The sequence below is a fragment of the Squalius cephalus genome, assembly GCF_949319135.1.
Source record: "Squalius cephalus genome assembly, chromosome: 3".
Classification (NCBI taxonomy): Eukaryota; Metazoa; Chordata; class Actinopteri; order Cypriniformes; family Leuciscidae; genus Squalius; species Squalius cephalus.
This window is the reverse complement of record NC_137124.1, coordinates 9,220,931-9,343,131: the sequence shown is the minus strand read 5'-3', so window position 1 is coordinate 9,343,131 and position 122,201 is coordinate 9,220,931. Positions and strand designations below refer to the sequence as shown.

Genomic DNA, 122,201 nt, shown 5'->3' with positions numbered 1-122,201 from the left:
TTCCTTCTAGTTAATTTATAGCATCAAATAAACATGAATGAACATAAGATGGAATGTTGTTTTAACCACGGATCCATATCAATACATTACCTTCAATAATAACAACATCAATATTATATATATAGTACATGATGCCATCAAGAACAATGACAAAATGTAACAATGACAATCATGCAGCAACACATTTCTTCATATAACCAGGCACAATCACAGCAGTTTGGTGATTCACCACGTTTTTGTAGCTGGATGAAATGAATGACATTTAAGCTTATGATTTCATAAATTTGCTTTATAAATGCAACTTCAACATGATTCAATAACAAAAACAAAAAAAAAGTGCATTTTGAGTGTAATGCTCTGTTTCAATAGATGAAGATACACTCACTTTCTAAACACAATTAATTTCTATTATTGTACCAGTAAATCAGGGGAGAGCGCGAACGCAGTCCCCCACTACCAGAAATTATGCAGTCGAGATTCCCACATTTGGGGAATTCGCAGGGGTCAGCACAACCGGAGTGCAATGGCTGAGCCTCGCCCTGGGTGAACCACCTTCATGATCATGGTGTCTCCCCTGCCAGGTAAGTATGAGTTGTACACGTTCCCTGTGGGGGCGCCACTGAAGGCAACATCATTCTCAACCACGGTGAGACGCCACTTCACTACACATGGTTCATCAAGTCAAGTCACCTTTATTTATATAGCACTTTTTACAATACAGATTGTATCAAAGCAGCTTCATAGTGATAACATGAAAATAATACAACAAAGATTGTTTCTAGAAGATTGCGTCATCGCCCACCTTAAGTAAGGCAGATCATCACGATATACTCTAAACCAGGGATAGGCAACTCCGGTACTTTTACACTACATACTAGTTTACCTCACACTAGTTTACTGCTACACTGAAGTTTACTTCACACTACACACTACAGTTTACTGCTACACTACATAGGCTACTACAGTTTACTGTTACACTACACACTAGTTTACTTTTACACTACACAGGCTACTACAGTTTACTGTTATACTACATAGGCTACTAGTTTACTTTTACACTACATAGGCTACTACAGTTTACTTTTACACTACACACTACAGTTTACTACTACACTACATAGGCTACTACAGTTTACTGTTACACTACAAACTAGTTTACTGCTACACTACATAGGCTACTAGTTTACTTTTACACTACAGTTTACTGTTAAACTACACACTACACTACAGTTTACTGTTAAACTACACACTACAGTTTACTGAGCATCAAATACGCTGTGCATCCCCTGAGATCAATTGCAACAGTGCGCTATATAGACAGAGAGACACTCCGTCAGTGTTCAAGAAGACTGGAGGTAAGTGAAAATATATCTGTGCAAAACTTAAACTTAGCCTTTATCTCAAACACTGGAGAGTAAAATCTAACATTTTATTAGCCAATGGCTAAAGATAGACATTATTTAGTCGCCTAGCATGAAAATCTAGTTACATATGCGAGTGATATACTTGCATTGTCCCTATATATATCCCTTATTTTCTTTTGTGAAGTTGGCAACCCTATCTCAGTGATAGATGTTTTGTTTTGCCATGCAAGGGCAGCAACAAAAATCAGCAAGAATATTTTATTAAAATATAGCATTTCGAACACAATGTACACTTAAGTGTACTAAGCTGAGAGTAAGTGCAAAGCAAATGTGATCTCAGAGAGGATTTGAAAGTACGTGTGCAACACAATACTTTACACACAAAACAACCTCCAGCACACACAGAGAAATACCATCATAGATTAATTAAATTCTATTATTATACCAGTAAATCAGGGGAGAGCGCGAACGCAGTCCCCCACTACCAGAAATTATGCAGTCGAGATTCCCACATTTGGGGAATTCGCAGGGGTCAGCACAACCGGAGTGCAATGGCTGAGCCTCGCCCTGGGTGAACCACCTTCATGATCATGGTGTCTCCCCTGCCAGGTAAGTATGAGTTGTACACGTTCCCTCTTGAGGAGTCACTGAAGGGAACATCGTTCTCAACCACGGTGAGACGCCACTTCACTACACATGGTTCATCACGATCTATTCTAAACCCTCAATCTATTCTCTAAACTCTGGATCTAGTTAAATCATCAGTCATGTTGTTTTACCAGGTGTACTATCTACGCTGACTGTTGACAATTAGACCTTCCGACTGGCCGAGAGTCTACATTCCCTGAACACTCGACTGTAGATCTCTCTACCAATCATAGAGAAGATTTGACTCCACTCCACCAATCAGGCAAGACACGTTTTGCATGTGAAATGGTGCAGTTACAACATCTGCCAGCAGGGGCAAATGGGACTAATCAAATTGTGAAACTGCTTTAGCACACAAAAGTTATTCATTGAATAAAACCTACTGTTTCACATGAAAAAAGAAGACAGTCGGCTGCATCACTACACAACACATACTAGTAAAGGTAGAATGATGATTATGCTTGGAATGGAACACTTGCTTAGTATTTACTAATTTCTATGATTAGCCTACTCACAACAACTTTAAAACAAAATGCACAACAACATACACTACTTCTATTAACCTGTACTGTCACACAATGCTAAATACAATTCTTTCTTAACCACTTTAGGGGGGTGCACCGTTCCCGGAGGTACTGCAATACCGGGTCGATGCGTGGAGTGGACGGAGCAAGCCCCTATTCCATCTCCCTGATCCAAAAATCAATTTAATATATGGTGCCCGGGTAGGGCACGTATCAGATATTAAACTGATAAGAACAGATACTACACTTGATCTTAGCCAAAAGGCCGAGAAGCGATACCCACAAATGGTCACCAGTAGCAACTGCACTCTTTGAAACACCAAATCTGATGATGGTAAGGTTATAATTCTTTCTTTTTTTTCCACAAAAAGTTTTTGTAGAGAATGTAATAGTTAACATTACTCAGATAAGGCTTAGGCTAAAGGGTCATAAACCCCCCTTACTTTAGCACCGGTCGTTCACACCTCAGATTTGAAAAATGCTGAAGAAAAGTGTGTAGAAAGCTGTGGTGAGGGGGGGAGGGAAGAGTATGGTGGGGGGAGGGAAGAGTATGGTGGGGGGAGGGGTTCAAGACAACTCAATAGAAGTGCGTCACACTCACTACAGACACACAAGAACACTCAAATGTAAAGCCCCTTTCACACAGCGCAATGATCCCGGCAAATTGCTGGGAAATTGCCAGAACGCCTTCTGTGTGAACGCAAACACGACCCGGGATTGATGCCGGCATCGATGTCGGGTTGGGGACCTAGTAACATTGCCGTGTTCAGTCCCGGAACGCACGCTGTGTGAACAAAAGCCGTAATAATGCCGTGTCGTAGTGATGATGGATGTCGCTGGATGTTTCTTGTTTTTCGCATCATAATTAAATAATTAAATTCGAATTTGGTGTGAACACGCCATAATAGTAAACCAGTGTGAAGTAAACTTTAGTGTAGCAGTAAACTGGAGTGTGAAGTGTAAAAGTAAACTGTAGTGTGTAGTGTAGCAGTAAACTAGTGTGTAGTGTAGCAGTAAACTGTAGTGTGTAGTGTAGCAGTAAACTAGTGTGTAGTGTAGCAGTAAACTGTAGTGTGTAGTGTAGCAGTAAACTAGTGTGTAGTGTAAAAGTAAGCTGTAGTGTGTAGTGTAGCAGTTAACTAGTGTGTAGTGTAAAAGTAAACTAGTGTGTAGTGTAAAAGTAAACTGTAGTGTGTAGTGTAAAAGTAAACTGGTGTGAGGTAAACTAGTATGTAGTGTAACAGTAAACTAGTGTGAGGTAAGCTAGTATGTAGTGTAAAAGTAAACTGTAGTGTAGTGTAGCAGTAAACTAGTGTGTAGTGTAACAGTAAACTGTAGTGTGTAGTGTAAAAGTAAACTAGTGTGTAGTGTAAAAGTAAACTAGTGTGTAGTGTAAAAGTAAATGTAGTGTGTAGTGTAAAAGTAAACTGGTGTGAGGTAAACTTGTATGTGGTGTAACAGTAAACTAGTGTGAGGTAAACTAGTATGTAGTGTAAAAGTAAACTGTAGTGTGTAGTGTAGCAGTAAACTAGTGTGTAGTGTAACCGTAAACTGTAGTGTGTAGTGTAAAAGTAAACTGTAGTGTGTAGTGTAACAGTAAACTAGTGTGTAGTGTAAAAGTAAACTGTAGTGTGTAGTGTAAAAGTAAACTGTAGTGTGTAGTGTAACCGTAAACTGTAGTGTGTAGTGTAAAAGTAAACTGTAGTGTGTAGTGTAACAGTAAACTAGTGTGTAGTGTAAAAGTAAACTGTAGTGTGTAGTGTAAAAGTAAACTGTAGTGTGTAGTGTAGCAGTAAACTAGTGTGTAGTGTAAAAGTAAACTGTAGTGTGTAGTGTAAAAGTAAACTGGTGTGAGGTAAACTAGTATGTAGTGTAAAAGTAAACTGTAGTGTGTAGTGTATCAGTAAACTAGTGTGTAGTGTAACAGTAAACTGTAGTGTGTAGTGTAAAAGTAAACTAGTGTGTAGTGTAAAAGTAAACTGTAGTGTGTAGTGTAAAAGTAAACTGGTGTGAGGTAAACTAGTATGTAGTGTAACAGTAAACTGTAGTGTGTAGTGTAAAAGTAAACTGTAGTGTGTAGTGTAACAGTAAACTAGTGTGTAGTGTAACAGTAAACTAGTGTGTAACAGTAAACTAGTGTGTAGTGTAGCAGTAAACTAGTGTGTAGTGTAAAAGTAAACTGTAATGTGTAGTGTAGCAGTAAACTAGTGTGTAGTGTAAAAGTAAACTGTAGTGTGTAGTGTAAAAGTAAACTGGTGTGAGGTAAACTAGTATGTAGTGTAACAGTAAACTAGTGTGAGGTAAACTAGTATGTAGTGTAAAAGTAAACTGTAGTGTGTAGTGTAGCAGTAAACTAGTGTGTAGTGTAACAGTAAACTGTAGTGTGTAGTGTAAAAGTAAACTGTAGTGTGTAGTGTAACAGTAAACTAGTGTGTAGTGTAACAGTAAACTAGTGTGTAGTGTAGCAGTAAACTAGTGTGTAGTGTAAAAGTAAACTGTAGTGTGTAGTGTAGCAGTAAACTAGTGTGTAGTGTAAAAGTAAACTGGTGTGAGGTAAACTAGTATGTAGTGTAAAAGTAAACTGTAGTGTGTAGTGTAACAGTAAACTAGTGTGTAGTGTAGCAGTAAACTAGTGTGTAGTGTAAAAGTAAACTGTAGTGTGTAGTGTAGCAGTAAACTAGTGTGTAGTGTAAAAGTAAACTAGTGTGAGGTAAACTAGTATGTAGTGTAAAAGTAAACTGTAGTGTGTAGTGTAACAGTAAACTGTAGTGTGTAGTGTAAAAGTAAACTAGTGTGTAGTGTAAAAGTAAACTGTAGTGTGTAGTGTAAAAGTAAACTGGTGTGAGGTAAACTAGTATGTAGTGTAACAGTAAACTAGTGTGAGGTAAACTAGTATGTAGTGTAAAAGTAAACTGTAGTGTGTAGTGTAACAGTAAACTGTAGTGTGTAGTGTAAAAGTAAACTAGTGTGTAGTGTAAAAGTAAACTGTAGTGTGTAGTGTAAAAGTAAACTGGTGTGAGGTAAACTAGTATGTGGTGTAACAGTAAACTAGTGTGAGGTAAACTAGTATGTAGTGTAAAAGTAAACTAGTGTCTGGCTATATATACGGGGATGCTAATTAACCGGTTAACCGACAGTAAGAATCTTAACGAATTATTAGTCTAGGATCATTTGCTGCTTGCTTAAAAAAATACACAACAAATATTTTTTGTTTGTTTTTGAGAGAAATTGCTATACATGTTTTGCGGTTGAGCCGCACATACGCGCATGAACCTGCTTAATCGATGATCGATAAGTTTTATCGATTAAAAATGTATTATCGACAATTAATCGATCGTCAATTAATCGTTAACATCCCTAGGTGTGACGAGACACTTGGCTCACGAGACGAGACTGGTTACTGTTACACTACATACTACAGTTTATTGTTACACTACAATTTACTGTCACTAAAGTTTACTGTTACACTAGTTTACTGCTACACTACATACTAGTTTACTTCACACTAGTTTACTGCTACACTACATACTAGTTTACTTCACACTACAGTTTACTGCTACACTACACACTAAAGTTTACTATTACACTAGTTTACTGTTACACTACACACTAGTTTACTGTTACACTACACACTATGTTACACTACACACTATGTTACACTACACACTATGTTACACTACAACTACACTATGTTACACTACACTATGTTACACTACACTATGTTACACTACACTATGTTACACTACACACTAGTTTACTGTTACACTACACACACTATGTTACACTACACACTAGTTTACTGTAACACTACACAATGTTACACTACACACTAGTTTACTGTTACACTACACTAGTTTACTGTTACACTACACACTAGTTTACTGTTAAACTACACACTATATTACACTACACACTAGTTTACTGTTACACTTAATACTACAGTTTACTGTTACACTACAAACTAGTTTACTGCTACACTACATACTAGTTTACTTTACACTACAGTTTACTGCTACACTACACACTACAGTTTACGTCACACTACAGTTTACTGTGCGTCAAATACACTGTCAAATACGCTGTGCATCTCCTGAGATCAAAAATATTTTATTAAAATATAGCATTTCAAACACAATGTACACTTATAAGTGTACTAAGCTGGGAGTAAGTGCAAAGCAATTGTGATCTCAGAGATCATTTGAAAGTGCATGTGCAACAACACTTTGCACACACAACAAACTCCAGCAAACACACAAAGAGAAATACCCTTATATAGAATAGCCTATATTCCAATTCTATTATTGTACCATTAAATCAGGGGAGAGCGCGAACGCAGTCCCCCACTACCAGAAATTATGCAGTCGAGATTCCCACATTTGGGGAATTCGCAGGGGTCAGCACAACCGGAGTGCAATGGCTGAGCCTCGCCCTGGGTGAACCACCTTCATGATCATGGTGTCTCCCCTGCCAGGTAAGTATGAGTTGTACACGTTCCCTGTGGGGGCGCCACTGAAGGCAACATCATTCTCAACCACGGTGAGGCTTCACTACGAAGTCCATTTAATTCAAAGCAATCGATTAGGTTTCCAAAGTCCCTTTAAAGAAAAGTCTGTTTACTCAGCAGCCATATTTGTAACGTCTCCAGGGAGCTAATTTGAGAAGGACCTGGATGCAGCCTGAAGGGGGCGGGGCTACACGCGTCACTCCACCCCATACTTACTCTGATTGGCTCCGGCCGTCTTTCATAGGCATACACAGGAAATGCGTTCGGAGCTGTCTTAACTTTAATGCACAGCACAGACAATACAACATCAGCCTACATCCCGCATTTGGCAAGAGAAATGTATTATGAAATGTTTATTCATGGTGGACACAAACCCTGTACTTAAACTAAAGTAGAGAAACACTAAAAATGTATTACTCCGGTAAAAGTAAGGTTTCTAATTCAACAGAAGACCAACCTAAAATAGGTTAGAGCTCAGTCTGACATTGTTATGAATTACAGACATCCCAACCTGCAAAAAGTCATTTCAGGGAGATTATTTTAACTAACCTAGTGTGAGGTAAACTGTAGTGTAGCAGTAAACTAGTGTGTAGTGTAGCAGTAAACTGTAGTGTGTAGTGTAGCAGTAAACTAGTGTGTAGTGTAAAAGTAAACTAGTGTGTAGTGTAAAAGTAAACTGTAGTGTGTAGTGTAAAAGTAAACTAGTGTGTAGTGTAAAAGTAAACTGTAGTGTGTAGTGTAAAAGTAAACTAGTGTGTAGTGTAAAAGTAAACTGGAGTGTGTAGTGTAAAAGTAAACTGTAGTGTGTAGTGTGTAGTGTAAAAGTAAACTGTAGTGTGTAGTGTAAAAGTAAACTGTAGTGTGTAGTGTAAAAGTAAACTAATGTGAGGTAAACTAGTATGTGGTGTAACAGTAAACTAGTGTGAGGTAAACTAGTATGTAGTGTAAAAGTAAACTAGTGTCTGGCTATATATACGGGGATGATAATTAACCGGTTAAAGGAGAACTCCGGTCAATTTTAACATTGAGCTCATTTTTTTGTACATTTGGAGTGCTGTCAATACAGAGAACAACGACAAAAATCGGTGTTGCCTACACCGAGTTATTCTATTTTTAAAATTTGCACCCTGTTGACTTCAATGGGGCAAGTACTAAACCTGCTTTTAGCCTCTTAACATCCTTGATGTGTCATTACAAGTGCACAGAAAATGTGAGTGATTCCTTCTGAGTGAACACGAGTGAGTCTGACTGCAGTAGATGTGAAAGAAATGTATAAAAATGATGTTATTTAAGCCAGAGCAAATACCTTTGTTTACATCCTGTTTTTCGGTTGAAGTCCAAAGTAGTCGATTGCCGAGTTCACGTGCGTGATCATAGGTATTAAACCTATGCGTGTGAACTCTGCAATCGACTACTTTGGACTTCAACCGAAAAACAGGATGTAAACAAAGGTATTTGCGCTGGCTTAAATAACATCATTTTTATACATTTCTTTCACATCTACTGCAGTCAGACTCACTCGTGTTCACTCTGAAGGAATCACTCACATTTTCTGTGCACTTGTAATGACACATCAAGGATGTTAAGAGGCTAAAAGCAGGTTTAGTACTTGCCCCATTGAAGTCAACAGGGTGCAAATTTTAAAAATAGAATAACTCGGTGTAGGCAACACCGATTTTTGTCGTTGTTCTCTGTATTGACAGCACTCCAAATGTACAATAAAATGAGCTCAATGTTAAAATTGACCGGAGTTCTCCTTTAACCGACAGTAAGAATCTTAACCAATTAATAGTCTAGTATCATTTGCTGCTTGCTTAAAAAAAATACACAACAAATATTTTTTGTTTGTTTTTGAGAGAAATTGCTATACATGTTTTGCGGTTGAGCCGCACATACGCGCATGAACCTGCTTAATCGATGATCGATAAGTTTTATCGATTAAAAATGTATTATCGACAATTAATCGTTAACATCCCTAGGTGTGACGAGACACTTGGCTCACGAGACGAGACTGGTTACTGTTACACTACACACTAAGTTTACTATTACACTACATACTAGTTTACTTCACTAGTTTACTGTTACACTACACACTAGTTTACTTCACACTACAGTTTACTGCTACACTACACACTAGTTTACTGTTACACTACACACTATGTTACACTACACACTATGTTACTGTTACACTACACACTAGTTTACTGTTACACTACACACTAGTTTACTGTTACACTACACACTAGTTTACTGTTACACTACACACTATATTACACTACACACTAGTTTACTGTTACACTACACACTAGTTTACTGTTACACTACACACTACAGTTTACTGTTACACTTAATACTACAGTTTACTGTTACACTACACACTAAAGTTTACTATTACACTACATACTAGTTTACTTCACTAGTTTACTGTTACACTACACACTAGTTTACTGTTACACTACACACTAGTTTACTGTTACACTACACACTAGTTTACTGTTACACTACACACTATTACACTACACACTGTTACACTACACACTGTTACACTACACACTGTTACACTACACACTGTTACACTACACACTGTTACACTACACACTGTTACACTACACACTGTTACACTACACACTGCTACACTACACACTGCTACACTACACACTGTTACACTACACACTATATTACACTACACACTATATTACTGTTACACTACACACTAGTTTACTGTTACACTACACACTAGTTTACTGTTACACTTAATACTACAGTTTACTGCTACACTACACACTACAAACTAGTTTACACTACAGTTTACTGTGCGTCAAATACGCTGTGCATCTCCAGAGATCAAAAATATTTTATTAAAATATAGCATTTCAAACACAATGTACACTTATATGTGTACTAAGCTGGGAGTAAGTGCAAAGCAATTGTGATCTAGTGAAGCAATAAGCTACATCACATGTAATACAAAAAAAAAAAAAGGCATACATTTAATAGCCTACAACACCCTTGCAAAAGTTTATGTCAAAGAAACATCTCATCATTTAAGGGATTGTATCACTGAACACAGGAGTTTGATTAAAAGAGTTTTTTTAAAACTATATTTGTACATTCATATTAAGAGATATTAAAATACATAAATGTATTTTCTTTTTCTTTTGTCATTGTACCTTTTATTTTGTTTTTGAACATGTTGATTAGAATTTGACCATAAAAACAGAGGCTATATATTGTGAATATTGTGTGAATTTGTTTTAAAATATTTGATATAAGATTTGCGAATAAAAGCCTAAATTCAATCTGTTCATCATATTAAGCGATCGAATCTCTCGAGAAAATTTGGACTAAACCACTCAATTCATATGGATTAGTTTTACGATCTCTTTATGAACTTTTTGAAGCGTCAAAGGGGTAGTTGTGTAGCTGTCAATGGAGGGACAGAAACCTCTCAGATTTAATCAAAAAGATCTTCATTTGTGTTTCGAAGATGAACGAAAGTCTTACGGGTTTGGAACGACATGAGGGCGAGTAATTAATGACAGAATTGTATATGTTTGGGTGAATAAACCCTTTAAGTCTGATTTTTGTGAAGTGACAGTTCTATATAAAGTGATTGCAGCTCAGCTTTGTCCATCATCATGTACAATCACACGAATTGAACTACAACTGAACTGGGCATTGTGTCCATGACTTAACTAACTTCAATGTATAATGAAAAATGATATTAATAAAACCTGAACTTCCCAACAAACATGACAGAATGTTTTGGCTGAACTGTCCCTTTAAAGGACTCGCTTGCAGAAGCACGTGACAAGCAGAAGTCTCTTCCTGTTTGCTCACACATGCGGCCACTAAAAAAAGCATAACAACCAACTACACTCATTTAGCAGACACATTATTCAAAACGACTCACAGGAGCGACACAACAAGCAACAGTATCTTGCGAAGTTATAAACTACAACATTATTCAGAGAAATACATTATGTTAGATACAGAAAGAACCAGCGTGTTGCGTTTCGAACGTTTAGAATCAGTGAATCATTTAGCAAAACAATTGGTTCAATTGATTCGAAGCTTTGATAAACTTCATTTCTCAGAACTCTACCGAGAAGCATATTCATAATACAAATGATCCAAAGATTAAAATTCATAATAGTGACAACAATCGATTTGTTACACTCATATTCTGTCTTTTCACCACTTTAGGGGGGTGCACCGTTCCCGGAGGTACTGCAATACCAGGTCAATGCGTGGAGTGGACGGAGCAAGCCCCTATTCCATCTCCCTGATCCAAAAATCAATTTAATATATGGTGCCCGGGTAGGGCACGTATCAGATATTAAACTGATAAGAACAGATACTACACTTGATCTTAGCCAAAAGGCCGAGAAGCGATATCCACAAATGGTCACCAGTAGCAACTGCACTCTTTGAAACACCAAATCTGATGATGGTAAGCTTTTTTTTTTTTTATTCTTTTTTTTTCCACAAAAAGTTTTTGTAGAGAATGTAATAGTTAACATTACTCAGATAAGGCTTAGGCTAAAGGGTCATAAACCCCCCTTACTTAAGCACCGGTCGTTCACACCTCAGATTTGACAAAGGCTGAAGAAAAGTGTGTAGAAAGCTGTGGTGAGGGGGGGAGGGAAGAGGGGAGGGAACAGTATGATGGGGGGAGGGAAGAGTATGGTGGGGGGAGGGGTTCAAGACAACTCAATAGAAGTGCGTCACACTCACTACAGACACACAAGAACACTCAAATGTAAAGCCCCTTTCACACAGCGCAATGATCCCGGCAAATTGCTGGGAAATTGCCAGAACGCCTTCTGTGTGAACGCAAACACGACCCGGGATTGATGCCGGCATCGATGTCGGGTTGGGGACCTAGTAACATTGCCGTGTTCAGTCCCGGAACGCACGCTGTGTGAACAAAAGCCGTAATAATGCCGTGTCGTAGTGATGATGGATGTCGCTGGATGTTTCTTGTTTTTCGCATCATAATTAAATAATTAAATTCGCGTTTGGTGTGAACACGCCATAATAGTAAACCAGTGTGAAGTAAACTTTAGTGTAGCAGTAAACTGGAGTGTGTGAAGTAAACTGTAGTGTAACAGTAAACTGTAGTGTGTAGTGTAACAGTAAACTGTAATGTAACAGTAAACTGTAGTGTGTAGTGTAACAGTAAACATGGTAACAATAAAGTAAACTAGTGTAACAGTAAACTGTAATGTAACAGTAAACTGTAGTGTGTAGTGTAACAGTAAACATGGTAACAGTAAAGTAAACCAGTGTAACAGTAAACCAGTGTGAAGTAGCTAAACTTTAGTGTAACAGTAAACTGGAGTGTGTAGTGTAAAAGTAAACTAGTGTGTAGTGTAAAAGTAAACTGTAGTGTGTAGTGTAGCAGTAAACTAGTGTGTAGTGTAAAAGTAAACTGTAGTGTGTAGTGTAACAGTAAACTAGTGTGAGGTAAACAAGTATATAGTGTAAAAGTAAACTAGTGTGTAGTGTAGCAGTAAACTGTAGTGTGTAGTGTAAAAGTAAACTGTAGTATGTAGTGTAACAGTAAACTAGTGTGAGGTAAACAAGTATATAGTGTAAAAGTAAACTAGTGTCTAGCTATATATACGGGGATGCTAATTAACCGGTTAACCGACAGTAAGAATCTTAACCAATTATTAGTCTAGGATCATTTGCTGCTTGCTTAAAAAAATACACAACAAATATTTTTTGTTTGTTTTTGAGAGAAATTGCTATACATGTTTTGTGGTTGAGCCGCACATACGCGCATGAACCTGCTTAATCGATGATCGATAAGTTTTATCGATTAAAAATGTATTATCGACAATTAATCGATCGTCAATTAATCGTTAACATCCCTAGGTGTGACGAGACACTTGGCTCACGAGACGAGACTGGTTACTGTTACACTACATACTACAGTTTGTTACACTACAATTTACTGTCACTACAGTTTACTGTTACACTACACACTAAAGTTTACTATTACACTACATACTAGTTTACTTCACACTAGTTTACTGTTACACTAGTTTACTGCTACACTACATACTAGTTTACTTCACACTAGTTTACTGTTACACTAGTTTACTGCTACGCTACATATTAGTTTACTTCACACTAGTTTACTGTTACACTACACACTAGTTTACTGTTACACTTAATACTACAGTTTACTGTTACACTACAAACTAGTTTACTTTACACTACAGTTTACTTTTACACTACACACTACAAACTAGTTTACACTAAAGTTTACTGCTACACTACACACTACAGTTTACTGCTACACTACACACTACAAACTAGTTTACACTACAGTTTACTGTGCGTCAAATACACTGTGTCAAATACGCTGTGCATCTCCTGAGATCAAAAATATTTTATTAAAATATAGCATTTCAAACACAATGTACACTTATAAGTGTACTAAGCTGGGAGTAAGTGCAAAGCAATTGTGATCTCAGAGATCATTTGAAAGTGCATGTGCAACAACACTTTGCACACACAACAAACTCCAGCAAACACACAAAGAGAAATACCCTTATATAGAATAGCCTATATTCCAATTCTATTATTGTACCAGTAAATCAGGGGAGAGCGCGAACGCAGTCCCCCACTACCAGAAATTATGCAGTCGAGATTCCCACATTTGGGGAATTCGCAGGGGTCAGCACAACCGGAGTGCAATGGCTGAGCCTCGCCCTGGGTGAACCACCTTCATGATCATGGTGTCTCCCCTGCCAGGTAAGTATGAGTTGTACACGTTCCCTGTGGGGGCGCCACTGAAGGCAACATCATTCTCAACCACGGTGAGGCTTCACTACGAAGTCCATTTAATTCAAAGCAATCGATTAGGTTTCCAAAGTCCCTTTAAAGAAAAGTCTGTTTACTCAGCAGCCATATTTGTAACGTCTCCGGGGAGCTAATTTGAGAAGGACCTGGATGCAGCCTGAAGGGGGCGGGGCTACACGCGTCACTCCACCCCATACTTACTCTGATTGGCTCGGCTGTCTTTCATAGGCATACACAGGAAATGCGTTCGGAGCTGTCTTAACTTTAATGCACAGCACAGACAATACAACATCAGCCTACATCCCGCATTTGGCAAGAGAAATGTATTATGAAATGTTTATTCATGGTGGACACAAACCCTGTACTTAAACTAAAGTAGAGAAACACTAAAAATGTATTACTCCGGTAAAAGTAAGGTTTCTAATTCAACAGAAGACCAACCTAAAATAGGTTAGAGCTCAGTCTGACATTGTTATGAATTACAGACATCCCAACCTGCAAAAAGTCATTTCAGGGAGATTATTTTAACTAAACTAGTGTGAGGTAAACTGTAGTGTAGCAGTAAACTAGTGTGTAGTGTAGCAGTAAACTAGTGTGTAGTGTGTAGTGTAAAAGTAAACTGTAGTGTGTAGTGTAAAAGTAAACTGTAGTGTGTAGTGTAAAAGTAAACTGTAGTGTGTAGTGTAAAAGTAAACTAGTGTGTAGTGTAAAAGTAAACTAGTGTGTAGTGTAAAAGTAAACTGTAGTGTGTAGTGTAGCAGTAAACTGTAGTGTGTAGTGTAGCAGTAAACTGTAGTGTGTAGTGTAAAAGTAAACTGTAGTGTGTAGTGTAGCAGTAAACTGTAGTGTGTAGTGTAGCAGTAAACTGTAGTGTGTAGTGTAAAAGTAAACTAGTGTGTAGTGTAAAAGTAAACTGTAGTGTGTAGTGTAAAAGTAAACTGTAGTGTGTAGTGTAAAAGTAAACTGTAGTGTGTAGTGTAAAAGTAAACTAGTGTGTAGTGTAAAAGTAAACTAGTGTGTAGTGTAAAAGTAAACTGTAGTGTGTAGTGCAGCAGTAAACTGTAGTGTGTAGTGTAGCAGTAAACTGTAGTGTGTAGTGTAAAAGTAAACTGTAGTGTGTAGTGTAGCAGTAAACTGTAGTGTGTAGTGTAAAAGTAAACTGTAGTGTGTAGTGTAAAAGTAAACTAGTGTGTAGTGTAAAAGTAAACTGTAGTGTGTAGTGTAAAAGTAAACTGTAGTGTGTAGTGTAAAAGTAAACTGTAGTGTGTAGTGTAAAAGTAAACTAATGTGAGGTAAACTAGTATGTAGTGTAACAGTAAACTAGTGTGAGGTAAACTAGTATGTAGTGTAACAGTAAACTAGTGTGAGGTAAACTAGTATGTAGTGTAAAAGTAAACTAGTGTCTGGCTATATATACGGGGATGATAATTAACCGGTTAACCGACAGTAAGAATCTTAACCAATTAATAGTCTAGTATCATTTGCTGCTTGCTTAAAAAAATACACAACAAATATTTTTTGTTTGTTTTTGAGAGAAATTGCTATACATGTTTTGCGGTTGAGCCGCACATACGCGCATGAACCTGCTTAATCGATGATCGATAAGTTTTATCGATTAAAAATGTATTATCGACAATTAATCGTTAACATCCCTAGGTGTGACGAGACACTTGGCTCACGAGACGAGACTGGTTACTGTTACACTACATACTACAGTTTACTATTACACTACATACTAGTTTACTTCACTAGTTTACTGTTACACTACACACTAGTTTACTGTAACACTAGTTTACTTCACACTACAGTTTACTGCTACACTACACACTAAGTTTACTATTACACTACATACTAGTTTACTTCACTAGTTTACTGTTACACTACACACTAGTTTACTGTTACACTACACACTATGTTACACTACACACTATGTTACTGTTACACTACACACTATGTTACACTACACTAGTTTACTGTTACACTACACACTATATTACACTACACACTAGTTTACTGTTACACTACACACTAGTTTACTGTTACACTACACACTAGTTTACTGTTACACTACACACTATATTACACTACACACTAGTTTACTGTTACACTACACACTATATTACACTACACACTAGTTTACTGTTACACTACACACTAGTTTACTGTTACACTACACACTATATTACACTACACACTAGTTTACTGTTACACTACACACTAGTTTACTGTTACACTACAAACTATATTACACTACACACTAGTTTACTGTTACACTTCACACTAGTTTACTGTTACACTTAATACTACAGTTTACTGTTACACTACACACTAAAGTTTACTATTACACTACATACTAGTTTACTTCACTAGTTTACTGTTACACTACACACTAGTTTACTGTTACACTACACACTAGTTTACTGTTACACTACACACTATTACACTACACACTGTTACACTACACACTGTTACACTACACACTGTTACACTACACACTATATTACACTACACACTATATTACTGTTACACTACACACTAGTTTACTGTTACACTACACACTAGTTTACTGTTACACTTAATACTACAGTTTACTGCTACACTACACACTACAAACTAGTTTACACTACAGTTTACTGTGCGTCAAATACGCTGTGCATCTCCAGAGATCAAAAATATTTTATTAAAATATAGCATTTCAAACACAATGTACACTTATATGTGTACTAAGCTGGGAGTAAGTGCAAAGCAATTGTGATCTAGTGAAGCAATAAGCTACATCACATGTAATACAAAAAAAAAAAAAGGCATACATTTAATAGCCTACAACACCCTTGCAAAAGTTTATGTCAAAGAAACATCTCATCATTTAAGGGATTGTATCACTGAACACAGGAGTTTGATTAAAAGAGTTTTTTTAAAACTATATTTGTACATTCATATTAAGAGATATTAAAATACATAAATGTATTTTCTTTTTCTTTTGTCATTGTACCTTTTATTTTGTTTTTGAACATGTTGATTAGAATTTGACCATAAAAACAGAGGCTATATATTGTGAATATTGTGTGAATTTGTTTTAAAATATTTGATATAAGATTTGCGAATAAAAGCCTAAATTCAATCTGTTCATCATATTAAGCGATCGAATCTCTCGAGAAAATTTGGACTAAACCACTCAATTCATATGGATTAGTTTTACGATCTCTTTATGAACTTTTTGAGGTGTCAAAGTGGTAGTTGTGTAGCTGTCAATGGAGGGACAGAAACCTCTCAGATTTAATCAAAAAGATCTTCATTTGTGTTTCGAAGATGAACGAAAGTCTTACGGGTTTGGAACGACATGAGGGCGAGTAATTAATGACAGAATTGTATATGTTTGGGTGAATAAACCCTTTAAGTCTGATTTTTGTGAAGTGACAGTTCTATATAAAGTGATTGCAGCTCAGCTTTGTCCATCATCATGTACAATCACACGAATTGAACTACAACTGATCTGGGCATTTTGTCCATGACTTAACTAACTTCAATGTATAATGAAAAATGATATTAATAAAACCTGAACTTCCCAACAAACATGACAGAATGTTTTGGGTGAACGGTCCCTTTAAAGGACTCGCTTGCAGAAGCACGTGACAAGCAGAAGTCTCTTCCTGTTTGCTCACACATGCGGCCACTAAAAAAAGCATAACAACCAACTACACTCATTTAGCAGACACATTATTCAAAACGACTCACAGGAGCGACACAACAAGCAACAGTATCTTGCGAAGTGATAAACTACAACATTATTCAGAGAAATACATTATGTTAGATACAGAAAGAACCAGCGTGTGGCGTTTCGAACGTTTAGAATCAGTGAATCATTTAGCAAAACAATTGAGCTTCATTTCTCAGAACTCTACCGAGAAACATATTCATAATACAAATGATCCAAAGATTAAAATACATAATAGTGACAACAATCAATTTGTTACGCTCATATTCTGTCTTTTCACCATTTTAGGGGGGTGCACCGTTCCCGGAGGTACTGCAATACCGGGTCGATGCGTGGAGTGGACGGAGCAAGCCCCTATTCCATCTCCCTGATCCAAAAATCAATTTAATATATGGTGCCCGGGTAGGGCACGTATCAGATATTAAACTGATAAGAACAGATACTACACTTGATCTTAGCCAAAAGGCCGAGAAGCGATACCCACAAATGGTCACCAGTAGCAACCAGACTCTTTGAAACAGCAAACATGACGACGGTGAGTATGTATTTATTTAAATTATAAACGCATTTGTGTCCAAAATATAAAAGAGTTCACAGTTATTATATAAACACTTGATCATCATATCACGTAATTACAACATAATGATAGTTTCTTCAATGAGACAAGGCCGAGCGGACATGCTAATGAGGTACTAGTTCTCCAGTCAGAAACCTGGATACTGGAGCGCTTTGATAATGGATAATTCCCGGAGTTTTTTAAAAATGAATCGCAAACGTATCAAATGGAGATGAAAATAGCTTAACTTAAGACAATGACAGCAGAGGTAAAATTCCCAGAAACTATAAAGTTAATGTAAAACAATGCCTGCAGCAGTTACGGTCTGCCCCCCAGTGGACAAGTTAAGAAATGCAACTGCCTTCCCAATAGCTCTACATTGACACGTAGGCCTGCCTATATATGAAATTAACCCATGTAAATAAATAATAACATTTATAATACTTTGAAAGGGGAATACCTTTGTACACAACAACGCTATAAGTGACTAAATAAGAACAGACATCGTGACTTTTTTCTGATGATAAATAAGGCACATCCCCCCCCCCCCCCCCAACCGTTTTGACATGGCATCAATAAACATTGCAAACATTTCGCCTGAAGTTCACATTCACGTTACATGCACACAGCCAGCCCCTTCATCAACTTTTACACTTTCAAGTCAGAATAGTCAGTAACTTAACTGTATGTTTTTCTCGCACAAAATGTTATGAGTCTAATCATCGACGCTACTAATTATAATCGGACCCGCAGGCCATGTCACATACATCAACCCATAGGCTATATTTTATCTCAAATAACGCAATAATTAAGACAACATCCCGATGTAAATACATAACGTTTCGTTCTGAAAGTTGAAACAACGTGTATTGTACGTTGAATATCACATGTAACGCTATCCAGTTAACATGTTAGGCCTATGTTAACTGGATAGCGTTACATGTAAAATTCAAATAGCAATTAGCAACGCCAAAACCAACCGATTGAGAATAACCGTCGACAACTTTGACAAAACATGTCAAATAACATTTGATCTCGATTAATGTTAAACAAAATGTTTTAAATTACTCACCTTGCTTCCATCCCGAGCTGTAACACTTGTTAAACTACACGTCCGATGCAAACCCTCACGCGACCGCTGCTGAAGTGCGCCCCACAATGACGCGTTACAAATTTACGTGATATGTAACGCGACCAGTAAGGTCAAATATTTCCAGTTTCCACTTACTTTAGAACCCAAAAGATTGGCGTAGCCTACTGTTATGTTATTAAAATATATTTTATGTAATGTTTATCAATTAACCAGCCCAGAAAAATGTAGAATAAAAATATTATTATTGTAGAATCAACATGTTGATGTTTGCGCTCGCTAGCGATTTGTCAGTAGACCTTATACGCCACGCCACTCGCAGCCATCTTCAGTGATGTGACATTTGAAGCGAGGTTAGGGTTAGGGTTAGGGTTAGGGTTGAACTTCCGATTTTGCAGTTGCTCTGTATATTTCTGGTATAGCTGTCGAAGAGTAATTAGCTGGTGAAGCAGAGTTAGGCTACTTATTAGAGTTAACGAAAGTTATCAGGAGCATAATGTTTGAAACGGATCTCATAACACATTTCAGTAGACCAGGAAGATTTTAAAACGAGCGGTTCATTCATAAAGGCTGATTTATTTATTTTTGTATAATATAAAAAAAATAAAAAAAATATGTAGGCTACGCGTCAGTTTTCATTAATACTTCTGCGTCGTTGTCCGCGTTGACTTGCAATTACACATGTAGAGGGAGCATGTGAAACCTGATGGAGGGGTATAGCAGTCTAATCACAGCGCTTGCAGTCCGTGTAGAATTGACGCGTTGTTACATTTTTGGAGAGGTGCACCTCAAAGTGCGCACAGGCTACGCGTGCTACACACAGCCTACAACGTAGCTACGGTGTGAGTTCGACGCAAAAGTATAAATTGGGCTTAAATCCGTAAGATCTTACCTTCATGCTGTGGAAATACAAACAGGAAGACAGAACACAATGAGCGCAGCACTGAAAAGGGGCGGGGCTTCATTCAGTCACAACAACATAAGCCATGTTTCCATCACCCTTATGCACATTTTGAAGTAACGCATCAGAAACTTGTGATGGAAACGGCAAATTTCAAAAACAAAAAATACCATCATTCGCAAAAAAACCCCAACTTGCGCTGGCTTGAGGTGGTTTTTGACTTGTGCGAAAAAGAGTTAATTTGAATAATGGGAGATGGAAACGCATTTGCCGAATAAATTCTGATGTAGCGAACATTAAACCCGCGTGACTAATCGGCTGTTTCCGCTGATGGTGTTTTATTTACTGTTGGTTACTTGTTACTGATACCAACCATCATCCGCTCAAAGCTACTTAACCTAATTTTTTTGTTTTTTGCGAACTTTGAAAAGATTTGATTCAAGTTTGGATGGAAATCCAGCTATTGTCTTTGACCCAAACCAATGTGTTTTAGTTATTATAACTGAAGACAAACTTGTCTTATAAGTGTGACAGCATTTCTGTTATATTCATATTCCATGCAACTTGTCTGAAAAGAAAAATATTATTTAGTATATATTTATAAACATATTATACTGGTCAGTATTTTCAAGTTTTTAACTGTTTGAGTACAACCTTTAAGGGTAAAGAACATCTCTAAAAACAACTGTTATTCCAACAAACAGTAAATTTATTTATTTAAACGTTTTATGCTTGTTATACATCAGTAAAGATGGTCAAATGAATGAAGGAGAAATTACTTAACTAGAAGTAGAAATATCACTAGCCTTACAATAACCCAATAAATGTGGTCATATAGTTGCCATTTATAACACAAGATATTATGAAATAGGCTGTAAAACAGGGCCTTGTTGTTCTGTCATGGCTTTACTGTAACTCTTGTCCTCACATTGATCAACCAGACTCAAGCCACTTATCACTACACGTTAGACAGTAATGATCTATAAAGCAGAAACTTCATCCACTGCCCACTTTTGTGCAAACAGACCATAAATGGCACTGATAAAAGCACTGTAAATATTGTCAAGTCTCAAAGGGCATTCGGTGGTATCAGTCAGAGTCTGAGCCGCGCCGAGAAGAACACAACCTTTGACAATTTCTCCTGATTTTGAATTTTAATACAGATTCATCACAATGTGTACTGGAAAGTGTGCGCGGTTAGTGGGGCTAATGCTTCTACCCTCGGCTTTTTTGTGTATAATAGCCAATATAATTTTATTCTTCCCTAATGGGGAAAACCTGGAATCTGACCAGATTTCCCTGCAGGTCTGGCTTATGGGAGGTATTCTTGGTGGAGGACTATTTGTGAGTATTCAGTCTTTCTGGATTTGATGGTCATATCATTCATGTGTTGATTGAACTTGGCTTTTCCCTGAGAAAACTAATTTGGAATTTATAGGAACTTAGTCAAATGAATAGAACTGACTTATGGTGAATTCAGGTTGATTGGGACACCTTTTCCCAGTCATCTTAATGGCAAAATGTGTCCCACTCAACCTGAATTCACCCCTATGTTTTAGACAGGACATCAGATACGTCAAACACACTGACTACAGGCCTCTGTGCGTATGTGCCATTTTCTTTATTAAATATGATATGGCATAACGATCGATAAAGAGAAATAGAATTGTTGAATCATTTGTGTGTTATTATAAGAAACTGAACTGTAGTTAGGGGAATGTATCTGAATAAAGGAACCTTCGATTTGAGGAACAAGGATGTGGCGATTAAGTACTATTATTAGAAACAAGAGCCTATTACGCATGCAGAGCTTCACTGCCCACACCCTGAAAAATTGGTTTATTGACATTGTAACATCCTGGATATGACCATAATGGATTAATCCGGAGTAAAGTTACATACTCTGTTCACATCAATCAAGCAATAATTGCACAGGATCATGATGTGTGCAGATAGAAATGTTATAGAAAATTTGGACTGAGTTTGATGGGTAATTTAGAGCATTTTGGCTATTAAACTCTTAAAAATAAAGGTTCCAAAATGGAGTTTTTTTCTGTGATGTCAGTCATAGAAGAGCAATTTTGGGTGAATAGTTCTTAAAGGGACAGTTCATCCAAAAATAAAGATTCTGTCACTCACCGTCAATTTGTTCTAAACCTGTATGTGTTTCTTTGTTCTGTTGAACACAAAATAATATATTTTGAAGAATGATGGTAACCAATTAGTTGCTGGCCCCTATTGAATTTTTTTCTTTCATACTATGGAAGTCAATAGTGGGGGAGTAAATGATGACAGATTTTTTTATTTTTGGGTGTACTGTCTCTAAGAACTGTTCACCCAAAATTGCTCTTCTATGACATTGCTGTGAAAACCCCATTTTGGAACCTTTACAAAATGAACTAAATTACATTTCAAACTCACTCCTAATTTTCTGTAATATTTGTATTTGTATTAATAAATTACATTAAGTATACACTAAGATATGATAATTGTATCATTAAGAGATACAAACACTCTTTAAAACTGCTTATCTACAGCTAATCTTCTGATCTTGACATCACAGTCAATGATAAGGAAATTTCCACTCACTTTCATTCATCAGATGATGTGTCCGAGCTGCTCAGCCATCAGAGCCGGGGGCAAAGGCTGCTGTGGGGCCGGTTGCTGTGGAAACCGTTGCCGTGTGAGTAAAATATGTAAAATCACGATCACATTTAATATTCATCAATATTATTGATCTGCCTGCATTGACACCATTATAATGGTTGTCTCCATAACTAAATTAATAACTTTTTAAAAAACAAAAATGAACCATCACTGAACTTACTTAAGCTGGACTATGGCGCTATTTTCTTCTAGACACAAACTTTGTTGCATTATTTTCATGTTATCTCTGTAAAGCTGCTTTGAAACAATCTGTATTGTAAAAAGCGCTATATAAATAAAGGTGACTTGACTTGACTTGACTTGACTATCATTCACAACAAGAGACTCACTATAAAGGAGATGTACAATGTGAAAATATTTCCAGCATAATGAGGCTATTTTGATTGTTCACTATTTCATGCTGTTTTTGTTTTGTACAGATGCTGAATTCTGTTTTCTCGTCTGTATTTGGCGTTGTTGGGTCGGCCTACTGTGGTTGTGTTGCCATTGCAGCACTGGCTGTTGGGCCAAAATGCAGAGTGTCTGACGGAGATTGGAAATATCCCTTTGAGGATAAACCAGAGTAAGAACACTTAAAACCTAAAAGAAAAATCAAAGGAATGCAATGGAGTTACTTTAGTTGTTAATATAGATAACTATAATACTACAGTCAGCACGTTTAATGTGAATTTAAAGTCACTCAGGGGAAATTGCAGTTGATTGTGTGTCCACTAGATGAGGCCCTTCTCCTGCACTCCATCTAAAGCTCCTTCTCTCTTCTTTCTGTCTCGCTATAACAGGAACAACAGCAGTTACCTGGTGGATAAGACTCAGTGGTCCGAATGTGTGTTTCCTGAGAATATGGTTCTCTGGCACATTGTGCTGTTCTCCATACTTCTGGGTCTGGCTCTGCTACAGATGATACTCTGTGTCATTCAGGTCGTGAACGGATGCGTGGGCTGCCTCTGTGGAGACTGCCGGAAAAGAAAATCGGTACATTTTACATGAACATTGAAAAAGCATTTACATTAACATAAATAAAAAAATAAAAACAGAATGTAATTTCTTGAGCAAAAACTACATTGACTTGTAATAGAGAAACACTTTTTTTACAGGAATTATAACCAGTATTATAACCAGTGTTGGGGAAAGTTACTTTTAAAAGTAATGCATTACAATATTGTGTTACTCCCTTTAAAATAACACTTTTTTTTTGTTACTTTTTATGGAAAGTAATATGTTAGGTTACTTTTGCACAACTTTTTATCAACTGGGCTGGTGAGAAAAAGTAACAAAAGTTATATTTTTGGCAAATTTAAAGGGGCTTTCACAACAAAAGTAAAAAATTTAGGTTGAACATTCAGCAATGAAAACAAAAAATAACGCATGTGATGTTTATCTAAAATCATTTTTGTTTATTAGTATGGTTGAATTGGATAATCGAATTTCAGCGGCAAATACATTAAAGTGAGATTAAATTCATAAAGTATGTTTCATTTAACATATATAATTATTGCAGATTTGTGTAATATTCTGAGTTTGCACATCACTGTTTTTATTCATTTTGAGGAATACTGAATCTATTTTTGTGCAAGTGAGATGAGTAAATGCACACATTTAGTCTAGATCATACAGTATCATGTTCACTTCACACACAACGCCTCTTACTCATGATTTCACTCAACATGTACAGGAGAGCTGTCAGTCATTATTACATGGGAAAACAAAGTAACTTGCATTACTCATTTGAAAAAGTAACTCAGATAAATGTATGGAATATACAGTTTGAGTAATGAGTTATTTTCTAGTTACTTGAAAAAAAGTAATCCGATTACGTAACTCGTGTTACCCCCAACTCTGATTACAAACGGTTACCATTTTAGTCTTTGAGGTCAATCAAAACCAGACAAATCCAAACCTTTAAGACCTCTGAAATAATGACCTCTTCAACACTGAAATAATTACATGTGTTTTTCATATATTGGGCTTTGAGACTGATCTCTTTTCTCTGTGTACAACAGGATGAAGGAGGTCTGTGAGATCTGCCGAGGAGGGAAAGAACAACATCGATAAACAAAACAACGATCTTGATCTGGAATAACAGGACAAGAGCTTTCACACAGACTGCTTATAAATAATGCAATAAGCATCACTAAAAAGGGTTGTTGTGTGTAAATTTAACCTTATTTTAACTTTATTCTGTATTTTTCTAGTACTATTGTAGCAGTAAATTATAACTGTCAATCAATTAAAAAAAACTAATTAATCACACGTTTTCTGTAATTAATTGCACCTCACATTAACATTTGTAATATATATATATTTTATTGCATTACATAATTTCACACTGAATCTCCAAATAGAACAAACATAAAGACGGTATATTTTAAATATTTGTTTAATGGCATCTTTTACTGAATGAAGGCCAGTATGACTACTACTGATGTCTCTTTTAAATGGATTATTTTATCTATTTCTTGGGTTGAAATGAGCAAATTTTATTGGTTTTGTTGTTTTTGACCCATGTAACCTTTTGTATTTAAAATATCAAGCTCAAAACTACCATGATTTTGATAGAAATTGTGTTTATTAAAACAAAAACTTATGCATTTTGGATAACAAATCAGGTCCTAATGATCCAAAGCAACTGTCTTTCACAATAAACATGATTTGCTGAAATGTATTATGCTTCTCTCATGACCCATAAAACTTAGTTTGGTGGCATAAATTATTAACTTAAAATAAGCAATGTCTATCTTTAGACTTGGCATCAGATTGCATGAGAATAAGATTTCCTTTACAGGTTACAGAAATACCCATGAGTGTTTTCTTTTTCTGGTATATTTGGCAGGAGGCATCAAGTTTGTTTCCATTGCATTTGGGTTGAGACTCTGACAGCATGTGTTGGCTGTTTTCCCATTTGCTTTTTAAATGCTTTGATAAAGCCAACATGTTCAATTTTGCTTCCCATCTCAACATCTGTGCCATTCTCTATTTTCTTTAAAATCACTGCTTTCACTGTTGTATCCCTATTGTAACACCGGATCAAACCGGATCTTGCAACACAGCAAAAACTGTAGGTCAAACCCCCCTGTTGGTGAAGGCCAGATTTGCAGCTGAGACAACATTCATACACTGAAACCAGGGAATGTTGGTCCATTCTCAAAAAGAGCGTGAGATTCTTTCACAGCGCTCAGCAATGTCTACTGTTATTTGCATATGAATATAAAGTCTATAGACCCTGTGTTCACGTTGTAACCACAGCAGTCCTCCACTCGAATTTCCACGTAATCCTGTAGCTGCACAAACACCCATTTGAAGCCCAAGATAGGATAAAGGCTGGAGAATCTCAAAACCAGCTTACAGATTTGATGTAAACATACTACACATGCCTCAGCCACAAGGGGGGAGAGGCAACAGCACGTCCTAGTCCACATTACTACGTCAGCTTAATGTATAGACAACCTGTTCAAACCAGCCAGAGTGTTCCAGGAAAGGATGTTCTGTTCTTATGGCCACAGAGATCATGCATGTAAACACACGCACACACACGCACGCATGCACAATCAGACACAGCCCTATAATAACTGCATGACAATTTTGTTTCACATATAATTAGACAAAAAAGGGAAGGAAGCGGTTGTACTAAAAGCTTTGTCACGGACCCATCCAGATTAATTCAATGACCGTCCACCAATTAGACACAGAGAACAGACACAAAACACTCATCAACCTCAACAATGGGCCCAGACAATAGCAGACCAGAAAAGCGCTGGATCAGAGCTTGTGAACCGATGTTATGGAATTCAATAAAGTACACTATGTAACTTTTGGCCATCTAGCGGTTAAAAAACAAAACTGCATGCATTTTGCAGAGGAACATTGTTTTGGTTGTGCTTTGTCTCTGCGTGACTGTGCGGATGAATATGATTATACTGCTGATAAAACATTCACTATAGTTTTAAGAGATATAACCAGATTAGGATAAGGATAGGCTAAGGATCTCAAGCTGAATAGCTGAAGTCGTTACTGTATCTTTACCCGTTAATACACACGGTATAGTAAAGCCGGTTCCTTGATTAGTAGTAAATTGCCATCACCTGCTTTCAGATGGAGCGGCATTCACTACAAAGAGCCGTAGTTAACTGACAAGCTGAGCCATATCGCATTAATATCGCGGACGTATCGCCTGCCATAATTAATGCAATATGGCTCAGCTTGTCAGTTAACTACGGCTCTTTGTAGTGAATGCCGCTCCATCTGAAAGCAAGTGATGGCGATTTACTACTAATCAAGGAACCGGCTTTACTGACGAGATGCGCCTAACAATGTCATGCGATATATCGCCCAGCCCTACTTCATTTTCCTTTTGAACAAAAAAGTTACATTTAAATTCAGACATCATTCTGTTTATTACATCGTATTTCCATTTACTCCATTAATCCTGATGACATTAAAGAGGATTTGTCTAAATATGTCTCTAAGAATGCAACATACATGCACAAACTTGGATCGCAATCCTGATGGATCAGTGCATGTTTTTCTCAGTATGACTCATTAACTAAAATGACAAGTAACATCTGTGAATTTAGGAATTTGACGCTGACTTGTGAGCTCACACACGCCCCAGGGAATAATGTGTGGAGGGGAGGTGGATTGTTGACGGATATTTTAGTTGAGAACAGGGTGGGAAAACTGGTCAAAAGCGATCTGAGCTGGATTAGGGCTGTGCACTGAAGCCATGCAACAGCTCTCAGCCTCAGACGTCACGCCCACAGACCGTTGGCTGAATGCATAAGGCACACAAAACTGGAAAAACTTCAGGAGTTTCGAAGTCGTCATCTGATTGGTTGAATTCTTCAGGATGTCTGGGAGACGTGTGTGTCGCGTTCTTAACGGTCCGCCTGGAAACATAGATGATGGGAAGCCAAACCCCCTCATGGAAGAAGAACGCCGTCGTGTTTACAACCAAATGCAACTAAAATACAACTAAATGCTGGATTTTGAAAAGTATGTGAAATATGTAAAGTTTGCAGCATAGACTCTTTAAAACACGTCCAAGAGTTTTACACACTGGTCTGTTAGGGACATCGACGTTACATTTTCACACCTCTAAACATGACGCCGAACAACAAAAACCGTGATTGGTTGCTTTACGTGTCAGTCAGACGGCCTCTGGCCCCTTGGCCAATGAAATCTGCGATGGAGACCTTCTGCCATCGTCAGTCTGAAGGTCTGGCTCCGCGAGTTGGGCAACAGCATGCGTGTAAGCTCTGCAGGAGAGAGTAAACACTCATGAAATCACTCATCTTCCTCTGAGAGTGTGTATGTGCCAACTCAAAGACAACCGTCAGGCGTTTCATTTGTTTTTAGGTTTCTGCAGGTTTTTGTCATTCTGTTATATTCACACTTGTGTTAAATGTCTTGTGCTTTCCTACAAAACTTAAGCACAATTTTTTTAATTCTTATTTACCCATCTTGGTATTTTGAAAGCGAGTATCTGTCAGTGCTTCTTTCCACTGAATAAAGATACATCTTGCTACTCTATTCCTGTACTACAGTTGATGGCATTGATCTAAGTAATTCATCTTCTCTCAATGCCACAGAACAAATAGAGTTGATTAGATTTGGCTACACCATCAACAATAAAGGGGGAAACACCATGGAAAATCCATGTGATTGGAGCAACAAAAAATATCTGTAGATCACACAATCACTGATTAAAAATATGGTGCTCTTGTTACCAGACAACAGCCAATCCATTAAATAATGTGAAGTGTTTAAAGCTTATACAAAGTGAATCTGGTGAAGCAAAACCAATGCACTCCATCAATCAACATACACAGCTGTATTCGTGGAAAATATGACTTAGTTAGAATATATGGCACATTTGGCATTTTTTCTTCCCCCCAACCATTAATAGTGAAATTAATAGTCTTAATTATTTACTGTAATACTATAGGCTAATTATAGAAAATAACAGCCTTGCATGCTTTCAGCAAATAACAGAAGAATCAAAAGTTAAAAGTTGTAATCCATAATTAATTTACATAAACAGAAACAGTTTCTTTGCTTGCCCCATGCATGCATGATATAATGCACTGCTGTCTGTAATTGTGACCTTGATTGTTTCATCTCACTTCTGTGATAGTTTGCACAGTTGCTATTCCTAGCCTGTGATATCTGACCTCAACAACACCATTTCATTAAACAGCCTGCATGAGGGCCAAAGAATCACTCATGAGGTATCAGTCAAATCCCAGTTTAAACATGTTCTTTACTTGCGGGAGCAAGGTTTTCATAGAGGGTTTAGGATGCATAAGCCAAGCATTATAGGTGTGCAGGTGCTTGACGCCCTTTTTCAATTGAACAACCATTTTAACAAAGTTATAAAAGGATATTTGGTTTGGAAGTGAGGAGGGAGAGAGTCTTAAATTCTCAGTTTGTTAAAACCTTCCATGCAGGTCTGAGATCAGTTTTCATCTGGATCTGGGTACTTTGTTATATAAAAGCTTAAAATGAAAACTAATGAGTGATTTATCCCACTCTTTCAGACACTGGCTTACAATTCATTGTCTACTTATATGTGTCGGGTCGAAACGTTGCACATTTTAATAAACTGATTTTTGGAAGCAGCAGTGACAGTGTGCCCATTTTTGTTCACTCTAGTGCTTTTTTGATCGCGCACCTGCCTAAGGTTTTTTTGATGTGCGCATACTTTGAATGCTTATGTGTGTCAGTCATTGAAAATGCTTCAGTTCAGATCTGCAAAATTCTTCTTCACGCACCTTCCTTGTCAAAGTTAGGAAAAAAGGGGAGGAGTTAAACAGGAGAAACAGGTGAGACGAGGAAGGAGAGAGAGAGAGAGAGAGAGAGAGAGAGAGAGAGAGAGAGAGAGAGAGAGAGAGAGAGAGAGAGAGAGAGAGAGAGAGAGAGAGAGAGAGAGAGAGAGAGAGAGAGAGAGAGAGAGAGAGAGAGAGAGAGAGAGAGAATTAAATATGGAACATAAAATTGGCTTCATTCAGAGAGAACATTTTTTTGGGGCCAAGTCAAAAACAATGAGAATTTTAATTGCTTGTTTTTTTTGGAGTGTGTTCTAAAGGGGATTGAGTTCAGAGTGCAAATCAGACCTCAGCTAATGAACCGAAGAAATAAAATCCACCACAACTCATAAAACAATTTCCTGCTGTCCGATTTGGACGTTACACAATGAGAATTCAAAGAAAATCTCAGGGTTTATTTACCCTTTTAACACTGTTCCCGAGTCAGCCTCCACACTGACGCCTTCAGAGCTATAGGACAAACTCAGACTGCTCTCTGATCAGTGGCAAACAGATTAATGCTATTGGTACCAAGTCACACAATACTAATGACCATCAATGGGGGGCCTTGGCCTTCAACCCAGATTGTGCAGCAGACTTGCTGTTCAGAATTCTAATCCGTTTCTCCTTTGGAATTGGCCTCTGTAAATTTCCACTGGTGAAAACAGCAAACAGGCTGTCAAAACGAATAAGGGCGTAAATACACATTTCCCGGTATGCTGGTGTTGCTGGTATGCGTTTCTAGAAAGTGTAAAGATGAGCTTTTTTAACTCGTAAGATGCTATAGGCTACTATAGCTTAGATTGGGACCATATATGATCCGAAGTATAGTGTTAAAATGAACACTTTAAGTGTTAGTTTGACACTTCGTTTTTTACTATGATTTATTTAGATTCAGTGTTCAGTGATGCTGGGTGTCTGAATTTAAGAGCACTGATGCCTAAATTTGTAGTTATATGTAAAAAATAAAAATGGCCAAGAGTTATGATCTAAGATTTTTGTAAAAAAAAAAAAATGTCTAAACAATTTAAAAATGATTATAAATCCAAAACATTACAACATCATAATGGCTGTGAGGGCAGTTTGTGCATTACAACATTTAAAGTATAGGCTATACAGTATGAGAGAAAAACGAGGGGAGGTGAATATTCTCTCAATGACAATGAATGCATGAACGTGTGAAGTGTCACTACAGCACACAAAGGATATTCAAAAGAACTATAATCCCATCTATTGCTATCATTTGGGTTTGTATTTCTTTACATGTCCACTAATTAAATTAATCATGCATGTGGTTGAAAAAGATATAGCATTTGCAATTAAACAGCAACACTCAAAGCCAAAACTCAAGAAACTCAAGTCCTTGCACGTTTGAAACCTCTATATAGTTTCATGAATCGATCCTGAATAGTGAGAATGTTTCCCCATGCGTTCCTGGAGACCTGCCAGCACACTATAGCAAACTGAGTGAAAGAGGAGGAGGAGGAGGAGGAGGAGGAGGCAGGGCGTGCTGCTCAGATAAGCTATTTAAAGCTGAACGTTCAGTGTGCTCAAAACTAAAAGCTTTCCATGTTGTCATACTGAACGGGTTCTGCCATCGCCAGTGAAGTGTCAGCGAGTTGGAGAACTATCGTAAGTCACTTGCAATTTGAAGAATTGTCTGCGTGACAGTGACAAAGTTCGTGCAAGAACCAATCGGTGAGTCCAGTTGATTACGTTATTTTTTATTAACATTATTTTAAAAACACCGAAATAGCGTACAAATTCCAAAGTAAATTCGCAGTCGTATAAGGGTAAACACAGACACACTGAAGGTGTGTGTCAAAAGTGGGAGTGTCAGTCTCACAATACTGTCAAACTTGCTTCAGGGACTGCAGGTATGTCATTTTAAAGGAAAAACAACGTGGCCTGATAATTAGTTTAAATGTATAGGCTAGCTATATTAAATTTAACAGACAATAACCATAATTTTAGGCTGTTAAACTACTCGTAATGTGCAGTAAAGCCTAATAATATTGCTTTCGACAAGAATACACTTTTACAGTAACATTTTTTAAAGTGTGTTTACAAAATATGAGTCACTTTGTATTTCACAATGAAAGCTGTTTATTTTTTATAATTATTCATCTACAGAGTGCTATGTTTTAAGTTGTTTAGGTAGCCTATAGGCTACTGCTTTGTTTTGTCTTAGGTAACACTGCATTGCCCATGTTTATTATTGCGTAGAAAGTCTAATTTTGATTAATAGGTCTATTCATTCATCACGTGACCTTATATTTGATTATCTATTTTTATTTACGGGAACCAAAATAAATCGTTTACAAGACAGTTTTGCCAACCACAGCTTCTATTTCTTTTTAACAGTATAGCTTATAAAAAAAAGATTCATTTTATCGGGTACCACAGAAAATCTGACAGGTTGAATAACCTGAGGGTTAAATTCATAATTAAAACAATAAATCAATCCACAAACTCTTTGTCATTCAGGCAGCATTACATTTGCTCGTTAGACGTTTATTCACTTGGCACACTTAACAGCAAAGAGGGTGCTCAGGTAGGCTAGTCCTATCTTACTTTTCCCTTAAAGAGATTTACTTTTCTCCTGAACTCTGGCTGATCTCTTGCAATGAGATTTTATGTAACGTAGCTTACTTTTCAGCGAATGATGCGTCTGGACCAAGAATAGCCTTGATGTTTGCATATGGAAATCATTGGAGATTTTGTAAACATTCTTTAATAATTAATAATTGATATGCTTTCGCCTGTACACAGTCCCCTCTCCCCCCATCGCCCGAGTGGACCACCGCGTGCCCGAGCCGAGCGTCACGTACTGCACATACACACAAAAATACTCAATGGGAAAGCGCGTGTGCGCGGGCACGCGGGGGGTGGGGTGCACTATTAAAAATAAAGGTTCCAAAAGGGGGGTTTCGCAGTGATGCCAAGAACAATTTTTGGTTCTACAAGGAACCTTTTAGGGAAACGTTCTAAAAAGAACCATGTTTTTATTATTGTGAAGAACATTTTAATAATCTAAAGAACCGTTTCTCACTATAAAAAACCTTTTGTGGAATGGAAAGGTTCTTCATGAAACCATCAACGCCAATAAATACAATTTATTTTTTAAGTGTGTGGGGGTTGACAGAAATCAAAATCATAAAATTAAATAAGAGAATTAAGATCCTTCACTCAAATGTATGATGATCCTGCATGGCAAGGACCTAAATAACAGCAATTGCATTCAATCAAGTCTTAAACCCCTATTTTTTAAAATTTTGTTTTACATTTTTTTTTTTTTTTTTTTTTGGTTCCCCAATTAATTAGGGATCAGTTCTTAAAATATATCTTATAGTGTGAACATTAAAAAAAATCTAAAGAACCCTTTGTGCACTGTAAATATCCCATGAATGTTGAAGGTTCGTCATGGAACCATCCCAATAAAAAAAATAAAATAAAAAAAAACCTTTTTTTTTTTAAGAGTGCAGGCCAAGAAAAGGGCTGTCAGCCTCTTATTATATTCTTAAGTAATACAGATACTGACACAAATATACTATATATATATATGATTACCTAATTTATTCAATTAAAGCTTATAGTTTTATATGGTACAACTAAATTGCAGTATTAATTAGTGTAAACCTGTGGCGGGATTTTAAATAAGTGTGAATGCACTTGTTATCATTTTCTTCTTTAACCTTGAGGAAAAACTTTAATGAACACACAAGCTTGTTGAGAAAAAAAAAAGGCAGATAACACTTTATTTCGATGGTCCACTTTAGACATTCTACTAAGTAACTAAGTACCTAGCAACATAGCATGTTAACTAACTCTATTATTAGTAGACTGTCTACTTAATATCTGCTAACACTTTATTTTGATGCTCCACCAACAGACATTATACTGACTATAAGTAACTTTGCAACTAAACTTATTCTACTAACCCTAACCTTACACACCACTAGTCTACTAACACTCTAATGAGAGTTAACTAACATGTAGTTTCAAAGTTACTAGATTTTCTAAAGTGGACCATCACAGTAAAGAGGAACCAAAAGGCAATATGGGATTGTAATAATTAAAAAAAGGCATTCAAATAAACCTCTACGCAATTCCGAGAATACTTTGCGATTTCAAGAAAAATGCTGTTGTGCTCTAAATCAATGAAAGATGAGACTGACAGCCTTGGTTTGTTTCTGAGGGTGTATAATTGGATGTGTGCATAAAGTGTCTCATTCTCAGAAAAGTCTCGGATGGAGGTAAAGTGCTAGAAGTGTCGTAACTAGAGATTACCAAACCATTTTAAGCAGCAGTCCTCAGACTCAGAGTGTACTTAACCTATAAGAGACAAAACACAGGCATACAGATACACAAACACATGGCTCGCAATGTTTAGTAAATGACATGGAGAGGTCCATCAAGTCTAGATTAAACACCCTATAAGGATGTGTATGTGTTTGCATCTGCTTTGTAGGACATGTATACAAGTGCATGTCCATGTCACAAGCAAACAACTTAAAATTGTACAAGTCTTACGTCATTTCTGGGTCTCCAGGCAGGAACCTTTCCAAAAATAAGACTTTTCTCCATTCTAATGCCTCCTCACCCTCTTTTTTACCAAACATTTTTCTGGGCCTTGTCACTAATGCATTTGGCCAGAAAATGAACACACAGAGAACTAAGAAAAAAACCTGAAATTCCCCCGACGTGCCCTTCCGCATTAATTATGTTTTGAGTGAGTTATGAAAAGGACTGAGAGGAGAAAAGAAAAGAGAGGAATGGTTACGGATAAATGCACATCATATGATTGGCACAAGACGTAATGGAAAAGTGTATGTATGTGTGTGCGCCTTTACTGGAACCAAGGGAAATTTAATAAAAATAACATTCACCTTTGCTGTTCAGCGTCAGTATTGGAAAATATTTTGGACAAAATGTTCTTCACAAACACTCAGAGGTTCTTGATGCAAACCATCTGAGGTAGTATTAAAGATTATGAAGAGGTTATTTCGACATAATTTGCCATACGCAAATAATTTCATCAGCAGTCTTTATGCCTATAATGAAAAGAAGACATTTTGCTGAAACCTGAAAAACTGAATTAAACCAAACTATTCTTTCTTATCATTTTGACTCTTTAAATAATCAAAATCTGAAGATATGAAACTGCAAAATGATCATAACTCAAACGTTAGCAGTGGCTAAGTGCATTTAATCTGAATTTTGCATGTTTTGTCCTCAAGCATATAGACTCAGTCAAGTTAATAAGCTGAACGAAAACAGATTTCCAATGATTTATGAGTTCACCACTCATAAATCATAGAGGAGGGTTGGGTGGGAACAGAGTTATGCATGACAGTAAACGTCCATATTTCTGTGGCGTGTGGTGACATGGTTTTGTGACAGTTGTTCTACTAGTTCAATATGTTTCTGTGTGAAAGACATGCAGCTGGATGGAAAACATCTTTCTGCCCTGCATTGCATTGGATGCTTGACAACTATGATCCAATGACCTATTACACAAGCTCTGTTGTAGTTTGTGATCCCACATCCCATTCAGCATGTCTTTTTTGTTGTTGTGCAAACTTGCACCCAAGAATATTATGCAGGTCGGTCACTATAATGTTCCTTATTACATTGGTTTCTGGAGCAGACAGAATTCATAGAGCATATAAGAAGTGTAAAAGCGTAAAAGCCAAGTCATTAAAAATTAACCATTAACCCTGTATACTACAAACCAAAGGCCATGCAAAACCATGGGAAAAAAAGCTGATAAGAGATGCATTGGCCACTCAGTCACATAAAACTCGTTTGTTTTTGTCATTGGCTATAGGTTCTGATAAAAGTGAACTGAGCCCTACAACTAAACCCTCTGTAAACTCTCATATTCAACAACTGCAGGGTGCACCACTTCAAACATGAGTTTATTAACAAACTATAACTCTGATTGTATTCGTCTGAAAGAAGAATGTCATATAGGCATGGCCTGAGGGCGAGTAAATCATGGGGTGACTTTCATTTTTGGGTGAACTATCCCTTTAAAAGTGATTTACAAACTGCCTATCGTTACAAAACTACCCGTCTCAATCAGGGAACTTGACCTGGCGCATAATTCTCAATCAAGGATTTATTAGATCGGATGTCTCCGGTCAGTCTATCCAATGACGTCGCTCTATGGGATTAGAGTTTGAGTTGAAGTCTGCATGCACACACGGCTGTAATGAGATTATGCATAAAACCCATGGTCACTGGGGAGTTTTAGAAAACTAATAAACACAACAAACTGCAGCTGTTTACAGAACAGTACAAGAAAGGCAAATTGCAATCGACTTTTTCCCACTGCTGGTTCAGAAAGAAACGCTATTAGGGTTTTTGTGATAAAGTCTGCTGATAAGGACTGGTTTGTCTAACACAGGGGTGGGGAACGTTGATCCTGGAGGGCCATTGTCCTGCAGAGTTTAGCTCCAACCCTAATCAAACACCTAATCAAACACACCTGAAGCTAATCAATGTCTTCAGGATTACTGAAGTTGCAGGCAGCCAAATGTTTTATTCAGGGTTGGAGCTAAACTCTGCAGGACAATGGCCCTCCAGGATCAACGTTCCCCACCCCTGGTCTAACAGGTGTTTCTCTTGTCTTTTAGCGCCACCTGCTGGTGAAATGGGTGTAAAAATGCTGCAGTGCTTCCCCTTCTACAGACGCTGCAAGGAGAGGTGCAAAAGACAGTGCCCTCCTGAGACGGGTGAGATGATTTATTATTATCAAACTTCATAATGGCAAATTGTACTTGAGAATGGGCAAATGATAAACTGGTAGCTTAAAATACAAGCAGTGGAAACGGTGTTTTCTAATGTGAAGTGTAAACCTGAAAAACACACATAGCGACAACAACTTCATTACAAGTTAACAATTCCAGTGTCACTTGGGTAAATGACTCGCACTGAATGTAGGCTCAAAGATGCACTAGTTTTCAACACCAGTGAAAAACAAGAAACAGTTGATTTGTGAGAAGAGCAATCACGTTTATTTTCTAAAATCGATTAAAAAAAGTGAACACCTCAATGTTGCAATACATCAAGGTCGACACAAAGCTTCTTAAACGTCTACAAACACTCAAGTCTTAGTAAAGAGCTCAAAAAGGACAATATCCTTAGAAAAGGTATCTTTAATATAAAATTAAATGGTCAGAGCCTACTTACACTGGACGTGCTGGTTTCGGTTTCAGTCATGTACTCATCTGATAGCCTATATGAAACACTTGCTAATGTACTCACATTCGCATAGAGTAGCCTTGTTGACACGTTTGGGTAAGCGACATATAATACCTCAAATGCCTGGTAGATGGCGATGTCGCTTCTTTTTGTAGATGAAATAATAAATAATAAACTGCTGCAGAAAAGATTAAAGGGATAGTTCACCAAAAAATGAAAATTCTGTCATTAATTACTCACCCTCGTGTCGGTCCAAACCCGTAAGACTTTCGTTCATCTTCGGATCATCTTCAGTTTTCTGTCCCTCCGTTGACACCTACGCAACTATGCTTCAAAAAGTTCATAAAGAGATCGTAAAACTAATCCATATGAATTGAGCAGTTTAGTCCAAATTTTCTGAAGACACTCGATCGCTTTATATGATGAACAGATTGAATTTAGGCTTTTATCCACATATAAACATTCATCAACTCACACATCAGTTGTGGTAAACTGAAGCTCAAGCATGTTCACTTGATGTGCGAGAACCAATGAGGTTCATTCTCGTGTTACGCATCAGGTTTGAGCTTCAGCAAGAACAAATGAGGTTTGTTCTCGCGCATCAAGCAGGTTCGGTTGAGCTTCTGTTCGCTGATCAATGTTAATACGTGAATGAAAGACTAAATTAAATCTGTTCATCATATAAAGCGATCGAGTCTCTTCAGAAAATTTTGACAAAACCACTCAAATCATATGGATTAGTTTTACGATCTCTTTATGAAATTTTGAAGCATCAAAGTGTCAGTTGCGTGGCTGTCAATGGAGGGCCCGAAAGCTCTCAGATTTCATCAAAAAGATTATCATTTGTGTTTCGAAGATGAACGAAAGTCTTACAGGTTTGGAACGACATGAGGGTGAACGACAATTTCATTTTTGGGTGAATTAACCCTTTACGTTCCATTCATGTTTTCTAACTTATTTTCATTTCTACTTGTGTCTTCAGTAGTAGCAAGTGAAGAGCTGAAGCCTCGGTTGTCCTCCACCACTTCTTGGGGCAGTGAAGGGGACAGCGCCAGCAGTCCAACTTGCCCACAGGCCTATTTTTCCCACAAGGCTCGGCTCTCGCTTCGGCACCAGATGGATAGCAACATCAATGCAGTGGACGCCACATACTAACTTTCTTCTGCAAGTGATCCCTGGAGAATCCTTGAAAGTAAACCAGATTTACCGCCCCAGTCCAGTTTAAATCCCTCATTGGAGATTGTTTGAGGGGAACTGGAGGACGAGCCATTAGTAGGAACAAGTTTGGACACTCACGAGCGTCAGCTGTATGCATTGTAACAATGTCAAGATAAGTGTTTGATGTTCTCTAACAGTAACGGTACAGCTGAGTGTAATTTGGTAAAGGGGGAAATTGTGAAACACATTTTTAGGGGCAACGTTTACATGATCACCAAGTGCTTTTTTGTTCTGTTTAGCCTGTAGCATCTGCCCTCCACCATCTCTGCTATATATGCATCTACACCATCTGAACTGGATGCTTCTGGTTGGTTTTATCAGAGGAGACTCTGATATCTTGAGGCAATTGAGGGTTTTGAGCCAGATATGAATTTGTTTAGCAGTTTACCGATTATTTTGCCTGTCAAATTTAACCACGCTTTGCCTCATTGATTAAAAAGTCAGTGCACTGTAAAAGCAACTGAATGTTTTTTTCTTTCACATAAACGGAAAGGTTTCTAAAGCTTATTTTGCTTTCTATGCAAGTTCCATTTTCTAGCCCTTATATACAAGCTGTTCATTTTTATGACGTATAGATTTCAGGACTTTCTGAAACAGACCCCGTCATAAACCCATTTTGTTTGAAAAGTGTTTGTTTCTATGTAACGTAAAACTAATGTATAATTATAAAGTTTTTCCATTTTCAACATTTTTAAAAGGTTTTCTCATTGCATGTATAAAACCAGTCGAGTGAATGGTGAAGATGTTTGTCATTGCTTCTGTTTCAACATGTTTGAATAACAGGTTTTAGATTATGTGCATATGGCCATCTTTCACTTTATCATGTGCACGTATTAACATTTGTGTTTTTTTTAGATGTTAAATATGTGTTTTTACACCCTAACCCAGAAAAAGAACAGAAGACATGTTACACCTCTGAAGTCACAATTAATATGAAAGATATTTTTGTATGTTTTGTATGAAACAATGTGTAAATACATTTTCTAAAGAAATAACAATTGTAATGAGTAAAAAGACAGCAACTAAACTAAATTATAATAGAATAAAAACATCACATGTACTTTTGCTTTCATTGATGATTGTAAAACAATAAAACTGTCAAAAAGAAACAAGTTGTTTTATGCTATTCTTTTAGAAAAGTTGTCTTGAAGTCACCAAAATTCAAATTCATAATCTTTAATCAAACTTCCCCTCCTTGTGACAATATTTCTTCTCTGATGATGCGTTTACTGGCGCGAGGGAGGGGCAACCTGTCACTCACAAGAGATCGACCAATCGCAAACCACAATGATTCAACGATCCAATCAATTCCTGAGGGACAAAATCAAGCCCCGTCCTACATTTTTTCTTGTTTAAGACAATAATTTACTTGGATATAGTCACAATAGGGAAGAAAAGACTGTCGAAACTTCCATTTCATGCCGACTTTAAAGAATTATCTGTGAAATTATTAATCAATCTGTAAGGAAAGACAACTAAAAATGTGGTTCAGCAGTTTTATTGAAAAAAGCAAAGTGGTACAAAAGTCTGTTCCTTTCAGTCTTGAATCCTGTGGCAGAGTTCATCCAGCAGCTGTACATTCTCTCACTAGTCCAGTCCTCACATGTTTTTAGGTTTGCAAATGACTCCGTCGGGGTAGCGCTTTTTAAAACGTGCCACTACTTCAGGGTCTAAAAGGTGAATACCGTCCAACTGATTACCAAGAGTTACCCTGGAAAACAAACGAGAAAGATAACAAGTGAGTTAATAAGGAAGACAACAGCACATCTGATAACACTCTGTAACTCTGTCTTATAAGTGATTTGGAAATCAAGAAAGCTCCTGAATGTCTGACTCACCAGTTGGGCTGCACATTGTGTGGTCTACCAAACAATTCAATCTTTCTTGTGCCCGGAGACAAACGCTCAATCATTCCATAGATTTCATCTGGTTTATGACTTGTGGAGCGGACCTTTTGTGTAGACGGATGAAACAGATGATTTAGTGTACTGATCATCACAGACTTTTAAAGTGCCCCTAATATGCTTTTTCAAATATTACCTTTCATGCAGTGAGTAATATTGCTTTATAACAAATAGTTATTGTCTCCTAAATGAAAGAATCGATTCTAATTTGCTGAAACGAGTCGTCAGTAATTCCAGTCTCACTTCCTGTTACAAACCTATGTAACAATGTAACTCATTTGCATAATGCCAGTCTATGGTGTTCATTGGCTGTCTGTGAACAATGTCTACTTTGACCCTCAAACACTGTAGTTGTAGCTGAGACTGGAAGAGTTTGGTTCGTGTTGTTCATGTCGAGAAGATGCTGTTTTCAGCGCTGAGAATCCACTGTGATGCTCTTCAAAAGAACGAGGACTCGCACTGGAATTGATACGGTAAAACCGACGTTATCGTTACTGTTCGGATATTCAGATATGATAATGGGTGTTTGGTTTCTGACATGTGCTGTAAGCAGTCGACCAATCACAACAGACTGGACCATCTGACCAATCAGAGCAGAGTAGACTTTCGGAAAGGAGGGATTTAGAGAGACTGAATCTTTGAGAAAAGAGCTGATGCTGCAATGTATATTATGAGAAAACTCAAGTGTTTTTTTGACCTTGGATGCATGTAAACCTGTTGTAGGAGACTAAAACAAAATTAGGAACCTTTAAAATAGCATAACAGGGGCACTTTAAATTCCTCACTGGTTTATCAGTAATATTGGTTATTACTGACCTCTGCCACTATAACATCACAATCAAGACCTCTGTTAAAGCCTTGTGGGTTTCCTTTTACTCCCACCTGAGCAAACAAACAGAAAGAGATCAAAGATCAAAGAGAATAAATTGATCAAAAGCATCAAAGACTAACATTGCAACAAAAACACACAACTGTTTTCAGCATAGATAATAATCAGAAATGTTTCTTGAGCAGCAAATCATCATATGAGAATGATTTCTGAAGGATCATGTGACACTGAAGACTGGAGTAATGATGCTGAAAATTCAGCTTTGATCACAGGAATACATTACATTTTAAAACATCTTTTTTTTTTTTTCTTAGTTTTTAGTGTGTTTTTGATCAAATAAGTGCAGTCTTGGTGAGCATAACGCAGTCCTTTCAAAAACATTTTACCGACCTCAAAAAATATCTTCCTGACCCCAAACGTTTTGAACCGTAGTGTATATTCTCACACGTACCAAGCAATGCTCTTTGCCGTGATTCAGCCAATGTCCAGTCCTTCCGGTACGAATGATCCTCTGAAGCTGGTTAGTCTTCACCCAGATAATCTCATCCACACGCTCATAGCTGATTGAGTGACAGAAACAGATTAAAAGATTTCGTTTACTGATTTAGTTCCATTTAAAGAGATCACCATATCACTTCACATTTTTCCACATGTAGAATCTCCTACCCCCATAGGCTCAGACACTCTCTGCCCAGCTCCATAGCTCTGTGAAGACAGAACATAAACTATTGGTGACCTGCATTTGGATCGTTTCCAAGCATTACATCACCTCCTTTCAAAGCGTTCAGATCATTTATTCATACATAACATACATTAAGCTCTTTTAAGAAATTGCTTATCATGTCTTAGTGTTAGATGCGAATCAGGGTATAGTCTTGTTTTATATTGTTTTGTTTTAAATTGTTTGTTGTATTATTTATGTTTTTCTTGTCTTTTACTCTGTTAGCACGTTGGGTGTGAGAAAAGTGCATTAAAAAATAAAATGTATTATTATTATTATTATTGACTCCTCTTATGGCATGTATACGATAATGGAAAATGTATTTAGACATGGTTTAATGAAGTGTGCAGAGTTGTTGAAAGCTGTTGAATATGCAACTCTGATGTGTCAAATTCATCTATGCAATGATCACTACTTTTTGTATTCAGGTTTACCTTTATTTAGTGACGCGACATGGTTTGATTACACCGAGATAAAAGTGTCTCAAGAAGCTTTGTGTGCCCCGATCCCCCAGAGCCCGTACCTTCCTGTCACCCAGAGGAAGAGGAAACCGTCATCCTGCAGAATAGGAATGTTGAGTTTCCTCATCTCGTCGTCTGTGAGCGTTCCGTAGGGAAGCTCCATGTGAATGTCCCACGGCGGGTCGGCCATCACCACTGCAAACTTCCCCAGGATGGACACATCCAGATAACGGATGTCACAGCAAATCCACTGAGATAAGGTCAAAGGGCATGTATCGGTTATACACTACCGCTCAAAAGTTTGAGGTCGGTACGATTTTTTTAATGCTTTTGAAAGTCTGATCAAAACTACAGTAATATTGTGAAAAGAAGGTTTTTTTATTTTGATATATTTTGAAATATAATTTAATCCTGTGATGCAAAACATCATCATTACTCCAGTCTTCAGTGTCACATGATCCTTCAGAAATCATTATATCTCTCTACTTTTCGGATTATTATCAATGTTGAAAACAGTTGTGCTGATTAATATTTTTGTGTAAATGTTTTAATTTTTTCAGGATTCATTGTTAAATAGACCCCAAACCTTTGAACGTTAGTCTACACTACTTTTCAAAGATTTGAGGTTGGTAAGATACATTTTTTTTTTTTTTTTTTTTTATTCAGCAAGGATGCATTACATCAAAAGTGAGAGTAAAAATTTCTATTTCAAATAAAAGCTGTTCTTTTGTACTTTCTATTAATCAAAGAATCCTGAAAATTTTTTTTCACAATTTCCACAAAAATATTAATCAGCACAACTGTTTACAACATTGATAATAATGAAAATTCAGCTTTGATCACAGAAATAAATTATATTTTTAAAAATACATAGTTATTTGTCCTTACTGTATTAAACTAAAATAAATGCAGCCTGAGTATAAGAGACTTCTTTCGAAAACATTAAATGATTACATAATCCTACCAACCACAAACTTTCGAACTGTAGTGCGTCTTAAAATAAAACCATTGAAATCAAAATGAAAATAATTTTTTGAATTTGCGGATAAATACGAGAACAGCAAATGTGCAATAGAAGAGGCTCTGAAAGCAATTACAGATTAGAAACACATCACGAGACTAAGCCTAATTCTATATTACTATATTATATTGGTTTTGGGGATTTTCAGTTTCAAATCAATTTTATTATAGCTTGACAGAAGCTGTGGAACAGGGCAATTTGTCCGATACTGTACCTGTGACGGAAACAGCTTGCCAACGTTGCTGTCTTCCTCGGTGGAGTGCAGTCCCAGCTCAGCGGCCCCAGCCTGCAGGACCAGGGCATCACCCTCGGCCTCAGGAGGACTGTCAATCTCATAGTGCACATATTTACAAGTGTCCATGTGGAAACAAGTATTCAGGAAGGAGCAGTCGCCCAGGCTCTCGTCTGTGTGTTTGTTGATGATTCGCCTAGGAAAGTCACATTTAATTAATGAGCAGGGCTTTTACGGGTTTTATAAAGGTACATTCGAAGGGTTCACCCTAAAATGAAAAGTCGTAATTTACTCACCCTGGTGTTGTTCTAATGCAATATGTCTTTCTTTCTTTTTCAGACCACAAAAGGAGACATTTTTAAACATTTCCTGCTCGCACTTACGCAACCAAATACAGAAACGCTCTGCAAATAATCAACAAGAATGTCCCAGCCAGGTTAGCCACTTCTTGTGAGTATTTGCAGCGTTTCTGTATTTGGTTGCGTGTTGTCAAACTGATGAACATGTTTTCTTAATTTGCTGGTGTTGTGTTTTTAATATATGGCATTTGTTGCATTAGACCATTCTGTGATACTTTTGCGTCTCTTCTTAAAAGCTTGACGCTGGTTGCTATTCACTGCCATTATATAGACGAGAGGGACGTTATTTTTTTATTCTCCTTTTGTGGTCCGAAAAAGAAAAAACGTAATACGGCATTAGAAATAAACCAGTTTTCATTTTATTTTCCTAAAATTTTCATTTTAGGTTGAACTAACCCTTTAAGACTATTTAAAAGACCCTTTTAAGACGATAAGAATAGAAAAAGATTTTTAATTTAATTGAATAAACTGAAGGGAACACAATGTAATATGTTCTCTAAATGTAAATGTCTTGGGAGAAACACATCGAGCTGTATTAGCAACACTTCAGACTTTGCAAAAAACAACTTACAAAAGATATCCGTTACTATTCAATTTATTTTACAAAAAAAGTAGCTTGAATTGCTCTGCTTCCAACCACTAAAATATGGAAATAAATTTTACATGATACTATTACCGGAGATACAAAATGACATAAAATATGAAGTCTTGTTTTCTGTGAAATTGATCAAAATGAAGTGAGTTCATGATTATAAAACAAAAACAAATATCTGCTAATGTGCTCAGAAAAATCAACATAATTCAAAGGGAAGTTTTCTTAACTCACTGGCAGATATTTGCTCTTGTTTTAAGAATAAACTCACTACATTTTGTTACATTTTTCAAGACTTCATTTTACATTTGCATCTTGATTCAAAGATGTTTAGATATTTGTTTTGGAAAACAGGACAACAAATACTGAGGAAGATTTTTGCAATGCATGCAACATTTAATACCACATCTTTATGAATTTAAGACTTTCTGCACTGATTTAAGACCTTTTTTAGGCCTTAATTTGTGTATTAAGACTTTTCAAGACACGCAGAAACCCTGTCAACAAATAAAAATAGTGTTCAGATCCTATTATTGTTTAATAAAAAAAAACAACATGATTATTATGATTACTATTATCTCTAAATTTATTAAAACTATTATTTTACTTTCATTTATATAAAATGTATATGGTGTTTAGTTATTTACATTTATGCATTTAGCAGACGCTGTTATCCAAAGTGACTTACACAAAAGTGATTTGTCAAAGAGCCAACAATAATAGTAATATACAATGCCAGGTTTATTAGACAACTAGATTAGGAAGCAAGCTAGAGAAGAGGAGAAATGCAGAGAAGAAATAGAATTTGTGTGAGTGTGTGCATTGTTGTTTATTATGGTTTAATACTGTGTGAGTGTGAACTGACCTGAAGTGCAGCTTGGTGCAGGGCTGTGGTGTGTCCCCCGACTGCACACACTCTTCTTTAGTCCCGTAATCACAGAACTCCTGCACTTGAGCTCTGCCTCGTGAGCGAAACTTCTCCACGATCGACTGTTCCTTCGCTGAACTGGTGTTCAAAAGCTCTAGGATCTCTTGGCTCACCTGACGCACAAGCATGCATACATAAGACTCCGCATACATACAAATAGTCAAAGCTTGAGTGATTTGCTACTTAGGTATTATGCCTTTTTGCTTTGCTGTTCCTTAGTGGACTGCTGGCTCAGTAGACTCTCGATCTCCATGTCCAGGTGAGAAGCTTGCACTTTATTGCTCCGCCCTTTTTTCTCAGGTCCGCCCCCGCCGAGCCCAGAGGATCCGGTTAGCTGGGAGTTTGAGGCAGGAGCCAGTGAGATAGAGGATTTCTTGGGAGGGGAAGATGGAGCTTGAAGCAAAGGGGAGGAGCCTGGGGCTCTTTTTTGATGAATGATGTCATCTCCTTTTCTTTTAACGGCGGTTCTTTGTGGCTGGGCTGCGCTGCCAATCATAGCCCAGAGTTTGGTGTGGTCGACAGAAGTGACGAGGGTGGACAAGGAAGAGGACGTGGAGGCAGCGATGGATGGCTGACGAACTTCGATTAGCTCTTGAGCAGAAAATTTGAGGAGGAGACTTTGGATGCTGGCATGGGAAACTGCAGACTCAGACTGAGTAAATAAGGAAGAGTGAGAGGGAAGAATTAAAGAAGAACACAGGCCCTGTTTACACCTGGTGGCATGATGAGTTTTGGTCGATCGGATCACAAGTGGACGACGCTAAATACAGGAGTGAATGGAGTCTAAAACCTTTTGAGTTTGTCCACTTTCCACCACTTCCAGATGTAGATGAAAACACATTGCTTTCGTAGTGTAAACACTCATGTGGACGAATGTGTTCGAACAGCCACAAAAGACCTTCTTCTCAATGCGTAACATTATGGGAAGCGCCGGCCAGACGGGATTTAAACTCTGTCGGCTGGAGACCCAAGTTTGGCTTGAAGATGAAAAACGTACCAAGCACAATGTTCTCTCACCATTCCTGATTTCTAACACACACTAACAGCGTTCGGCTGATCTTGTGACTGTCAGAACAGAAACTAAAGCTGATGCTCTCTGTGTGTTTTTCCGTCGTCTCCGGTCGTGATCATATGTTAATAGTGTGAGCTTATTTTGTCCATTAGAGCAAAATATCTGAAAAAGCCTATACATTTACCCGCCCATAGACCCTTCCCTCGAGGAAATCAGGACAGAAGTGGTTGAAAGTGAACAAAAGAGACGAATTAAAACACCAGGTGTAAACGTGTGTCTTCGTCATCTACTTGTGATCCGATCAACCAAAACGCATATTAATAGCAGGTGTAAAAAGGGCCATAGAAACACAATTACACAGATATGAGTGTGTTTTCACAATAAAATGTGTGACTCAATTTATGTTTCTCATAATCTATATACTTCACAGTTCTGACAACTTTACCATTTTTCTAAAATGTGGAAAATAGTAACAGCAGATGTGTGACTGGTAGAGTTCAAAAGCACGTTCACAGCTCTTACAGTGTTTAGTTGGTTGGTGATTGCTAGGGAATCAGTAGGCAGAGAAAGACTCAGTTCGGACAGGTATCCCAGCAGTCTCTTCTCTAGTTCTGGATCGGGAGGCTGTTCATCTTCCACCTGTGGAGGACTCTGGAGAGCTGGTCCGGGACTGTCGCTCCTCGCAGATCCACCCTCAACACCTCCAACCTCTGCTAAAATAAAAACCAGAACTAAATGCATATACAGTAGGTGGCACCATATACTCACTAATTCACTTACTGCAGAAATAATGGTTCATTCTTTCTTTTACACACATTCAAATTCTCAATTAGTTTTTTTTTTAACATCACTTATTCTGTTCTGACAGAATCCTGTGTGTTCAGCACTTAAAGGCAAGCAAATAAAGCTGATTGTATCAGCATCAACGTGGTAACTCTCATCACATTTCTGGGTAGTTATATTTTATTAACAAGTAAATCAAATACCACTTAAGACACAGTTAATCGTTTTGCAGATCTCATAGCATGTAAAGTTTAGTCAACACACCAGTGCCCAGCTGAGTTGGGTCTTTTCTTCTCCTCTGCAGCCTCTCTCGCAGGGAATCCAGCTGCTTTTTGTGCGCCTGGATGTGACTCCATGTGTCCGACATGGTTTAAATGAAACTAGATAGACAGTGAATTAAAAAGACCTTACAAACGAAACAGATTTCATTAAGTTTAGTTTACGTCTAGTAATCCAACGCTGAGTGACTGCACTAGTCATACACACTACGCGGGTGAACTGGATTAATTTCAAAACAAAAGACACTCACACCGCAATATTCCCCATTTTGTAATGATTATGGTACGGAGACAAATATAACCTTTTTTATACATGTTTATTTTATTTTTATAGTAATTTATAACTATACAGTATACGGAATAAGCAAATATATTATTTTCAAAAACAGGATAATATTATGTAAACAAACAGAACGGCTTTAGGTATCAGTTCCTGTGTGAGAAGCGAGAGGACTTCCGGTACATGAGGAGAGAAGACAGAGCCGCCGAAACGAAGATCAGATTATTTACCAGCTATTTAGCGTAGAGCTGAAAAAACAACAACAAGCTATTCTAATTCAAGGTACGATTCACAATCAAAAAACAAAACGTCAATATAATTGTATGTAGCATATCGATTAATCCGTAATGCTAAAAAACATACACTCAAAACATACAGAGCGAACAGTGTATAGATTCACAAACGAAAGACTCGTATGAGTCGGCTCGTGTTCAGCGAGTCAGTAACATACAGCGCGACTAGCCGAGTCCGATTCCGGAATGAATTATTCATACGTGCCGGTTCTTTTTAATGAATAAAAACCGTACAACGCGAATTAAGGGCTGCGTCCGAAATCGCATACTTGAGTAGGTACTTATTTTGAATAATTTAGTAATTACTTCAGGACCGCTAAAAAATTGTTCTATCATGTAGTATGAATGTAATCTGGATGTAACGTTACTACATTCGCCATGTTGTCATTATTATGTGACCTACCAGCATCAGTTCCCTTGCTTCACTGTCATTCACAAATCTTCTTCTGTGGCCTCATGGGATAGTAAAGTCTCCATCCTATGCACACTTCAGAATCTCACCAGAAGTAGTTGGTCATCTGGGTACTTTTTGTCTACTCTTTTATGAGTAGGCCTACTGTGAATTCGGACATACTTTTGTCACATACTGTGTTTCCCTACTATATAGTAGGGAAGTATGCGATTTCGGATGCAGCCGTGTAGTACATCATGGATTTGCGTTTTAGTTCGTTTAGTTCAAATAAAAAACACATGAATTATTCAGAGCTTTATTTAGGCTATATCAGAGTGGGTCGAGTAGGACCGGTTAAATTTGGTGCCGTGACCCGGATGGGAGTGAGGTTTAGGAGGGTGAGTGTACCGGACATAGGCCAGTATGAGCTGTACGTGTAAACCTCACTCCCCTGATCTCAAGAGGCGCGCTAGCGACTTACACTAGCGGCTGTGGTCTTTAGCTACCTTGTTAGCGTGCCCACCTCCCACGCTGGTTCGAGTCCCCTCAAATTGGACCGATTACACAATGCCAGTATGCACACAAATGTCTTCTGTGTCACTCTGTGAAGAAATCGCCATTAAACATTGATTGACACGTCTGATTCTCTTTGTACATCGCTTTTCCAGTGATTTGTCATGGCCGAGCCACGCAGCCCAGTGTCCGCTTCTGTACCCCACATTCCGATGGTGCTGCCCGCCCCTGAGGGCTCGTCTCTTGAGATGGACCCGATGGAGTACACCCTCCGCAAGCGTCTGCCTCGCAAACTGCCCAAACGACGGAACGACGTCTACGTCAATATGAAAACAGACTTCAAGGCCCAGCTGGCGAGATGTCAGAAACTTCTGGACGCTCATAGGGAAATTTGCATCCACGGTCTGGGACTGGCTATCAACCGGGCCATTAACATCGCCCTACAGCTTCAGACGTCCAGCCAGGGTGCGCTGCAACTGGCTGCCAACACATCCACCGTAGAGCTCATCGACGACCTAGAGCCCGAGGATCCAGATGAAGCTGGAGAGCCACTTACACGCACCCGTAATAACTCGGCCATCCACATCAAGGTGTTTTATCCCAACCCGTAGAGCCAGGATCAGTATCAGTTATCAACACAATAAATGGGAAATTCAAAGACTTCATAAATATTAATTATAAAGTTTGTGGTGTGCTTTAAAGGCGTTGCCTGTTTTATTTGGTACGTGTTTTGGTCTGGTTCAGACTGAAGCTAAAACTATTAAGCCTTGCATTTGAGTTTGCATATGAACTTTATTGCTTTGATGTACCAAGAAGTAAAAAGGAAATGTGCCATTTCATATGTTTCACCTTTCAGAAACAGTTTATGTATTTATTTTTGTGTGTGTGTATTCTAATGACCATGCAGCAGTTGTGCTGGCAAGTAAAAAGACATTGCTTCCTGCCTTTTCCCCCCTCTTCCTGTATATACATTATACCTACATTTATCAAAGATAAAGTCATGTGCTCCTTCCTGCAAAAATAAAATAAAAATAATAATAATAATATCTATGAAAAAGTTCAGTCAGGATTCTGGTCCCAATATAGCACAGAAACTGCACTCATTAAAATTACAAATTACTTGCTTTTAGCTTCTGACCAAGGCTGCATCTCACTTGATCTTAGTGCTGTGTTTGACATTATGCATCAAGACGTACTCTTAGATTGATTACTGTTATCATTTTGTTTATTTCAATGGAGAATTATCATCAGTAAATAATGGAGTGCCACAAGGGTCTGTTTTAGGCCCTCTGCTATTTTCAATATACACTCTTGGTAATATTATTAGAAAACATGGAATTATTTTCCACTATGCCGATGATCACGACCAGATGAAATCTCTAAAATTATGTGTTAAAGATATAAAATACTGGATGACCAGTAAGTTTCTTCTATTAAATTCGGATAAGACTGAAGTATTACTTATTGGACCAAAAACCTGTACAGAGAATCTTAGAATACAATTTGCATCTTCATCCTCTACAGTTAAAGAACTGGGTGTTATATTAGACAGCAACTTGTCTTTCGATAATCATATTTCAAATGTTACAAAAACAGCCTTCTTCCACCTCAGAAACATTGCTAAGCTATGGCACGTTATCTACCATAGCTACAAATTTTCAATATATTGTAATCATTACGATCACAACTTGTAATAATTGCTTTAATAACCTCATTGTTTCTGCCTAAATGAATACATGATGTTATTTAACTGCATGATTTGTATTATCTTACTTATTAACTGTACATTTTTGACATATGGACATTACGTTGACAGTCACCTCTGAATTGTAATGTAGAAACAAGCATTTTCCAGTGAAGCTGCTTTGAAATTATATGTATTGTGAAAAGTGTTATACAAATAAATCTGAATTGAATTGAATACAAGGATACCTGACAGCTGTTGGCTGACCAGTAATAGATAAGATCTTCTTTCAAAAAAGTATTACTGGATGAAAGTGTTTGTCCAGCCATTCTTGACCAGACTGTAAAAGAGCAGAAATGATGGTGGTAAGGCGAAAAGAATGACACAAACTGTGTTCAAAAATATTTAGTGGTGTGACTAAATTCCTTCAGAGGAAACATGACAAAAATGCAATACTTATACTCCAGTTATGGCTTAGGCATAATGTATGCCTATATTCACTCTATCATAGCTATAAAAAAAGTTCACCTTGGAAATTAATGTATTTACAGAATAGTGAGCAGTGTATTCTCAGCAGAGATGCTTCATAAGACGAAAAGAAAAACTTCCTCTCTCCTTGTTTTTAGCTAAGAATAATACTTTGTATTTGAATACCAAATAACATTGTGATGAAAGAACCACACAACAGCAAAAATAACAGGAAAAAACATCTACAAACATACTTTGTTGCACCCAGACAGTGACTGACTGACAGATGTAAAAAATAACAGGCTATTTACGAAAAACACAAACAAGTTAAACAGAAAAAGAGAAACAAAATGTCAACCTTACGATCATTTCCCAAAGGAAAGTATGCAGCGTTGAGCGTGAAGTGGAAGTAATCTAGGATGTTCGTCATACACTAATCAATATTTTTCCTGGCACCAGCGTTATCTGTACAAGGCCGCGCTCATCGGCGTAATTCAGACATGAGCAAACGCAGAGCCTCATCAGCTCTCTCACGAAAGCTTTCAATTCCCCTGACACAAGCAGCAATCTAGTCCTTCTTCCTGTTCACCCCAACTGACCCGTAAGAATTCAGCATTACAACCTTCCTCCTCTGACATTTAAAACATTCCCTGCAGCATTCTCAAAAAGTCACACACACATACGCACGGAAATGAATATAAAACCTACAGTGCATAATTAATATTGATAAATAGTCTTCTCTATCAATAGTTCATCGTTTGGAGGTGCTTGAGGCCATGGTGGATGGAGGAAGAGAGGTTTTCTCTTGAATAGCTTCAGAGAAGAACCTGCAAAAGCCAGTGATTCCAGCTCTAGGAAATAGATATATAATCTATATAAATAATGACAATTTCATAAGCAATACAAAACACGTTTAAAGAGTCCCAGATAACCCTTCCCAGTCGAGCTGGGAAAGTTGCATCAGTCAAATGGGGAAAGAGGAGTGATTTCTTGCAGTTTTATGATGTCTTGTGGTTGATTTTTGCCGGGTAACACAGGTGGGTTTGCAAATGCTCGACACACAGTGAGTAGACAGCCATTGGGGGCGCTTAGCATTCTGGGGGATGTATTCTTTTCCCTTTGTGAGTAAATCTTTCAAAGTGCTACAACTCCCAGTCATTCAAACTTCGGCGACATATCCTTTGTAATAGTCCATATCCTGCCTCCTGATATGAGGAGCTTCAATTAGTTTGACTCTTGCCCTGAATTGTGTATCAGCTGACACCTTGATGGCAGACAGAGGCCAGCAGAAGACGCACTTTTCCCCGCAGGAAGTCGATGTGGATCTGAAACAGCTCTGAGATTGAGGATACTTTCTGCGTCTCCTTGTCTTCTCCACCACTGGTTGGAGGTACATATTCCTGAGAGACAGAGAGAAAAGAAAGCGTAAATAAACGTATACAGTGTAACTCAAATCAGGGTTATTATCAGTTGCTAAAACTATTAAAGCATTTCTGTTAATTGAAATAAAGCTGAAATAAAATAAAATACAAATAATAGTTGGAAAATTTTTAAATGTTGCCTTTAAGGGAGTCCTATTATGCTTTTTACAATTTTCAACTTTCTTTAGTGTGTAATGTTGCTGTTTGAGCATAAAAAAGGCCAAAAGCACAAAGTCCCTCCATCAGGAGTTATTCTCTATCAGTGTCACTGTTTCTGAACTCCCTAAAAAGCCTTCATTGTAGTCTTGAGTTTTCTTACAGGAATATGTTACAATATTCCTCATTTAGATAATTCCCACCCCAAGGCATACGCAGAATAAAGGGATGAGGCCGGGTTGAGTTAGTTATTAGTGTGTTGAAACTAGCATTGGCATTTCCTAAAAAGCACACTGCACTTTTCAGAAAGAGGAGCTTCATAGAAACCATAACTAAACAGAGCGTTACTGACAGACTGGAAAGAGAGGAGCAAATAAGGTGAAACAAGGTGTTTTTAAACATTCAAGCTATGAAAACCTCTTCTAATAGAGCCCAGAAACAAAATCAAGACGTTGTAAAAGGGTATAATAGCTCCTCTTTAAGTTGAAGCACTAAAATGATTAACTGGAAATAAATTAAAACTAAAATAAAATAAAAATAAACCAAAATAATAATGACAAAAAATAAAAAAAGACAAAAGCATATAACGAAATTACTAAAAAATTAAGCAAAACATTTGCATGAAAAGTAAAATTAAATAATAAAATTAATAAAATTAAAATAATACTGACTCAAATATTCTGTGACAGTTTTACATTTTAGACACACAAATTCAAGATTTTAAATTTTAAGCAATCTTTCTGTATTCACTGTAAGAAAAGAAAAAAATCAGTAGAAAATTGTAAGAATTACTGGTAATTTCCTGCCAGAATATTTTTCATTAAGTTTATGTACATTCCTTTGACCATAAAACACAACACAATACAATGAGTAATTAAAAAATTTGCACACACACAAAAAAAAAAAAAAATAAAAAAAAAAAAATCCGGACAAATTCCTTCATATAAAGTTGGACCCTATTTTTACTGACTTTGTAGAGTATAGTCCCATAGTTGCTGCTTGTTTTTATGTAACACTATGACACAATCAAAGTGACGAACATGCTCTCTTCCTGAAGCTGACATAAGTTTGTAGTACACTGCACTTGATTAGCATAACATCCATTTTCCTGTTCCCGTAGCTTGAGTAGTAGAGCATGACATGACGCAAGCAATCAAAGCCAAGGTCATGGGGTTTGATTCCCAGGGAACAGGCAAGCTGATGAAATGTAGATGTAATGCATGCATATTGAATCAAACGTATAGCTTGAATGGACTTGTACAATATGTTTCTTTGGAAAATACATCTGCCAAATGCAAATTCAGTTCTAAGTGTTTTATCCTAGCCGTTACACTAATGAAGAATGTAATTTCCAAAACTTACACTACCGTTAAAATGTTTGGGGTCAGTAAGATTTGTTTTTATTTTTTGGCGCTTTTGCCTTTATTAGGATAGGACAGTAGCAAAGGTGGGAGAGAGAGAGAGGGGGGACGGGATCGGGAAAGGTCCACGAGCCGGGACTCGAACTCTGGTTGCCTGAAGCACAACGGCGCTACATGTGGGTGCACTTGCCCACGAGGCTATCAGCGCCGACTGTTTTGTTGTTTTGAAAGAAATGAATACTTTAATTCTGCAATATTCTACATATTCATTTGATCAAAAGTTGCAAAAGATTTCTATTTCAAACAAGTGTTGTTCTTTTGAACTTTGTTCATCAAAGAACCTAGAAAACTAATTTTTCTAACCACAACAGTTTTCAACATCGATAATTTTTCTTGAGCAGCAAATCAGCATATTAGAATAATTTCTGAAGGATCATGTGACACTGAAGACTGGAGTAATAATGCTGAAAATTCAGCTTTGATCACAGGAATAACTTACATTTTAAAATATATTCAAATAGAAAACAGTTATTTTAAATTGTAATAAACCTAGTGAAAAACAAATATACTAAAATGTATTTAAAATACATTTATTTTATGCTAAGTATACTACAAATACGTTTACATATTTATGTACTTAATATAAATTCCCTGCCATTGACCTTTCGGTATACTAAATTGGTATACTTAAAGTCTGCTAAATTTTGGATACACTTAATGCACTTTAGTTATCCGGGAATAGGTCCAACTAAAGAAATACTTAAGTATATTTGATTGTGCTAAAGTGAAACTATTGCAAGTACTAAATATCTTGCATTTAAAGATTGATATTATACAGAGATCATACTATCCCTTCCTAATAGTGATATTAAAACACATTTTAGGCTTAATATTAATAAATGTGCATTGTGCAATAAAGAAGTGCTCCAAGCAAAGTTAATTATAATATTTATGTCAGTCATTCTCAAGCAGTATGTTAAAGGTTTGTAGTATACTTGGTATGAAATAAATGTATTTTATTAGGATAGGACAGCAGGAAATAAAATACTATGGAAATCAATGGGGTCCATCAACTGTTTGTTCCACCAACATTCTTCTAAAAAACTTATTTTGTGTTCAGCAGAAGGAAGAAATTCATACAGGTTTGAAACAACTTGAGGGTGAGTAAATGATGACAGAATTTTTTTTTTTAATTGAACTACATGCACGAAGAAAGCATGTTTTTCCTTCCACTCAAAAATGGGCATTAACAACATGATATAATAAATTATCTGTGGGGTATTTTGAGCTGAAACTTCACAGACACATACTGGGGAAACCTGAGACTTATATTACACCTTGTAAAAAGAATCGAATAAATGCAGCCTTGGTACGCAGAAGAGACTCTGTGTAACTCACCGGTATGCTGAGACTTCGCAGCACTTGTCTGATGCTGACAATGTTTCTAATAGTGGCATCTATGTTGGATTGTATCACGTCAGTCTGATTAAATGCCTGTAATGAGCTGATGGCCTCGTTCAGCACGTGAATGCCTGACTGGACCTCCTGAGCTTGCTCCTCTATCTGAAGCGACATACAGAAGAGAGGAATATTAAAACTACATACAGTGTTAAACATGTTATTTATTATGGTACTGATTTTAGAAATGACTATATTATATTCCAATCTTCACAACAGTAGCTTCATGTAACTTACATTCATCGCTTCCCAGACACCAAAATCAACTCTGGCCAGAGGAACAGTGAAGTTTGTTGCACTGCTGCAATCATCCTTACAAGCTCTCTGCGATAACAAGAACATTCACACGCTGAGAATTAGCTTGACACTGTGTAAGATTAAAATTGCACAGATGGAACACAAGAATGTGTCCCATGTGAAATTCTAATGAACAGCTTTAGCCGTCATGTGAATGTCACTCACCATAGCAGCTTCTGCATCCCATGCCTCCTTAATGTAGTGGTCGAGGACGCGCCGGTCGCAGATGGGGCGTAATGGGGAGGACAGGCCTGGACGGGTCCACTCCAGCACCATCAGCAGAAAGGCAAAGAGTCCTGACACACACAGAACAGATGAAGATCAGTTATAAACCAATTCAATCTTTAGATGAGATAAAAAAAATAAAAATTAAAAAAAACACCAGCACTTTTACACTTATACTCTCTAGCAAGAGACTATAGCATTCAAGTCAGGACAAACAGATTCCAGGGGTGCTTTCCCAAAAACTTCATTAGCCAACTAAGTTACCAACACAGTTGAGCAATTTGGCGTTTCACGAAACCATAGTTCCAAAAAACGTACGTAGTCGTAACAACAGCTCTTGATCTGTGGTTAGAAGCATAGTTTCTTGTTAAAATGACATGTGAGAACTTGGGCACAATAAGAAAGCTAACATTCAGTACATCCATATCTTTCATCCCATTTAAATATGTATGTAGATTTTAATCTATATATTTTAGTATGTTTTTTTTAAGGAGTGCACATGTGACGTTGAGGGAAACATGCAAGTTCTTTCATTAAATAGTGCTTGATTATCATAATATCATAATAGAATGCTTGATTGACTGATGTTAAGAGTGTATGTCGATATATTAAAAAAGCTGTGGCACAGGGGTGGGCGGTATGACCAAAATTCGGTTTCACGGTATGACTAATTTTATTTCACGGTAACGATATATTTCACGATATATTTATTTATATACTGTATGTAGTTATTCTTGAAAAATCGACAAAAAGGGCTTTGTATAACAAATAAACCCAAATACTTTAGAAATGAAAAGTACTTCACCTTGTTTGATTTTTCTTTTATTTGGTAAATTATTTCTTTGGGTAAACTATTTTGATAGCTAAATATAGTAAACAAAACACACTGATCAACTTTTAGATGAACTGTCCCTAAATGATTGATATTAAATACAACTCATAGGTGCAATTCAACTTTAAATAAAGTGTTGCTGAATAATTTTTCAATCTCATGTTATTGCTTTACTTCATCCATCAGTTTATAATTTCTGAATATTTTATATTGAACTATTCTATTCATAATAAATTACTTCCTTTTAATTTTGTAGGATATTAGTAATACTAGTTTAAAGTAACAACATGTAACTTTTCAACCTTCATAATATATGTCCAAGACCCTTGTGATAGTACATCGACTTACAATAGGTTGAATGAGACGTCTGCCAGAGCCTGACGGGGTCTGTATCGCTTTTACTGGCACTATGTAACTTCGGGGTGCGGGTAGTAACCAGCGCTCAAAAAGAACTACAAAATTCGACTGCTTTACGGCATACGTCACTTTGCCCACCACTTCCTCAAATGTGGCCAACCAGCGCGTTTGTTTTCGTACGTCTGTTTTCGTCATGGCTGAAGCAGCAGCGAAACGTAAGAAGTCCAAGGTTTTGTCAGAGTAGAGTCGGAAGAGGAAAAGGGAGAGTGATAAACTGAAAGACAGGACGAGGATCAATATTGGTCGAGCGTTTGCTCGCTGGCGTTAGCTTATGGAGGAGGAGAGTTACCAGACCGATGCTGACTTGGCCGTCATGCTGTTGAACTAGTAAGTAACTGTAAATTGCTTGCATACTATCTTTAGTTTTTCTAATCTGTTGTCTGCCTGGCTACGTTACGGAAACTATCTGGTCCTCCATTTATTTATCTTCATGAATCAGCTAGTAGATGAGCGAATTATCAATCTGGTAGCTAGTAAACACTAACATGGTAGTTTTAGATGGTTAGGATGCTATCGCTATCATTCTCGTTCAGATTTGAGCATTGCAATCGACATGCAAATCGCAAATGTTTGAGTTAAAATGTTTAGTCTACTAAACATGTATAAATTATGAAAGGGGGAAGATTAATAATATTATCATTGCCCATATGAAAAAAACCTACATGCCATACAGTAACCGTAAATCATTTTACGACAGCGGTAATGGACAATTCCGCTTCCAACCTGTAGGGCGACCGCAGAGGAAAAGTTCCATGTTGTTGCTTTAAATGTGTTCCCCGGTACATTTTTGCCATGTCTTGCCTAAACTGTAGCCTACGGGTGCTGCACTGCTCTAGTTGACTGCTGTGCCTTTCCCCCAAAAAATATCACGTTAACAACAAGCCTTTAGAAAACGTAATTCCTTTGTGGATACTCTTGATCTGCTTTCTCCATGTTTCTTTGACAAATCTCAGTCTCACGCATGCTGAACGTGAGTTAACCACGGCCACTTATTTACATGTCGCGGTATACACAAAATAAAAAAATCTGTTACGGTTGACATTTTCTACCGGGGTAACGATATATACCGTCATACCGCCCAGCCCTTTGGAATTTTATATATATATACATCAGTCTGGCGAGTAAACTAAAAAATGTAATAGCCAATGGCGATTCTATTGCCAAGGTGTGTGTAGAGAGGTTTGTATAGACGCCAGCAGTGACTTCAAGACTCTTAAGGCAAATACACACAGCATCGACAGACACAGATCAACGGCACCGTCACTTCTCAGACATGACAAAACCCAACAAATGGCGATTCAACGTTCAATCAGTGAAAACAAGTGCCGACCAACAGCAACAGCCGCAGACAGGGGAAAAACACTGATCCCACAAAGTGTCAGTTGCTGTTGGTCGTCGTCTGTGAAGTGGCCTTTAAAGGCAAATTCACACCGCACCGACAGACGAGGACAATCCCGAGATTAGGCTACGCCACTTCTCTGAAAGACACCAACAGATGCCATTATTTTCATGATGTGTGTGCAGTAAATAGCCATCTGTAAATAAACAAACCACTGTAAAACATTACTTGGGCAAACAAGCCAATAAATAAGACCCGTAACCAACATTTTGACCTGTAAAAGAGGTCAAGATTTAAGCAACTGAAAAAAGAAGAAGAAGAAAAAATCATAAGGAAAAAGACAACACCCACACAACGCTCGACTATTCTGTCTATCTGGAATAAAGAGACGGATTACACAGAAAGAGTGTTTGTGTGTGTCTGGTCTGCAAACTTTAATCCTCTATCACATGCGTGTCAGAAACCTAACGTCTGAGTCAAAGCAAAAATGAAATGATAAAAATACATATTTGCAGTGGCAACAAATTGTAATTCTAATCTTTTCCTATCGTTTCCTCTCTTTACTCTGCCGAGCTCAAGCCTTGAGGTTCGACATTGTTTGTCCACTTTTAGGGCAGATAAGCACTGAGTGAATAAGGATTCATCCTATGCAGCTGGCCATGTGATTGAACAACATTTATTTCTTATTGGAACATTTTTGAATGCACTCTTTCAGCTTTAGCAGGCTATGACGCAACAGGACTCTGATCAAAGCGGATGTACCCTCTGGAGATGCTCTGATCTTGAGCACATGAAACACTCAAAGTTGGGCCAAAATTTGGAGTAGAATGTCAATGATCAGAATTTTCTTTGCGAGTTTTTCTGCTGGCCTCAGCTTGACAAATCACTTTACTGCTGATCTTGGCAGAGAATGGCGTCTTGTCACGAAAGCAACAGAGGTTCTGTTGACAGCATGACCTATGGAAAAACCAAGAACTGTTGTAGAAACACACAGAGTGTGTCTGAATGCTGCAGAACGCACGTCCACCAAGTAATCAGCCAATCCCTAACAGCTACATTTCATCTGACCAAGCCTCCAACATTTTACAGTCACGTAATTTAATTAAATGTAGCCACTTCTCCCACAGCTAAACATATGGATATTATCTCTGTAAACAGACATGTCCATCTTTCAGTTATAGTGACCCAGGAACGACGAGGTGCTGTTGCAGGCCCCATATACACATTTGTTTTAGTCACACTATAAAAGTTAGGACTCAGTAGGAGTCAGTTTACCGAGGCTGCATTTATTTGATCAAAATGTTGCATTGTATATTACAATTTAAAACAACTGTTTTCTATCTTAATATATTTATGTTGGCTTGAGAAAGTAATCTAAATTTAAACAGTATCTCCTTCTAGGAAGTTCAAGCTACAACCACCAAACTCGGGTCAGGCCTGTTCTGACTTGGGTTGCTATTTATTTTCTAAATGATCAGACTTACGTTTTTCATTAATCGGACGATCAAAAAACTTTCAACATAAAAGTTTGTCCCAGCGAACTTTACTGACCCCAAACTTTTGAATGGTAGCGTACACAGTAAACACTATTAGTGGGTTATCATATACAAATTTAAGTGAGTTATAAAATGTAATAAAAAGTAAAATCAATATAATTGAGAATTTTAGTTTAAGAGGAGGAATGAAGGAAGTTGATTATGTTTTCAAGGGGCTACTTAAATGTTAACAATTAAGCCATGAAAAGACTAATTATTCACTCGTTTATAGGGCCTTAGATTTAAACAGCCAGAGGCAAGAGGTTGAGTTAAAGAGAATCACTCAATGGAGAATGTGCTAACTCTCCATATCCTTGCGCAAACACATGGCTTTTATACCTCACTGAATGACTAAAGGATAGCAGCAGAAAGAGGGGGAGAGACTATATCACATGCCTTACTCTCCAGCAGAGGGAACCGCCAACTACACCGAGTGTCTAAGGGCTTGAAGTTAGGATCATAGCCAATGTTAAAGGTAACAGGGGAAGTGCCAATACTAAATGCCAACAACTAGAGTCTATTTTTTGCCTTGCAAGAGAGAGCACTGTCAAAGTGGTGAGTTTTACCCTTGGTAAAAACCAAGGACCTTGACCTAAAAATGTAAATTAGATTTTTTTCATCAAATACATTGACTGTGTGAACACTTCATTAAAATAATAATAATATTTCATTAAATTGGACTTCGGCTATGGAAATTCATTGATGCAATTGTACAGGAAAGCACAATTAAACCTAATCTAGAATGGTTCTTACAATTAAATATTGTATATATATATTTGTGTACATTGTGATAACTTTCTTTTCCCTTCTTGCAGGGAAAACCACTAGAGAAGCTATTTGTGAACATCCGATCTGTCTACAAGCTTTTTTTCTGCAAAGTCACTCTCATTTTCAGAATGAATTTGCTAGCCTATTGTCAACTTCTGATGATGCAGCACTTTTACACAGAGTCACAGAGTGAGTCAGCTCTCGTTGTAATGTAAAGCTCATGCTTGTAAAGATGCCAGGTCATGCATGGGAAATTCCAACACAAATTCATTACAAGAAATACTGATAGCTCAAAACAACCCCCTTTATGAATAATACCTTTCATGTTTACCAATTAAAATGCAATTTGGTTGAAGAATATGAGCATTTGAATTATTATTGTTTTGATTTCGTATTATAATTCCAGTGATGATTTGCTCCACCATTCAATTCACTTTCACTTACATGCTCACTTTCGTAGTTTCAAATTATTAATAATACCAGTATATTTGTCGTTTGCCCTATGCATTGATAAACAGTAAACGATTAACGTATTGCTTGCTATTCATTGCATTCAATATGAATTTAACGCGCCAAAACAACAAAAACACACATTTCCACTTGTTGCTAAGCGCACATGTAAAGCCATATTTGGTAAAAGCGTAGGGATCTTACCTGAACCGTGAAACATTCGCAAAGCAACTTGGCATTTTTCAAACACATGATTAAAAATGACAAATATCGCGCAAAGACAGCTCGACTGGTGGCGCAAAAGACATGGATAGACTGGAGACGCATCCAGCCCTGCGCGCTGCTTCTAGTCCTCTGTGGGACGCACACGCGATCAAATACAATGACACCGTCCCTTCCCAGGAGGCACGTACTCAGATCAGTCAGGCTTTGCATCACCCTATTGGCAAGCTTTCTATGAATGTAAATGCCCTCTCTCTCCACGAAAGCGATTAAGCAGAAAAGGTGGAACGCTCTCACTAATGTCAGAGGTGGAGAATGGACCAGTCATCCACGAGACAGCTACAAAATGTTGAAGCTCAGGTAGAAAAAAAAAAAAAAGAAAAAGAAAAAAGGGTGAGGTCGTTTCATTTACTCACTGGTTATCTGCATCTCAGAATCCAGTCCTCACAGGATCCTCTCCGTTTTGTCCATAGCTCCGTCTATAGCCCGTTAATTGCAACCAAAGCTTTTTAAGGTATTGTCAGCACTCATCGGTTCCGTAATGCTTAGCTATTTATTTATTTTCAATCCATGACTTTGAAAATAAAAAATTAAATATAACAGTCTCGTGATAGTTATCAGATCAACTTCCTGTTTTGGAAGGAATTAGTCTTTCATTGTTACTCACATAATATCTGGTTTCTCAAAGTAGTCTACAAAATAAACAGTGTACTAAAAAGGGCTTCCTCTCAATGCAATTTCTACAATGATCTTTTAACTGCATTTTCCACTTGGCATACTTCCAGGTAAGGTGGTAATACAAAGAAATGAAACAATACTCACAATTGTGTACCCCTTAATGCTTTGTATTATAGGTTGGTGCTTTTGTTCGGGGTTCAAGGAGGCAGTTCTTCATATTCACTAAGCAGATCTTCACATTCATAAGAAGTAGGTCTTGTCCACACACACACTGCCGTTCAAAAGTTTGGGATCAGGAAGATGTTTTAATGTTTTTGAAAGAAGTCTCTTCTGCTCACCCAGGCTGTTTATTTGATCCAAAATATTGTGAAATATTATTACAATTTAAAATAACTGTTTTTTATTTCAATGACTTTAAAATGTAATTTATTCCTGTGATCAAAGCTGAATTTTCAGCATTATTACTTCAGTCTTTAGTGTGATCCTTCAGAAATCATTATAATATCCTGATTTAATGCTCAAGAAACATTTCTTATTATTATCAAGTTTGAAAACAATTGTGTACCATTTTTTTCCAAGATTCTTTGATGAATAAAGTTCAAAAGAACAGCATCTGAAACAGAATTTAACATTATAAATGTCTTTACTGTAAATTTTGATCGATTTAACACAGGGGGACTATTTTCACATATGTTAAAAAGCCAAAAACCCAAGAATTAAATCTAAATGGGTAACATTCAGAAAAGAAAATGTATCAGAACTACTTTATATTTTCTGGTAAATGGACAAACATATATAACATATATATATCATTTATTTTTGGCATTTTGCCTTTCTTGGGATAGTATAGATAGACAGGAAGTGAAGTGGGAGAGAGAGGGGGACCGGTTCAGGAAACGTCCACAAGCTGGGACTCGAACTCAAGTCACCCAAAGCACAACCGCTCCACGTGTCAGAGCGCTGCCCACGGGGCTATTGGCTCCGACAGCAATAAATATTAAACTTCAAACGTGTTTAGTAGCTGGCACAGAATACTGTAATCCAGGAACATACGAGTCTATCCAGGAAAACATATTAGGTCTCTGGGAAGACAGAGAGTGTCCAGAGTTCAAAGATCCTGATTTTATCCTCAGGGATCAATAAAGTTTATCTATACATATCTAGAGGGCATTCAAAACAGAATCTCTATGTATTTTGTCTACTACTTACAGCCAATATTGGCTGAATTAAAATTATGTTCATGTTGAGTCAATTGGAAGTTCTCTTTTAGTGTCTCCATAGTTTAATTGGTTACTTTTATCTTGCATGCTCTTTCAGCCAGGTCTGTTTGTTGAAGGGCGACAGGGCTGGATAGAGGTTGTTTGGGCAACAGTTGTATAATGTATATATTAGGATATGAGGCCCAGCTTCTCTTAATTCTAAGGATAATCAATATGAAAACCTCTCTATACGTATAAACGTTTTCCAAATATAATAATATTTTATGGTTAACAAAATATATATATGTGAACATTATTTCGTTAACGCATGCGATTAATTCAAAATCTTTAACGCATTAAAATCATTTCACGCAAATAAATTACTTTAGCACTTGAAATTGCCTCATTAACGTCATTTACGTCATGCAGTTAGATGATCTTAGAAGTCTGTAATCCTGGTAGGCGGAAATTTGAAGTGGAAAATAGACAAAGGAAACACATGTGACTGAATGAAAACAAAACAAACTGAACGTGAATGTGACAACAGCGTGAGCAACCACTACTAGCTGCATCCCAATTCAGAGGCTGCATCCTTCGAAGGACATGGACTTTAAAGGCCATGCTTTTGAAGGCCACGAAAGTCAGACTGAGCGTTGTTAAATGGGACGGTCTAGCCCATGGATGATTGTTCTTGTCGCCTAGCAAGTGTGACAGCTGCCATTGATGAGTGGCAGTAACATACTGGACCTTTTTGAAAGTTATATTAAACTGTCTGAAAACAAAACAGGGTTCAAAACCTGTCTAAATATGTTCACCATGGTCCATTTCTGTATATAATTAAGAGTATAAACTATGTATTATCACATCTTTGTGATATCAGTCAACATTTGAACCACTGTGTACTCAAGTTCCTTTGTTTCTGTTCATTGTTGTCAGGGTCTTGTCTATTGTATGGTTGTGTTGGATTGCTGTTCTCAGTGTATGGGTTTATCTGTGGATTTATTACAGACTGCCTGCTAACCTTCATCTTCGTGTTTGTGTGCATTTATACAACTCATATATATATGGTGTATACGCACAAATGTATCATTGAAATAAGACATTTGAAAGTGTTGGGAAAATCAAATTATGAAATAAATGTTTTTTCTCCAAAACACGTTGGCCACAATTATTGGCATCCCTAAAATGGTTTATGAGTAAAATATCTCTTAAGTACATTCCCATTCATATTTAGTTTTTTTTTTTTTTTTTTGCACACCAGGGTGACTAGGAACATGAAATTGTTATATTGTCCAGTATGTAAATATGAGGAAACACAAAGGTCAAATTCCCTTAATCATTCATCACAATTAGTAAAACCAAAGAATATAGTTCTGATGTGCAGCAAATGACGGTTGAGCTTCACAAAAAGAAAATAGCTAAAGCCTTGAACATTATCATTTCCACCATCAGGGCATTAAAGGGATAGTTCACCCAAAGATGAAATTTACCCAATGATTTACTCACCCTCAAGCCATAGGTGTATATGACATTCTTCTTTCAGACGAACACAACCGGAGTTATATTAAAAAATTTCCCGCTCTTCCAAGCTTTATAATGGCTGTGAATGGCTGTTTATGTTTTGAAGTCCATCAAAGAGCATTTTAAGATTAAGAAGTTCCAATCAACTAGGCAAGGCAAGGCAAGGCAAGATGGCTTTGGTGCAAAGAAGGATAAATAGTACCCCATGCCCACTATTAAATATAGCGCTGGACCTATTTTTCTGCCTGAGGTCCTGGTCAATTCTGACAATGACTGTATATACTGATGAGCCAAAACATTATGACCGGCTAATATGTTGTTGGTCCTCTACATGCTGCCAAAACAGCGGCAACCCACTGATGGATCGAACTTGTTGAGGCTCAATTGGATTGAGACCTGGGGAATTTGGAAGCCAGGGGAACACCTTGAACTCTTCATTCCTGATCGTGTGGCAGGGTCATTATCCTGCTGAAAGAGGCCACTTCCTCCGGGAAACACCATTGTCATGAAGGGTTTTTCAACAATGTTTAGGTATGTGGCACGTGTCAAATTTACATCCACATGATTTCCCAGCAGAACTTTACCCAGAGCATCACACTCCTTCCACTTTCTTGTTGTCATCACACAGTACATCCTGGTGCCCTCACTTCCCCACTTAGACGACGCACACGTTCACAGCCATCTACACGATGTTCAAGAAAACAGGATTCATCAGACCAGGTGATCTTTAAGGTCACAAAACTCTGGGCTTTTGATAGTACCTAGAATATCTAAGTCCACTAAAGGAGGCAGAGCATTTTCACATTTGGCTCTGAAACATTAAACTCTGGAATAGCCTTCCTGATAATGTTCGGGGCTCAGACTCGCTCTCCCAGTTTAAATCTAGATTGAAGACGCATCTCTTTAGCCTAGCATTCATATAATGCATAATACCTTATACAGTTATATCAGATCAAATGCACATGATTATTCTTGCTTAATGGTATGAACAGCAGCTACCCTAATTATTTTCTATTTGCTTCTCTGTTTTACCTTGGGATGCCCATCCTGAGGTAACTTGAGAGTTTGTCAGCTCCAGTTTGGATCCAGCCTATTATGAAGACTTCAGATGCCCAACACCTATGAAGAGACGGCGCCAACCCCGCAAAGACTTCAGATGACGCAACTCTGAATCAACATGCACCAATGCTACATTTTTCTAAATGTCATAATCATTTGTTAACAAACAAGTATTCATTACTTCAATGAGCTCATTGTTTCTGCATTAAATTTATTACATTGTTTAAATTAATACCTTTTTCGCTAACTGCGAAATCATCTAATTCTGAAATACATAACTTAGACAGTTACCTCTGATAACAGATCACTCTAAATTGTAATGAGGACTCATGCATTTTGTGTAAAGCTGCTTTGAAATGGTGTGTATTGTGAAAGGCGCTATACAAATAAACGTGAATTGAATTGAACTGAATCTTCTTCCACTGATCCAAGGTCCAGTTCTGATACTTGCGTGCCCATTGTAGGTGCTTTCAACGCTGGACAGGGGTCATCATAGCAGAGTCCTGCATGCGGCCGGCTACCTGACGGGTGAACCGCTATTCTTTGATGTAACGGGTGAAATAATATTTACGTTGTCATTTGCGGTGCGGGTGTGGAATCAATAGGCATAGCCGGACTCTGGGTCCAATAACCAAGACTATTTCGACTCAATTCGGTACTCATTGATAGGCAGCTGCTTTTAAATGCTCCCATAATTATTTGTGCTCAGTCTGTAGATAGATAGATAGATAGATAGATAGATAGACTATTCAGAAAAACCTAAAGCCTTAGAGTCATTGTGTTATCTGTCATGGCTCTGCAGTTCACAAAAATGGTTCACACAATTTGGATATCGCTGTATATTATTTCCTCTGTTTTAGTAAACATCACAATAATAAAGTGATTGGATACACATAGACAAGATCTGTATTGCCTACAGACACTGTGTTTGTTGTCATAGCTAGAAATCTTTCGGAATCACTTGTCGTCTTGTTTGATCAAACCACTGTTTGCTCTGCCTGAGCCAAACCGAGAGCAGGGAGAGACAAGGTACGTGCTGGGGAACATGTGTCATGGATGAGGAGGGGGAGAGGGTGGGACAGTCCCGGCATAGTGACTCCGAGGCTTGGACCCTGTCATTGATTTTGCCATGATTCAAAAAGAGAGGGGGGTTATGTGTGGGAGGAAGACCCAAGGACACCCCCCCTCCCCTTTGCTAGTAAACAAAGACAGCCAGAATTTGGCAATGCAAAGAAAGAGAGAGAGTGTGAGAATTAGAGGGAGATCTGCATAGTAAATAGAGAATGACTATGCGTCCACTGTCTTGATTCCTGAATGGGACGAGAGCCAGATCAGGCTCCTTGTTTAAGGTCCAGTGGCGCGCCACAAGACAGGAAACTCACATGAAAGAATGGGGGACGGGGACGTCGGAGCCACTAAGGTGGCCTGTCGGAAGTTATTGTTTCTGAATAAGAAGCATCCAAAATAATCGTGAGTTCATCGGGTAGCGCTTTCTTTGTTACAAGACAAACTGTTTGCTCCCCCCCCCCCCCACACACACTGGTTTCCATGTTTTATGAGGACTTCCCATAGATGTAATGGTTTTTATACAAGCTGTATATTCTGTCCCCTTGCACTAACCCTGCCCCTAAACCTACCCATCACCGAGAACTTTCTAGAATTTTTTTTGATTTTCATAGCATACTTAATTTAGTATGATTTATAAGCTATTTTCCTCATGTGAACCAAAAAAGTCCCCATTAGGTCAAAATTTACTGGTATTTCTATCCTTGTCCCCATAATGTAGGGAATATCACACACGCACACACACACACACACACACACACACACACACAATGTATCTTCTCACAAAAATATTAAGCAATACAACATTGCTAATAATAACTCTTGAGCGCCAAATCAGCATATTAATTCAATTCACATATTTGTAGAGCGCTTTTCACAATACACATCGTTTCAAAGCAGCTTTACACAAAATGCATGAGTCCACATTACAATTTAGAGTGATCTGTAATCAGAGGTAACTGTCTAAGTTATGTATTTCAGAAATGAACATAAAAATCAGGCTTGGAATGGTTTCTGAAGGATCATGTGATACTGAAGACTAATGAAGATTAATGATGCTGAAAATTCAGCTTTGCATCACAGAAATAAATTACATTTTAAAACATATTAAAATAGAAAACAGTGATTTTAACTTTTAAACTGTATCTTTGCTCAAATAAAAGCTATGGTGAGCATAACAATATTTAAAAAAAAACGTACAGACCCAATTTTTAACAGTACTGTGAGTATGTGTGTGTGTGTGTGTGTGTGTGTGTGCGCGCACAGCACATTGTTATCCCATTTTCTATCCCAACTTTAATGCATCACTCTAAAGCATTATGTTAATGTATCGCTGTCAAAGGGATAGATACAAATGTGAAGGTCTTTCTCCGTTTCATCATAAGGGTTTGCAGGCAAAAAGAGGAAAGTTGCAGATGATCTTTGGCAGCGTTCACACACACACACACACACACACACACACACACACACACACACACACACACACACACACACACACACACAGCCTGCTGGTGGCTCTGCTGCTCGAAACAACCTGATCGTTTCAGGAAGACCCCTACCTCCCACCCTGGACCCTGCTACCCAACCTGTCAACTTCAGCTATAAATATCACTCTGCTCTTTCCTAGGTGTGGGGATTTTAATAGACTGGAAAGAGCTTCATCAACTGATACAATCTGCACTTTACAATGATAAGACGGACAGCTTTTACTGGCTGAAGAATATTGGGATATTTCTAGCTTTGGCCTTTGCTCTCTCCAGCAGAAAGGAATAGAAATCTTTGTTACTTTTGACACTTCCATTAAAATGATTTTTTATGGCTTCTTCAATAAATTTGAGTGTAATTTCAAACAACCTCCATATCATTCACGTCTTAACAGTTTTCTTTCCCAATGCCTATGATTAGCCTTTTCTACAACTCTACTGGTTATAATTAAAATGCTATAAGATAGTTTTGCTCCAGCAATTGGCAAACAGCCACTGGATCAAACATTTTTTTTAAACTTTCAGTTAGAAAGTTAGTCACATAGCGTACATTTCCTTCAACACCAATAAACATATGGTTAAGAACATTTTAAAATGAGTTGATAGGCTTGTGTGTAATGTGCCACCACTGACATAGTTATTGATGTTAGATTAGTACTCCTTGTTCTGGCCGTTGCATATTATTAATAGCAGATGCATACTAATCATGTCACTATGCCAAATTCACAGTTAAACCATTCAGAGTATTACCGACAGCCAGCCAAAGGACAAAAAGAAATCCTGAGGTCATTTCATGAATGAAGACAGCGGTACAACTGCTGAAGTTAACAGAGAAACCAATAATGCAGTTACAAGTGTCTTACATAACATTTCATAAATGTTCATTATACACATCAACAAAAATGTTACACCTGTGAGCTTAGTAAGGTTTTGGCAACAAACTGTTTCAAAAAAACGTTTTGGCAACACCTAAATTAATAATTCTATATGCTTTTTTATTTAACTATTTGCATGCTATTCTTAAGCATTAAAAATGCACACATATTGTCAACGAAATCTCAGAAAAGGACCCAACAAGAAAAAGTTGAATGCAATGACTTTGCCAGCCTCCACTCACCTACAGTTATCCGTACAGTCTTGTGTCCAGCTTGAATCATAACTACATACCCACAAACAGTTTGACCCTTTTTAAATACAGGGTTTTATTTTTCCATCCTAACCACAGTATTTTGCATCAGGGACTTTGATGCAAGTTTTGAAATGTCTTCCATATCCAGATTTGTGTCTGATCTTAAGTGTTCATCTTTAGTCTACCTCAAGTCAAAACATTCAATTTCAGGCCAGCATTCACATTTCCCTTATCATGCATTGTTTATCGTAGTCTATTCTTTGACCTTGTGATCTGTTTTCATGCATGCTATCTACCTGCTAAGTCTTGACCTTGTTTTAGTAAGGGTTTAAACCCCTTTGGTTTCAATGAATCTTATATCCATCCACAGATGCCATTGTTACAACCGGGGCTTGACATTAACTTTTTTTGCTCACCAGCTACTGTGGCTAGTGGTTCTCCAAAGTTACTAGCCACTCAGCATTTTCACTGGCCACAATTTTGACATGGGGCAAAACTGCCATATAGATATTTTTAATATTATCTCATAATTTGGCAGCGGTATATAAGGCTGCTGTCACTTTAATACCTGACGCATGGATCCATTACACATGTGATTCTTAATCTCAACTGTTTACATTCACTTAAAGCATAACTGACTGTATTCACGTGAATACTTGCCAAGACCGTTTAAGCAGCGAGAAAGAACTCTATTTAGTACTGAGAGTTGGCTTTATGTGCGCGCACTTTGAGTGTGAGCATAAAATCTACGGGTATGAGTAAAATAAAGTGCAATATGCGCAATCTCACGCCAAAATTTAAGCCCTGTAACACCAACAATACTCATCCGGAGCAAATGAAATGAGTGAGTGAGGGGAGGCGGGTTTGTGTGTAACTCGCTGTCGAAGAGATGAGAGAGAGCGAGAAAGCGCCCCTGATATCGTGTATCTATTCTGCAGAAAATGAGTATTAAGCGTTTTTATATATTTCAGTAAAAATGTATCTCTTTGACAACACTACATTGCACTTAGTTTATTATTTCAGATGCCTTTATAAAAGACTACAAAATAAAAATAAAAATATTAATATTATATATAAAATTCAACCCGCCAAAGTGGATAGTAGGAGTGACTGCATTATCCACACGCATTGGGTGGGTGTCAATGTCAAGCCCTGTTTACAAGACAGAAAATGCTTACTGCAATTGTTATATAATGTTTCAAGAATTATCTAAGTATCAGATTTTTCCTTAATTTCCAGCATTTTGTTTCAAAATTAAATATTTGGTTGCTGAATTGTACCGTTTCTAAATCCAGCATCATTTCTTTGTATAACAAGTCATTTAATTGAATGATTAAATGAAAAACTGGCCTTCTCGTATGTACAGTGCCTCAGAAAAATGCAAGGACTAATCCTACATAATAGGTCAAAAACAATGTGTTTACCAGACCACTTGTTTATACTCATACAGGTTGTTTTCTTTTCCTTGACAATGGCATCCAGTCTACCCAGAGATATTTTGGGGTTTGTTTCTGCTTTGGGACCATTATTGACAGAGTGATGCACAATAATAGCCTACTCTTTCTGCCACCAGTGTCCTTTCTCTGGTTGCATATGTTTTTGTTTATGTTTATGTTCACGTGTATGGGAAATGGACAGTTGAGGATGACTCTATTTCTGTCCATTTGGAAACAACTCAGAAAAACAAAAAGACTGTAACCTCCATGATTGTTTAGAGATCATGTGTCTTGAATAATGCGGTTAAAAACAATGTATTTGACATCTTATTTGTTGTTCTCCTTGTTGTGTGGCTTATCTTCCTAACCTTTTGATAAGGTTAGGAAGATAAACCACACAACAAGAAGGGGAACAACAAATACATTGTTTTTAACAGCATTATTGATGCGGTTATCATAATGCATTACTAAACAATCATGATGCATTACAACAAATCAGATGCAATCCTCAACCTAGTTTGGTATTTATTGCACATCCAGATAAAATTGTCTTGTTAATTAATAAACCTACGTAATAGAACGTAGCTTACCTTATTCATAGCCTTGGCCAAAGTTAGCAGTTCACTCCACTGCCAAACTTAAATGGGTCTAGGTCTAGGATATACTTCCAGAACACTGGCTCCCTCTGCTGATGGTTAGCGCTACAAACGCTTTCAGAGGCAATAATGGTGCCTTCAGAATTAGGGCAGCCTTTTGTTAAACATACAAAAAGGAAACTTTAAAAAAAATTAAATGTCATCCAGAACATCAAAGACTTAAAATAGAAAACTAACAATAAATGTGAGATGCATAATATGATATAGGCCTACTGTCCGTATTGGCGATCCATTGAACGTAACGCAGAATATTTTAGCCGAGTTGTGCGAACTTACAATCTGAATCTGAACCTACAATCTATTATTTTCATATATTTTGATGAATCGTTCAAAAAGATTCACAGCTTCCTTCGAGAGATTTTTTTATTCATCTGAAGTTCACCTGGACCGTTTGCGAAGGCCTCCATAGCCTTCATTGTAAATAAATACTCTACGTCCGTGTTTCGTTATTTGATAATGAAGTTTCATAAATCTAATTTAGCTGTGGCCTATCGTTGTTTGACCCTTTTCACATTTCTGAGTTTCTCAGAAGCAGAAGTTGTCATAGCTGGGTAAACTTGAATGAGAGAATAATTAGCCTACATAATACATAAATCAATGAGGTAATTACATTTTATATTTTCCATGTTCCCACTTGCTCAAACAGCAAAATGTAAAATTCACAATAGTGTTTTCACAACAAAAGAGGAAAATAATAAAGAGAGATTGATAGCAGTTAGAAGAGAGAGAACTTACCTTCACTCACAAAGCCGGTGTTGGCCTATTAGAAACACCCTCACATCGGCGATAACTAGCTTTTTTGTAATTTGATGCAAAGTAGGCTATATTATAAATGTAGGCTACATTTAAAAAAATTAAAATATAAAATAAAACTTTGCAGGATTAACGATGCTGATGACCGTAACGCGTCATCACAGTCTGTGAAAAGGCCAAAGGGTCCAATGTCCAAATTCAAAACCGTTTTAATTTAAATGATTAGTTGTCTCGTCTTACAGAGCCAACAGTACTTTTTTAGTTTTACAATACTCAGTTTTGTATTCATAGACGCTATTAATTGTATTTAATGTTCAGTATTATTACCCTTATTGTGTGTAAAACAGAAAAGACTGAGGCGGAACTGTTTTCATCCGAGCTCATACACCACAGGGAAGACTTTCGGAGATGGACGTTTGTTACGAGATGCCATAATCACATAAGTTACGTTCATTCGTCTTGTAAAGTATCGTAGTTTATACACATGTACTGCCATGGAAGAGACCGAGAAAACTGAGTGTATAGATTGGGGTGGACATGTTTGTGGACAAATAACAGCCAACAACGAAACATGTGATGATATATTAGTAAAGAATGCGCATGATGGACTACCTCGGCCGTCTTCAGACTGTGACAGATGCTCAGTGATATCAGGAGACTGTCTCTATTATCATTATGGTTGTGATGGCAATGACGACAGAGGCTGGGGTTGTGGATACAGGACTATTCAGACCATGTCTTCATGGTTGTGTCTTAATCAACCTCAGAGTGTGAGCATTAGGCGCAGACACCCACCTAGTCTTCCTGAAATACAACAAACTTTGGTGGAAATAGGGGACAAACCTGATTCATTCATGGGATCCAGGGAGTGGATAGGGACATTTGAGGCAAGTCTTGTTCTTGACCAGCTCTATGATGTTCCCTGCCGCATAGTGCATGTGCGGTACGGAAAGGAGCTTGATCAAACCGTTGAGGATCTTCACAACCACTTTCTTACCCGTGGGTCACCTGTTATGATGGGAGGAGACAGGGATAATTCCTCTAAGGGGATCTTAGGTGTGTGCACCGGTAAACAGGAGAGTTACCTGCTTGTTATGGACCCTCACTACTTTGGCTGTCCCTTGGATAAAAACTCTTTGCAAAGGCATGGTTGGGTTTCATGGAAACCAGTTGCTTCTATGGATCAGTGTTCTTTTTATAATCTTTGCCTGCCTCTTAGTGCCAAGAAGTGACTGTTTCTTGTTAGATTCTAAAAAATAAAATTCCCGCATTGTCTGTTGTAACCTGTATGTGAGGATTTTTACAGATGTCATACTGTGACTGACTACATTTACATAATTTGTAATTTTTCTGTTTGACCTGCACGTGAATAAAAATGTCATGACTTCCATGATCATTTCTTTCTGGCATTATCATGCACCTCAAAGATAATTTGAATACCAAACCATGATAACAAACTGATAAATGAACCACATTGGACACTACATTTTATTACTACATTTTATTTCAATATAGCTGAGACTCTTACAACAGCATCTTGATGTTTGTCTTACTGTTTTGCTTACATTTATAGTCATTTTTTCTTTTTAAATTATCCAAAATGTGACTTTCACATGGAGGCTGTAAAGCATGTTATAAAGAATACTAACATACTGCTTCTAAAGAAAAAGATCAAAACATAAACGAGGCCTAGGTTATTTGATTAAATGTTTAGCACATAGATATTGTTAATCTAAAAAAAGCAGTTTAACTACTTTGTCCCCAAGGAATAGATTATAAGTTCATCATTATCATATAGATTTTAATGTTGTAATGTGTGCATATATATAACAGGGTTTCTGCGAGTTTTAAAAAAGTATTACATTTTTTTAATTCTCACTTGCACAAATTAAGACCTTAAAACAGTCTTAAATCAGAGCAGAAAGTCTTAAATTCATAAAGTCATGGCAATAAATGTTGCATGCATTATAAAAAAATTAATATCTTCCTCAGTATTTTAGTCCTGTTTTCAAATACAAATATCTAAAGAAGTTTAAATCAAAACACATTTACTTGGGATGCAAATGTAAAATGAAGTCTTGAAAAATGTGAGTTTATGCTTAAAACAAGAACAAATATCTGTCAAAACTTCTAAATTAAGATGATTTTTCGGAGCCCGGTGGGAAATATTTGTTCTTGTTTTAGTCATAAACTTCATTTAAATCAATTTCACACAAAACAAGACTTCATATTTTATGTAATTTTACATCTGAAGTAAATTTATCCTGATATAGGAATCTTTAGATATTTGTACTGGAAATAAAGACATAAATACTGAAGGAAAACATCACTTTTTTGCAGTGTGATCAGAAGGTGCACTAAAAGTTATTTCCATATTGTAGTGGTTTTGAGCATAACAATTCAAGCTTTTTTTTTTTTAGTAAAATTAATTAAAAAGTAAGGGATATCTGTTGGAAGTTGTATTTTCAAACTCTGAAGTGTTGCTAATACAACTCACATGGACATTTAGAGAACATATTGATGTATTGTGTTCCCTTCAATTTACTCCTTAAATATTCTTTACTCGTCTTAAAAAGGTCTTAAGTTTACCTTCATAAAACCTGCAGAAACCCTGTATGATATCTTGAAATAATAATGATTTAACCTGGGGCAAGGCCTTCATTCAATGAATCCTTACAAGTCTGGCACACAGTCATTGTAAAAGATCTGGAAGTTCTTGTCCACCTCCATTTTGCCCTTGAGAAACTTCTCCAGATTCTTGATGGGAACCTCCACTATGTGGTTGTTCACACGATCATTGAGACCATAGGCACCAAACGCCGGGAACTTGTACCGCTCTGAGTAGGGAGCGTTGTGATCGTAATCCGTGCAGCAATAGGCCGTCCACACAAACTCCGGGATGGCGACACGATCTTGGTTCTCACGTCGAATCATGTTACCTGATGTTGTGACCCCAGTGATAAGATAAGCCTTTCCGTGGCAGTAGTTGTTGAGGCGTTTGCGGGTAACCTCTACCTGTGTGCTCCAGGGACCAAAACTGAACTCTCTTATCAGGGGAACCACATTGGTCAAGGTGTAGGTGGCGGCCTTGTCCAGCGGGTCTACCTGATGCTCATCTGGGTTCAGTTGGCCACGTTCATACTGGACCACGTCGGCGTAGTCTTCTAACACAGCCTGCGTGTCTTCAAAGTTTTTGTGCATGAAGGTGGACTGGGGGAAGGGTTCCATGTTACTGCTTCCTTTATCAGTTGCCAGCTGTGAAAAATAAGAAACACAGGTGATGAAGGTCTACAATATGTAATCCCTCGCTCCGAGCGGGACTTGAACCGGCATGTCCGGCATGCTCACAAGTTCTCTAATGGCGCTTTTCCACTGCATGGTATGGCTCGGCTCGGCTCGCTTTACTTTGGCTCGGGTTGCTTTTCCACTGCAGTTGAGTACAGCTTCAACGTGGGTGGGATTATAGACTGATTGCGCCAAATCCAAATGACGCTGGTAGTGACGATTCTCTCTGACCAATCAGTGATCTGCAGTGTTTACATGTCACATTTTAGTATCGTACGGGCGGGTCGCTTGGAACCTCAACCGAGGTGGTACTAAAAAAAGCACCAGGTACTATGTACTGTTCACAGTGGAAAACTCCCCAAAAGTGAGCCGTACCAAGATCAGGGGAGTGAGGTTTTCATGCACAGCTCTTACTAGCTGGCCCTAAACCTCACTCGCTTCCAGGTCACGGCACTAATGTAACCCTACATTGCGATATTCGATCCGGCATGGGAGGCGGGCGAGCTAACAAGGACGCTAAAGACCGCAGTCCCTAACGATTCGAGATTTAGAGACCTATAGGCATGAAGAGAAAGAAGATAATAAACAATAAACTATAATACCCAGATCACATTCATAGAGGAGCCTCTAAAGGGACATGGTGATGGAAAACAAATATGAGATGGGAGGAAAAAAATATATTTCGATGCTTTTGCGTTCTTTCGCAAAGTCTTTGCACCCCCCCCTGAAAACCTTTTGAGTTCTTTGTGAGGGAACGCAAAACTTTTCCTCAATTCTCATATTTTTTCCATCACTGTGTTCCTTTAGGGGCTCCGTACATTCACACATTTCAGAAGATAAACATTTTGTTTTAAAACAGATTTATTATATATATACTGCTTTTTATATTAACATATTTAAAAATGTAATTTATTCCTGTGATCAAAGCTGTATTTTCAGCATCATTATTCCAGTCTTCAGTGTCACATGATCATTCAGAAATCATTCAGAAATCATTCTAATATGATGATTTGCTGCTCAAGAAACATTTTTTTGAAACTATTATTATAATTGTTGAAAACAGTTGTGCTGATTAACATTTTCATGTTTTATATGAAACAAGATACAGGAAAGTCCTAAGAACAGCTGTAAAAGTCTTACTGTCACTTTTGATCAGATTCAAAGTGTTCATAGTGTTCATACAGAGGTTACTGAATATGCTATCCTTAGCACACACTCACCTGTGGTTCAAACATCCAGGGAACGTCTACCCGCTTCTCCCCATCTGACTTCTTGAAGATGTATGCTGAATAGATGGGGATGTGTTTTTTGGGGTTGTAGAAGGTGATGAAGCGAGGCTCGTCCACAAACCGCTGGCAGATCTTTTTTAGAGAAGTACTGAGGTAACCTCGTGGCGGAGTGCCCATATAAAGAAAATCCTTACAGCGCTCGACGTGGGAGAAGTCCTCCACCACTCCGGCTTGTGATCTTAATATCAAGCACGTCAGTGGGATCAACAAGGATCCAAACCAGAACCCGCAATTGACCATGAGCTTCATGTTGTTTAAAGAGCTTAAACTGTTGTCTTTCTTCTCTGTGAAATGTTCTTTGGACTGATGTAAGTAAGAGAGTAACACAGCAAAGAGTTTCAGGAAAAAAACGTTGCTCCTTTTTCTGTGACTGGCTTATTCGCTGTCTCCAATCGACTGTCTTTATCTCGTTTAAAATCGACTCTTCACTGGTAGGTGGAGAATAAAATGAGAGCCATTGAAAATGCTAAGACAGAGTACAAAGTACATGCAAAACCATGTTCGGAGAGTCTGATCTATAAAACTTGAATGTAAAGCATATTGATAAGACAAACTTCAGTGTGCCTTTATCCTCGTCTACATGCAAATCAGGAAGGTAAATTTGCTCAGTGCTGGCCTAATGTTCACTGGCTAATGTCATAGTCAGCCAGCACTGAGCCTAAATAAGACGTGATGGAAAAATTAATTTTAATTTAACTGACGTCTACTTTTAGACAAACGTTTGATGCAATGAAACACTTAATCTACGCAAGCACAGTGAAAACAATAAACTGTACTCGGGGACTTTTCCTTGCACCAATTCCATTCAGTACAAAATGTCAGCAGTTACTCTAACAAATACCATCAAACAATAACAATAGAGCAGACTTTAGAGAATGTTTGAACTTTTTTTAATAGTTGTGTTTCAGTCCCTCAATTGTCCTCAGTGTGAAAAGATGGGTTAAAATCAAAATCATACAGTCACTGCTGGAAAGGGTTAAAATATGCAAAAGATGCTGGAAAAACTGAATATATATGTTTTTAATTGCTCAAATTATTGGATTTTTTTACACAATTCACAGGTGAGTACTCATAAAGTTAATGTTTGAATTATGAATGAATTATGGAACTTGCCGTCATGCCGAAGGATCTAATAATGTTTATGGATGAGTGAATACATTGATGTTTTTAACATGACTGTGGTATGAAGCAGGGCGCGATTGCTAATGAGAGACAGATATCAGCGCCACATGCGAGTCCCACGGATATAAAGGAATAAGGACATTTAATTCTACCATTCTATCATTCATTCAGCGCTGTTTCACTTGGTCTACACTATCATACTAAACTGCATTTGATTGTGTTGAAAGTTATAATGTTATTCTATGTGTTAGCTATCTGTATGAGACTAGCAGTAAGCTCGATCAACATTAGAATAACATACTGATCATATTCTAACATTTCATCATGTTGAGCTATATAACATTGATTTGTTTTATGTACATTTCCTCACCTCTACATTTGCGCATCTCTGTCAAGTCGAAGTTTGTCACGGACGTGGAGCTCTTGGCATCTCGAAAACGCCACGCTGATATTGATCCTCGTTTTATTTCTCCTTTTGTCCCAAAGTCTGCTGGCCATGGTCCATAATGTTTGAACGAAACAACAACATCGTGAGCGTGCCGCTAGACGTAATGCTGTTGTCCACGTCTGTCGCCATGGTTACTATGGCAGACTGAGCGGAAACCAGGGATAACGCGGATATTACGTCATTGACAGGTCGATAAGTGTACAGGGACGAGACATTATTTAAAATTGGAATTTCTCTGAAATTGAAAATCTTTGGGAATTTTTGGGATATTGTAAGTACACAACTGCAGGAAATATATCACACTGTGCAAGTGACTTTTGGATATTTTATTACAAAAATCTTACATATTGTTGCTTTAATGCATCATGTTTTATTTCTGGAGCATCAGTTAATCTTTGATCCTTTTTAATAGTTGTGTTTGAGTCTCTCAATTGTTCTCAGTGTGAAAAGATGGATCTCAAAATCATACAGTCACTGAAAAGGTTCAAATATGCAAAAGATGCTGGAAAACTGAAGAATTTTTAGGGCCTGGAGGATTTTTCTGAAGAACATTGGGCAGTTTAACTGCTAAGGACAAACAAAGGACTCAAGAACAACCATCACAAAACAAAAGAAAACGCTTTGGATCATCCAGGTAACGACACAGTATTAAGAATCATGAGTATGTAAAATTTTGAACAGGATCCTTTTTATAAATTTCTTTTTATAAATTTTATATTTTGTTGTTGTGGACTATATTTAAACATATTTTATGTAAAATATCTTATTCAGGACAGTACTAAATAAAAAATAACATGCATTTTTTATGAATTATTTTATATTATCTTTTAAATTTATAATAATTTTTATATATTATCTTATTTTGTTAAAATTATTCACATTTTCACATATTCTGCAAGGGGTTCACAAACTTTCAAGCACCACCGTATATATATAACCAAAGAGACATTTTAATGGAATGATATAAGCTATGTGAATTCATATAACACACATTCTGCTCTACAGTGTGACAGGATAAGAATGGAAATGATCCACAAAGAGTATGATAAAATCTGATATGTGACTTTGTTCACTTCTCAGGTAGAGTCTGCTGTAAAGGTAACACAAATATGTTCTTGTTTTGCTAACATTCCCCTTAAGTTATGAAAATGTTATTTCTGAATGTTTTTTTTTTTTAACATTCGAAACTTCCATTTTAATGTATTATTAAAGTTTTTTTTCTTGGTTTATGTGAACGTTAAAGGAACATTCCATTCTATCATTTTGAAAATGTTATTTCTGAAAGTTTTCAGAATGTTAAAAACATCCATTTTTTAATGTATTAAAGGTGCAGTAAGTGATTTCTGAGAAACACTGTTGATACTGTATTTAAAATCACCAAAATAAACACGCCTAAAAGGATCACACCCCTATCTTGATAGCTCCGCCCCCAAATTCACAAACACGCTATAGGTGTGTTCGACATCGGCTGCGGCTGGATGTATCTGATCGGCGAGAGTAGCCGCCTGCAGGCGGGGAGGAGCTGCAAACGACTTTGTTCACTTCTCAGACGTGAAGTCGGACACTTTCTGGTTCCCGTAGTGACCGCTCACGTGGTGTTTGCATACTTTACCACAGCTGAAGTGAAATAAATGCAATATTTTCCAAATAATACACAGATGTTTCAGAGACATTTTCATTCAATACTTTATGTACTGCTTCATACAGCGTCTGTTTGAACAAGAATAAAGTTCAACATAAGCTACTATCAATGAAGTGGAGTCTACGTTTTTTAATCAGTTTTAATTTGATAAACTTGACACAATATAACATCGCAACTACATGAAAAGAGTGTTTACTGTTATAAAAAACTGATTTGTGAGCTTTAGAGGAACTAAAGGTGTTCGAATAAACACGAAACACACGTGATTGTTGTCATGGGGTGAATCCGGCCAATCGTGGAACAGCTGTGTCGTCATCAGCCCTCGTGCAGCCGCTCTTGAGAAGCTGTGCTGGCTGAGTTCTCCGGCTACTCTTGAATCGCTCTTGCGGTACTTTGATGGCATACGTCACAGTCACGTGGCGTCGGCGCTGTATCGTGCAAAGTCGGACAAAATTTCTAACCGGCATGCACTGCTTCAAGTCAGCCGCCGATTGGTCTGCACAGAGCTGCATGAAGTCGAACAAGCCTTATGCAACACAGGCACCTCCCCCTAATGAGTGTATACGCCCCTTACTGCTGATTGGCTACAAGTGTGTTTTGGTGCTCAGTCCGATCCACTTTCAACAGCATTTATCAAAATCACTTAATGCACCTTCAAGAATGTTTTTTTCTTGGTTTATGTGAACGTTAGAGGAACATTACATTCTATCATATTGAGAATGTTATGAAAACGTTATTTCTGAATGTTTTCTGAACATTCTCTCAATGTTATGACAATGTTCATCAAAGTAAAAATAGCATTGTAAGGACATATGAAGGTGTAAGGGGTTAACAGTTTAGGACCCAAGGACCAGATGTTTGAAAGAAGACCCGGAGTCAGAATTATAATAAATTAAAGAAAAGTTTTACTGAAGATAGTTTGCAGTTTCATCAGCAGAAGTTCAGCTTCAAGACTCACACAGGAGTTCGTAGGCCGCCCCGCTTACAGTTACAAAGATCACAGCAGTTATACCCTACACCAAGGTCTAAGCTACGTCATTGCTTCAGGTTGAAGGATTCTGATTGGCTAAGAAATTGAAAAGCATAATAGTTTTCCACACATATACAGATAGACAGAAGCATATCTCCATAGATTATGCGGCTGACACTCGGACCCTGAAGTTAGGCATGTCGTGACCTTCCAGGTCACAGATTTGGGTTGCTGGGCGGCAGCATGTCCCGAACAACAACTCACTCAATCTCCAACAATGCCAGTGGTTCCTTAACCTGTAAGCAAGAAGACTAACACACACACACCCGACACACATCTTTTCCAAGGTTGGATTTGGCCAGGCTCTAACTATAAACAGGAGTTTCGTCTCAAAACATCAAGATAATGCGTTATTTCTCAAGTCTAAGTAAGGCTTTAACAAAGAAATGGTTCCTTAAACTATTGGCTTCAATGACCCCTATGTGTTTTAACACGTTAAAGACCTTTCTCAAACACAAACATTTCCCTATTTCATTTCTGGAAGCTGGGCTAAATAAGCGAGCACTGTTACTGCATTCATATATTAAATACTGACATTAGAGAATACATGAAAAGAACATTTCAGTAATCACACTGGTAACTTCTATAACAAAGTAAAATCTCCAGAGAAGTCATTCAACTCATTTGATATTTAGAAGGAAAAATATTTATTAATACCTTGATTATAAACGCTCATTACATATACATTGAAGCAGCAGTGGATTCCACTCCACCCCCTTCAAAGGTTTTCTCTCTACATTACGAGAACATTCATTTACAAATTACAAATTACAAACAAAGTATGAACGTTCTCAGAACGTTTTATGATAACATTATGAAAACATTCAGAAAATAAAAATAACATTATAAGGATGTTCCGAGAACGATATTCTAAGAACGTTTTCTCAACATTATGAGAACGTATATTAACTATTGATAACATTATAAGAATGTTATGTTCCATAAACATTATTTTAAAACTTTTTGTCCAAACATTTACATAACTTTTAAAGAACATTAGTGGAAATTATGACAATGTTCTGGGTTTGTACTGGCTGACTTTTATTTTATTTAAAATTATATCTATATGATAGTCCAAAATATTACAGCACATGGTAAGAGCACATAGGTTTCAGTTATTAAACCTTTATCTGTCTTTGCTCAGCACTCATAGCAGAACTGCCTGTAAGCCACAATTACTAGACATTTTTCTTAATACTTACTTTTTCTTTATTAGTTTATTTATATAATTATCTTGCCTGGTTCTTGCATTTACTACATGCACAGATGCACACACAAATCCAGAGTTCACAAATTCGCTTTCATTCACTTCCCATTGGTATGCGTATTTTCTGAGACGCAGTCCTTGAAAAAGATGCTCACGCTTTTGTCCATGTCAGTCTGACTTTTCAGAAAGGTCTCTAAAGCCTTCAAAGGCACTTCTGTAACACTGTGTCCCACTATCTCATTCAAAGCATGTGCTGCGTAAGTAGGAAACATGTACCGTACTTCATAAGGGGAGTTTCGATCAAAGCGTGGGCAGCAATAAGCCGACCACAAGTGCTTCGGGACAGCCATGCGTTCCTCACTTTCTCTTCGGATGGTCACCCCCGACACAGTCACCCCGGTCACCACATAGGCCGTCCCACGGCAGAAGTTATTCAGGCGGCGCCGCACCATATCAATATATGTGGCCCATGGGCCCTCCAAAAAGTCTGTGATCTGAGGAACCACATTTGTGAGTGTATAGGTGGCTGCTTTGTCTTGGTTGTCGGCCTGGTGCTGGTCAGGGTTGAGTGAGCCTCGCACAAACTCCACTGCATCAACATAGTCTGCCAGCACTGCCTGGCTCTCCTCAAGCAGTTGATCCGTTTCACCACTAGAGGGCAAGACTCTCATGTTCCCGCTTTCATCCGCAGAAACCAGCTATGGAAGGCAAAAGAACAAGAAATCAGAAATCAGAAACCCATATTGACAGAATATCAGAATATTTAAACAGTATAATTTGGTTTTATGTTATGAGCAGTGCAGAGTAGATTACGTACAAATTATAGTCGGTTACTGATTCCAAATTACATAACGTAATCCATTACATTACACATTACATTTTTGATTGCTTTTAGATTACTTTTGACCTAACTCGTTTATCAAATTGATTTGAATAGGATAATCTTGTACCGTATTGATATATAAATACAAAGAGAAAGATATTCCATTCTTTGTTATCAATAACATGAAGTACATTATTACGTCATGGTTTTCCTGACAGGGGTTCATGAGTTTAATGAAAAGCTAGAAAGTTATTAAATCATAAAATTTTCAAATTAAAGTAAATTATTTTAAAATAGAGACAAATCAAAATAAAACACTTACTAAAAATTATAAAAAAGATAAATATTTTATTTGTTTACCTGCATGTCATGTGACCATTAATCGACATCAGAGAACCATGAAATGTATATACATATATTATTTATTTGTATTAACATAATTTTATTATTGACCTAACTTATTGACTTAAAATTTCAGGGGGTGCTTCAAGTAAATATGTCAGGTCAAAGAGGTTCAGACCTCAAAAAGGATGCAGGCATCCCTGGATTGCATGTAAATATGAAATGACGTGAATTTGTGCATTTTAATGTGAACGTTTGACCATTTTTTACAACGTCCGCAATAATATAAGCCAGCTGGAAAACTTCCGGTGAAATGCGCTGCACTGACTGACAGCTTCTGTGATTATAAAGGGTGTGCGCGTTGCTCTCTTTAATTCATTTGCATTTTGAAGAAAAGTTATTGTTTTTCATGAGACTTCGTAAGTAGCTTACCTCATACTTCACCTTGACAAAATGTATTTATAAACCTAGGGATTTTATTATATTTAATATTTATTCAAAAGGAAAAAATATTACAGGAAATTGCTAATAATTATGAGCAAAAATAAAAATAAAATGCCTCTCTGCTGCCATCTACTGGTTATATTGGTAATTAATGTCTTTTTTATTTTTAAATAAAACTGTTTTCTATCAAATGTTGTATTTCCTACATCTTGAAATGTTCGGTTTTACAAATGGGGATAATCTCAGAAGAGTGAACAAATAATGTTTTTGGTCATCACATTAAAAACAACATTTGACGTGCTGGAAAAATGTTGCATGCATCATGTGTCCAATTACAGACACCGTGTTTCTTATTCCAACGTTCCCATTTGCTTTGTCTTTATTGCAATTAATAAAACTGGTTTATTGACAAGTTATAAGTGTGATAACTGCATTAAAATATAAATACAACATTAAAAAGTCAACCATTGATGGTTTTGTGTCGATGTACAGCAAGAATGACAGCTAACTGGTCACTGGAAATGCCCAAGCTGGTTTATCGAAAACCAGGAAGTAACAGTGCATATGGTCAATTAATAATTTATTTTTTTAATAAAGAGTAATGAGATAAAACTAAGGGTATCTGCTATAGGCTACCTGTGGTTCATACATCCAGGGTGTGTCCATCCTCCTCTGTCCATCTGACTTTTTAAAGGTGTATGCTGAATAAAGAGCCAGCCGGCGACTGCTGTCGTACAGAGTGGCATAACGTAGTTTATCTCCGTAGCGTTGGCATATCCTCCTCAGATTCCCCCCTCGGATACCTGTGGGTGCTGTGTGCATATAGAAGAACTGACTGCACTCCTTAAAGCTGTCAGAGACTGTGCCGCCTGCCAGACGCAAACCTGTCAAGAGAAGAAGTCTGAAGATAAAACCCTTACAAAGAGCCATCAGAGATTGAGAAGTTGAGAAGTTATCAGTGTCTATAACAAAATTTCCAGTTTTTTAAAGGCAAAGACACGCCGAACCATCTGTTCTTCCATGGTGTTCCAAGCCAGACTGATAACATGGAAGAGTGAAAGTCACCATATGCAAAGCATCACCTCTCTTAGCCTGCATATGTGCAGGCGTATTTGATCAATATTGGCTCGTTTCCACTGAGCAGTACGGTACGGTACAGTACGGTACGGTTCGGGTCTGTTAGCCATGATCTGGCTAGCGTTTCCACTGCCAACAGTACCCTTACTTAAAGGGTTAGTTCACCCAAAAATGAAAATTTTGTCAGTAATTACTTACCCTCATGTTGTTCCAACCGCGTAAGACCTTCGTTCATCTTCGGAACACAAATTAAGATATTTCTGATTAAATCTGAGAGTTGTCTAACTCCTCCATAGGCTGCTAGGTGACCGAAACTTGCTGGCCCAGAAAAGTTATTAAAGAGATCGTTAATATAGTCCAAGTGACTCCAGTGGCTCAATCTTAAGTATATCAAACGACGAGAATACTTTTTGTGCGCAAAAACAAACAAAAATAACGACTTTATTCCACTATTCATTTCCTTCTCTCTGGGCCTCGTAGTGTTTTTGCGCAGCGCGTCTGTGTTGCACACATGACCAGCTTCGGCCAATAGTGAGCCTACGTGGTGACGTGTAACACAGACGCGCTGCGCAAAAACACTACGTGAACCAACTAGAGGCCCAGAGAGAAGGAAATGAATAGTGGAATAAAGTCGTTATTTTTGTTTGTTTTTGCGCACAAAAAGTATTCTCGTCGTTTGATATACTTAAGATTGAGCCACTGGAGTCACTTGGACTATATTAACGATCTCTTTAATAACTTTTCTGGGCCAGCAAGTTTCGGTCACCTAGCAGCCTATGGAGGAGTTAGACAACTCTCAGATTTAATCAAAAATATCTTAATTTATGTTCCGAAGATGAACGAAGGTCTTACGGGGTTGGAACAACATGAGGGTGAGTAATTACTGACAGAATTTTCATTTTTGGGTGAACTAACCCTTTAAGGGTACTGTTGGCAGTGGAAACGCTAGCCTTGATAGGCGTGGTGTTTCGATCGACGTCATTTTCGCGCGAAGAAGAACATAGTAAACTACAATGGATGACATACAGCAGATCTTGTTCTTGCTCCTCGACATGTTTGTCACAAGAAGACAAGCGCCGACATTAGGCTTTTCTCAATATCAAGTACGCAAAGTTTGTACTTGCCATGTGCGACACCTACATGCAAATGGTACAGCGCGTTCTTAAAAGCGTCACTCAGCTCGCTCTGCTACTCCGGTTATCTCTGTTACTCTGTATGTACATTTTAAGCAACAATAAAACTAAATATGTTATTAAACACCACTCTGCCTCTTTTCGTTTTCATTTAGATAAATTTAACATTATAGGGACACAAATGTGGTTCATGCGGAACGCATATTGATTATTCACTGCACGTTATACTTTATTCTATTTATAACAAAACGAAAGTTAAAACACAACCCTAACGTTACCTCTTTTCGTTTAAAAAAAAAAAAATTAAACATATTCCAGGCAATATATGCATTTGTACAAATGTTGCAATAAACACCAGTGATAATCTTGTAATAAAAAAATGACAAGAAACCATATTTATTTTTGTATAATTTCAGTTTTATCAATAATAGCCAATATAAAAGTTTAAGTAAAAGGTACAAGAAGCTATACAATAAGAAATAAAGCAAACAATTAGTCAAATATCCAAATGCAGCGCTCTAGTCTAACATTTCAACAGTAAAGTTAAATACAAATAGCCTATAATATGAAACTAAACTTACCCTCAGCCAAAACGATTGACACGGAATGAATTATATATTCACGAGACCAAAGATCGCCCGTTAGGTCTACACAAGACGAATTATATCTCATGTTTAACCACAACCGTCGGAGTCAGCGGCGAACGTCAGAAGAACTAGCCGAGGAAAGGCTCATCCAGCCGGGAAACATGAGCGCCGAGCGCCCGCTGATCGCATGGATCTCACAACCGGGAAAAAAAAAAAAAAAAATCTTTATAAATAAACCACAGATTTGAGCTTTAAACAACTACATTCTCACCTGAAAAACTCTTAAAATTACATTTCGTGACACAGTAACAGTAGTATTATATTAAACTGTATATTAAAAAATGGCGCTTCATGTTGTCATTCACCTTGTAGCACGCGCAAGTGACGATTCTCTGTCAACCAATCAACGTCCTGCAGTGAGTCTAGCTCCACCTTTTAGTACCGTACCACTGCACGGGTTTCTTGTATACAAACAATACCGGATGCGCGCGCATCCAGGAGGCAGAAAACCGCTAGCTGTTATGCCGAGTTCTGTAAAAGAACATTGTAATTAACGTAGATTTCGCATTGTTTGTAATTTCTTGTTGACTCAATAATAAACTGCAATTTCAGAGTTGGATCTGTTTGTTTGTGTTTCATATTAATATAACATTATGTAAAACGTCCAACTGTTTACGAATCAAAATCCGGACATACTGTGATGTATGTATGAATTATCATGTTAGACTAAGTTAGTAATGTAATTAGGGTGACCACCATCAAACAAACCAAATGTGGGACGATTATAAGTTTGTGTGGGACAATGTGGGACATGTTACCAACACCAAAACATAACCTGAAACTGTTATATTTATAATGTTTATCTAGTTTAATAAAAACATTTGTATTCTGCCTTTCAGCTGATAAAAATTCTTTGTTCTTTAGTTCCTTTCCTTCCAGAAAACACCATTACATCACTATGTAACATAACATGTCTTAATTTTACATGTCATTTAAATTCAACATCACTAAGTCCAAAGGCAGCAGGCATCATGCGCATATATATATATATATATAATAAATTATATAATATATATATATATATATATATATATATATATATATATATATATATATATATATATAATAATTTATTATTATTATTATAATGTTTTTAAACAGTTCTGACCAACTCCAACTAAAACCCAACAAAATAAACAATGAACAAATAAAATATAAAACATGAAATTAGATCATTGACAGTCTTATATATTAAGAACATATTAAATTTTTTAGAAAGGATGTGAATTAAAACAACCACAGCAGGCAACAAGTTGATAAATTCTGTTAAATTTAAATTGACCAACTTATCTATTTGTTTTCTGACAGGAAACACATGGAACGAATCACCGCTCCACATTTTGATTGACAGCCGTCACAACCTACTAGTGACCGTGTTTACTCCTTTCCTTTCAACCATTGGATAGGATTTAAAAAACGGCTGTTGTATTTGTACTTCTGACGAAGCGCTGTTAGGTGAAAAACTACGCGGCAAAAATAATAAATAAAACTTACTCTCAGCAATGGTGAGATCTTGCCGGATCCCTACGCAATACATGACGATCTTTGGATTGTGGATGACAAGAAGTGGCCAGCAATTGTATGGCCTGATATATAGCCATAATTATCTTATTCAAGCAAGTGTGTATAAAAGAGAAATGATTAGAGCGTACAAATCCCTTGATGCATACAACTACGTGCTATGTGGTCATGTGCAGCTCGTCAAATTATGAATAGAAAGAATATAACATACAACTTCCTCCTTCTGTCCCACTCTTCCATTTGCCTAGATTTGGAATTACTTGCAACATAATTTAAATGAGCAGATAAAACACAACAGATAGGCCTGCATGTAAATAAATTACGCAACAACTCCTTGGTATTTTGACTTAGCGACAACACCACCACTGTATGCTACTAGCCTAAACCCTTTACTCCAGTACGAAGACCGCGGGTCTTTCTGCCTCCTGGATGCGTGCGCAAGCAGTGATGACGTCGCCGAGAAATCCATGTATGGTACGCTTCGGCATTTTGGTACCATTCACAACTTTTGATAGTGGAAACGCAAATAAATGCGTACCGTTCCCTACCATACCGCTCTGTGGAAACGAGCCAATATGGCACTGGGAGGTTTTGCAAAACAGAATGAATGATGAATGAATGAATGAATGAATGCTCGATCACAAATTCAGTTCATCAAGGAAATGGCGATCAGAGTATGTCTATGAAATAAAAATAAATATTTAGTTTAAAACAGATGAACAATTGACAGTTCTATGGATGTTTTGCCCTCCATCCATGTATATTTATGACTACACACATGGTATTTTTAAACTTTATTACATTTTCTACGCTCTTATAGCCTACTCAGTAGCCTACATCTAATAAAAAATAAATAAAAAATAATATAAATGTAGTGTAGGAAATATAAGCGGACTACGCCACCTCCTTATTTAAGGCAGGAGAAGCCCCCACAGATCACAATATATGTATGTGAATATATGTATATATATATATATGTAGGCTGTAGGCTATATATGTATCTATGAAAACCCACAGCATACTCCGCAATTAGGAAGTAACCTTTAAATCACAATTTCAGTGCCAACCTTCTAGTACACACCACACAGCAGTGCCACACCACCCAAATCACCTCCACCGAAGGAGGTTTAATGTCGATGCAGGCCTAGACCCTACAAAGTCACTGAGCACTGTAACACACAAAAAGAGGAGAGCAGTATCACAGAAACAAGAAGCAAATGACAAACAATATTTAATATTCACATTAATAAATCAATATCAAAATTATTTCTTTTGAATTAAAATAAAATTAATTATTTAAGAGAATTAAAACCTCTTAAATAATCAGCCTATATGAAAGGGTACAGAGGCTGCGTCGAGCACAACATCAAACAAACGCCAGAACTGCGGAAACCACAAGCTGTTGCTGCAACCATTATGCTAGGTCTTGATCATATGACTTAGCCACCTCCACCTGCACCTGAAACTGATTGCTGGCCAGTCTCCTCCCACATAAATAAAAAGGTATTTGTCGTTCCCGTTGCACAGTCCTATTCGGGATTTACCAAGAAATGCCACATAGTCCTTCTCGTTTAAGTTTCGTTTTAGCGGTAATTCACAGTTTCATTTTGTGTTAGGACCAAACCACAGAAAATGTGTTGTGGTTGCTTTTTTTGCACAAATTTAAGGCGTAAAACCTTAGGTTATTAGGAGAACATTAAATTGTAAGCAAACGTAAGTATTCTTAAAGCGCTTAAACTAACAGGGTATAAACGCTATTGCAAAATAGACTAGTTGCCTAAATGGTTTAGTCTGGTCTGGTGAGTCACTCACTTTCTTTTTTAGGGTATAAATTGGGTTAGAGTTCCCGCCCCGTCAAAAGAAGATCTGGAGTTACGACTTTCAGAGGTTTTCTTCCACTTGATAAGTGGATAAGTTGTAAGTAATAATCGATAAGATTTGCCGAATCACCGTCTTTATTTGCCTATAGTGTTATTTGTTACAACCAAAAATTGTTTAATCTGGTAATGATAATTAATGCGAGTGCAAGGATAGCGGTCTGTTTTAAAGCTATTATATCTTCGTTAACTTACCAGCTTAGTTCAAACTGTTTGATAGGTAGGCAACTGATTTATCCATGGTGGTTAAGTTATATTTGTCGTTTAAGAAATTATTTTTGTGGTTGTGTTTATTACACAACATTTTTTCGTGATTCAGTCAATTTCTGGTTGTAAATTTCACATGGCTACGTAACATTATAGAAGTAAAATTGTTTGCAAATAGAAATTTACCAAATCATTAAGAAAGCTTTAAATCCAAAATACAGTGTGAGATTATTTGATGTAATTTTGAAATGAAGCCACCATTTTAATCACCCTATAATCATATTTATGGCTTACTATTTAATTAAATCTGCATCAGATTTCTTATAGGAGTCTCTCGCAATAAAAATGGACTGCCCCAGTGAGGATGAAGTAAGCACCACTTTTTCTTTCTTTCATAAGGCATATTTATTTGCAAATAACGTGACTTAGACATAGAGAGCTGCAGACAATTAGCATTTTATTTAGTCAAATTTAGTCTTGACAGACCTGAGTTTGCATGCCACTAATTCTTGAAAAACTTTCAAAATCAAGGAATTTGAAGACGCTTGTGAACACCTTGAAGACAAACAACAAACAGAAGCATGTGCTGTTGAGTCATTTCACAAGGAAGATGTTTCCAAGTTACAACAAGGTAATACACTTATATGTATCTTTGTGCACAATAATGATTTTGGAATGTTGGCCACAATTTGAATGGCATATGAATGGCTTTTATCATTACAACAGACCTTATCCACAGCAGCAGCGCCAACTTTGATTTTTAACGGGAATGAAAGCGAGGCTGTGAGTTATAGACATAGGCCTACATCTCTTCAGTGGGTTGTACTGTTATTTCAATAGCAGTAAAAACTGTTGTTTTTTAAATTGTTCTGCTGACGAAAAACTGCAAACATATCTTTCCAGGAACTTTCAGTAGACAAAAAAACTCCAGGAAAAATGAGCTGTGGAAAATGATAAGTGATCTAGGAGCTTTATACAGCTTTTTACAGCCGATGCTACTGGAAACATGGTTAGTCTATCCCTCACAGCCTCGCTTTCATACACGTCATGGCAATGCTCTGAATAAGGTCTATAGTTTGTTTTAAATGTGGATTTATTGCCAATGTCAAGAAGTTGATACAGTTTTTTTAATATTTTCTGACTGAATCAAAACGATCCTGTTCCCTTTCAATAACGGTTCACTCGACATTGTGTCAGATCGCGGATGGCATGGAGTTGGAGAAGGGCAGCAACTAACTAATCTGTAGATACATTTTTTTCGATTAGTTGATTAATCGGATGGAAATTTTTAAAAATGATTATACATTAAAATGATTTTTTTTTAATTAATAATTAAATTTTAATCCATTATTTTAAACAATGTTATTTCACATCCTGCCCAATGCTGTCCTCCAAACAACGTATAATGTAAAGCCTTTGAAAACAAATATAGTGAATATGTAGGCTATGCTATACATCATTAGCAAAAAAGGGTTAAAATACATACATTACATTCTAAATCTAACTGGTTGCTTACTATTTTAAAGCAGAAATTAAAACGATTAAATAAAAAATGATAATAAACAAACAAACAAACAAAAAAAAGCAAAAAATGTTAACTTGTATGAGGTATGAGGAACACACATATCCACTCTTCTGAACACAGTATTTATATCACATTAATGGGCTATACCAACAATAGTGCCTTTACTGTTCCTGCTCTCATAAATATGATTACTTCTGTTACATGTATATTTTTAAATCTTAATATCTAACAAACAATATTTTAGCAAAATGTGGATTTTAGTTTGGCGTGCATGTGCCCACAGATGCTCATTCATTGAAGTATGTGAAGTTTAACAAGACGCTTGTTGTCAGAATATGCAAAATAAAATGCTCGCGAGACTTTCTAGCAGGGCTGTCAATAACAATAATTTTGGTAATCGTGTAATATGTAGATTATTTTGATGATTAATCAAGTAATCAGATTTTTTTTTTGTGTGGTAATAAAAATAGACGTAAGCAAAGACATAAGCCTTTAAAATGACTTAAAATACATAAAAACGAGCAAATGATATTATATACTTATAGTAATATATACTTCAAATAAAGAATCAAAAGCAAGTAGTCATATGGTTTCATAGAACATCACTGTCAAAATACAAAATATACACAATATAAATAAGACATTATGTATTATAACAAATGCCCGCAGAGGGCGCCAGCAGCCTGGTGTTATTGCACTTTACAGCAGATCAAATCCATGTTTAATTTTGGCCAAACGACATGTAATTTAATATTTGCCCGTTTCTTTATGATAAAAATGCTACAACCACTGTAATTTCTTGAAAAAGAATATGTGGACATCAAAACTCAGACAGTTTAAACTTTTATTTTGAAATCGTGATGAACAGTGCACATATTTATAAACATAATGATATATTCCCCTGTGTTGGCATAGGTTTATAAACAAATCTGATGGCGCACATTGCATTCCCAGATGAACTTTATAAGTAACCCAAACTCACAGCTTGCAGAGATTTGAGAGTTTGAGACGCGCTTCACAAATGTAAGTGATAACAGTTCACATGGAGCAGCATTTGAACTCTGAGACGCACGTAACCTACACGCATGTAGGGATGGGAGGATTACTGGTTTCACTATAAACCACGATAAAATGTACTGACGGTTATTAATTTCATTATCATTAAAACCGTGTTATCGCGATTTTATTAACTCACTGTAAATCCTATCCAGCCAGCAACAGTCTGACGCAGCCGCAGCGTTGTTTGTTGTTGTTTTTTTATTCGAGAAGGAATGATGGAAGGCAGTGACCGTGGACCAAATCTGAGGTGTGGTCATATTTTAGCTTTTGAGGGAAGCTAGTCCTGAGGGAAACTTAATCAAGGATGGTCACCCTGTCTGCAGAACATGCACAAAAAAAGTCACTGCAATAATAGGGGGAAACACTTCAAATCTGCCGAGTTGTCTTGTGTGACCATCACCCACTGTATATAGCGAACGCAAGGCAAGTTAACTTTGACCTCAATACCAAAACTATGTCTGGGAAATAATTGGGCACAAAATGTTGTTTTGAGTTAAAATATTTTATCTCACTCACTTGAAATAAACGTGAAGCTTCCGCGAAGAAAAGTTTGCAGCAAGTGGCTATGAGCCAAAGACGAACAAACAAGTTCAAACAAGACTATTAAGTGACATTTAAGGGATAATAATGTATATTCATTGTACACTTATTACACCGATTTTTTTTATCACTTAATTACGGGGACATATTGAATTGAGATTAATGTTTTAAATCTTACCTGTTTATAAATTATTTTTGTACAGCGTACAAAACAATCGTCCAGACAAGATGATCACAAAAATATCATCAAACTCTGTAAACAGTAAATCAACTCTGATTTAATTTTCAATACAATCAAAAACGGAGATGCAAGACGGCAAGTTGTATTTGAATGAAACGAGAGAGCGCGTCCGTTGTGATACATGGATGTGCGCTGTGTTTTAATGCGTTGCTATTGACGACGGTCATTATAAGGAAGGAAATGCCACAGAATAGAATCTTGCTTAAAAAAGTGCATAGAGCTGCTTGTTTTATTTGTTGTTTGTTGACTTTAAAATATAAAACTTGTTGAAATGTTTTCAGTGTGAGCACCAGTTATTTTTGAACACTTTCATCTCATTTTAACAAAACCATGATAATATTGATAATCACAATAATTTTTCGTCACTATTATCGTGATATGAAATTTTCATACCGTCCCATCCCCCTAATGAGACTGACACCTCTCCCCTGATCTCACATTTTAAAAGAGCAAATTTCAGCAACGTTTGTTTCAAAAGGTTGTGCCACGATTGTGGCACTCGCAGTGCATTGCCTGTCTAGTCGTGCCGAGGCAGAGAGAGCATTGTGAGAGCATGAGTTTCTCTTCACTGCACTTGCGGATCGCCTTCAAGGGAAGCGACTCCTCTCCTCACGCTCCCCCGTTCTCATCCCCTTCCTCTCACAAGCCTAAAAGGAAGAAGCAGCGGAGTGTCTGGGCTAAGGAAGCGGGCCAGAGTGAGCTCATGTCGGCCTAGATCCCACGTGCCTCACAGCAAGAGGATTCACTGGTGCTCTTCATCTGCAAAGATCAGTGCCCCTCTTCCAGTGCAAGCAGCATTGTCTTGTTCGGTGGTTCCGAGGAGGATAACAGCGATGATGCCTTATCCCCGGCTGCTTCAGATACGGGAGAGTGGTCAATCCCTGTGGAGGATTCCGCCACCCTGCTGCAGAGCAGGCCAGATGATTCCCAGTCCGGACTGGACTCCGAGCTCATCCGAGTCCTATCCAAGACCATTGAGGAGCTGGGTTTGGACTGATCGGCTCCGGTCAAGCCCTCATGCAGCCGCCTCAATTATTGATTCCTGCTGCCGGGGTGCTGCCAACGAGCTAGAGACCGGCTCAGTTCTCCCGGATGTACACAATGAGCTGACTAAGTCATGGCGTGCCCCCTATTTGGCTCACGTCCACCCATCAGTTTTGTCCATCCTCACCTCTGTTGATGGCATGGAGAAGAGGGGGTATGAGAACCCCACCGGAAGAGGCTGTCACTACGCACCTCTGTCCACCTGCGGCCCTCGGCTGAAATGCCCGACCAAGCTGCCCATCTCTCTAACCCCTGCAGGGCCACATCAACCCTGGCGGCCAGGGCTTACACGCCAGTCCGCCACCTTGAGCTCAACCTTTGGCTTGTCGGCTCGGCAGTGGACGGCTTTGCAGAATGCTTCACCGCGGCTCAGAAGGCGCAACATTTTCAAATAGTCCCAGGTCCTTGACGACCCAGCAGAGGTGTGGTTGGCTGGTGTGGTTACACATGGTCTGCGGTTGTGAGACTGGTTGGATGTAATGCCAAATTCTCTGAAACGCCTTTGAAAACGGCTTATGGTAGAGAAATGAACATTCAATTCACGGGCAACAGCTCTGGTGGACATTCCTGCAGTCAGCATGCCAATTGCATGCTCCCTCAAAACTTGCGACATCTGTGACATTGTGCTGTGTGATAAAACATTATTACAAAAGAAAAAATGTCCCATGTCATCTGACATGCAGAGATAACTGTTTGAGCATTAGTGAATGCATATTTATACAGATAAACCAATCACTACTGAGAGTACTTTTTAATACTCTTTCCAGAAGTTGAAAATGTATGCTTCTTGTTTCCACAGACGTTCCTGCACCAAGTGGAATTGTAGTGCAGCTTATTGGGACCAGTTCTGTTACTCTTGCTTGGGAAAGCCCAGACAATATTTCTACATTTGAGTTGACCTACTATGATATCACCGCTACAAAGACCTCTACTATCAAAAATGGCACAGCCATAGAGGTGGAAGATCTATGTCCAGGAACTGAATACACTTTCACCCTTGTTTCAGTATCAGACAATAAAAAACGAAGTGTGGGAGTTGAAGTGACTGCATGCACCAGTAATTATCTTTCTGTCTATCCATGCAGTATGAATCTAGAATTGTATGACAATGTGTCTTTGAAATTGAAAAAAGCATTAACAACATAAATGTTTTCATAATTGCAGGGCCAGTCCCACCTGAAAATTTCAAGGTTGAGAGTGTAGGTACAACAGCAGTTAGTCTTATTTGGGATGCATCTGGCTGTGAGGAGAACAAGTTTCATGTTGTTTGCAACCACAATGGAAAAATCATTCAGGAAGAGATAAAAGAATCAAGAACTGTGGTTTTCTATGACCTTATTCCTGGAAAGAAGTACTCTTTTCACATTACAAAAGTTCTTCCAAATGGCAACAGAAGCAAAGAAGCTGTCACATATGCTCAAACCAGTAAGTATAATATAGCAAACTTTACAACAAACATTTACATGCCTCATTTTATTTGATACATTTTTTAAATTGTGAAATGAGGAGAAACAATTGATGAAATGCTTGCTTTTTCAACAGAAACAAACATCCAGAGCCTTTTACATGATTTGGGGTTGGAGCAATACTACCCGAACAAACTCTCACTCAGCGATATTCTACAGATTGACAAAAGGTCAGTGACAGATGAGCCAGCCCAGTCTCTGTCCTCTTTGCCATGGCTGTTCCTGAAGAAACTGATGATGGTGAATGTGACTGCAAGAAGTGTCAAATATTCATCAGATGAGATTGAGGATTTGCAAAGCTTAGATTTGTACAATGACACATTTGATTTTCTGAATGATCAGAATAGCAGTGTAAACCCTTTAGATATAGTGACTGCCCTGTTTCTTTGTGCAGATGGTTTCCTCCAACAGGAAATGGTCTCGAAAATGTCAATGTGTCAGTTCTCTGTTCCTTTACTTCTTCCAAAGTGTGACACACAACAGTGCATGTACATGCTTTGGGCCATGAGAGATATTGTGAAAAAATTTAGACCTCATTCCTTGTCAGACTCAAAAGGTTTTGTGGAGGACAGAATTGTTCACTCTGAGTTCCCCCTAGTGTCCTTTGTTAGACTTGGTGTCTGCAGCATTTCTAAATCTCAGATCTTAAACAAATTGCTCAGCAATCCCCAACAATATCATGACACTTTTGTACATCATGACATGGACTGCGGAGACGTTCCAAGAAAGATATCAAATGGATTAGTGGAGATGGGTTGGTATCTACCTTGTGGAAACAAAAACATTGATGTTTTTCCTGAACCTGTGGCTGTTGCAAACTTGAGAGGTGACATCAGGACCTTTGAAACACAGTACTCTTTCTTATGCCAGACCTCCACTGCAGTTTTTGTGTTCTTTGACAATCTGGACACAAACTACAAGTTACTTACCAACCAACATGCTAAAGCACAGTTTTTTTTAGTGGGCAATGTGCAAAGTAAAGCATTCAATGTGGATCAGCTGAAAAGGACCGCATCTGAAATGAGTTTGAAGAAAAACAACATCATTCTGAAGAACAATCAAAACGATGCAAATTTTGTCAAAAATCTGCATTCTGTAGTAAATCACATAATTAATAATCATGGCAAAAAAGCTTGTCTGGAGGAAATGGACACTATAGCACATGAACTCGGAATTCAAGTTGATGAAGACATTCAAGATTGCCAGAAAGCAAAAAATAATGCACATGTCTTAACAACAAATATACAGGAAACACTGCAGTTCAAGAAAGATCAGCTCCCCCTTCAAGGTCAAATCTGGAAAGATTTAGCAAAACTGGAAAAAGAGGAATGCAGACTCCGGAAAGCTGGTAATCAAAACATAGAGACATACAAGAGTGATCTCCAGATTAAAAAAACTGAACTCAGGAAACAACAAAGTAAATATGACATCTCAGAGGCAATGTCCTGCTTTGTTAGTGCACTAAGTTCGAGCCAGGAGAGGCCTTACTTCTTGAAGTGGATGCGGATGAACCTCGACAATCTCTCGCGAAAAAGCCTCTCAAGCCTCCGTGAGCAGTACAAAGAAAAGTGTCAGAAATTTTCAGAAAACAAAGAGGAAATCGCACAGCTTGACCAACAGATCTCTAACAGTTCTTTAGGAATAGAGCACTTTCTGCGTGAAATGGGCCAACTCTATGAAGCCGCAGTGTCACTTCCAGAAAACGTAGAATCCCGTAAACAAATGCTACACTTACCTCGGCTATGTGCTGAGCTGATGTTGGATGGCTTTCCTCTGGAACTGGTTGATGGAGATGCATCAAATATTCCTCTCAGATGGGTGAGTGATGTGCTTCTGTATCTGAACTCTTCGGTGCAGCCCAACAATAAAATCTTGGTAGTCACAGTTTTAGGAGTCCAGAGCACAGGGAAGTCCACCTTGCTGAACACCATGTTTGGAGTTCAGTTTGCCGTCAGCAGTGGAAGATGCACCAGAGGAGCTTTTATGCAGCTGATCAAAGTCAAAGAGGACATCAAGAAAGAACTTGGCTGTGATTATTTAGTGATAATTGACACTGAAGGTCTGAAATCACCTGAACTGGCAAAACTAGATGATAGTCATGAGCATGACAATGAATTAGCCACACTTGTTGTTGGATTGAGTGATATCACAATCATCAACATCGCAATGGAGAATTCCACAGAGATGAAGGACATTTTGCAGATTGTAGTCCATGCTTTCATCAGAATGAAGGAAATAGGTAAAAAACCCAAGTGTCTGTTCGTCCACCAAAATGTTGCAGATGTATCAGCCCATGACAAGAACATGCGAGATCGAAAGCTTCTGCTGGAGCAGCTGAATGAGATGACAGAAGCGGCAGCTAAAATGGAGAACAAGGAGGAGTATAAAAAGTTCAGTGATGTGATTGAGTATGATCCAGAGACTTGCAACTGGTATATCCCTGGGCTCTGGCATGGAAATCCTCCAATGGCACCAGTGAACGCTGGCTACTCCGAGGCTGTCTATGACCTTAAAAAGAACATGATGGAAGTAATTGGAAAATGCAAAAACAAAACATCTGGAAACAACATAACAGAATTTTTGGAGTGGACAAAAAGCTTATGGAATGCAGTCAAATATGAAAACTTCATATTTAGCTTCAGGAACAGCTTGGTGGCTGATGCATACATGAGACTGTGCACAGAATTCCACAAATGGGAATGGTCTTTCAAGAAGCATATGCACTCTTGGTCAACTCAAGCTGAAACCAGAGTGTCAAATTTCGAGACATTCAAACTGAAATCAGACAAATCAGATCTGAAAGATCTTTTATGCAAACTGAAACAAGAAGCTGTCACAAAGCTTGACACCTTGGAAAAGACCACAATGGAAAATCTGTCCAAATACTTTGAACAAACAGAGGGTCATGTCTACCTTGTGGAAAAGTACAAAGAAGATTTTGTGAGCAGCATAAAATGTCTCAGGAGAGAAATTGAGAGCTCTTTGCTGACGCAGCTTGGGACAATGGTGGACATTAGGAGAGGAATGAATAATCTGGACAACATCAAGAAAACATTCACTGACACAATGGAGAAAAAAGTGCTGGGTCTACTGGAGGAGTTACGCAAAAACAACCGCTCAAAGAGTGATGCACAAACGACTGACAAAGAGCTTGATGGATTCTTTGAACAAATATGGCAGGACACCATAAATGAGCTGTCATTTACTGGACTGAAGAAAAAAAATATATTCGATTATGTTTTCAGACAACTTCGAGAAAACATGAAACAGAAAGGCAGTTATGTTGCAGAGCAATTAATGAGAGAAAACCTGGTGAATTGTGGAACAGGAGTGTTCAAAATCACTAAAGAAATCTGGTGCAAAAGGTGGATTAAACGTATGTTCAATGACAACTCTGCAATGGACCTACAAAATTTAGCAGATAATATCATTCAGACATGCTCTCAGTTTGTCCTGGACACAACTTCACAGCATTCAGATTACCATGACACCTACATCCAGGAGATCCTACACATAATTGATGACAGATTAATGTCCAACAAGAATACAAGGGTTTCAGAGGAATTTGAACTGTCCCTGAAATTGTACATTTGTGGGTTTTCTGCAAGAGAATTTCAACACATGCATGAGTGTTTCATAAAGGAGAATGACCCACGCAGATGCCTTGATCAGTTTAAAGACAAATATCGCAATGATTTCAAGGACCTGTTTCATGATCGCGATCAGTGCCAGAGAAAGGCAGAAGAATTCACTAAACTGTGCTTGATGCCTGCAGTTGAGACATTCATCTACAGCTCCTTGGGTCCAGACATCGTTGACAAAATGCTTCAGGGTAAAAATGCATTTCAGTTCAGCACTCGTGCATTTTTTCAGTACTCACTCTTAAAGGAACTTGTGAATGAAGATAAGTTTGAACAGTATGTAAAATACATCAGCTCATATGAGCGTTTTGTTAAGGGCTGGATATTAGATCAAATCACCAAACAGTTTTCAAACGGACATGAAGTGTTTGAGTTGGAGGAAGGTCACCTTAGAGGAATCATTAAGGAGATATTAGAAGCTGTCAAAATGGCACAGAATGAGACATGTGAAGATGGTATCAAAGGATTCATACATTGCATATGCAAGAAGCTTGAACAAAAGCTAATAATTCCCAAAGATGCTCTAGAAACAGTGATGGTCCTAAACAACGCATCTCAAGAGCCATTTGCTGACTGGCTAACCAAATCTGTAGAGGAGATGGAACAGACACTGAAGGAACATCTGAAGAAAGTCGACATACAGGGCAAACTCTGCAAACTCAAGATTAAACCCCAGAATGAGCTCTTCAAGAGAGTGTTTGGATGTGGGAAACAGTGTCCATTTTGCAGTGCTCCATGTGAGGCTGGTGGAGAAGCTCACACTGAACACTGTGCTTCAGTACACAGACCACAGGGACTCGGTCGATACAGATATGAAAATAATGAAAAATTAGTGGCTAACATCTGCTCAACAAATGTCCACAGTGAAACAGAGTTTAAGTGTTTTCAGACTAATTATATCGCTCATCCTTACAAAAGATACAGAGAAATCTTTCCTGACTGGCACATCCCAGCAGATGCTAGCATACAGGCCTCAGATTACTGGAAATATGTGATGGCCCGGTTCAACACTAAGTTTGCTGAAGAGTACAATGCTCGCCCTGCTGATGTACCCATCATGTGGAAATCTATCACAAAGCAACAAGCAGAGAACAGTTTAAAAGAGTCTTTTAGCATCAAATAAACAATTGTCCCATTTTACAATTATTGATTCAGCATTTTGGCAGCACTCTCACACGACTGCTTAGTGATAGAATAACACCATTTTATACTTGCAAAAGGTTTCAGCTGACTTCCAGTAACCATTAATACTGCTTGCACTTGGGAATGGGATTATGCAACATGAGATCAGTCTGCAACAGAAAATATACTGCATGAATACTTTTATGTGAAGAATTCTAAAACAATAAAAAAAAAATGTTTTAAATATGTAGGTATTGATATTAATGTACTGTTGTTTACTACTTAATGTAACCAGTTAAACAAACCTCTGCTTTGGAATAAAGTGCTTGCTAAATAAATAAATGTAAATGCAAATGTGATTTTAGCAAATGTGTTTTATCAAATGCAGCCTATAGAGCTACACGATTAATTGTTGAAAGATCCGGACGTTTTTACTCCTAAATGACATTTTCTGTAAGTTGCTTTGAAACAATTTGTATTGTGAAAAGTGCCATACAAATAAACTTGAATTTAAATGACAATGATTTAGTAACTGTAGGTTTATTTACTCTTTGGCCCTGTTTACACCTGCTATTAAGATGCGTTTTGGTCGATCGGATCACAAGTAGACAAGGGAGACACATTCCTGGTCTTAGACATGTAGCCTACGATCCAGGGACAGATTAATGCACAATACAGTACAAAACTATAGAAAACCGTTTTGAAAGTGCAAGTTTTTGAAAACGATATCGTTTTTGTATCCGTGTAAACTACAAAAATGTGAATTTGTGAAAACAGTGACGTCAGTTTTAGTACATTGTTGTCATGTAAACGTACCCAATTCTCATCTCTTTCTTAACAACCATTGACAGAGGTGCTAGTGTTTTATTTTTTATTTCCTACGCTGCATTTTAGTGTAAACCATAGACTAAAAATTTTTAAAAAAAAAATGGATGTAGTGTCTGTGACGTCAAATTTCAGATTTTTGAAGCCCAGTGGGCGGAGCCGGCTGTCGCCATCTTGGCTGCACGTCACACACACACGTGATGCTAACAGACAGCAGACAAACAGCTAGCAGTGACATCAAAGATCACTGGCGTGGCAATCCACCTGTCACTCAAGTGGCCACGCCCTTAATTATGCAGAAGTTTAATGCTTAATATAATTTAAATGGATGAGTTATAAAAAACTTCACCCCCCTCACAGTTGTCATGAAGGGCAAAATAAGATATATAGACCCAAACCACTTTTTGTACCAGGCTGTAAACATTTTTTTTTCTGCTGTAAAGTTGGGCATTTTAACATGGGGGTCTATGGGATTGACTCTCTTTTGCAGCCGGTCTCTAGTGGCCAGTCGATGAATTGCAGTTTAAGTCTCTTCCGTGTTGGATTCAAGAGAGAGACCGGAAGGTTGCCGCTTGGTGTAGACATGGCCGCGAATCACTTACCAATCTTATTAAAGATAAAGATTAAATTAATTCTAATCTTGATTGGCTGAGCAGTGCAGTGTTCCAAAAGTGATGACATAAAGTCAGATTTTTCAGGAACTCTTTCTGCAGGTTACATCATTACGCCAGTAGGTGGCGACAAGTGACTCTGTTTATGAGTCTTCATTCAACCGTTTTTTTTAAAACACTGAAGTTGGGTCAACAAATGAAGCACTGTACATTATGCACTTATATACTACATATACAATGTGTACTCAACCGTGTAGTGAATGAACTATATAAAGTTATTTTGTCATTCAACATGGAAGTCTGATATCCCCTCCCCCTCCGCTACGTAATTAAAGCTGCGACACACACTACTCACACTATTTATACTACAAAACAGCATAGAATAGTCCTTAAAGGAGTCATAACCTAGTATTACATTGGATACCTACTGCTGTATTATAGTCTTTCAGGCCCTTCTAAAAAAGAAAAGTGGAAAAAAAATAAACACAGACCTACTTTTACCCTTATTTCTGAAGGCATTATTGTCTCGCGAGATCAATGCGATGTTTTGGCTGTCGTGGAAGCTCATTTTAATAATGCAAATGAGGGGCGCGTTGATTGGTTGAAGGAAGGAGGGGGGTTGACACGCAGGTAACTTCAGCATCATTATTCATTACAAACTGAATGAACCCGACCCGGCCGCGACCTACGGGATTCAACCGTACATGTTTGAGCCGGACTCTGAACCAGAGCTGGAAAGGGAAGATGTAGAGTTGTTGGATGGACGTCTGTCACATGTCTGTCCTGTCTTGTGCTGCACTTGGGTGTTTGTTGTTTTGTGCCATGTGCTCGTGTCTATTGTCTAGCCCCTCCCATCTTGTTATCTGATTATTGGTTAATTTGTCCCACCTGTCTGTCTCGTTACCCTCCTTTGTTTGTTCCCCTATTTAGCCTCCTTGTGATTGTAGTCTTGTGCTGGTTTGTTGTCTGAGTTACCTGTCCTCGATGGTCCTGTCTGTTGGATACCTGAGTTCTGAGTTTTTGTATTTCGTCTGTGTTTGTTTATTAAATCTCCTCTGCACTTGAATCCTCGTCTTTCGTTTAGTGTTCCGTGACAGAACGAACCAGCCCTAATGTGGATTCAGCGGAGCGAGATTTTTTTCTCCAGAGGAGGATAGGGGAAATTCCATTTCCCTATTTGAGTATTTCTCCAGATGTGCTCAAAGGACTTTGGAGGAGGAGAGCACCATGTCAGACGGTGATCAGATCGGAGGAGGTGTTCCGGTGGTCCGGAAACAAAGGAGGGTAACGAGACAGACAGGTGGGACAAATTAACCAATAATCAGATAACAAGATGGGAGGGGCTAGACAATAGACACAAGCACATGGCACAAAACAACAAACACCCAAGTGCAGCACAAGACAGGACAGACATGTGACATACGTCTACATCAAGATGTCTCTGAATGGTAAAGACAATCATTTTGACTGAGACATCCCTTAACATCAGTAACGAGCTAAAACGTTTGTTGCTATTTTCTCCCACATAGGTTTACCTTTTATTTAATGTCGATTACATTAACGGAGATGTAGTCTACTTATTTTATCAGCTTACAGTGGTTATTGAGATGAGACGTTTACTATCATGTTGTTTTTGCCTTGTTTCACGTTGTTATTTAGACATTCAAGGTTTAGCGCACACACCTACCGATACGCCAGTTGAAAGGGTTGTTGGGACAGCGTCATTAAAAATGAATTTCATCCACTGGTCCCTGATAGTTTCGTCTGATTTTGGGAGATAAAACACATTTACATGTTTTTTTATGGCAATCAACCACAGAGCAAGTCCGGTGTGCACTCGGTTTCTCCATCTTTCTCGACTGAACTGAATATGAGGGGGAGAGGGGAAGGGGGAGAGGGGAGAGGGGAAGGGGGAGAGGGGAGAGGGGAAGGGGGAGAGGGGAGAGGGGAGAGGGGAGAGGGGAGAGGGGAGAGGGGAGAGGGGAGAGGGGGAGAGGGGGAGAGGGAGAGGGGAAGGGGGAGAGGGAGAGGGGAAGGGGGAGAGGGGGAGAGGGGGAGAGGGGGAGAAGGGGAGAGGGGGAGAGGGGGAGAGGGGGAGGGGGGGAGAGGGGGAGGGGGGGAGAGGGGGAGGGGGGGAGGGGGAGAGGGGGAGGGGGAGAGGGGGAGGGGGAGGGGGAGAGGGGGAGGGGGAGGGGGAGGGGGAGGGGGAGAGGGGGAGGGCGGGCTTCCTGCTGCGGTGTCCATATATGGTATATCCTACTACCTCATGATGTCAAGAGGGAGCTGAAATCAAAATCTCGTATTTGAGTGCGCGTGCACGCGCGCTGGTTTATTTACCCTGAGGTAAACAAACGCTTCACTTTTAAATATCGGCTTCCCGGCCAGTGTATAATCGTTAGTCGATCATAACATACATTGATTCTCGTGGAAAAGTGAAAATTGCAGGTTATGACCTCTTTAAGTATGTGAATTGGCATGCACCTGATGTTTTTTAATGAAAGAGTCATTGAATCATTCATTCAACTAATTCGTTTATAATGTTTTTAAGCAGGCGTGGGATGCTATCTTAGAATTATGTATTATTCAATATTTTATGTCAAATTTATATTCATAAACTTTAAATAGACACAGAACCTCTAGTAAATTACATGTTATTTGTTTAGTGGCCTAGTGTTAAGGTTTCTTAAATCACTGAAATAAACATTTTTGCTCAGAATGTCTATTCCAAGCCAAAAATGATCTAGAATTCTGTGCATCTATAATCACATGTAATACATGCCAATTAACAGTAAATAGATTTTTTTTTTTTGATTAAACAAGTTTTATATGTCTGGTTATGAATTTCTTGAATTATTATTCAACACTTTATAATAAACTCCATCAACTCTCAATTTTTCTTTCATAACAACTCTTCTCCATCAACCTTGCTTCTAATTTGCACTTGCCACACAAACGAATCACCAGTGATGGGTGGAGAATAGCCGGACATGTTGATCTCCTGACCATTCTGTTGTCCATCAAGGTTGCTGTTGGAAATTACACTTCAAGTACAGCAATTTAATGCAGTAAATTAACGCACTACTTCCAATTAAATGAGTCATTTAGATGATTAGTAATTTGATTAAAAGGAAACAGAGTCTGATGTCTGGCTATGAATTTCTTTAATGTTCCCCAGATCAGAGTCACAGCATACAGTGTGTAATAACTTCTAAATAAAGAGAAATATCATCACCTTATTTATATATTTTTACCTTTTCTTTTTTTAAAACCCATTATTAACATGTTTATTCTTCATCAAGTGTGGCGTTCTGATTCTGAACATATAGTAAAACAGGGCAACAGGTGTAAATTTGCTCTAGGACCCAGTAAAATGTTTATTTTGTTAGAGAAATAACATGTGCTTCATTTATTCAGTAATCTTTAAACCACCAGGCTTGACATATTGAGACCCTCTTGCGCTCTTTATGCCATCTTTATTTTGGCATTCATTTACTAGATGCTTAATTCATTAACAATAGTATATACTTAAGTGTAGTAAAATGTGATCACAAAATAATATTTTTGACCTCTTTTAGATATTTAATGAAGTCCTGGTTGCATTTTGGTAAGAATGTAATGCTACAACAATTTCATGGCAGATGAAATACTTCTCAAACCACCAGGGTTTCCAGTGCTTCCAGTCCATATCTCCATATTAAAGATTTCTATCTGAAATGAACAGCTGGTCATACTTGTGCAGAAATATGAGTGACATTGATATGCTACATGATACACACCATCTCTATGCTCAAATACAAGAGCAATAAATCACCTCTATCCACAAATCCCAAAACTAAATGAAGCAGCAGAAAGTGAATTTATCCTCCAACGAATGGGATTCATCAATTTTGCTGGTGGCTGAATTACAACTTGCACCTGTTGTCCTGGTCACAAAGTATCTTATATTTCATTCGACCAGAAAAAACAAAAAAAAAAAAAAACAAAGGGGGGAAAAACATTAAACAAACAAGTAACTGAATATTTACAAATATTTTCAGTTGATTTGTTCTCACACTTAAAAATGTACAGTTAAATTCTATTATCCTCCTCTCACTGTACGCCTACTGAAGACCCAATGAATGGCTCGTAATGGATGTAGAGTCTTTATTCTGGATGTACCACAACATCACACTCTAGTGGTTGAGCGTACAAAACCAAACAAGAAAAATAACAAGAGTCTCAACTCATCTCTTAAAACAGTATTGATTATTAGAATTGAGGTTGTTTTGTACGCAGCTCTAGTCAACTCCTCATAGTTTGTTTAAAATGGAGTTTAGATATAACTACAACCACACAAAAGTCCACAGATGGTACATATCCACAGGTCCAGTCTAGACTCCCAGTAACAACCCAAGCTTGTTACAGTCTCCCGTAGTTTAGTGTCCAGTCGTTGCTGTCGTCCATTGGGCTGTTAGTCCACAACACAGAATAAAGTCCTGTTTTTATGACACACTAAACCTCCAGTATGCTCCCTCAGCTTGAGTCTGTTCATGTTTTAGTACGGCATACTGGCATTAGTTCTTGCTCTGATGATGGTCCTGTGTTTGGCTGAGAGAAATATTGTGAGCCTCTCAGACTCGACACACTGAGCCAACAATGAGACAAACCGTCATCCTCCCGTGACACAGACAGCAGTGGCAGAAAAGTAAGACTAACAAGGCATGAACAGAAGAGAAGTGATCGTGTTAATCCCGCAGTGATTCTGAGCCATTCGTTCTTTAACCTGAACATGAAATCATTTGCTCTATTTGCTGTGCTTGTCATAACCAAAAAGGTCAAGTGTGCACTGCAGTGCAGACAGATGTGTGATATGTAGAGATGTGGGTAAACACACCAAACTGATATTATGAGGTGCTTCTAGCCTCTTCCTATAGCACAACATACAACTGTTTTGTATGTAAATGGCCTAAAGCCAGGTAGGTTTTCATGAAGGAATGACAGAGGGCCACAGATCTGATTTTTGTGTTATGAAGATTGAAGCTTTCTCTTTCTTTGTGCCTTTCTGACCCTGTTTACACCTGGTATTACGATGCGTTTTGGCCGATCGGATCACAATTGGATGACGCTAAATACAGGTGTAAATGGGGTCTAAAACGTTTTCAGCTTGTCCACCTTCCACCACTTCCAGAGGAATTTAAAAACACATTTGACCGGATAGCTTTCGTAGTGTAAACACTCATGTGGTCGAATGTGTTCAAACAGCCACAAAAGACCGTCTACTCTCCGTCTACTGACCTCATGAGTAACATTATGTGAAGAGCTCTAGACAGACGGGATTTAAACTTTGTCGGCTGAAGACCCAAGTTTGGTTTAGAGATGAAAAACGTACCAAGCACAATGTTCTCTCTCCATTCCTGATATCTAACACACACTCACAGCGTTCGGCTGATCTTGTGTCTGTCAGAACAAAAACTAAAGCTGATGCTCTCCGTGTGTTTTTCCGTCGTCTCCGAGTGCGTTCATATGTTAATAGTGTGAGCTTATTTTGTCCATTAGATCGAAAGATCTGAAAAAGCCTATACATTTACCCGCCCATAGACCCTCCCCTCGAAGAAATCAGGACAGAAGTGGTTGAAAATGGACAAAAGAGTCGGATTAAAACACCAGTAAACGGGAATGTGTCTCTCTCGTCTACCTGTGATCCGATCGATCTTATTATCAAGTGTAAACAGGGCCTCTGTCACATATACTCTTTATCTCACACATTTACATTAACACAAATGTACAGGGCACCTGGCAAGAGACATATTGGCAAGAAAACACTCTTCATGTGTGTACACACCAATGCACAAAAAAGATGCTGATTAAACTGGGTTGTCAAATACCAAATGATGTAGAACCAAAAGAGATAGAACAAGAGAGGCCGAGACAGAGAGAGAGAGATGAGCTGAGGCCATCATTTGTATTTGTCTCTGAGAAAAATAATATTAATAAAAGCTGAATATTGGTCACAGGCCCATGAAAGAGATGCAAAGCTACATATGCATTCGCCATTTGCAGTATTTATGCAACAGTCCGGACCATCACAGATGTCTCTTAGAGCACTACAAGGTTGATGGTCAAATAATAGCACCAACAACTATATATATATAGTATATATACTATATATATATAAAACCATTTGAAAGAATATTGCCAATAGATCTCTTTCTGGATGTGTCCTATAGAGTGGTCAGACTGAGGAGGACGTAACAGTTTGAGTAATGCTGATGAAAACACCACTGGGGAGAAGTTTCTGCAACCATTTTAAGCAAGCAAAGTTAAAAAAAAAATGCAAATAAGCAAAATGCTGTGGGAGTTTACAGCTCAGTGTCCTTCTTGGTGCTTTAAAATATGTCATGCATAGATCCCCCATAGCAATCCATGTAAATATATATTTATATCATTCTTTTATATATTTGTCTTTATATTTATACATACAAAAAATCTTCCTAAGAAACAACACGTTGCCAAATCAAATATGTGTGATACAATGACAGGGCAGAGCGAGAGAAAAAGAGAGTAGGTTGGCACTTGTTGTTTTTGCGTCTGTCAGACGCTGTGATTTTCTCTCATTCCCTGTGTCTCTTGTTACAAGGTATGATTTAATACTTGACACAAGACTGCAGGTAAACACAACATATCCAGCTTCTGTCTTATCGAATGCCCCTACGATTCATGTAAAACATAATCCGAGGACACAGATCACATTCGGACAGAGCGTTTCGCTGGTAATGGAATAACAAAGAAGGATGGTAAAAAGAAAAGGATGGATGAAATCTGCACTCTGCCAATTTAGTGGGAAAATGATTCATCATTTCCCCTCGTGACATCAGATCAGCTTAGTCAGTCATCGACGCCCCTCCTTTTTAAGGACATTGTGGAAAAACAAACAGCAAGTTGAATCGAGTACGAGGCCGATGGCTTGTCACGGCCGGCCGAATCTGTTGCTCACCGTAGAGTCTATAAACAGAGCTGCTCTAGTGTGTACAACTTCTACCAAACCGTTGATTTAGTCTATAAGAACGCCAACAGGATTCGCTGTCGCCGTTCTTGGCAGCGTTTCCGAGAGCATCTGAAGTTCAGGATCTTGAAAAGGGGGACAGAGAGAGAAAACTGGATACGAATGAGAGCTAGTCCTCTCGTTCGGTGGCGCTACTATACACGTGTGGTGGAGTGAGGGTGGGGTAAGGTGTTGTTGTGCCCGGTGGTTGTGGGGAAGGTGTTGAAGGCATGGAGCGGTTGCATGCCGGTGATGGTGCTAGGAATCATGGTGATAGTGTTAGGGGTCATGAGCGGGACATCGTCGGGCGCCCGCCTCAGCGCCAGCGTGTAGTCGGGAGGGCACGCGGGACGTAAAATATCATGCGGTCGCAATGGCTCCATGTCGTGGTGGGAGTCGTGCTCCGAGTGCTTCATTTGCAAGGACATGATCTCTTCCTCCTGGCTGTGTGCCAAGTCATTAGAGGGAACGCCTCGTTGCGGAGACAACCGGTGCCGTCGCATCTCGTGCCGTTTGTCACGTTTGTAGTAAAGCGCGGCGAAGGCGAGGATGTTGAGGAAGAGGAGCGACGCACCGACGGCGACCGTCACGCTCAGTTCTGTCGAGTAATCCCGGGTGTCGCTCGGGAAGGGAGGGAATCGAGGCGGCTCTGAACTATCGGCGTCCGGCTCTGAAGGGAAGGTTGGGATGGGATGGCGTGTTGTACGGGGTCCCGTACCCTTCCAGTGTGGGGTACGGGCGGTACCCGGAGGGAGTCGGGTTGTGGCGGTGCTGAAGACCTCCTCGTGAAGGTTGTGGAGGTGAGGAACCAGTTCCAGCCAGAAGGCAACCTTATTTGCTCGGTAGTTGTCCCGGATGCGAGGCTTCAGGCCAATGTGCAGATACTGCTTGTCTTTAGAGTTGAACTTGGTCCAGATCACTTCCTCAAAGCGGTTGGGCTTGGTGTGGATGAACTTGGTGTCCTGAGGAACAGGCAAGTTGGGATCCCTAGAGACAAGAGATATCTTTTGTCAAAAGGGTATTTTAATGTATTACACACCGAGGATGTGAGACATTCAGAGCCAAATTGTAAATGCTTTTGAAATTCTCAAAACGCTTTCAAATTGCAATTTTATAACTGGATAGATAATTGGAATTTGATTTAGGGCGATAAGCTGATAAACATCTATACGATCTGGTGCAATTCGCTTAAAAGTCTGCAGGTTCTGCTTGAATGAGTGGCACAGGTCTTTATGACAAAATGGCAAAATTAAGACAGCTAGAAACAAACAGACAGACAGACAGACAGACAGACAGACAGACAGACAGACACACACACACACACACACACACACACACAGACACACACAGACAGACAGATAGACAGACAAACACAGACAGACAGATAGATGGATAGACAGACAGACAGATGGATAGATGGACAGACAGACAGACAGACAGACAGATAGATGGATAGACAGACAGACAGATAGATGGATAGACAAACAGTCAGACAGACAGATGGATAGACAGACAGATAGACAGACAGATAGATAGATGGATAGACAGACAGATAGATGATAGACAGACAGATAGATGGATAGATAGATAGACAGACAGATAAGTGGATAGACAGACAGACAGTCAGACAGACAGACAGACAGACAGATAGATAGATGGATAGACAGACAGTCAGACAGACAGATGGATAGACAGACAGATAGACAGACAGATAGATAGATGGATAGACAGACAGATGGATAGACAGACAGACAGATAGATAGATAGATGGATAGACAGACAGATAGACAGATAGATGATAGACAGACAGATAGATGGATAGATAGACAGACAGACAGATAGATGGATAGAGAGACAGTCAGACAGACAGATAGATAGATGGATAGAAAGACAGATAGACAGACAGATGGATAGACAGACAGACAGACAGACAGACAGACAGACAGATGGATAGACAGACAGATAGACAGATAGATGATAGACAGACAGATAGATGGATAGATAGACAGACAGACAGATAGATGGATAGACAGACAGACAGTCAGACAGACAGATAGATGGATAGACAGACAGATAGACAGACAGACAGATGGATAGACAGACAGACAGACAGACAGATAGATAGATGGATAGACAGACAGACAGACAGATAGATGATAGACAGACAGATAGATGGATAGATAGATAGACAGACAGATAGATGGATAGACAGACAGACAGTCAGACAGACAGATAGATGGATAGACAGACAGACAGATAGATGGATAGACAGACAGTCAGACAGACAGATGGATAGACAGACAGATAGATAGATGGATAGACAGACAGATGGATAGATGGATAGACAGACAGACAGATAGATAGATGGATAGACAGACAGATAGACAGATAGATGATAGACAGACAGATAGATGGATAGATAGACAGACAGATAGATGGATAGACAGACAGATAGTCAGACAGACAGACAGACAGACAGACAGATAGATAGATAGATAGACAGATAGATAGATAGATGGATAGACAGACAGACAGACAGATAGATGATAGACAGACAGATAGATGGATAGATAGATAGACAGACAGATAGATGGATAGACAGACAGACAGACAGTCAGACAGACAGACAGACAGACAGACAGACAGATAGATAGATGGATAGACAGACAGACAGATAGATAGATGGATAGACAGACAAATGGATAGATGGATAGACAGACAGACAGATAGATAGATGGATAGACAGACAGATAGACAGATAGATGATAGACAGACAGATAGATGGATAGATAGATAGACAGACAGACAGACAGATAGATGGATAGAGAGACAGTCAGACAGACAGATAGATAGATAGATGGATAGACAGACAGATAGACAGACAGATGGATAGACAGACAGACAGATAGATGGATAGACAGACAGATAGACAGATAGATGATAGACAGACAGATAGATGGATAGATAGACAGACAGACAGACAAATAGATGGATAGACAGACAGACAGTCAGACAGACAGATAGATAGATAGATGGATAGACAGACAGATAGACAGACAGTTGGATAGACAGACAGACAGACAGATAGATAGATGGATAGAAAGACAGATAGACAGACAGATGGATAGACAGACAGACAGACAGATAGATAGATGGATAGACAGACAGATAGATGATAGACAGACAGATAGATGGATAGATAGATAGACAGACAGATAGATGGATAGACAGACAGACAGTCAGACAGACAGATAGATAGATAGATGGATAGACAGACAGTCAGACAGACAGATGGATAGACAGACAGATAGACAGACAGATAGATAGATGGATAGACAGACAGATGGATAGACAGACAGACAGATAGATAGATGGATAGACAGACAGATAGACAGATAGATGATAGACAGACAGATAGATGGATAGATAGACAGACAGACAGATAGATGGATAGACAGACAGACAGCCAGACAGACAGATAGATGGATAGACAGACAGATGGATAGACAGACAGACAGACAGACAGAATGATAGATGATAGACAGACAGATATACATATAGATGATAGACAGACAGATAGATGGATAGACAGACAGACAGTCAGACAGACAGACAGACAGATAGATAGATGGATAGACAGACAGACAGACAGATAGATGATAGACAGACAGATAGATGGATAGACAGACAGACAGTCAGACAGACAGACAGACAGATAGATAGATAGATGGATAGACAGACAGACAGGCAGACAGACAGACAGATATATAGATAGACGGACAGACAGACAGATAGATGATAGACAGACAGACAGATAGATGGATAGACAGACAGACAGTCAGACAGACAGACAGATAGATAGATGGATAGACAGACAGACAGACAGACAGATAGCTAGATAGACAGAAAGATGGACAGAAACACAGCCATACAGACAGATAGGCAGATAGAAACCCACCCGGTCTTGGCAAAGTTGGTCCAGTAGGTCATGACCACAGCACTAAGCATGACATCATTCTTGGAAAAGTTGCAAGGGAAGAGGTCAGTTGCTCCGATCATGGGCACGCCGAACACGTACGGTATCTCGTCTCCGTGAGCCGCGTCTGCCCACTCGGGTCGGGTCTCGGTCTGGCAGTGGTGGTAGAACGTGTAGAAGTACACGGGAGACTGATAGTCCGCGTGGAGTTTGGCAGTAGCGATGGCTGGCGCCACCCACTGGTGATCAGTGAATAATGCCAGGAGAGTCTTGCGCCGCATTTCTCCATTGTCTCGGTCCGCCCAGTCTGTGTACATGAACTTAATAGTCTCCCTCAGGATGTCTTTACCTACAAAAACACAGAGAGTAATTACAGTGAAGAAAAAGCAGACAAGAAAATACTGCCTGGGGGCAGACAGGAATAAAGTAGAATATAGGGAAACATGTCATGTCAATGAATGCATGTTATTTAAAATATATGTCACATCCAAAGGAACTTTAAATACCAGGCATAAAATCTTCCATTTGACACGCATGTCACATAAAATATGGTCATTGCTTGTCTTTTATCGCCCTCTGGTGGAACAAGTTAACAACAGCACCAAACCAAGAGGAAGCAGTTAACATAGTACAACAGTAGCAGAAATGTAATGTTATATTGCCCCTCATTATAGGCTTTAATTTCATGTTTTATATCAGAACATTCGTTTTTTCACAATTTAATATGAAGTCATATCTTGATATTACCTCAGAAAAGAGCCTACCTTTAGGGTATCCATAGAGGTTATCCACAAAGTTGGAGATTGTGTAGTCGAAGGCTGCAGCTGAGATCCCCTCTTCACTCTCAGTGCCTCCATCATCCACAAACTTCAGACCCTCGCCTTGATTTACACCAATCAGAAGGTCGTAGTTCAAGAACTCCCCCTAGTGGAGAAAGAATTTTACCTCCAGACTGATACCTGATTGTTTCACTATATTAGCGAGGACACTGAACAGACTTTCATTGATTTTATATCAGGATAATGATATTTACTATGGCCTAACCCAAGCCCTACCCCTAAACCCTCCCATCACAGAAACGTGCAAAACACCAGCTTTAAATAAAACATGATTTGGTGGATTTATAAGCCTTTTTTTTAACTAGTGAAGACCAGTACAATTTCCTCACTAATATCCAGTAATACTAACATTTAATATTCTATTCTATTCTATTCTATATATATATATATATATATATATATATATATAAACTGTTAGACTAAACCGGCAAGGGTCACAGCACTTACATATTGTCGTCCTATTGTTAGTTTAACTGCTTCTGTTCTCCTCATTTGTAAGTCGCTTTGGATAAAAGTGTTTTATATGTTTTATATATATATATATATGGATATATGGATAAAAAACTTTTATCCATATATTCACACTCAATTAAGAGGAACTTGTCTATCTCCTACAATGAAAAAAATCTTAGTTTTAAGGGTAGATTATAATAGCTTTAAATGTTTCATCATGTATCGTTAATTACTCACTCCTATTTTGAAATGTTACATTTGCCAGAATTTCAAATGCAAATTATGTGAGGCTTGTTGCCTAAATAGACTTTTTAAATTTCTCACTTTAAAACATTTATAAAAGGTGTTAACGTCAAAAAAAAAAAAAAAAAAAAAGTTTATTCCACACATTTTTATATGTGGATAACTAAATATAAAATGGCCTTTTTAAAATGTAATACATATTTTATATATATATATATATATATATATATATATATATATATATATATATATATATATATATATTACATTTGTAAAAAGGCCATTTTATATTTAGTTTTATGAATTCAAAGTTAATTGATCTGATAAGCTTGACATGTCTTTCTGCAAAAAGTAAAAAATGTCATTACCATCACATCATCACCTTTATACAAAATATCAAAATATCTACATCACTTTTTTTAAAGATTTTAATGGCCTTAATTGAATCACCTTTATATGTGACATCACTGTATAACCTAATTATGCATATCAAAAGCATATGATTTTGAGTTTAAAGCCTCACTTAGATCTGGTTTAAATAAAGGTAGTTTGGGTGGTTAACTGAACAACCTAATCCTTTTCTTGGAAAGTGGCGATTCACCATGGAAAATGTGTAATGATAAACTAAGCTGAATCCAAATGAATGCCACCACCAACACAAGTGAGAGTGATCTGAAAATCACCTGCTGCATCAGGATCTCGGGGTCGTCTGGCACAACGTCTCCGTCCATCACGGGTCCAAACGCAATATGGTAGCGGGCCGGCTGGATGTCTTGGTCCACCAACTCTCTGAAATTTTTCCTGCGGAGACAGTCCACCAGGTCTGCGGTCTCCCCATATGTGCATCCCACTTTCCGGGCCAGAATCTTGGTGTACTTCAGGGGCTGGTAGCTGATGGACCAGCTGGAGATCGCTGAACCACTCTGAGCAATGGCTCTCTGAAACAGGCCTGTGTGCGAGGAGCGATAGCAAGCTGTTAACTACATACAACAAAACCTGGATACACATTAAACCTGCTTTACATATTATGGAGGATAGTTGATGCATGTCCATTAACTTTTTAATTTTTTTAACGTAAAATGTTTTAACAAAATATGTGTACTGAAACTGGCGGTTCCGGTGTGTGAATTTTTAATAGTACAAATATCTCATGTAGTGGTCTCACAATTAATATAGGGTCATGAAACGGGAAGCTAACTAATTATAATTAGCAAAATGTAATTAAACACTTTCCCCGCCAGCGATAAAAAAAAAAAGAAGAAAAAAAACCTTGCCAGCCAGCGCCAGAATTTTTAAAAATCATTTTCACACAACTTTCTAGGCCCCCAGAATATTTAGTTGTCTGAATATCTGAACATTCAATTAAATAAAATTCACATTTATTTGTACAGTATAGCACTTTTCACAATACATATCATTTCAAAGCAGCTTTACAGAAAAGGCATGCTAAAAGGATGTCATATATCAAAAGAAAGAACAGAGCCTCTGCTTTTAAACAACAAACAAACAACAAAACCTGTTTTATTCTAGCTTGTATTCTCTTTTGATCAACACTTTAATGTGTGTAAGTTTCATAAATAAGCAACATTTTGAACAAAAAAGCTGAGAAAATTGCATTTTTGTCAAAGTCTCTGTCCTAATCGAATTGAGAACGATGATCAAAACACAGATGGAGTAGATCGAGTTCATCAACACCCCCAGTAACATTAGGCCGTTTTGATTTATATGCCATTTAATGTTGATGATTGCGTTATTTTACATGTGCATAAATCTATCGCTTATTCTTCGCCTGTGTTTTAATCCAGAGATTCAGTACTCTTTCAGAAGATGCGCAATAGCGCCCCCTACCGTATAACAGTAATAACATGGATTGCGGGGAATGCCAGGGAAAGAGTTAAATTAGTTTTAAAATGAGTTAATTTGTCACACTGAAGGACTTGTCAATTTTCCAGAAGTATTTCATGTCAACTCATTGAACAGAGATATGATGGTGTATGGTTATTTAAATGCTGTTGTGTTTTCAGTATCTCCAGCTTGTTAATGGGATGGAATTATTTTGATGTCAATTCCAATAGAGCTCAGCACAGTGTCAGCTGGAATTGCATCAAAGAAAATACACAGAGAGAAAAGAAAAAAAAAAAGGAATATGAAGACTTGGTTTGGCACAAACAACCTTTTTCTGTGATTATTGAGTAAACATTGTGCAAATTCCATCTTGCGTTAACAGTAAATCTATTATTTTCTTGTTGCCCTTTCTCTTACAAACACTTAACAAACAAAGCCTTTTTCTTTCTCTCAAGAGAAGAGTAGAAACATATTACCGAAGGGCTCTTCTTCTCCTTGTTCTGCCCTCCTTCCTCTCTTTCTGTCTTTTTAATTATTGAAGAGCATGTTACCTTTCCCAGGGAAATCAATACGGAGCTACTGTAGCTTTTTCTCTGCTAACACGCCTGTGCTTTCCTCTTTACCCAGCTCCTTCAAACAGGCACACTAACACATATTTACTTTACATATTTATATAAGTGGTGCTCAAAAAAGTTCATTTCTTTCTTTCTTTGCTCCACTTCAGTGAACTTTATCTGTTCTCTTAAAGGGAATCTTAACACTTACCCACAAAAGCTTGTCTTTATTTGTTTATCTCTTCCCTGTTTCTGTTGGCTTAAGATGGCATGACTGTTTTCTCCAGGGATAACAACTGTCATGACTTACCTGGTGTGACTGACAGATGAGGGCTGGAGGACTGATGTTAGGTGAGGATGACAGTGATGATGATGATGAAGATGGTGTGGGTGAAGGTGGGCTTTTTTGACGAGCATTGCAAAGAACAGAGTTGGACAGGGCGGTGAGACATTTTGTGAGGTAACAACACACACACACACACACACACACACACACACACACACACACACACACACACACACACACACACACACACACACACACACACACACACACACACACACACACACACACACACACACACACGTTTACTTAGCTATCTAACATGGGGACATTACATAGACGTAATGGTTTTTATACTGTACAAACTGTATATTCTGTCCTCTTACACTAACTGTACCCTAAACTTACCCATCACACACACACACACACACACACACACACACACACACACACACACACACACACACACACACACACACACACACACACACACACACACACAAATACTACCCCTACCTCTAAACCTACCCATTTGGTCCCCACAATGTAATATAAACAAGGGCACACACACACACACACACACACACACACACACACACACACACACACACACACACACACACACACACACACACACACACACACACACAGACAGACAGACTTACCCTACCCCTAAACCTGCCCATCACACACACACACTCACTCACAGACTTAACCTACCCATCACACACGCACACACACACACACACACACACACACACACACACACACACACACACACACACACACACACACACACACACACACACACACACACAGACTTACCCTACCTCTAAACCTACCCATCACACACACACACACTCACACAGACTTACCCTACCCCTAAACCAACCCATCACACACACACACTCACACAGACTTAACCTACCCATCACACACACACACACACACACACACACACACACACACACACACACACACACACACACACACACACACACACACACACACACACACACACACACACACACACACACACACACACACACACACACACACTCACACAGACTTACCCTACCTCTAAACCTACCCATCACACACACACACACACACACACACTCACACAGACTTACCCTACCCCTAAACCAACCCATCACACACACACACTCACACAGACTTAACCTACCCATCACACACACACACACACACACACACACACACACACACACACACACACACACACACACACACACACACACACACACAGTATTAGTCTGTTAAAACATTAACATGCATGCACACACATGCACACACACACACACACGTCTTTTCGTACCCTCGGAGTGGTGGGACAGGATGAGTAGGTTCACACACGACGCTCCGGCCCCAGAGCCAAAGATAGTGATGCGTTCGGGGTCGCCACCGAAGTGTCCGATATTCTCGTTCAGCCAACGCAACGCCTGGATCTGATCCAGAAGACCATAGTTCCCTTTGGCAGACTGATCTCCTGTGCTGAGAAAACCTGCAGTTCAGAGAAGAAGAGGAAAAATACACATCAGTGTTGTAACTGTTAACTAAAACTATTAAACTAAAATCGTTTTAAGTAATTAAAATACAGCTGATATAAAATAAAATATAATTATGGACCCTTTCACATTTCCAGGGTTCTTAGAAGTGTGCAAGTCGTCATAGTTGTTTAAACTCCTATAGTGGTAAACGGGAGGATGACAGCAAATATCATTTTTGTATTCCCATTTGCTCCAATAGCAAAAGAAGAAATACATGATAGCGTTTCCAAGACTTTCCAAAAGAGGGGGAAATATAGAGGGATTGATTGCGGCAGTCAGAAGAGAGAAAGATGTCACATTTGCCGTCACTCCCTCAGCCGTTGTATTAGAAACACCCTCACAGCAGCGTTCTTTCTTTTTTGTGTGGTAATTTACTGCCATGGTAATATAACACAAAGTATAGAATCATAAATATAATCTGAAAAACTTTACTAGATTTGCGATGTTGATACCTGTGGAAATGCATAATCACAGTCTGTGAAAAGAGTCCATTAGATGAGGAATTTAAAGTGCCCCTGATTATATGCTATTTTAAAGATCTCCTACCACAGGTTTACATGCATCCAAGGTCAGAAAACACTTAATATACACATAATATACACTGTACATCACCACATTTCTCAAAGATTCAGTCTCTCTCTTCTTCAGCTCTTGATGAACAGCGATACGAACAGTAACGATGGCGTCGGTTTTACCGTGTCGATTCCAGTGCGAGTCCTCGTTCTTCTGAAGTGCATCACAGTGGATTCTCAGCGCTGAAAACAGCGTCTTCTCGACATGAACAACATGAACCGAACTCTTCCAGTCTCAGCTACAACTACAGTGTTTGAGGGTCAAAGTAGACGTTGTTCACGGGCAGCCAATGAACACCATAGACTGGCATTATGCAAATGAGTTACATTGTCACGTAGTTGTATAACAGGAAGTGAGACTGGAATTACTGACGACTCGTTTCAGCAGTTCTGAATCAATTCTTTCATTTAGGAGACAATAACTTTATTTGTCACGTTGATCTTTAAAACTTTGCAGACCTCAAAACTAATAAAAATGACAATGAAATTACTAAAACTTAAACTGAAATTAAAATGAAAACTGGAAGTTTAAAATTAAAAGCTACCCCATACTATAATAGAATATAAATAATACTACAACCTGATTGAGAGTGTATATCTGCAATAATGCCATCATTCTGGCATTGTTTAGCAGTAAATCATCTATAAAACTGAAGTGAACTGCTGGATAGAAGCACAGTAAAGCAGAGAAGAAGAAAGCATGAATAATGCTGGACTAAAAAAAACCCCACAAAAACATGCGATTTGGCAATTAACGACTGATCTTATTTAGTCAGATGTCTGCAGCTTATAACAGCAGTGTAAGAATGAAGCCTAGAGTTTATGTGTGGCAGAATAAAATACAGAGAAGAAGAAGAAAGAGTGAGAGAATGAGTGGGTGCTCTAATTTGGAAAAACTGTTTCATCTGCCTCCAAGTCACCAGGAACTTTACTGATCAAAGTCTGACACGCACACACACACACACACGGAAGCATATGATAATATCTCCAGAGCGCATGTAAAAATATTCCACTGGAAATAAAATGGATTTGTCGAAAACCAAATGCATTGCTGCACTGATGCCGGCCGGGCTGTTTGGGGATGCAGTCGTGTAAGACAGTTCTGGGAGGGAATTATACCGAATCCTATATAACCAGTTATACCGAATCATAATTTTATGACAGACTTTGCTCAGGCATTTTAAAATGACCAAAACAGCATTTCAGATGCTGGTTAGTCCAGTTATGCCGTCCCATCACGCAAAGTCACGTCTTTTTTTGAAGCGCAAAAATTAATTTATTTGATAGATGTGTTTCCATCATAGTTTGTGTATGTTTTCTCGATAACAAAATGTACCCGCCTCAATTGAGCACATACGTTTTTTTAATGCGCATTTTCAGAATTTATTTGCATCTTGGTGTTTCCATCCAGCATTTTTTTATGCAATATCCCAAACTGTGCATTAAAAACAGATGGAAACACTAAAGAAGACAGTGCGCCTTCACACACACACACATGCTGCATAAAAACATTCATGTTTTTAAAAGAAGTCTCTCATGTTCACCAAGGCTGCATTTGTTATTAAAGATACAAACTGTAATATTGTTAAATACTATTAAAATAAGGGTTTCTATTTTAATATTTTAAAATATAATTTATTTCAGTGATCAAAACTGAATTTTCAGCATCTTCAGTGTCACATGATCCTTCAGAAATCATTCTAATATGATGATTTGCTGCTCAAGAAACATCTCTTATTATTATCAATGTTGTACAGTTGTGCTGCTGTGGAAACTGTGATGCATGTTCTTCTGGATTCTATAATGAACAGCTTTTATTTGAAACAGAATATTTTATAACAATTTAAATGTCTTTACTGTCACTTTTGATCCATTAAATATCCATAAATAAATAATTACATTCATTCTCACCCTAAATTTGGAACGGTAGAGTATAAACTAATTTACAGCTTTCAACCACTTTGTCAGAGATGATTATTATAGGCTAGAAAGAATGAGAAGTACTGAGCCGACGAAGGAGTCTCAGGAGTGAGGATGTTACGCAAACATTGAACTGCCTTCCTACATCCATATACCGCCTGTGAAAGTGCATCTTCCAGCTTTCAGAACGCTGTATTCTCACTTCTCAAAAGTACATGAGCACAGAACTCTTCTTACTCTTCTCACCTGCGACCTTTCTGCTGGATTTCTGTGAATATCATCAGACTTCCTGAATTTCTAAGTGATGTGTGACAGTCTGAGGTTGAGGAGATAAGAGAGGTTAGATTATGGTGAGGAAGGACAGTTAACAACGTAGATTTATCTATCACAGCGATCAGACACACACACACACACACACACACACACACACACACACACACACACACACACACACACACACACACACACACACACACACACACACACACACACACACACACACACACACACATTTTATTCACAATATTTCACCTTGTT

At 38.1% G+C, this 122,201-nt stretch overlaps 10 protein-coding genes across 22 annotated transcripts in view; 5 read left to right on the top strand and 5 right to left on the bottom strand.

The window, feature by feature from the left end:
* The first annotated feature begins 21,182 nt into the window (after positions 1-21,182).
* On the top strand, positions 21,183-25,720 carry tm4sf5 (transmembrane 4 L six family member 5). Its single transcript, XM_079867948.1, has 5 exons — positions 21,183-21,462; positions 22,721-22,801; positions 23,205-23,347; positions 23,565-23,757; positions 24,786-25,720. Exons 1-5 carry the CDS (start codon positions 21,292-21,294, stop codon positions 24,801-24,803), a joined length of 606 nt encoding a protein of 201 aa, XP_079724074.1. The 5' UTR covers positions 21,183-21,291; the 3' UTR covers positions 24,804-25,720.
* A 5,412-nt stretch (positions 25,721-31,132) lies between these two features.
* On the top strand, positions 31,133-38,411 carry LOC307155226 (uncharacterized protein C17orf114-like). Of its 2 annotated transcripts, none has more exons than XM_079865787.1 (3): positions 31,133-31,283; positions 36,227-36,325; positions 37,777-38,411. In XM_079865787.1, exons 2-3 carry the CDS (start codon positions 36,244-36,246, stop codon positions 37,947-37,949), a joined length of 255 nt encoding a protein of 84 aa, XP_079721913.1. In that variant the 5' UTR covers positions 31,133-31,283; positions 36,227-36,243; the 3' UTR covers positions 37,950-38,411. The 2 variants fall into 2 exon arrangements, with proteins under 2 accessions (XP_079721913.1, XP_079721914.1); XM_079865788.1 differs by having other exon boundaries at positions 31,137-31,217.
* Positions 38,412-39,495: 1,084 nt separating this feature from the next.
* mettl3 (methyltransferase like 3) lies at positions 39,496-51,289 on the bottom strand. 4 transcript variants are annotated; one of them, XM_079866275.1, is made up of 13 exons: positions 51,125-51,289; positions 50,542-50,633; positions 47,119-47,234; positions 46,594-46,781; positions 45,256-45,711; positions 44,997-45,172; positions 43,163-43,376; positions 41,990-42,177; positions 41,412-41,450; positions 41,197-41,305; positions 40,733-40,798; positions 39,851-39,963; positions 39,496-39,723 (listed from the first exon to the last, which is right to left on the bottom strand). In XM_079866275.1, the coding sequence occupies exons 3-13, from the start codon at positions 47,219-47,221 to the stop codon at positions 39,612-39,614; spliced, it is 1,764 nt and encodes a 587-aa protein (XP_079722401.1). In that variant the 5' UTR covers positions 47,222-47,234; positions 50,542-50,633; positions 51,125-51,289; the 3' UTR covers positions 39,496-39,611. The 4 variants fall into 4 exon arrangements, with proteins under 4 accessions (XP_079722401.1, XP_079722399.1, XP_079722398.1 ...); XM_079866273.1 differs by lacking the exon at positions 51,125-51,289 and having other exon boundaries at positions 46,594-46,784; XM_079866272.1 differs by lacking the exons at positions 50,542-50,633; positions 51,125-51,289 and having other exon boundaries at positions 46,594-46,784; positions 47,119-47,568.
* pop7 (POP7 homolog, ribonuclease P/MRP subunit) lies at positions 47,583-50,085 on the top strand. Its single transcript, XM_079866290.1, has 2 exons — positions 47,583-47,694; positions 48,765-50,085. The coding sequence occupies exon 2, from the start codon at positions 48,774-48,776 to the stop codon at positions 49,218-49,220; it is 447 nt and encodes a 148-aa protein (XP_079722416.1). The 5' UTR covers positions 47,583-47,694; positions 48,765-48,773; the 3' UTR covers positions 49,221-50,085.
* Positions 50,542-71,466, bottom strand: epoa (erythropoietin a). 4 transcript variants are annotated; one of them, XM_079866286.1, is made up of 5 exons: positions 61,225-61,667; positions 55,620-55,750; positions 55,395-55,481; positions 55,098-55,262; positions 50,542-52,161 (listed from the first exon to the last, which is right to left on the bottom strand). In XM_079866286.1, exons 1-5 carry the CDS (start codon positions 61,238-61,240, stop codon positions 52,015-52,017), a joined length of 546 nt encoding a protein of 181 aa, XP_079722412.1. In that variant the 5' UTR covers positions 61,241-61,667; the 3' UTR covers positions 50,542-52,014. The 4 variants fall into 4 exon arrangements, with proteins under 4 accessions (XP_079722412.1, XP_079722413.1, XP_079722414.1 ...); XM_079866287.1 differs by having other exon boundaries at positions 50,685-52,161; positions 61,659-61,952; XM_079866288.1 differs by lacking the exon at positions 61,225-61,667 and adding an exon at positions 71,404-71,466 and having other exon boundaries at positions 51,283-52,161.
* A 1,173-nt stretch (positions 71,467-72,639) lies between these two features.
* On the top strand, positions 72,640-73,518 carry ufsp1 (UFM1-specific peptidase 1). The gene has a single exon (XM_079865220.1). The coding sequence runs from the start codon at positions 72,717-72,719 to the stop codon at positions 73,452-73,454; it is 738 nt and encodes a 245-aa protein (XP_079721346.1). The 5' UTR covers positions 72,640-72,716; the 3' UTR covers positions 73,455-73,518.
* Positions 73,519-73,718: 200 nt separating this feature from the next.
* On the bottom strand, positions 73,719-77,194 carry LOC307154969 (endonuclease domain-containing 1 protein-like). Its single transcript, XM_079865219.1, has 2 exons — positions 76,728-77,194; positions 73,719-75,477 (listed from the first exon to the last, which is right to left on the bottom strand). Exons 1-2 carry the CDS (start codon positions 77,043-77,045, stop codon positions 74,896-74,898), a joined length of 900 nt encoding a protein of 299 aa, XP_079721345.1. The 5' UTR covers positions 77,046-77,194; the 3' UTR covers positions 73,719-74,895.
* A 4,470-nt stretch (positions 77,195-81,664) lies between these two features.
* On the bottom strand, positions 81,665-89,836 carry LOC307156491 (endonuclease domain-containing 1 protein-like). 6 transcript variants are annotated; one of them, XM_079867885.1, is made up of 5 exons: positions 89,300-89,823; positions 87,017-87,182; positions 86,646-86,844; positions 84,491-84,738; positions 81,665-82,943 (listed from the first exon to the last, which is right to left on the bottom strand). In XM_079867885.1, exons 3-5 carry the CDS (start codon positions 86,734-86,736, stop codon positions 82,344-82,346), a joined length of 939 nt encoding a protein of 312 aa, XP_079724011.1. In that variant the 5' UTR covers positions 86,737-86,844; positions 87,017-87,182; positions 89,300-89,823; the 3' UTR covers positions 81,665-82,343. The 6 variants fall into 6 exon arrangements, with proteins under 6 accessions (XP_079724011.1, XP_079724014.1, XP_079724010.1 ...); XM_079867888.1 differs by lacking the exons at positions 86,646-86,844; positions 87,017-87,182 and having other exon boundaries at positions 89,300-89,401; positions 89,545-89,823; XM_079867884.1 differs by lacking the exon at positions 89,300-89,823 and having other exon boundaries at positions 87,017-87,482.
* Positions 89,837-90,083: 247 nt separating this feature from the next.
* Positions 90,084-101,567, top strand: LOC307156489 (interferon-induced very large GTPase 1). Its single transcript, XM_079867882.1, has 6 exons — positions 90,084-90,149; positions 90,633-90,685; positions 90,848-90,947; positions 95,525-95,782; positions 95,890-96,150; positions 96,268-101,567. Exons 2-6 carry the CDS (start codon positions 90,662-90,664, stop codon positions 100,953-100,955), a joined length of 5,331 nt encoding a protein of 1,776 aa, XP_079724008.1. The 5' UTR covers positions 90,084-90,149; positions 90,633-90,661; the 3' UTR covers positions 100,956-101,567.
* Positions 101,568-108,842: 7,275 nt separating this feature from the next.
* nlgn2a (neuroligin 2a) overlaps positions 108,843-122,201 on the bottom strand; it is a 270,452-nt gene continuing 257,093 nt past the window's right edge. The window contains exons 7-11 of the mRNA XM_079867668.1: positions 118,941-119,126; positions 115,606-115,871; positions 114,152-114,311; positions 113,370-113,736; positions 108,843-110,398 (exon numbers count right to left, since the gene is read on the bottom strand). Coding sequence (XP_079723794.1) covers positions 109,567-110,398; positions 113,370-113,736; positions 114,152-114,311; positions 115,606-115,871; positions 118,941-119,126 — 1,811 coding nt within the window. The 3' untranslated portion in view covers positions 108,843-109,566. The remainder of the gene's footprint in view (positions 110,399-113,369; positions 113,737-114,151; positions 114,312-115,605; positions 115,872-118,940; positions 119,127-122,201) is intronic.

Excerpts from the sequence above, each read along its gene's own strand:
- LOC307154969 (XM_079865219.1), bottom strand. The coding sequence starts at position 77,045 with ATGAAGCTCATGGTCAATTGCGGGTTCTGGTTTGGATCCTTGTTGATC. Across the intron at positions 75,478-76,727 it reads CCTGGATGTTTGAACCACAG|CTGGCAACTGATAAAGGAAG; the intron begins GTGAGTGTGTGC and ends TATTTTTCACAG.
- LOC307155226 (XM_079865787.1), top strand. The coding sequence starts at position 36,244 with ATGGGTGTAAAAATGCTGCAGTGCTTCCCCTTCTACAGACGCTGCAAG. Across the intron at positions 36,326-37,776 it reads ACAGTGCCCTCCTGAGACGG|TAGTAGCAAGTGAAGAGCTG; the intron begins GTGAGATGATTT and ends TTGTGTCTTCAG.
- LOC307156489 (XM_079867882.1), top strand. The coding sequence starts at position 90,662 with ATGGACTGCCCCAGTGAGGATGAA. Across the intron at positions 90,686-90,847 it reads ACTGCCCCAGTGAGGATGAA|GAATTTGAAGACGCTTGTGA; the intron begins GTAAGCACCACT and ends TTCAAAATCAAG. Across the intron at positions 95,783-95,889 it reads TGAAGTGACTGCATGCACCA|GGCCAGTCCCACCTGAAAAT; the intron begins GTAATTATCTTT and ends TCATAATTGCAG.
- ufsp1 (XM_079865220.1), top strand. The coding sequence starts at position 72,717 with ATGGAAGAGACCGAGAAAACTGAGTGTATAGATTGGGGTGGACATGTT.
- mettl3 (XM_079866273.1), bottom strand. The coding sequence starts at position 47,221 with ATGTCGGACACATGGAGTCACATCCAGGCGCACAAAAAGCAGCTGGAT. Across the intron at positions 45,173-45,255 it reads AGGAACAGCAAAGCAAAAAG|GTGAGCCAAGAGATCCTAGA; the intron begins GCATAATACCTA and ends CTTGTGCGTCAG. Across the intron at positions 39,724-39,850 it reads CACAATGTGCAGCCCAACTG|GGTAACTCTTGGTAATCAGT; the intron begins GTGAGTCAGACA and ends TTTGTTTTCCAG.
- tm4sf5 (XM_079867948.1), top strand. The coding sequence starts at position 21,292 with ATGTGTACTGGAAAGTGTGCGCGGTTAGTGGGGCTAATGCTTCTACCC. Across the intron at positions 21,463-22,720 it reads TTCTTGGTGGAGGACTATTT|ATGATGTGTCCGAGCTGCTC; the intron begins GTGAGTATTCAG and ends TTCATTCATCAG. Across the intron at positions 23,348-23,564 it reads CCCTTTGAGGATAAACCAGA|GAACAACAGCAGTTACCTGG; the intron begins GTAAGAACACTT and ends TCGCTATAACAG.
- epoa (XM_079866286.1), bottom strand. Across the intron at positions 55,482-55,619 it reads GGGATGCAGAAGCTGCTATG|AGAGCTTGTAAGGATGATTG; the intron begins GTGAGTGACATT and ends TTGTTATCGCAG. Across the intron at positions 52,162-55,097 it reads TGCGAAGTCTCAGCATACCG|GAATATGTACCTCCAACCAG; the intron begins GTGAGTTACACA and ends TCTGTCTCTCAG.
- LOC307156491 (XM_079867885.1), bottom strand. The coding sequence starts at position 86,736 with ATGAGATATAATTCGTCTTGTGTAGACCTAACGGGCGATCTTTGGTCT. Across the intron at positions 84,739-86,645 it reads GTCAATCGTTTTGGCTGAGG|GTTTGCGTCTGGCAGGCGGC; the intron begins GTAAGTTTAGTT and ends TTCTCTTGACAG. Across the intron at positions 82,944-84,490 it reads CCTGGATGTATGAACCACAG|CTGGTTTCTGCGGATGAAAG; the intron begins GTAGCCTATAGC and ends TGCCTTCCATAG.
- pop7 (XM_079866290.1), top strand. The coding sequence starts at position 48,774 with ATGGCCGAGCCACGCAGCCCAGTGTCCGCTTCTGTACCCCACATTCCG.